Source organism: Thamnophis elegans, chromosome 7, assembly GCF_009769535.1.
Source record: "Thamnophis elegans isolate rThaEle1 chromosome 7, rThaEle1.pri, whole genome shotgun sequence".
Lineage (NCBI taxonomy): Eukaryota > Metazoa > Chordata > Lepidosauria > Squamata > Colubridae > Thamnophis > Thamnophis elegans.
In genome coordinates, this window is record NC_045547.1 from 62362965 (window position 1) to 62507143 (window position 144179).

Consider the following 144179-nt stretch of genomic DNA (forward strand, 5'->3'; position numbering starts at 1 on the left):
TGTGTACTGCAGAATTAAGGGATTTGTTATGATTTTTTTAAAGGTGTATAATATTGGGAACCTGTTGTTCAGATATATTCCAATTTCCAATTCAATGTGTTAACATACAATTGGAGCTCATACTTAGAAGCCACCCATACAATTATATATACTACTCTATTCCATAAATGGTTATTGTTGCTCATACTGGCAGAAGGAAGAGGCTTCACACCGTTATGCATATACATGGATAGGAGTATGTTTTTGAATGGAACAGCATATTATGAAGACCATCTTAGTTATTTTATTACAAGTCAACATAAGAATGATTGCTTTCCCTATGGAAATTTTCTTGTATTACTTGGTAAAATTGTTAAATTGCTGGTTAACAGTACAGGGAATACAATAAAAATGCTATTGTTCTGTGTCAATCTCATAATTATTTACATCAAACAAATTTAAAACTATTCTCAAACACTCTAAATCACGTAGTTTCATCAAAACATTTGGAGGTGGGTGTACGGATACAGTGATCTTGGTTAAGCAATTTAAAACCCCATTAGTAAAATATATAGGCATATACTTTACATGCCTCAAAATAAATGGACTTACTACTATTTGTTTCCATATTTTAAAAAGTTCATAAACAGTGGAATCCTTTGCATATTTATGCAGAAGTCTAAATTTAAGAAAACTTACTATCAAGTATCTTTATTTAGGATTGCAACTTTAGAAATGTTTGTTATAAACATTATGAATGAAATTCCAGTAATAATTATCCAAGCCAAAATCTGTATTAGTTTAAATAATAGAAGAGAGTGGTCAAAACTAGTTCAACCTTCCTTAATAAAGGAATGCTAGCACCATCAAGATAATGATTCTAAAGATCTCTGGTAAGTCTGTTTCTTTTTAGTAGCTAAAGTTATTTCTCAAAGAAAAGTTGTTATATACAAACCGGCATACTTTAAATTTTACACAATGTACTTTTCCTTTTGCAACATAGGAAAATAAAAATAGGATCCAACTGAAATTAACCTAAACTCAAACCAATTTTATTGTACGTTGGAAAAAGAATTCTGAACAAAGAGAAAATCAACAGTGAGTTCCCACAGAGGCAAATGTGGACATTTCACGACGTATTGTACTAAAAGGGGACAGCTCAAGCTCTGTGGTATATTCATTGTCATTATCGTCACTTGTTACAGTAGAAGACTTCTGAATGCACTCATCGCAACAAGCAACAGCAACACTCCAAAACAGCTCGGCTGAATGGTTTACAAAGACAAAAGAGGAGAACTGGAGTCACGCAAGATTTAAAGAACAAGAGAAACTGACTAATCAGATGGAGAAGATCCATAGTCTGCTGAGATACCCTGTGGACATGTAGGTAGTGACAATGTTGCAAATGTTTTCTGGATGGTGCAAAACCATACAAATGGTCAACGCCACCACTGTACAGTTCATTTGGCTTTCCAGCTGAATCTGCCGCTTGTTCCCACGGGTGCAAGCTTTTCCACCTTTCGGATTTTCCTGGCAGTCACCAATGAGCAAGTGATGGTAAAAAAGTGTCGGTAAGCAAAAGTAACAGCCGAAGTACCACCAGAGCCTTGCACCATCGTATGTAAGGGCTAGCACATATATTGTGTCAGGTAAGTGGGGAGAGACCTTGACCACACATCGCTCCACAGGTGGGTTCCCACTGATTTCAGAGTTTCTTTAGTCAATTGGCGCAGAACCACTTCAGGAAGCGCCAGCAGTAATGCTCCAATCCATATGACAGCCAGCTTGGCTGTTGTAGATGTGCAGTTTTCAATCATTTCATAATACATTTGCACGTTGGTGGCAGCACGGAATCGGTCTATGCAGAGAGCACATATGTGAAGGTTGTTACTCCAAGAGATGCTACCTGGATAAGGAGGAAAAATAAATAAATCAGAATGTAGATATGAGGATGGTGGATATACACAATTTGATACCAAACACAAAATTCCAGACGCCTAGAAAACTACCAGCCTAACCTATTAATTTGTTATAGGATAATGTATCTTTATTGGTGGAATATTTCCTTTTATTGAAATTTTTCTTAATATAAATTCAAATGAAAATAAAGGCAATTGGGAAAATAAGTAAAGGGAAAGAGGAAAAGTCTGGGGCAGAAGGAAGAGAAAAAAAACACTGACTTCCAAACTTTTCCTGGTGCTTTAAGTTACATTAAGGTGCTTTTTCAAAAGGCAACTGGATTTTCTTTGTTTTGCTTGAAGATGTTTCCCTTCTCGCTCGAGAAGCATCTTCAGTTCTGTCTGAATGGTGGAAGCGAAATGTCTTCAAGCAAAACAAAGGAAGTCCAGTTGCCTTTTGAAAAAGCACCTTTGGGGCAACCATGTCCCAAATGACTGAGAATCTCCATAGGCAGTAAGTTACATAGTAAATGTATAAACTCAACTTTTCACTTTTACATAATACTGAGTATTAGATATTTCTATAACAACAACCTGTTTTAATAATCACAACCCAAAGTTAAAAGTTTAATTCTTTTTTCTCTTTTGAGCAGAAAGTCCAGAAGTGGTTTCCGAATAGAAAGAAAGCTTGATACATTCTTTTCCTCAATCAACACAGTTAACTTTCCCATCACAGCCAGTCCCAGCACTTTTTCAATCCATGGAGCACTTCCTTTAAATGACATCCATATTTTCCCTTCCTCTCAAACCAAAATAATTAAAATACACACAGTAATCGCTTCAATATATTAGGAATTAAACAGAGGTGTGGAAAAACATTCAGACAGAATAAAGCTTAATAGTATTCTATTATAATTTGTTTTAAATCTGACACTATAATCATTAGGGTATATAACTAAATAAATACACTGAATAGGGAGCCAGACACTTGTCAGTTTGTACAGGATGCATCTTGGTCCAGTAAAAAGGTATTACCTGAATTGAAATTAAAGCTGATTCTATCCTGCCAGCAGCAGAAAATCAGTGTAATTGCATTTTTTTTTTCAGTTCATGCTCTGCTGCTCTGCTCCTTTGGCATATTATCCTGTCTCGGTTAAAAAAAATGACCCAAAACAAGCATCTACCATCAGATGAAAGCAAATTCCAACCAAGAGCTATTTAAAGAACACAGTGCTACCTTTTCCCCAGTTAGATCATTAGTCCATTCCTTGGAATGTCACCTGTTCCCAAAATGGACTACCTTTTGGCATGCAGGGTCTGAACACAACAAGGGGAGGGGGAGGAATCGAGGATTTCAAGATGAGACGAATCATATCACATATATGCAGGTAAGGATCGGCTTGGGGAAAAGGGGGGTTGTGTATGTGTGCATGTTTGCTGTTATCCACGTCTTTCCTACCAAGAACAGCTGGGAAATTGGTGTCAGCTTCATGGTCAGAGGGTTGTAAAGGATGCAAAATGAGACTGTGGGGACTCAGGCGGCCACTATGAGTCAGTAGTAATTAGCAGATCTCCTGTATTTATATGAGAGAGAGGTGGCCTTCCAGATAGTCTGGCCCTGAGCTGCATAGGTCTTGAAAGGGCAGCCACAGCTCATTAAATTATTCCCAGGGGGCAACTTGCATTTAGAGCGGGTCTTTCATTTCCCCCGTTTGCAGTATTCCTTGGGCCAGTCAGCAGCCTAGACGCTGGCACAGGCAATCCCCGATAAAGCTCCTTCCATTTATCATAATAGGTTGAAATTCAAGCATGGCTAACAGCCTGAATGGTTCAAGAATTACCGTAGTTGGCATATTATCTGTAGCTGTATGAATATATACTTTGCTACAGCCATTCAAAAATCAAATTTCACAGGGAACAAAAGAACTGGATCTTACCAGCTTGATAATTGCACTTAACCTGAAAGGTTCAGAATTAGGATAAGAATTAGAATAATAGAGTTGGGATACTGGAGCTCAAGCAGGTGTTATACCATTTCAAACAAATGGTTGCCCAATCTTTTTTTTTTAAAAAACCTCCAGTGTTGGAGCACCCACAACTTCTGGAGGCAAGCAATTCCATTGATTAATTGTTCTTACTGTCAGGAAATTTCTCCTCATTTCTAAGTTTTAGGCTGGCTCTCTCTTCCATAAACTTCCATCCATTGCTTCTTGTCCTGCCTTCAGGTGCTTTGTAGAATAGGTTGACTACCTCTTTTTGGTGGCAGCCTGCTAGATATTGGAAGACTGCTATCATGTCACCCTAGTCAGATTATTCTCATTAATTTCATGAAATGGGAAACAATGTAGGCAGTGGTTGGATTCAAATTTTTTACTACTGGTTCTGTGGGCATGGCTTGGTGGGCGTGGTATGGCTTGGTTTGGTTTTATTGGACTTATATCCCGCCCTTCTCCCAAAGGACTCAGGGCAGCGTACAACATAAAAACACATATGACAAAAGTTAAAACAGATTAAATAGGAAATCCAATAACCTTCAACTGACAATTTAAATCAAATTTAGATTAAATTAAAATTAACAATTAATAATTTAGTTTATTCTATTCAGGCCAGGCCGGCTTGCTGAAAAAGCCAACTTTTTAGGGCGCGCCAGAAGGACCGGAGGTTGGGGATTATGCGAACCTCTGGGGGCAGCTCATTCCAAAGGGAAGGCACTCCCACAGAGAAGGCTCTCCCCCTGGGGGTCGCCAGCCAACACTGCCTGGCCGATGCACCCTGAGGAGGCCAACTCTGTGGGATCGTACTGGACGGTGGGAGACTACTAGTGGCAGTAGGCGGTCTCGCAAATACCCTGGGCATAAGCCATGGAGTGCTTTAAAGATCATAATTAACACCTTAAATCGCACCCAGAAAACAACCGGCAACCAGTGTAGGCCGCCTAAAAGGGGTGTAACATGGGAGCATCTAGGTACCCCCATGACAACCCGTGCAGCAGCATTCTGGAGCAGCTGGAGCCTCCGGGTGCTCTTCAAGGGCAGCCCCATGTAGACAGCATTACAATAGTCCAGGCAAGAAAGGATGAGGACTGTGCACAGGGCAACCTGATACAGAAAGGGATGCAACTGGCGTACCTGGTAGAAGGCCCCCCTGGTCACGGCCATAAGATGTTCTTCTAAACTAAGCCGCGAATCCAGGACTCCCAGATTGTGGGCCCTCCCTGAGGGGGAAGAGGAAGGATACTGTGAAATCTCGATTTTCTCCTCACTCCAGGGGAATGTTACTGCAAAATCCCCATTCCCTCCCGATCAGCTGGGACTCGGAAGGCAGAGAATAGATGGGGGCATGGCCAGTCAGAGGTGGTATTTACCGGTTCTCCGAACTACTCAAAATTTCCACTACCGGTTCTCCAGAACTGGTCAGAACCTGCTGAATACCACCTGTGAATGTAGGGCACATAAATAATCTCATAGGTCAATGACACAAGTCTCCAACAGTAGTTTGGTAGAACCTCTTCTAGGAACATCCAAACAGGAAGGAGGCTGAAACAATGTCTCTACCATGGCCCAGAGGAATAGCACGGCTACTGGCATGGCTACCAATGCTCCTGAAGATTTGTAATAGAACTAGCAGTGTCATTTTCCTTGAATATAGTTTCTTGCTTAATTATTCATCAAAGTGAACAAAGTATTCTCAGTATCATATTCTGGACGGCATTCCACTTGAAGTAGGTGGGATGTTTTATTCAGATATATCTTGCACTTTAAGAGTATTACCTTCACTAAGAATGAAAGATTGGAAGACTGGTTTATAATTATAAGAGTTCCAGGTTTAGGGATAGTGTTTTCAGTAAAAGCAATATAACTGCCTTCTTTAAATACATCCCTCGTCCAAGGAAACAAGAACTCTCTCATGTAATTATAGATATAGCCTCAACCTAGCCAAAATTAAGCAGCAAAAAAAGATTAGAACAGATGTCATCTCATTTCTAAACATACTTTCTATGTCCCACTGAAATATAGCATCCACACACCAGGAGTGAACTAAATTTTAAATTGAGGATTATGTCGGAATATGAATTTCATATGCACACCTGGACCTGCCAAACTGTTTCAAATGTACTGCTATTACTCTTTGAATCGTAAGTTATTGAAATACAACAGTCTTTTGAATTTGGCACCCTCCGTACTTTCTATCAAAGGCATTTGATTTCCCCTTTTCAGACTTACAAATTTAATTAAAAGGCATCACTTTTGTGAAATACAACTACAGTTAATTAATGTTTATAGATTTCAATTAAATTTGAAAAGGTGCTACCAGACACCTTCTGATTTTTGGCTGCCACGGTCTAACACATCTCTGTCCTCCAATCCAAATTCTTTCTAAGAATTTGAAAACTTACAATTGGAAGACATGGAGAGAATCAGATTGGGGATAAATCAAAGTTGTCAGTACTGTTGCCTTTTCATATTTAACAATAATGTCTGACATCATTTATTGTGTAAACTTAGAAGGGAGTTTAATTCCAAGGAAGAACATCTAGAACTAATTTCTACAGCAACAAGATAACAAATGTAGCTTTTGTTACCCTCAAACACTGCTGAGTTCTGTTTTCTTCTGTCAAAGACAAGTCCTTTCTGTTTTGAAATTTCACATATGTTGGGTAAATTCAAATGTTTGTGGACCATTTTAGCCAATGCTAATATTACCTCTCTTTTCATTTGCATGTATAAATGATCCCAAACCATTTCTAATACCAGGATGGACATTTGACCAAATTCTGGTTGGCAAAGCCTTTATATGTTTGTTGAGAAGCATACATGAACCCTGATTCCTTTAAATAAAAAAAAGGAATTTAAAATGATCAAGTTTTATTAGTAGGGAAATTGTCAAAGTTATAATTTCATGTCTCACTGAATGTGCAGATTTGCCCTGGAAGTTCAACCTGTTTTCAGGTCTGCTTTGACATTTCAAAGAAATACTCCAAGTATTTTGTAGATTTATGACACTGGGCAAGAAACTTCTTTTCATCACTGCGAGAAAAGAAGATGAATATAACAAGGAAAATTCACTGCTTAAATTTATACATTGTTTTTTCCAACAGCATGTACGGTATATACTGCCCAAATCATCAACTTTGGGAAGCTCAGAATAACATATGCAAGATCATCATGTCTCACCTCTTGTTACTGATTTGTTGCATGATTTACTTAAAATCAGTTGTAAAAATAGATGAAATGCAAATCACCGCCTTACGAATATTAACCAATGTTAAATTGGATTAGTGAAGTTCTATGCTAAATGCATGTCTGTAGTGTAATAAGCTGATTAACCTGTATGCTCATAAATTGATCCTGATTATTAAATGATATATCTCTAACATTACTGTATATTTATTGTCATTAATATATCATATACCATAGATGTGAGCCAACAACTGAATTAGCATGGCATTAAATAACTAACTTGTCACTTTAGTTTAACACATATATGCTGCTGTCTTTTATAAGAACTAAGCAGCTTTGTAAGAACTAAGCCATCACACTATTATTGTGACTTTAGCCTTCCATTCTTCCGAGATCGGTAAAATGAGGACCCAGATTGTTAAGACAATATATTGACTGCTTAGAGAGTGCTGTAAACCACCATAAGTCTAAGTGCTATTACTATTGTGATGTCATCACATTACTTGTTTAAAATTGTAATCCATGATATATATTCCCCGGGGTTAATTCCAGAAATGCATGGAGTAAAGCACTTGTGTCTTAACTATTCTAAATATTCCCTCTTTTTAAGTATCAATTCATGGGAGCAGCAGTTCCATTAAAATCAAGTACATTAATAGAAAGAAAACATATTTCAAAATAAATGAAGCAAGAAAATACAAGTTTTTCTAATTTCTTACTAATTTACAATAAGTACTTTCTGAATTATGACAAATATAAGCAATATTTCAATTTGGATAGACTTTATACAATATGGCTTTAAATTGTTGATTAAAAACCAATTCATAAAAACAGTATAAAAAAGAGGTTCCAAATTAAAAATGAAGATGCAGCAAATGAATATAATTGTTCTAACAGCAAATTAAAATTCCACAATGCATCTGGAAGTTAAATTGCCATTACATAATTCTTTCATGTTTTATAATAGCCGCATGAAAATTAACAGAAAATTGGGTTTTAAGTCTTTAAAGAGATTCAACAAAATGTTTTCCATCCTCAGTAGAAAAAAACTTAACAAATGTTAATGCAAATATTAACCCAGATCAAAAGATTCATGCTGACCATGAACACAAATCAAGTGCTTTGATATATATTTATAAATTCATGGCATGCAATTAAGATGAAATCCACATTTTCCTTTTTATAAAAGGATAAACTGAGCCAGCACCTTTAAAGTTCTATGTTAAGATTTACAAAGAACATGGTTGCAACATCAGCTGCAATGTTATTTTAGTTCCTTCTTCTGGTTCAGGAAATTTATACATTTGAATTACAATTTCATTGAGCAATCTCTTGAGCATAAGATACAGTACTAAATTAGTGGCGAAGGACTCCTCACTTTTGAAAGTTCATTGGACTAGTCTCTCACTTAGTGAAACCTACCTCACACAGATGTTGTGGGTATAAAATGAAAGGAGATTCCCTGGTAGGTTACCTTTATCTCATGGAAGAATGACAGGGTGAAAACTGAACTAAAACAAAACAGGAAACATGTAATATAAGTGATGCATGAATTCTATGTTCAGGTAGATAAGAAAACCTGAGAACTTTCTATATCTGCATTTTTTTTTTGCCTAAAGACCACTGATGATGCTCATGGAAAGCATTCATGTTTTCTTCTGAACTTAAATACAATAGATAATAGAAATATCAAAACCATGTCTAGAAGAAAATTGTATTATTGAAGAAAGCTGTATTATCCTACTCTGTAAATTATTGAAGTCAGACTGCATATTATATCTGGAAATAAGGTATAAAGTATCCCATTGTGCTTAATTTTTAAGTTGATTTTAACTTCTTGGAACAAAGTACGTATTGAAAAATAACACATGCACTACTAGTATTAAGGCAAGGGAATTATTATTTGATGGGATGACTTCACGGTTTGTAACATCTAATGCAGAGGTATCAACGCTTGTCATGGTGGCATCATGGTGACGTATCGGGGCTCCCCCCTCCTTCGCTAAACCGGGAGTGGGCGTGGCCAGCACATGACACATCCAGTTCACCGGGAGTTTGACAGTTCTGATCTAATGCTATCTCCTCGCCCCTGAATCATAATACTAATGCTTTTAATTGTAGAATTTTATAGCTTTTATTGTATACATTCCCACGTTAAATTGTGTGAGGTGGGTGGCCATATAAATATGAAAATAAATAAAATAAACAGGTCACTTTAAAGATATCTTACATTAGACTCGCTATCTAGTCTTTTGTATGGCAATGCTTACTTAATGAACATTTTTAAAAAGACCTTATATTTAGGTTACAAGGTGATTCTTTAAATCGACTGCTTTGCAATATCAAATTTCACAGATTTCTCTGTATCATGAGAACATAATAGGTAATATCTGAAGATGGCAAAAATTGCCTTTTTTCCCTCCACTGTGAAAAAAAAAATCACTTCCTAGTTCGGAAGATTAATAACATTACCATATTCTCTCTCAGTTTCAAGTAACCTGAAAATGGAAGCAATCAATGGCAAATTATTGTCAACTCCACTAACACTGTTCACAAACACAAGGACAGGGGTGTCAAACTCAAGGCTCAGGGGGGCGGATCCGCGGGGTGCTTAGATCTGGCCCATGGGGTCACCCTGGAAAAAGTGAAGGACTGGCCCACAGTGCCAGCGGCCTTCCCAAGCTCCTTTTTCACTGGCAGAAGGTTGCAGGAAGCTGCCAAAGCCGTAAATGGAGCTGGGGAGCCCGTTTTCGTTGGCAAAACGCTCAGCTCACCACAGCCACCCCGACACAAATGACATTGATTTGACCACACACACCCTCTAAGGCCACTGGTGTGGCCTCAATGAAATTGAGTTTGACACCTCTGTACTAGGACTTAAACTGAGGAACACTTCTTTTCTTAGAAATTATGAGGCCCTCCAGAGATTATTCAGGTACAACTCCCAGCAGCTTTCATTATTGCTGATGCAAATTAAGGCCTCTACAGTAATACTTGTATTTCATCAATCTTTAGAAGAGCATTATTATCCTGCTTTGCAAGGGATTAGATGAACATATGAGAGATACATCAACTAAGGCTTATTTACCTTCAAATGTTCAGAGATGACATGCCTCTCAGCGGCAGATGCTTGGGATTAAAAATAGGGAAGCATCTTTTTCACATGGTGTCCTAGGACTCTACAAACATTATAATGCTGAAATGTTCTGAGATCAAAATGGCCATTGTCCGTCTTCTGAACATGAAACCCAACATACGTTATGAAAGATTTGTTCCAAGTATGAAACAAAACATGGTTGTTTTGAGAGGCACGAGTTCAAGCATGAACACACAAATCATTTTTTTCTTTGAATTGTTCAATTTCTTGGAATTTTTCAAGTTTGGAACAAAATACATCTTCTATATATAATGCATATCTCTACTCCAATTTTTCATTTCTTATTAAAGCCACTATTGAACATGATGCCACAATTGAACAGCATGATCCAGCAATACTTGTTTTAATATATTTTCAATATGCACCTGCACTTTAAAATATCCTTGACCCAATATAAAAGAATTCTAAGCTTGCATATTAATTTAAGCTAACACACCAAGCTCAGTAGTGAGGAATTCTGGGAGACGTAGTTCAGTGAAAATGAGAAGTTCCCCATCCCAGTTTTAGACCCATTATTGCTGTCAAGGTAGAAACCTTCCAATATAAAGTGACAGATGGTTACACTGACATCTTAAATTTATTAAATAGCTCTAGGACTGTCATGAAAAGGTCATGTTTATTCCATGCTCCTGTATTTTATGAGAAGTTCTACAGTTAGGGCTCATATCTTACAGGCAAGCTTTTAAAGTTACAAATCAGAGTGATTTATTTGAGCAATGTATTTCCAAAGCATTGCACTTTCTGCTCTAAGAGGACCCAAATAAATAAATAAATCCACACCTTGTTTTCCATTCCTTGGCATGAATGCAATTTAAATATAATTCAGGAAATATTTTTGCCTGACTAATGGGCTACTAGAAATGGACTTTCTAAGGGACTATAAGCATCCTATTTCCCTTCATTTACCCATCTGCTGCTAATTAAATGAATGATACCAAGCATACTGTCACATGCATAGAATCATTTCACACTATCAACCAGATTTAATGGTTTCTTTTTTCCAAGAAATGAATAAAATAGACAACCGAACAGTGGAAAGGATTCTGTCCAACCTGGGTAGCAAAATATCTATTTCCTTGCCAAAAGCCAAGGATTTAATCAGAACCTGGGATATTTAAAAAAGTAAAACAAATCAAAACAAAAAAAGAGCAAGGGACCCAAAACTAACTTCATATTTTTAATACTTTTAGTTTACTTGAATTTTTGTAATTTTTATTCATTTCATGACTGCTATGATATGTTGATGTAAGCTGCCCAGAGTTGCTTGAACTGTGATATGGATGACAAATGAATTTAATAAATAAAAATTAATAAAAAATAATATTGTGAATATTGCAACCATCATGTTTGTGGCTTTCATACTGTAAGACTGTCTCTTTTACTCTATCAACTTTCACCTGTAGAAAAAATGAGATATTTTCTTGTGTAGTAAATCTGAGAAGACACGTAACAAGGATTAATATTTTCCTGGTCCTTTTTTGTGACATTTACATTATACAAAACTAAGCACCCTATATTACATGTTTGCATATGTTTGGATGCAAACACTTGGATTGGATCCAACAAATATTTGTTTAACTCCATCTATTGGCCTACAATACATGGATGTAAGCCAATATACAGTTTCTACATCCTACTAAGTTGAAAATTGGAAGCAAATGTTACAGTTTTTAATGCAACTTGTTTCATAAAATAGAGATAAAAGTCTTATATTAGTTATGTCTAACCATTTCTCATTTGTAAGTCAAAAATCAGTGGGAAGTATAGAAACATCATTTTTAACTTTAAATGCATCTCTTCAGTCTGGGAAATGTAATCTATTGCACCATTTTGATTGAATACATAAAGATTGAGCAACCTTCCAGATGTTTGAGATTCCAGCCACAATCAGCTGCAACCAGCATAGCCAAAGGCAAGGGAGAGTAACAGATTGCATGCCCTTGGAATAAATTACTGGAGTTTGTAGAACAAGAATGGACAATGCCTATACCTGAGATCCTTGGAACAGAGTTGAATATCTAAACATAATGTAACTTATGTAAGCAGTGCCTTCTTCAAGTAGAACTATTTAGCAGATTGAGAAAGAACGTACATATTCTTAACTCATACCACAATAATATAAATAATTCATCTCTTGAATTTAACACAATGATTTCCATTATCAAAGACAAAATGCAAAAAGTGAAAGCAAACACACCAGATGAAGGAAGAAGGGCACCCCCAATTTCTAAATATCTGGTAGAGCAGGAGTGTCCAACTTGCGTGATGTTTTGTGACTTTTCCCCCTTCCCTAAACCGGGGTGGGCGTGGCCAGAATGTGACTCATTCTGCCCATGGGCCACGAGTTTGAAACCCCTGAGGTAGAACCAATAATAAATATCTGTAAATATGAAAGACCAAAGCAATGGGATTCTGATTCCAATTCATTAAGAAACCATTGGGCCCACGATCCCAATTTTGTGAGCCTCTATACGAAACTGCAGGGAGGTGACATTTATTGTTACTTACCTCAATGTAAGGTACAATTTTGCAGGAGAAATCCTCCAAAAGCCACTTTTTGGTGAGTTCTTGGAAGATGACCAGAGGCAGGCAGAAAAAAATGATAAGGAAATCCCAAAAGGCTAAGTTGGCCAGCAAAGAGTTGGAGATGCTCCTCATATAGTAGTTGTGGCAGACAATGCACATCACTGCCATGTTCCCCATTATCCCAATGCCAAAGATTATAACTGACAAACACATGACTGCGTAGGCACCATAGGACTCCTGGGTCAGTGGGTAAAAGGGGTTCTTCACATGAGGTGGCTGGAAAGTCCCATTTCTGAGGGCAGCAGGTTCCCTTCCTGCCACGTGACTGGCTGAGCCATTCAAGGGTAATGCCTGAGGCACAACATTCCCCACAACTCCATGAAAGGGAGTGGTCTGACTATCAACTGAGATATTGAAGACACTGATGCGGTGCCTGTTCTTGAAAGTTTTGCTTTTTCTTGCTTCTCTTGTATCCTGGGACTCACCAGCCCCCCGCTTGCTTCTTGGAAATTTCCTGTGCCCAATTCTTGCTGAGCTCTTCTCCCATTCTTCAGCCTTCGGAGCATTTTTAGTCCTCAAGGCTACTGAAGAATCTTGCCTCAAATGACTTCCGTCTTTTCTTTCCAAGTGATTCCCAGCCTGATGCACACCTTCTCCAGGCTTGACAGTCTGAGAGTCCCTCCAATCTTTGCTGGCATCGCTATAATCCTTCAAGGGAGTCCAGCCCTCCTGACCTCCAGCCTTAGCCTGGAGTCTGACTGGAGGCTCTTTGGGTAAGGAAACCTCAGGAATGCCACCTAAGTGCCCCACAACCCAAGCTGCTTCTTGCTTGTGGGCCACTTGTCGAAGTAACGGAGGAGCTGTCTGACACCACAATTCACACTCCCGACCTTTTCGGACAACACCCTCTCCGTTTAATGTGGCTTGGGCAAAGATCAACAGCATGCCCATATGCCAAAGCCAGCCAAAGGTTGCTTTGAGAAGAGGCATGGTTAGCAAGAAGGACCTGGTGGTACCTTCCAACCACACCCTTAGTAACAGAGTTTTTTGCCCAAGCTGGAAGGGCTGCCCCTTAAACGCATTTCACCCACCGATTTCCAAGCAGAAGAAAGGCGAGGAGTCCCTTTTGCCGATAAATAACCCTGATGATTTCCTCGAGAGGTATCAAGTTCGAGTCATGCCCTCAGCACGTGACCCCGCCGTTTCCAGAAGGTGCAATTAAAGATGAGGAGGAACTAACCGTCTTGGGGCGAGGGCGGAGAATCGCCCCCTCGCCCTCGCCCAGTCGTCCGGAGGCGCAACGGAGCTCTCTTCGGCACTTTCCCGGAGGCAGATGAAGCCCTCGTCCTCGTGCAGAACCGAACCAGGGGGGGCTGGAGAGAGATGGGTCCCCTTTTCCCTAGCGGGAAAAGAAGAGGCGACCCTTCGCTTTTGGAGGGAGCGGTTCGTCCGCCGCCAAAGGGGAGCCCGCAAAGTTGCTTTCCAGGGCCACTTGCGAGCAGGTTGGGAGCAGCGCCGCTCGAGAGCCAACAACGTGTTGCTCCTGCCGCCCGACCTGCGCCCGCCAGCCGGGCACGAAAAGGGCAGCTTCTGAATCTGCGGACGGGAGGCAGCCTCGCGCGAGGCGGGGGGACGGGGACGGACACGGGGCGGTGACTGTTGTTCTGCCGCGGCCGGTGGAAATCCCGGTCGACTCCTTTTCCTTTTTCTCTCTCTCTCGCTTGCTGTGCCTCGGGCTCCAGAGGCGGGCGAACGGCTTCCCCTGGCGGCTGCCGCTCCTCCGCTTAAGCTTCACGCCGCACATCCACTCGCGCTTGGCAGCGGCTTGGGAGTAAAAGGTGGGGAAGGGAGGGGAGAAGAGGCTGGAGGTTCTCCGAGTGCGCACGCGCCGCGCTTCCCCTGGCTTCGGGCAGTCCAGCGCTTCTTTCTCTCCTGAGTGGAAGCGGGAGGTGTGTGGGGCGGCAGCTGCTGGAACCTCGTTGCTTCTCGCCTCTCTTGGCTTCGAAGACGAAAAGCAGGAGCTTCCTCGCCCTTGTTGATATTTTGCAGAGGCGTCCCACGCACCCACCCACTCGGGTAATAGAAGAGCCGAGCCCACGTAAATCCGAGCCCGCCCCGGGACGTAATTGTTCGATCCGAAACGCAGCGAGGCGAAATCCCCGGGAACCTGATGCGCGCGCGCTCCCTCGCAGCCTGGAGGGTGAGAAGCTCTTAGGTTAATTAAGGCAAGGCTCGAAAGGGGTGCAGCACGACGTAGAGGGAATTCCCGGTCCTTGTGTACGCCCGCACCTGTCGTACTCTCCCGCTGGACGTTACTGGCTAGAATGAGTTCATGGAGCGGGTGCGTGAGAGAAGTACATTAGAACTGCAGAAAAAAACAATTGCTACCAACCTGTCTTCCATTGAGGACCTGCATACTGCACGAGTCAAAAAAGAGGGCTGTGAAAGTATTTACATCCTGGACACAAATTGTTTCAACTGCTACCCTCAAAACGACTTTAAAGAGCCCTGCACACCAGAACAACTAGACACAAAGACAGTTGCTTCCCCCCCCCCCCCCCCCATCTTTCGGATAAACCAGTGTTTCTCAACCTTGGCAACTTGAAGATGTCCGGACTTCAACTCCCAGAATTCCCCAGCCAGCGAATGCTGGCTGGGGAATTCTGGGAGTTGAAGTCCGGACATCTTCAAGTTGCCAAGGTTGAGAAACACTGGGATAAACAATTCCCTCAACACTGTCAAACTGTTTACTATGTCTGCATTACTATTACTATTAATCTTCTCATTCTTCCTATCACCCATCTCCTCCCACTTATGACTAACTTTGTTGCTTGTATCCTTACGCTTTATATGGATTGTTTCCATGATTTGATTGCTTATTTGTACCCTATGACTATCATGAAGTGTTGCACCTTATGATTTGTGACGAATGTATCTTGTCTTTTGTGTACCCTGAGAGCTTGTGCACCAAAGACAAATTCCTTGTGTGTCCAATCACACTTGGCCAATAAAGAATTCTATGTAAGGAGAGCTGAGTTCACATAAGTGAACATTTACAAGGCTCGCTGCTACATGCTCAGTTAGTGTTCATTTCACCTAGGGGTTGAGAGGCTGCACCCGCTCCTGACCGAAATCGTGATAGCTTATAGTACAACACACTTACAGACAAAACTTTGTAGCTGCATTTGGTCAATGAATATGCTGAGCTTGGTCTTTGTTTCTTCACGGAATGGATGAATGAGCATTCTAGTGGTCCAACCTTTTGTCTCGTGCATTCAACTCTCCCCCCTCCCTGTTTGAAAACTTCCAGGGAGGAAAACCATTACTGATAAGAGGGGAGTCTGATTGCTCCCCAATCAGTTTTCTAATAGTTAGATCCTGGTCTGCTCTTATTTTCAACTTAGAACAAGTTCAGTTAGCAGTTCCCACAGGCAAGACTGGTGGGAGATGTTAAAAATAGGCAAGACAGTTCTGTCACCACCCTTTTTGGCTCTTTCATATAACAAGCTTTTAAGTTTTTGCAGACTATGCATAATTTTTTTTGCAAACTAAAGAAGGCCAGCTCCTTTTATTGTTCTTTACACTTACAGTGTTTAGTATAAACCTAGTAGATGTCCTCTGAACCCTGCCAAGTCCTTGTCCAGCCTAGAACTGGACATAGTATATAATCTACCTAGTGGGATATTTAATGGAATCGTAGTGGAATAATGACCTTCAGTAATTTGATTAGTATTTTGGTTAGTGCAACCCAATATTGCATTGGCCTTTTGAGTTGTTGCTGCCTCAGTTTTCTCTTAATCTAGTTCATTAGTACTCCTACAGTCTTCTTACAAGCCCTGCCACCTGACATAACTTCCTGATCCTCTACTTGTACATCTGACTTCTCCTACCCAAAAGCAGGATATTCCATTGGACATGAGTGAACATCAGCCTATTAGAATAGAACAGAACAGAATAGAATGAAATAACAGAGTTGGAAGGGGCCATGAAGGTCTTCTATTTCAACCCACTACTTAGGCAGGAAACCCTACACTACTTCAGACAAATGGTTATCCAACATCTTCTTAAAAACTTCTAGTGTTGGAGCATTCACAACTTCTGGAGATAAGTTGTTCTACTGATTAATTGGCAAGACACAGCTGTCTTCCCTAGTCCTTCTTTTCATTAAACTAGACATACCCAGTTTCTGAAACCGTTCTTCATATGGTTTAGCCTCCAATCCCCTAATCATCTTTGTTGCTCTTCTCCGCACTCTTTCTAGAGTCTCCATATCTTTTTTACATCATGGTGACCAAAACTGAATGTAGTATTTCAAGTGTGGCCTTACCAAGGCATTATATAGTGGTATTAACACTTCATGTGATCTTGATTCCATCCCTCTGTTTATACAGCCTAGAACTGTGTTGGCTTTTTTAGCAGCAGCTGCACACTATTAAATTTGATGTGTTCGGGCACAATTTTGAATTGTGATTGTGTTCTGCAAAAGATTAGCCAATCCTTATAATTTGGTATTACCCACAAATTTGGAAAAAAAAGATTGTTTCATTCAATCTTGGAAGTTATTTTTAAAGAGATTGAGTAATCCTGGGCCCACCTCACCTGATGCTTCTTTGCAGGGAGATGATGAACCATTTATGAGTATAGGAATCCCATGTGGATTTTACTCTGCTAGTCATAGCAGAGGCCATTGTCCAAAGTCATTTCCGTGGTCATGTGGCCAGCATGACATCGTGGAGCGCTGTTACCTTCCCACTGCACTGGAACCTATTTATCTACTTGTATTTGCATACTTTCAAACTGCCAGGAAGCTCACCCCTTCCCATAGTGCTCAAGCAGAGGTGGTATTCAGCTGGTTTGGACTGATTCAAGCGAACCGGTAGTGGAGATCGCGGGTGGGTCTGCCTACCCACCCCGGCTCTATGACGTCCTATTTAGCCACATTTTTGAGACCAGGTGCATGTGTGGAAGGTATTGGTGCAAAGCACATGCGCAAAAGGCTGGGCACATGTGCAGAAGGTGAACATGCACATACAGTGAGCATGCACGCACATGGTGAATCATTGGTAAAAATAAGTGAAACCCACCACTGAGCTCTGGACTCGAATCTGGGCTTCCAGTTGACAAGCCCAGCGCCTTAACTGCTGAGCCACCATGGTACCCTATTTATGAGTATATGTGAGATGAATTTGTTCAAGTTGCAAATCCAACATTGATTCTTCTGAACCACGATATTATGAGAGCTCTTGAGTCATGCTTCAATGAGATCAAGATGCAAAGTTTCTGGGAAACTTAAATTTATTTTGTTCCTAAATTCCTTTAAGGTTACGAGTAGCTCCTTTACTACACCTTTATCAGTTCTGAACTGTCTTTCTAACATGGCATGGCAGGTTCTGCTTTTGAGTTTAGCATATTGTGCAAACCCTAGCCTGTTTGGTTAGTTTATGATTCAACGTAGTGTGGGAATTTAAAAGTTGGTTAATCATAACTTTCTCATCTCCTTTTTCTTCCAGTTTCATTCTTAAGTTGCTCTGGGGTGTTTCCTGTCGCTCTTTTAATATAATAAACAAGGATATCTCATAAGGCATGAAGCCAATAAAGGAGTAATAACTTTTGGAACTATTATTTTACCTACTGTTTGCCTTCTTTGCAGCATCATTTCCTCTTTTTTTCTTTTTAGGATGATTAGGGGAAGAACTTTATACAATGTTCCATCAGTTCTTTATAAAAGACAAAAACTTGGTCAATATTCCATCACTCAGGCTGGGGGGTGAAAATCTACGCCCCTCAGACAGGGCTCGCAACTTGGGGGTCCTCCTGGATCCACAGCTGACTTTAGAACACCATTTGTCGGCTGTGACCAGGGGGGCATTTGCCCAGGTTCGCCTGGTGCACCAGTTGCGTCCCTACCTGGACCGGGAGGCACTCGCAACAGTCACTCACACCCTCGTGACCTCAAGACTGGACTACTGCAATGCTCTCTACATGGGGCAGCCCTTGAAGAGTATTCGGAGACTTCAACTCGTCCAGAACGCAGCTGCGCGAGCGATTGTGGGTGCACCTCGGTACACGCACGTTACACCTATCCTCCGCGAGCTGCACTGGTTACCGATCGGTCTCCGGATACGCTTCAAAGTGCTAGTCGTAACTTATAAAGCCCTTCATGGTATTGGATCTGGGTACTTGAGAGACCGCCTGCTGCCAATTACCTCCCACAGCCCCATTAGATCTCACAGGGTTGGCCTCCTCCGGGTGCCATCTACCAGCCAATGCCATCTGGCTATTACCTGGGGGAGGGCCTTCTCTGTGGCAGCTCCGGCCCTTTGGAATGAACTCCCCGCAGGGATTCGGACCCTCACCTCTCTCCAGGCCTTCCGAAAAGCCGTCAAAACCTGGCTTTGCCGGCAGGCCTGGGGGTGATGAGTTCCCTCCCCTCTCGACATGTATGGCTGTGCGACTGTTGTCTACTTTTATTATTTGTATTTTGTCTTTTTATGTTCCCCTTTTTCCCCCTTGAATTGTTCGCCACCCTGAGTCCTCCCGGAGAAGGGTGGCATACAAATAATACAATACAATACAATACAATACAATACAATACAATACAATACAATACAATACAATACAATACAATACAATACAATACAATAATGTTTTTTCTTAGATTTATTCTAATGCTTTCCAGTTATACAAAGAAACCTGTACCTATCCATTTTTATTCCAAAATAAATGCTATTGAGCAGGGGTGAAATTATCTTACCTTACAGTTTCGCAAATGTGAATGTGCATGTGCGCACGCTTGCTCCGCATACATGAGCCACCTCCACACATGCACAGGACCTTACGCACATGCACAGAGCATAAAAAAAGACATGATGACATCTGGGCGTGTGGGCAGAGCCTACTACTAAGCACGCCTGCAAAGGTAAGTAGAACGGCGGTGGGGGGGGGAGAAATCTGCGGTGTTTCCAATGATCAGCTGTGTCACGCGATTTAGATTAGCTAGAAAACAGGAAATCCGATGATTCTAGCTAGTATAAATCACACATTACAACTGATCATCGTAAATATAGTAAAAGCATTTTTTTTACTACTGGTAGGGAGAACCGGTAGCATTTTTTACTACCAGTTCAGGTGAATGGGTAGCATTTCACCCCTGCTATTGAGTTAAACAGACTTGCTTCTAAATAGGTACAAAAGTTTTTCAGAACTGAACATTGCTTCTTAGGGAAGCCACAGGGGCTTTATTAAATATATTGAAATCCCCATCTCAAGGGCTTTCAAAACCCTCTTTCTCCAATTTGAAAATGCAACTCAGTGATTTAAATATGAATGTATAATCACAATTTTGCTTTTCTTTTGCCAGCAAGATATTGGGTAGCTCTTCCCAACCTGTTAGAAGGAAAGGATCAATGATGAAAACTGACTGCATCCTGCCATCATATTACATTGTCATGTGTCGTCCTTGGTTACCTCTTGCAAATAGTGGTTTGAATCTACTAAGGTGGAGCTGATGAAATAGGTATCATTCAGCATATCGATCCCCCCCCTTCTTCTCTGAGTAGCTCACACTTCCTTAGCACAAACAAACTTGGTGTTTGCATAAGAAAGGCCAACGAGGGAAACCGGGAGACAGAAACACATCCAATGTAGCCTCTGCTCAGCTGCTGCGAAAAGAGGTAATGAGCATAATGAGTTTACCCTTGTGAGACTACTCTTCCTTCAACCTCCCTGAGGGTTTCACAAGTAGATAAGAGAAGCGTATGTCTCCCAGTCCAGCATCTAACAAGCTTTATATTGTCAGTTTGCTGGTACAGCTGCACCTCCTGTGTGATGTTCAACCTCTTGGGCTGAGGCATATCGTTGGCACTGAAAGGAAATGTACCTCTGGGCCAACTGGTTGCTATGCATGGATGGTTTGCTGCTATGACAGAACTGGAGCTACTGATCAGCAGTCAGTGGTGATTCACAATTGCAGAGTACATCCCACAGAGAGATATACATCTACTTCCCATTCAATTACATTTCTACTAGAGTTATAACCACAGCTTGTTGAATTTAACCATACAACATGCTCAATCATGACTCATAGTTTAGCTACCAGAGGGGGGACAGATTCTAAACAATGGGTGCAGAATCTCAGTCCCCAGGTCTTCGGCTTCCGTCATATGATGTCACCATCTTGCACTTAATTAATTACATTTTAATTAAATTTAACTTTGTATCGAATTGAATTTCTTGGCCTTGACTCTTTTTTTTCTTGGCTCTATCTGGTTTTTGCAGTGTGGCCTCTGGCATACTATGCAAAATCCAGTTGTGGGACTTAGTTTAAATTTAAAAAATGGTGTTGCTATAGCAATAAGGGAGAATCTTTGTAGCTTAGGCTTGAAATTGGTTGTCTTCTTGCAGATGTTTCATTACCCAAACTTGGCAATGCCATCAGTGCTAGTAAGAGATTGAGATTTGTTTTATTTATATGCCGCCCTATTCCGGGAGGGACTCAGGGCGGCGAACAACTCAAAGGGGGGAAAGGGAACACAGAGTACAATACAAGTAGTTAAAATAGCCAAGAATCACACAGCCACACAGGTCGAGAGGGGAAGGGAACTCATCAACCCCAGGCCTGCTGGCACAGCCAGGTTTTGACGGCTTTTCGGAAGGCCTGGAGAGAGGTGAGGGTCCGAATCTCTGCGGGGAGTTCGTTCCAAAGGGCCGGAGCTGCCACAGAGAAGGCCCTCCCCCGAGTGGTAGCCAGATGGCATTGGCTGGTAGACGGAACCCGGAGGAGGCCGACCCTGTGTGATCTAATGGGTCTTTGGGAGGTAATTGGCAGCAGGCGGTCAGGTACCCAGGTCTAATACCATGAAGGGCTTTATAAGTTACGACTAGCACTTTGAAGCGTATCCGGAGACTGATCGGTAGCTAGTGCAGCTGGCAGAGGATAGGTGTAACGTGGGTGTACTGAGGTACATCCACAATCGCTCGTGCGGCTGCATTCTGGATGAGTTGAAGTCTCCGAATACCCTTCAAGGGCTGCCCCAAGAAGTGGGGAAAATCAGGACTTTTGGATCATTCATTTCTATATCAGTCTATTATGATGATTCTGCAGAACTAATGTGACCTAAGAAATCAGCATTCAAGGAGAGGAAGGGGAAGTAAGTTTCTTTTCCATACAGTAATGTTAATTTATTGCACAAATATTAAACCAAGATTCAGATTTCTCAAATATTAGTACTAGTTCCACATGCTATTAAATCAAACCACCTGAAATACCTGGAATCTAGTCCCAAGCATGGCCCAAACCTGGAATAATGAGATCACAACTGCTTACCTGCCTATAAATCACATTTCCAAACTGCAGTATTCTCATCTGATTCCCAGCACTTATAATAGAATAGCAATAAGCACCATCAGCAACTTAAAATGTCCATGGTAGAATATAAATATATCCTATTTAGGTTCCATTAGGGTGACCAAAGCTGCTCCAGTGCCATTCCTAGGCTTGTATCATGATTGAAGGAAGCCCGGCTAATCTGCTTCCTCAAGGGCACCTTGCAGCTGCTTTCTTATTCGGCAGAAAGGAAAACTGGAACTAGTTCATATTCACAAAATGTCCTTAAGGGCAAACCACTATGTATATTATTATTTACTTATCATTGGATTAGAAGATGACAGAAGAGAAACATATATACTCAGTCCAATAATTATAAGTAAAATTGCTAAGTGGGTATGGCAATGGTCTCATAACTAATGTCCAATTCAGCTGTCCATGTTATCTGTGGCGTTGCTTCATGCAGCTCATCTAGGAAACCAGAGAATGCATGTTGTACAATATGTTTGCAGACTAGTCCAGCTGACTGCTAGCTGCAGTTCAGCAGTTCAAATCTCACCAGGCTTAAGGTTGACTCAGCCTTCCATCCTTTCGAAGAGGGTAAAATGAGGACCTAGACTGTTGGGGAAAATATACTGACTCTATAAAGCACTGAGGGAGGCCTGTAAAAGCCCTATGAAATGGTATATAAGTCTAAGTGCTATTGCTATGTTTAATTGCAATTGCACAATTGCAACAAGGGCAATCTTTCCATCCCCACTAATACAGGGCAGAGGCACTTCTTCCAGTATCACACCTAATTCTGTTCAGTTTTGACCAGAGAAAATGAAGCAGATTAAAACCAGGTGGTTAGGTAGAGGAATTACTAATGGTCAGGCCACAAGAAGGTACCTACTAGTAGCCTTCATAGATAATCTCTATGAAGGCTACTTAGTAATAACGTAGAGATATAGGTAATCATAACTTCCTTGACTTCATGAAGAAGCGAGGAGAGCAAGGATCAAGCCCATGGGTGGAATAGACCATGCTGGACACCTCTTGACATCAGTCCAAAGGCCAAAATTAATCCTTGGTAACATGAGTCTCTATCCATACAGAGCCAAGTTTCTGACAATTGGAATGGCAAACCTAATGTAAACTGTTGGTCTACAAACTGATCCACATGCTGATCACATCTAATTTGCTCTGATAAAGAGATAATATATGGGCATTGGTGTGTGTTCGGCCAGAGATAACTGTCTCCAATATAATTCCCAAGTTTTCCTAGAATCAGCCCTGGTGCATGAAATAAGTCAACAAACTGAAAAAGTGAGAGCACTTTGACTGCATGTCTTTTTCTGATACTGATTTGGAGCACAAAACTGGAAATGCCTACAACAGTTAAGGTTCACTATACCAACATATGCAGGAGTCTCCTCAAATACTCAGAATATTGGTGATTTAGCACTAAACAGCAAACGGGGAGGAGGAGATGTTTATGAAAACTAGATCCCTCCACTTTTGAGTGACTATAAGTATATAGAGCTCTAGAAAAATATGGATATGTACTTTCCTTATTGTACTCATTTTTCCTATGTAGTTTTTAGCCGATTAGATGTAGCACCAATGAATAATAATTCCTACAGCTGCTGATAATTTTATACAAGTTTTAAATTTTAAACGTTAGGGATTTCTTGTTTAATTCTTCTCCAGACAAATACAGTTGCTATTTGCCAGCTCACAAATTTCATCCAGCAAATCTAATTTGGTCTTATGCAAAGACATGCCATGATAATCTTTATAGACCACTTTACATTTTGCAGGAACACCAATTGATGAAAGTTCTTTAGAAGGATAATTTTCCTTATTTGCTAAATCATACAGATTTAATATATTCATTTAAACTAATTTTATTGGTAAATTATACATCAGTCAAGACAATGGGATGCCCAACCTATGGGCCCTCTCAATGCCTTTGTTCAGTCAAAGAATGACTGGCTAGTATGGGTATGGCTAGTCTAGGGAAAAGAAGCACTAGGGGTGACATAATAGCATGTTCCAGTATTTGTGGGACTGCCACAAAAAAGAGGGGGTCAACTTATTTTCCAAAGCACCAGAAGAAAAAACAAGAAACAATGGATGGAAACTAATCAAGGAGAGAAACAACCTGGAATTAAGGAGAAACTTCCTAACAGTGAGTACAATTAACCAGTGGAACAGCTTGCCTTTAGAAATTGTGGGTGCTTCATCACTGGAGGTTTTCAGGAAGAGGCTGGACAGCCATTTGTCTCAAATTGTACAGGGTCTCCTGCTTGAGCAGGGAGTTAGAATGTGAAGGATGTGTGTTTGTGTTTTATTTTTATAGTTATATTGTACACTGAAGATGGCATTTGATTTTGTCATATGAGGTACAATGACAATAAACTAAGAACTAAAAGTTGGGCTAGAAGACCTCAAAGGTCCCTTCCAGCCCTATTCTGATTGAAGGACTGTATATGATAATGCTGACTTATCATTCTTATTATATCTACATGTCATTCCTACTATTCACTTCTATCCAGCCATCCTGGTTATATAGATATAATTTTTCAGCTTCTCCAAACAAGGACCTACCCTAGAAAACTCATTTTCTACCACTGAAAGGACCTCCAAGTTAATGCATTTGCATGCACATCGAAAACCTTTTACATTTCTTACAAATGTTCCTCTGCTACATTTTAATGATGACTGTGGGGGGAGGGAAGGGAAGGTAGGGATAATTTGAAATTTTCAGATGGCTTTTGATTCAGAATGCTTAACAACCAGAGCAGGTCTGCTTATTGAACCAGCGATCAAAATACTGCCCACATCTTCCCCAGTATCTCTGAAACTGCAATAGCTAGAAAAGAAAAAGAAAAAAAAAGAGCTAAGAAATCAGGCCAACAAGCACTCTACAAATCATGCTGGCTGGCAATGATGAGAACTGAGGTGCCAGAGATCCTGAAACCAGATTGGGAAGTGTGATTATAGGTAGTATGGTATAGAAAACACGGCATATTTCAAATTTGTAGTCTTTTGTTCGGTCATTACATCATGCCTGCACACATGTCAATTCATCTCATGTCAAATCTATTTGGTAGCAGATTTCCAAGATGTAGATTATTCATCTCCAGCTGTCTTCAATTCCTCACCCCCTCTTCCCCACAGACTACATGGAATATTGTGTTCTCATTTCCTGCCTGCTACTAATCTGTTACAAGGTGACATTTTAGCACTGTTTTAACTGACGCCTTTGAAAAGCTGTTTGTTTTTTTATTTTACTGCGAAGTTGGAGTTTTCGTTCTCCTTTTCATCCCCTTTCCTTTTTTTATTTTTTACATATAGCTTTATCTTGGAATTGCAACCATAAATTGTTTGCCTTCTTATTTGTTGATATTCCTTTTCTGCCTACAGGTCTCTCATCTGCAGTTTGAATTCATTTTACAAAACGCTGCATTAAACCCACCGCCATTAAAGTCACAGGACTTTTCTCATGTTCTGCTGGAAATCCTACCCTTTTTAAGGCAATCACAATTTGTCTCCTCTGAAGTGCACTTGATGAATCCCTGCTGCTGGCTGATAATACTTCCAATGCCTTCTGGATAAATAAAGACACTTTCACTGCCTTTCCTGGATTTCCTTACTAATTCCCAAGGCAATCAGACTAGATTTTGGTCTTGAACACAACTGAATCTCTTCAGGAACCACAGTGAATTCTTCACAGCACTTCTTGCTCTTCAGTTTTTCAAAAATCTGCAAATGGTTTAGTATCTGAGTAATATGCAAGGCTCAGTGGCTAAGATGCTGAGCTGGTCAATCAGAAAGGTTAGCAGATCAGCAGTTCAAATCCCTAGCACCGCATAACGGAGTGAGCTCCGTGACTTGTCCCAGCTTCTCCCAACTTAGCAGTTCAAAAGCATGTAAAAAGTGCAAGTATAAAAATAGGAAGGTAACAGTGTTCCATGTGCCTTCAGCGTTTAGTTATGCCAGCCACATGACCACGGAGACGTCTTCGGGCAGTGCTGGCTCTTCAGCTTTGAAACGGAGATGGGCACTGCCCCCTAGAGTCAGGAACGACTAGCACATATGTGCAAGGGGAACATTTACCTTTACTAATATGCAAGGAATGGTAGAGAAACACATCCACTTGGGAGCTATCCCCACCCTTGAGTGTGTATTTGGTCAGCAGAGTGTTTGCTGGATAGAACAGGTTCTTGGGCTACTAATCTATGTTGGGCATAAAGGATCCAGCATTGCAGGGATTCCCAGACTTTCAAAATATATTTGGAAATGCTGAGAATATGACACAATATGGCCAACATGTAGAGTTCTTGTTCATTTTCAAAACAACTGTCTGTATGGTTCCAAGTCACATCCCCAATGAAAGAAGACTCAAAGGCTTGAGATTCCTCAAAGTTCCATTTTATTAGAGATGTCATATTGGCACATCTGGGAAAACCTGAATCTGACATTTCCAGGTTTTCCCTATCACAATGAAAGTTTGGGTCCCTGCCCAGCACCCACATATCCACCCCAGGGTCCAATAAAACGCCATCCCAAACTGAAGATGCCTCCCAGTCACACCACTTAAGGTGCAGGACAGGATGATCTTGAATGTTATTTTGACTATATCTATCCAAGGGTGAAATTCAGCAGATTCTGGAGATCTGGTAGGGGAAAGTTTGAGTAGTTCTGAGAACCGGCAAATACCACCTCTGGCTGGCCCCAGGAGTGGGGTGGGAATGGAGATTTTGCAGTATCCTTCCTCTGCCACACCCACCAAGCCACGCCCACAGAACCGCTAGTAAATCTTTTTGAATTTCATCACTGTACCTATCCCACTCCATATAATACCCCCTCCAGTTTCCACAGCAATAATTGTGGCAGGCCTGAAGGCCTAACATAACAGATGGCTTCCAGGCCTGACACTGTCATAGCCAGGGCATCTAGGCCCAAAATGCCTACTTTCCAGAACTATATCTCTCCTTGTTCTTTTTTTGGGGTGGTGGTGGTGGTGGTTGAGAGTTGGGCAGAAAGTCAATTAACTGTTTTCCAAAATACCTGTGGAAAACATTATTGTAAATAAAATGATTTAAGAGTCCAGAAATGGACTAAATATTTTCATTTACAAATGTTATCACAGCATGGTTGCTAGCAGCAAATTAGTTGGCACTCTGCAGAAAAGCCATTTCTGTTGGAGACCAAACATTTTATTTGTCTCCTAATCTGACATCCAGATTATCCTCTGCATACTAGATGTTATTCTGCCATATTTCAAGAAAAATAAAAATCGTCTTCTACCAGATGTTGGGGGGGGGGAGTAAAAAAGTCTCAGAAATTGTATATCATTCATTTTCCCATCCCTTCTCAACTCATCAACAATTTGTTATCTTGAAAGAATTTGAAACATACTAAATCGAATAGAATTTCCAGATCCCCTCTTTATTGTAAAAGAAAAGCTACAATAAGAACTGAATTTGAAGGGAAAGAGCATTTTTAAATAAGAAAGGGAGAGAGATAGGACTGTACTATTGTTCTCATATCCTTAAATTACATAGCAAATATAAAAATAAGACTAGGATACATGATCGTTGGAATCAAAGTTGGTTGGATGTTTTAATGTTAAAAGTCTGAGGAAAGGGGGAAAACCCCCATCACTTTATTAGTCAGAAGTAAGAGATATTGAGAAAAGTTTATTATGAAAGTAAAAAACAGAAATGTTAATATAAATTAACATTAAAAAATGTTGATGCATGTATTAATGAACATGTAGCTGACAGAAAAGAACAGAAGATAGCAGTTTCTTTTCTAGGACCTAGTAACAAATTTGCATCATGTTCTGAAAAAGTAAAAAAGACATTAATTTTAGGAAGAAACATAATAACCCAGACTGCTAGTTTGATGTAAGGTCAAGGCATCAGACTAGAAAAAGTGAGACCACGAGTGCTAGCCCTGCCTTGGACCCAAAGCCCTCTGGGTGACCTTGGGCTAATTTCTTTCAGATCTACGAAGCAGGCAGTGGCAAATCACTTCTGAAAATGCTGCCAAGAAAACTGCAGAGACTTGTCAAGAAGTCTCAAATAATTTGACATGATTGAAGAGAAGAAAAAAATGACAAGCTTAGAAGAGGTCATGAAGGATAAGAATAATTCAATGTTAATAAGGATCCAATGGTTTTTTTTTATAATAATACATGGCTGTAAAAGATGGATGCTGAGAAAGAGTGAGGGAAAGAAGGTAAGCTTTGAATTATGGAACTCAAGATATCTATTAAGGGTATCGTGGACTGCAACCTGCAGACTGCCTTCCTGGACCAAATAATGGCTAATGATGTCATTGATGTGCAAATGAAGTTTACATACTTTGAACTAGTGACATGAACAAATAGTGGGCTGAAATAATGTTTATGTTTGGCAAGTTTCAGAAAAAAAGGGACTATTCACAAAATATTTGTAGTCAGAATATTTTGAAGTCAGAAGTTCTAACATTTCCCAAAAATGTCTGGACCAAATGTAATCTCTAATGTTGGATTTCCCCCCTTACCAGATGGAGCCCCCTTGTGGAGTATTGTGAAGCCATTACCATGGCAACTCCACTGCACTGTACAGTAGAAGCCAGTACAGCAGTACGGCACAACAGGTTGTATCTTAACAGAACTCCCCCCAGGGGTATTAAGGGTGTCTTACCCCCACAGTATTTGTTTCCAGAGAGTAAGTAATCTGTGTACCAAGTTTGGTTGAAATTGCTCAAGGCATTCCAGAGTTATGCTGGAACACACACACACACACAGAGCCATTTATACATACATACATACATACATACATACATACATACATACATACATACATACATACATAGCTTTAGAATTAGATAGACCTATAGTACCTCTCCCAGCTGACCCTGACTTTTCCCAATGTCAAACTTTTCTAGTGTAAAAGTGAGCTTAGACATCACGCATGACTGATGTTGAAGATGTGAGCCATTCTTTTTCTGACATCTTGAAATTTGTAGTATGTTGAGAGCATTTATGATCTGTCCAGAGTACTATATTTACTTTTAGATTTTTTTTTTTTTAAAAATTGCAAGATGTTCTATTACTGGAATCTTTGTGGCTTTATAATTTTCCTCCACAGTGAATGTTTGCATTTTAATATTAAAGTCAAAACTGTTTTTTTTATAGTTCATGCTTTTAAATAATAAAGTTCATTTTGTTTATCTCCTGTAAGATTGATTTGAGGAGGAGGGGTATATGTCAAATTTTTGAATTTGAACCTACCGGTATCGAGGAACGATATGTGAATTTGAATCACATATCCAGAAAGGAATCGAAACCTTGATCACATATCCAGGATATGGTACCATTTAAATGATTTCAATTTTTGCATTTTGACTTGTTAATTATCAAAAAGGGGGCATACTGGGCTCATAAGTTGGAAACCAGGTGAGGCATGCCCGAAAGATAGTGTTGGCAGGAGAAACCACCAAGCTGCTACTCCAAAAGAGTGAAGTACCGGTAGAACTAGGATGTGAAGGACCAAAGGCTTCTGGGAGAGAATATTTGGGACATCCAGCCTTTCACTCTATGGGTCGGAGCATTTAATATACCAATACCTGTAAATACTTTAATCTCTTTAGTCCGTCTTTGTTCCATAATTTTAGTAAACATGGGATGATCATAATCAAAGATTCTAAATATGTTCCATATAGCCACCCTTTAACATATTATATTTGAAATGTCATGAGAAGTTATGTTATCAGGAACATTAACCTGATCTAACATTGTAGGCTGTGTCTTCTTTTCTATTGAGAGATATTTTACACTTTTAAAAATATATCATGTGCGGTCAGCAAAGGTTTGATGGCTGCAGAAACACCCTCTTTCTATGGGAAGGGTAAACCAGAATACAAATTCTGCTGGGTCTCTCTAGCTATTAGCACCAGAAAAACACATGTTCAGTCTATGGAGATAATTAGTGCAATTTGGTTTAACTCTTCATTGCTGTCTTTGGGAGATTAGCAAATCGGTGCCCAAATAAATAAAAAAACCACCCTGCCACTAAATACTCAAAAAATAATAATCAGGGAGTCAGTTATGGAAAACAAAGTCAATGGGGAAGCTGGCAGGAGGTCACAAATAATGACTATGTGATGTCATGCTTAATGACATCACAGGATTCACTTAACAGCAATCAGAACTGTTAGAACAGCCTTCACTAAGTGGTGCAGTGATGTAACGTTGCATTTTATGACTGCATTGCTTAGCAATGGATACTGTGGTCCCAAATATCACTGTTAAGTGAGAACTACCTGTAATTCATAATACATTTGTTTAATAACCATTTGTAAAAATATGTTTATCCAACCATTTGTTAAACTTCACACAGCTAGCAAATTCAAGAAGCAAGTTCCACACAATTTAATCTTTTTTCCCCCTTCTTCCCAGGAAAACTTATAACAATCCAATCAAGACACATTTTTTTGAACCCATTCTTACCCATCTACATCTCAACCCTCAGTTTGGACTGTGTTACTTCTTTCAAACCACTTGCCTCCCACACTCTTACATAATTTGAGAAACTGAAAACGTAAGGAACCCATCAGTAGATGAAATATTAACATGAAAGGATGAAAAATCATGCTGTTTTATAAATTTTTAAACAGTGATTAAAATAGCTTTTGCATGAAAGGATGTTTGGCACTGAAGCAGTTTATCTCCAGTTGACCACATATCTATTTTACAGCTGTGTGAAAAAGTCCTGCACGCTTTCAGTTTTAAGATGCATTTACATGTTCAATCAACTTTTCATTCATAGAAACCACGCAAAATTAGTACTTCGATGAAAATTTCTGTAGTCAGATTGAGATGCATAATTTTTATTAATATAACCAAAGTCTTTTTAAGGTTTTGAGTGAGTTTAAGTACTAAAACAAACACAACTTGAATTTTTGAGGATGTTAGGATCGGAAGTAGCCAATCAGTAGCGAGCTTTGGCTGACCAATCAAAATGCACAGAGGCTAAATCTATGAGCCAATCAATGTTGTCATACTCTCTGACTATAAGTAGGCATGAAAAGCATTGAGAAATTTAATTTAGCTCAGGCTGCGGGCAAGGATGAAGGCCTTTGCTTTCACCAGTACTGAGCAGCAGCATCACATCACTGTGCTTTATGAAGAGGGTTACTCCTGAACAGAAGTAGCTAAGAGAGTGAAATGCCATCGCACCACAGTGAACAGAATGGTTGAAAAATACCAAATAACTGGTTCAGTTGATGACAGGCTCCGCTCTGGAAGACCAAAAAAGTTGACAAAACGGATAGCAAGATCGGGCTCTGCAATGCATTTCAATGGCTGACAGGAAGCTCACCTCACCTCAGATTACAAGAATTTGGTGTGAAACATGCGATGTAAAAGTGTGCACAAGCATAGTGAATTGCAGACTGCTTGCCAGAGGGCTCAAAGGCTGCAGGGCTCGAAGTAAACCTTTGCTCACAGACGTTCATCGCTCTTGTCGATGTGCATGGGCCAAGAAGTATGCCAAGTGGACCAATGGACAGTGGGCTAAGGTCATCTTCAGTGACGAGCAATATCTACTTGACTGGAAATCAGTGCAATAAGTATGTCAGAAGATTTCCAGCTGAGGAATTTAGGCTGTACTGCCTGAATCTAAATATGAAGCATCCACTGTACGTGATGATCTGGGGCTGTATCGCTGCTTCTGGTATTGGTCGGATACAAATCGTGCAGGGAATCATGAATTCCAAGCAGTATGTTGAAGTCCTGGAAAAGACCATGCTTTCTTCAGCTCAGCAACTTGTAGGAGAGGACTTTTACTTCCAGGATGATAACGCTCCTTGTCATTGAGCCAAGTCCGTCTAGCAGTGGATGAAGAAGCATGGTGTTTGACTCCTGGATTGGACAGTTCAGACCCCGGATTTGAACCCAATTGAGAACTTATGGGCCAAGATTGGTTACAAAATAAACAAGAAGCATCCGAAGACCAAGCCGGAGCTGATTGAATCCATTATTGCAGCTTGGCACCACATTGCCACCAAAGATCACGTGCAGAGGCTTACAGTCTAGGCCAGTGATGGCAAACCTTTTTTGGCTCATGTGCCATAAGTGGGGGGAGTGCAGGGGGGTTGTATGCAGGCGTGCCACACCCATAATGCAATGTGCGACACCCCCCCCCCAGTGCGCATGCATGCACTACAGGCGCTCCCCCCTATTTTTTGCATGCTTTTTTTGCCCTGCCCAGACTCCAGAGGCTTTATAGGAGCCTGGGAGGGCGAAAGCCTCCTGCACCCCCCGGAAGCCCTCCAGAGACTTCAGGGACCTTCAGGAGGCTTCCCTGAAGCCTTTGGAGCAGTCAAAACGACTTTCCGAGCAAACCGGAAGTCACTTCCGGTTTGCTCTGAGGATCGTTTTGAGCGCTCCGAAGCCTCCGGAGCAGTCAAAACGACCCTGAACTTCCGGTTTGCTTGTAGGCTGGTGTTTTGTGCTCCGGAGGCTTCAGGGAAGCTCATGAACCTTCCGGAGAGCCTCCGGGGGGGGGGGGCGGGGGGGAGCAGGGGAGGCACTTTTCGCCTTCCCCAGGCTCCTATAAAGCCTCTGGAGCCTGGGGAGGGCGAAAAATGGCTTTAAAAAAGGGTGAACTCAGCTGGCCAGCATGCACATGCACGCTGGCCAGCTGACAAGGCAGTGCCTCGCGTGCCCAGACAAATGGCTCCACGTGGCACCTGTGGCACGTGTGCCATAGGTTCGCCATCATTGGTCTATACTGAAGCGATGCTGCCTGGTGATAAGCAATAAGGGCTGGTCAATTTCATATTAATAACCATGTTTGATTACCTAGACGGTCCTTTTCAGGGCCACAAACAATAAAAATGTTAACAAAACACTAGCATTGGCCTTAGTAATTACAACACGTATGCCACTGGCTATGCATCAGTTAATCTGTTTTCATAGTCATTGTAAGCATGCAAGACAATTCACAATCCCCATCCAAACAGCACCAAATTGCAAAAAGCTTATGCTTTTCACTTAAAAACCACCAGTATTTATTTAAATATAACAATATTTGCATAGCATTTAGCATAAAATATCATAAAATCAATGGCCTATCCAAAAAACGTCATAAACCGTGCAGGAATTTTTCACTCAGCTGTAAATAATTGCAACTCACTTTATGATGACACTGATGTTCTTCAATGTTTTATCTTGTACCATCTTCATTAGTGTTTAATTTGCATGACCCTTGGATGGAATAATGGTCGATGGTTTTAAATATGATAGGAAAAATCAATCTTTATAGAGAATCATGTAACTGGATCATTGACATTCAAGTCACCCAGTTTTTTGTCACCACACTAAGTATTAACATGGAATCATCCTTATACATTCTTATTAAATGCATATTATCCTCACTGAATACTGACATGATGGACCCCATTAACCTTAAAATATGAGAAGGACTAAGAGAAACTCACTATTGAAAAATTGTACTCCATAATGTTTATCAATTAATTACAAAACATGTTGACCAGAAACATTTATTTCCTTGCTGGGTGTTCCTTAATTCTGTAAGGCTCATAGATTTAGGAACAAATTCTGGCCAATATATTTAAAACAGAAGAATTTGTCTTCAGTTATACTTTTCTTCCTTCCTTTCTCTAACTTTTATCTCCTAGACCAGGGGTGTCAAACTCGATTTCATTGAGGGCTGCATCAGGGTTGTGTTTGACCTTGGGGGTTGTGTTTGACCTTGGGGGTTGTGTTTGACCTTGGGGGTTGTGTTTGACCTTGGGGGTTGTGTTTGACCTTGGGGGTTGTGTTTGACCTTGGGGGTTGTGTTTGACCAGGGTGGGTGTGGTTAGCTCAACATTACTCATGTCAGGGGCACCTGTGGTGGCCCGAGCACTCTGTCAGTGAAAATGGGCTCCTGAGCTCCGTTTTCGGCTGCCACAGTCTCCTGCAACCCTCTGCTAGGGAAAACGGAGCTTGGGAGGGCTGCTTTCCCTGGCAGAGGCACTGCGGGCTGGTCCTTTGCTGTTTCCAGGGTGCACCCCTGGACCAGATCTAAGCACCTGTGGGCTGGATATGGCCCCCAGGCCTTGAGTTTGACACCCCTGTCCTAACAAAGTGATAAAGCCTTTCCTGATGAATCAAACAGTCTAAAATTCTGAAATGTAGTTCTCTCTTTCTTTTTTTGCAACCAGGATTATTGACTTGCAACATCAACAGTGTTTTGAATATCTTTGGTTCCTGCACGGTAAAAGATTTAAAGTAAAACCCATCAGGCCTTCGTGTTATCGACATATATGGTGCTGTGATTCTGCAACATATTAGGGGCCATTTAGGCTTCTATGCAAAATATTTGGACAACTAGGACATCAGAGCCTTCGTTGTAAAGGACCAATATAATGCTTTTGCTGTCATTTTTATTTTTGTGAATGAAATAAAAGTTGAAAATGGCATGGCTACCTGTTTAAGAATCTTGATCCATAAGGTTATAACACTCTTTCCTCAGACAGAAAATGTTTTCAATTTGTAACATAACATCAAATATATATGTAGATAATAAATCATATTTGTTTGCATAGAATGTATGGCGTCTTGGGAAGAATAGACAAGAAATGAATATTTCTGGAACATTAGAAAGACTAACATTTGTGATATATTAGTGTTCACCATGCTCAGTAGAAAAGTTTACTGAGATTTAATGAAGGTTTTGAAGACAGGTGCTCAGATATAAGAAAAGAATTGCACACAAACACACGTACACACACACACACACACACGTACATACACAACTTCCACTTCCATTTCCTAGGGATATTGTAAGGCTGGCATGAGGTTTCCAATATTCTGCTGCGGTAAAAGGATGGCAACTGGAGGCTAGATTTTTGCTTCTGGCCAAGGAGGAGAATGGGAGTGAAAATCAATAAAGAAGGCAGCTGACTTTAGCTTTATAGAATGAATTTTATCTTATTTAATAATTTATTGTGCGTTCATAGAAGAGACAACATCATGTTATTATTGTTTCCACTATTTTCTTCTTACTCCTTTATATTTGATAGAAGAACCTTTATATGTTTGCTGGTTTTACATTTAACACTGATAACAAGGCGCCTGGGTATTTATTTATTGGGGGAAAATGTCTGGACCAAATGTAATTTCTAATGTTGGATTTTCCCGCTTATCAGAGGGAGACCCCTTGTGCAGTACTATGAAGCCATTACCATGGCAACTCTGCTGCATAGGAAAAGCTATTTTATGGCAGTACAGTAGAAGGCATTTTAAGGCATAACAGGCTGCATCTTAACAGAAGACACACCCCGAAGAGTTTTAGGGATATCTTACACCCACAGTATTTGTTTCCAGAGAGTAAGTAATTTGTGTACCAAGTTTGATTGAAATGCTCGAGGCATTCCAGAGATATTCAGCATAATGCTTCTGTCTAATCTGGTGATTACTTGGGCCAGTCACACTCTCTCAGCCCTGAGAAGCGGGTAATGGCAAACCACATCCAAAATCTTGCCATGAAACCTGCAGGGACTACTCCAGGCAGTTGCCAGGAGTCAAGATTGACATGAAGGCACTCCAAAACAGAGGGAGAAAAATATCTGGTGGTATTTTGCTTCCAACAATGGCCATGCATTCAATAGAGGTGGGCTTTGATTTTAAATAATTTCATAGCACTAAACCAATAAAATGAAAAAAAAATACTTTTTTCAGAAAAGGGAGAATTGGAAAACTTGTTCTAATCACATCAAAAACTTTGTCTCTTTCCCCAATTCATATCTTCTCCCAGAACCAAAAGCCTAATTCAAATGTTGATAGACATTTGTCTATCTAGTGATACAAACCCAGGATTTCTGTTTCCAGTGTCAAATCATAGTTCTTTTAGCCAACTTTCTCTACTCCAAATGGTCCTTGAGATTCCATATATTAAGGATATAGACCTAATTAGGGAAAATGATGTGCAGTTGTACAAATAATGTGACTTTAAGCTTTCAGTAAAATGTAAGGTGCTTCAAAGGACGTTCGCGTGCGCGCACACACACAAACATATACATACATACATACATACACATATATCTGTTGGATGCATGCATAATATACAGTATCTGGGGAGTCAAACTATACAGCTCAAGAATTCTATGTTCTTGAGAGTCTCTATAAATCTGAGCTGTAAAAGACTAATTGGGGGATAAGAAATGGACCAAACTGAAATGTAGCAAATTTGAATATTTGGATTTCAGGAAATACACCTGGTCAGAAAGGAGTTGCATTTCTTAAGGATTAGGTGTGCAGTTTGATATATGCTAATATGAGAAATCACATTACAGCGATGACAACATAGAGGAAATTTTAACCAGCTATATCAATTCTGTCCAATGTTGCATGGAAAAACAACCAGATAACACATGTATTAACTTCGGTGTAGGCCAGCGGTGTCAAACTCTATTTCATTGAGGGCCAGGCATGGCCAGCTGAAATTCATTCATGTCGGGGGCACCTGTGGGGGCCTGAACTCCGCATGCGGCCCTTCTGAGCTCTGTTTTCATTGGCAGAGGGTTGCAGGAGGCCATCACAGCCAAAAACGGAGCTCAGGAGCCCGTTTCCACTGTGGCACCGTGGGCCGGTCCTTTGCTGTTTCCAGGGCCAGATCTAAGCACCCCACAGGACGCATCTGGCCCACGGCCCGCATCTAAGCTCCCACGGCCCACACATTCGGCCTTGAGTTTGACACCCCTGGTATAGGCCTTTTAGTACATTAAATTATAGTAAATGTGGTACAACTACTTTACAAATAAAATCTCCCCTAATATCTCTCATCTAAACAAATCCTGTATTATTCTTAGAATGAGATAAGGTTCAAGATGTTATGAAGCTGTGGATTTGGGAGATAATCTCAGAAGAATTTAATACAAATCTCAAAGGTTTACTGAACTCTTGAGAGAACCCCAGAAATATCTGTCTGAAAATGAGCATTTTCTACAGATTTTTTTGAATAATTTCCTCATGTCAGTCTTCGGAAATATTGACAATGTAATATCCCAACTCTAACAAGATTATGCCTATATAAATTAAGCGAGATTTAGGTCGAATAGAGATTTCATTTATATTTATTTGTTCAATTTTTATGCTATCCATCTCACTGTCAACAATTCAGAAAATGGCATTCTCACTCTTGTCTGAGGTTAATCAAGCTTTTATTTAAAAAATAAATTCTAGGCCACCCAAATTAATTGTATATTCAATATCTATTAGCTGACAGATAAGGAAAATATTACTGTGCAAAAATATAACTAAAAAAAGTGCTGATGAATCTTTAACTAAGGGTGGAAGGCGACCTGGATAGAAATATGGAAAAAAAACCTAGTCAAAGGGAAGTGAAATATTAAATCCTGGGAAACGACAGTATTAGGAAATGGCTCAAGCAAACCTCCCTTATTTAATGGAGTGTAAGGGGGAGAAATAGTACAGCACATTCAGACTTTCCAATTTTTATTAATATACCTCAGAATACAGAATACCAGAGTCGGAAGAAACCTTGGAAGTCCGCTAGTCCAACCCCTGCTCAAGCAGAAGACCCGATGCCATTTTAGATAAATGTTGTCCAGTTCCTTCTTAAAAGCCTCTAGTGTTGGAGGACCCACAACTCCTGAAGACAAGTTATCCCACTGGTTGTTCTTATTGTCAAGAAATTTCTCTGTTGTTCTCCATTGCTTCTTTGTTCAGTTTCCATCAATTGCTTCTTGTCTTGCCTTCTGGTGTTTTGGAAAATAGGTTAACTTCCTCTTATTTGCGCAGCCTCCTTGGTAAAGTATAGCTCTGGTTGACTTCAGAGTTGATCTTTTGATCTGATCTACCAAGTGGGGTTGGCAGTTTGGTGTATAAATACTGTATGTGAATGTTTAAAACTTTATTTCTATTTTACTATATTAGGTAAAGGTAAAGGTTTCCCTCGCACATATGTGCTAGTCGTTCCCGACTCTAGGGGGCGGTGCTCATCTCTGTTTCAAAGTCAAAGAGCCAACACTGTCCAAAGATGTTTTCGTGATCATGTAGCTGGCATGACTAAATGCCAAAGGCGCATGGAACACTCTTACCTTCCCACCAAAGGTAGTTCCTATTTTTCTTCTTGCATTTTTACATGCTTTCGAAGTGCTAGATTGGTAGAAGGTGAGACAAGTAATGGGAGCTCACTCTATTACGCAGCGCTAGGGATTCAAACCGCCGAGCTGCCGACCTTTCTGATCGACCAGCTGATCGGCAAGCTGATCGACTCAGTTAGCTACTGAGTCCCTTTTATTCTATTACCCACACTTAAATTTGCTTCCAAATTATGTTTGTGCTTTCTTTCCTTTTCATATTTAATGTTGGGTCAGTGTATTGTTAAATCTTTATTACATTTTAAAAAATTAAAAAAAACCCTTGTAAATTGTTAATGTAAATTGTTAGAACTTTATAAGCAAACTTCTCCCAATGGAAATAACACATTTGGTTGAATGGTATATTGATATTTCAAGTTTTAATTGTTTTAATATTCGGCATCTTTCAAAAGATTTGCATTGTATGATGTTTCATCCTTAATGTATGACTGTGTTCATGTGTGTACTAAATCTCTGATTACTTGCAAATTTATATTCAAATATTATTTATGAGCATGAGCAGAATCATTTTAATGAAATTAGGAAAAACAATAGTAAAATGTATTGATATACTTAGATCTATTGGTGGAAAACAGATGCTCTGGGAAAATTCAGCAGGTGTTCTACAGTTCTTGGCCTTTGAACCCAACTTACTGCGTAGCCCAAAATCTCCTAATGACTAATCAGTGGCCTAAAATAAAAGCTGTCGACCATTTTAAACCCTGTCCTGAGCAGCCACTTGTTTTGCCAAGAAATTACGAATAAGTGGTAAAAATTTAATTACAAATATATGGAAATAAAAATAATAGATTTTTAAAAGTTGATTGAATGTACAGTCCTACTTATTGCAACATCTCTAACTTCTGCATTGTAAGTCCTATGCTTACCTTGCTACATCTTGTTGTGCATCTTGTTCCATCTTTGATGATAGGGGGAGAAATTTTAGCCCCCTCAGAGAGGGCCTGCAATCTGGGCATCCTCCTGGATATGCGGCTTAGTTTAGAAGAACACCTGACAGCCGTGACCAAGGGAGACTTTTACTAGGTTCGCCTGGTACGTCAGTTGCGCCCTTTCCTGGATCGGGATGCTCTGTGCACAGTCACTCATGCCCTCATCCTTTCTCGCCTGGACTACTGTAAAGCTCTCTACATGGGGCTGCCCTTGAAAAGCACTCGGAGGCTTCAACTGGTCCAGAATGCGGCTGCGCGGGTTATCATGGGGGCACCTAGGTGCTCTCATGTTACACCCCTTTTAGGCGGCCTGCACTGGTTGCCGGTTGTCTTCCGGGTGCGATTCAAGGAACTAATTATGACTTTAAAGCGCTCCATGGCTTAGGCCCAGGGTACCTGCGAGACCACCTACTGCCACCAGTAGCCTCCCACCATCCAGTGCGATCCCACAGAGTTGGCCTCCTCAGGGTGCGGCGGCCAGACAGTGTCGGCTAGCGACCCCCAGGGGGAGAGCCTTCTCTGTGGGAGCGCCTTCCCTCTGGAATGAGCTGCCCCCGGAGCTTTGTATAATCCCCGACCTCCGGTCCTTCCGACGCGCCCTAAAAAGTTGGCTTTTCCAGCAAGCCAGCCTGGCCTGAAAAGAATATAATAAATTATTGATCATTGTTAATTTTAATTTGAATTTTTTAAAAAAATGTTATTGTCAAGTCTAATTGTTTGGGATATTCTATTTAATTTTTTTAAAAACTTTTGTATTATGTGTTTCTTTTAATGTTGTACGCCGCCCTGAGTCCTTGGGAGAAGGGCGGAATATAAATCTAATAAACCTAAACCTAAACCTACACACCCTATCATACATCAGGAAGTCTCTGCATTGAAATTCTAACCGCTTCCTGGACTTCCTGTAAAACATTCTCCACAGCATTTTCTTCAACTTATAAAAATGATGAACATAACTTTATTTAGGAGCATTAGGAGTAGTCAATAGCTAATGCAAGGCAATCTGTATCTGTCAATTAATTCAATTGTAGGCAAATATTAAATCCCACTGAAACAAGCAGAAATGTTTGGCTGTGACAGCGCTTGTAGAGTAACCAAGACCTGATGTGAATATTAAATTCGCTGAGTATTTTAATATTTCAAAAATTTCAGAAACTTTAAAAACACGTAGCTAGTAACACTAGGCTTCCAAATTATTGTCATAGGCACCTGCTCCTTGCAAGATGATAATCCAATCAGTTTTAGAAAATAGTTATATTCGCTCTTCAGTGAAGAGATTCTGATGACATTTTGCCCTCATAAATGACAAAACACATCCCCTGGGTTTATAGTGAAAAGCATCTGTAAATTGGAATAAAGTAAATTACCAGAAGGAAATCCACTATAATTATAGAGACTATATAGTTCTTGAAGTGGTTGACTAATAGAATGGAACTCCTTACATGCCACATAGCAGGCATACAGTCCAGCTACAAGTATCTTGATATTCCAGTCACATGTGAACCATGATGAGGAGGCAAGGAAGACAGCAACATCCAAATGCCCTGAAGAACCAGTTCAGTGGGAAGAACTAGAACCACACTATCAACATGTATGCATTGCCAGTTATCAGATATCCTGCCAGTATAGTGAGCTGGCCAAAGGAGGATGTGGACAATGTCGATGTAAAGATCTTGAAGCTCCTCACAATGTATATTCACCCCAAGTCCAACACCCAAAGACTGTACACCAGCCAGAAAGAGCATTTCTGGTGATTGGTAAGGGTCAAAGTCATCATGAAACCCAGTGCATCTAACAATACATCAGTAAGATGGCACACAAAGATGAGCTTCTGAAAGAATATGAGAGGCAGCAGGACACAAGGAATGAAAATCAAGCAGATAATGGCAAGACAAGACCAGCATGGGATATACTATCAACAGATAGCTGAGGTGCCTGACATTGGGAAATCCTACAAATGGCTGGAAAGGGCTGAATTAAAAGAGAACAGTGAAGCACTGATCATAGTATCATAAGACTAGGCACTAAGAGCTAGATTCATAGAAGAAAGGCTCTACTATTCTAGAGATGATCCAAGGTGTAGACTATGCAGAGACCTTAGACAGTCCAACATATACTGGCAAGGGACAAGATGCAGGCAGGAACAACATATACTAAACAGCACAACCAAATAGTTGGCATTGTGTACAGGAGCATCTGCACAGCGCATGACCTAAACTCTCCCAAGTCCAGATGGAAGAATCTATCATGGAGAATAATAGGTCTAAAATCTCATGGGTCTTCCAGATCCAGCTGCACAAGCAGACATTGGCCAAACAACCAGACATCATGGTAGTAAACAATAAGAATACAGCAATGCTGATAGATATAGTGATGCCAAGTAATCAGGAAGAAAGAGTATGAGAAGCTGGATAAATACTAGAACCTGAAGGTGGAACTAGAGAGAATGTGACTCCTAATCTGGGAGAATGACCCCAACAGATCCCAGGAACAATGTCAGAGATGTCTGTCCAAAAGAGTCCTATCCTATTCCTATGCCTATGGAATAGCTCTATGTAGAACCCTCACATTCCCAGGTCTTTGGTGGAAGACACACACTACCCACACATTATAGGGGTGAAAAAGGATTTACATCTATGCTTGTACATTACATGTTCTACAGCAAGCACAATTATACATATTTTGATATGAATTCAATACACAAACACACACAAACACCACCACCACTGGAAGACATGAAAACCATAACCAACAGTAGTTTGTTTCAATTTTCAGAATAGGCCTGAAAAATCTTAATATCTTAAACTAGTAACTAAACCAGATTATACAAAAGAGGAAAGTGGATTAGCAGGAATGTAACCCAAGACCAAATTTAGCCGCTTAGATTAAATGCACTCTCTTAGGAAATGCATTAAAACGCAACCAAGTGCATCACTTAATGAAAGGATTTAGTATTAAATTTTTCCCCGTAATTTAATCATCCCCTAATGTATGCCTATATCACATCTTTGATTCAAATACTATTACTTTAATGCATGTGTTTTATATGCACAATCAGGAGCATTCTAGTGAGTGGGCATTACAGCTTTAGCTCCTGGTTTTTTCTTCTTTCTGCATAAAAGAAATTGCTTCATTGTTTTGGAATAATAAAATATAAAGCTGACTGTATTTTAAACACCCAAACTAAATTGTAAATGGACTTACTGCATTGAAATAATTACAGTAATTATATGGAAACCATGTAGTACTGGTGGAGATCCTTTGCATACAAAAGCTGTAGCTGTATCTCTTTTAAGCATATTTTGCTTTAATGAACTTAAATTTGTACTTCCTAGTTCTTACCCTTCTTACATCGAAGTCCTCTGATATGACAGCAGTTAAACTGGACTCAGAATAGCTTATGAATCAAATATAGGTGGTCCTGGTTTAATGACCATTCAAACTTCCTGTGGCACTGAATGACAGTCACAGTAGTCATGTCACCAATCACAGTCACAGTCAGACTGTGATTGGTGACCTTCCCTACTGGCTTTCGAGAAGCAAGTCAAATCAAAACCTGGCAGAAAGTTGCAAGTCGTATGAGGTTTTCACTTAATCAGTCATGGTGGTACAGTAGTTAGAATCAAGTATTGCAGACTAATTTTGCCCACTATCAGCAATTCGAACCTGATGGGCTCAAGGTTAACTCAGCCTTCCATCCTTCTGAGATTGGTAAAATGAGGCCCCAGACTGTTAGAGACAATACACTGACTCTGTAAATCACTTAGAGAGGGCTGTAAACCTCTATGAAGTGGTATATAAGTCTAAGTGCTATTGCTAACGACCTATGATGTCCTCACTTAACAATGGCAACAGAGACTGCCAAAACTACCATTGCTAAGCGGTGTGGTCACACAGTGTTTCAACTTGTGACCATGTTGCTTAATAATGGAGCTTCCAGTCCCAATTAGTATCATGGAGAACTACCTATAGAGCAGTTGTGCTTACACCTCACACAAGAAAAAAAATAGTTTAAAGGATTGTGAAACATTCAGGATTTGGGGTGGTTATAGAGATTAAGAATTTGGATGCAATAGTAGTATAGTAACTTAATGTTCATTAAATTATCCTGAAAAAATGCAAAGAAATGTCAAAGAAGAGGGATAGGTTTTCTGTAGAGAAAAATAGAACACATCCCATTTAAATATTATACTCTCAGGTAAGTTCTTTATTTATGAACATGATAGAAACATACATTAAAAAAACCTCTTCTGCTTATTTATTCAAATAAAGGTAACCTTTGGATCTTCTCAGCAGTTAGATCTCAGATACCTTCCGCAACTGTAGTATCAAAAATTTGATAGCAACGTCTGTGTTCTGTTCCATCTCGGATATAGTAAGATTTGATGAAGCATTCAAGCCATGGAAAGTCATCTATAAATGAAAGGCAAATGAAATGAGAGGGATTTTTTTTGTATATTGTACTTAATCAATATGGCCTATTTCAAAATAGATTTTACAAGGCTGGAAACATTAACTGAATGGTCAAAGTACTTCACCGGAGTGTCACCTTGTGAAATAAATGTAGAAAATAATTAGCTAAAAAAATCTCATCATAAAATTCATATATCTCAAATGACAGTTGTGATTGTATCAGATATTTGTCCTTATAAAGAGGAATATCTATTTCTTAGAATTCCCGTTGCATGCCATGAATTCAATTGCAGTCCTTTCTCTTACAGAAATAACTTGTCGATACAACAAAACATTATGCAGAAGCTAGCTTTTGCCCTTAATGGTCTGTCCTCTTCCTCAAAAACATCACACATCTTTAATTCACAAACACAATATATATAGTGTGGAATATAAACTACTTTTGCAGCAAACAAGACTAATCCTGCTGGCGAATGCACAGATTGCATTTAGGTTTATAAATCTTTTTGTGAGGCTTATGGGAAGAAAAGCATTTATAAAGATTAGAAAAGACAACTTACACCATCTGTGACTTTGTTTGAAGGGACAGCAAATCATTTTATGTGTGATTTTGTCTGACATGGTTAACATCTCACAATGCAATGTAGTTCTTATATCGAACATAATGGAAGTGTCACATAAAAAAGAATAGGACTCCACTATTGAGAATACTCCTTTTCTCCAATGCAACATAGATCTTCTCTTGCAAAGTTTCTATATATTCACTCTTCAAGATTCATCAACTTTACTGAAAATCAAAGCATATGTTTTGCTGTCCCAAAGGCCTCTTCTATCCAATTAGGCTTAATCTGCCATGTCTTCATCTAGTTTTCAAGTATAGCAGCTCTTTTCACTAATTAGTTTTATGGAATCCACATTTCACTGTCATGTCTACCGGTCCTTCTCAGACTATAAGTCAATGATTTGGTAGACTGTATTTTTTCTGACTATAAGGCACACATTAGCTTTAGAGGAGGAAAACAAGAATATATATATATATATCTGCCTCTACCTCCCAACATTCATCTGGTTAGCTTCCTTGCAGCAAACAGTCTGGTCAGCTTCAGCACATTATTGCAGTCCCAGCACATGGCTTGTCAGGGCTCTGCTCCGTTGTGTCCACCACCGGTCAACTGAGATGAGCTGCCCATTTAAAACGATTGGCGGCGAATGGGTGGTGACAGCAATAGGCGGCAGTGATCCCCACCTGATCTGCGCTGCAACAACCCCCTTCCCCTGCCACAATATTCACTCTATAAGATGCACAGACATTTCCACTCACTTTTTCTGGTGGGAGGGAGAGTGCATCTCATAGTCTGAAAAATACGGCATATAGTGAACTGGAATTGTAAATGATCTGGGATTGTATATTTTAAGTTATGAAATGACAAATTTAAAGGATAGATCTCCAGTAACTGTGAACAAGGACTTCAAAGAAAAAAAAATCCCCAAATTGCCCTAATAATATTTTTTGGGTGTGTGTGTGTGTAGTGGTGATGGTGGAAAAAAAAGGATTCTATTATCTTTTCCAAGAACAGACCATGGGCCAATCACTGTCTCTCGGCCCTAGGAAGGTTTTCCCACTTCTGAAAAAAACAAAAACAACCTGCAGGGACTTGTACAAGCAGTCCTCAAGGATCGGATTTGATTGAATGGAAGAATATAACCCCTCCTCTGAACTGGATACATTCAAAATGAAATAACCAACATAAAAGCATAGCTTTTGCAAATGTTTCAATGAAAAAGAGAAAAATTAAGTCTTGATTTCCTGTCAAACAAAGTTTACTAAATTACAAAATATTTCAGGCAGAACTTTTCAGTAAACGTCAATGCTTCAATACATCTCAAGGCAAATCACTGAGGTATTTTTGATCTGCAATTCTCCAACAAAGGTCACTGAGTGAATTGTGATTTATTTTGAGACCATCATGGATGAAGCTAATTGTTTAGGTTCATACCAACTGGTTTCTGACCTTGGTTTGTGAAAAAAATTGGCAACATGGTCCACATCCTACTTAGGCTTTTGAAAATTAGCTTGGAAGTAATCACATTTATATTGCATCTTTCTACCTATAGAAACCGGAATTTGGCAGCTCTCTATGCTGGCTTTCATGTTAGTACATAAAAATGATTCCAAAATATGTTAATAGGCTTTCCTTTGTTATACTTGATAGCAGCAGTTTTGTACATACATGCTGTAATAGCTTGTCTTATTCAAGTCAAAACATTGCCAGAATATCAAGAATGACACTTTTCAACTAACATTTTCCATGTATGTATGTATGTATGTATGTATGTATGTATGTATGTATGTATGTATGTATGTATGTATGTATCTATGTATGTTAGTTAGTTAGTTAGTTAGTTAGTTAGTTAGTTAGTTAGTTAGTTAGTTATAGGTTCCAATTACTTTTTGGATACAATTCAACATCTTGGCTAGCAATTTTTGCTGGAATATCTGAAGGACTGCTTTCATATTAAGAGTTTATGTTGTCATTGTTCAGAAGTTAGGAGCATTACCTCCCTACCATAGAAAAGTGATTTCACTGGCTCCTTGTTCTTCCTGTCAGAGAGAGGCAAAAATTGTTCTTTTTATGGATCCCTTTGTGCTTCTGTTACGCTAGAGCAGTGATGGCTAACCTTTTCTGGACCGAGTGCCCAAAGTGCGCATGTGCAAATCCACCCAAACCCCAAAATGCAATGTGCACAAGGTCCCCTTGTATGAGTGTGCTCCCCCTGCCCCCGCATGTGCCCCACCCACACCCTGCATACGCATGTGGCTCCCCCGCAAGCGTCCCGTCCTGTGCATGCACGCATGGTCCCCGCATGCCCCCCCACATGTGTGGCAGAGACCTGATGACCAGCTGGCCAATGGGATGCACGCACGCATGCATGTGTGGTAGAGCTGAACTAGGGCACAAGTGCCCTAGGTTCGCCATCACGGTTCTAGATAATTCTAGAATAGAGAATTCTAGTCATTACTGCTGTTATTTTCCTTGCTCAGAAATAATATCTAAGAATATGATTCCAAGGTATCTGGTACTGGATAGTTTTATTCTAATTTTCCCTTGCTTTCTTATTTCATAAACCACATTTTCTCTATTCACTTTATATCTCTATTGCAAACGCCACATTAGAACTCCACTATTTTTCGGCGATTTCTTCTCCTGCAACTAGTAATAATCAAGATATTATGATTAATGGTAACATAATCAACCAGAAATTCAATATTCGATCGCACAGATTAGGCCTCCTCCGAGTTCCATCTGCCAGTCAGTGCCGACTGGCAACTACGCGGAGGAGAGCCTTTTCAGTAGTAGCTCCGACCCTCTGGAACGAGCTCCCCGTGGAGATTCGTACCCTCACCACCCTCCAGACCTTCCGCACAGCCCTCAAGACCTGGCTATCCCGTCAGGCCTGGGGATAAAGATCGTAACTCGCCCCCACCCGAATGATGAATGTTGTGTTTTATTTTTACTTGCACTGTTTTCATGTTTATTGTTTTATTGTTTTGTTCCCCCCCTTCCCTATAAATTGTAAGCCGCCCTGAGTCCCCTCAGGGAAAAGGGCGGCCTATAAATAATAAACTCAAACTCAAACTCAATATGGTTTTGGCCCTTTTGTCCAGCTATTGAGTCCTTCCCAATAACCTGGGATAGGCAGGTATTGTTGTTTAATAATATTGAATGTCTTAGGATGGAAGCTGTTCCAAATAAAGCTGCTTTTTGCAATTGATTGATGGTGATTTTGTTAATGCCAAGTGGCATTCAAGTGGTGCTCCATATGTTTTGGGATTGCACCAAGACTCCTATTACTATTGGTATTATCTTTGATTTCTTTTGCTAGTCATCCTACGTCTATCTGGAGGTCTTTATATTTTGTGATGATGATGATTAAATGTATATGCTGCTTGACATTAATTTACAAATGATTTAAACATGAGCAGAAACTAAAAAAGGTAGACATAGCAGAATAATAAACCAGGTAGAAACAAAAGAAAACAACCTAACTTAAAAGGAAGGTTTAATCATCCTTGCCAACAGCCTAGGCAAGGAAATAGATCTTCAGGCCCCCAGCAGACTGGGAGCTATTTGGATCTTAGGGGGAACCTCCTTACAGAGAGCAATGTAGCAGAGAAGGCACGCTTCCAAGATCCCGATAAATAGCACTGCTTAACTCAGTGGTCGGCAAACTGCAGCTCACGAGCCACATGCGGCTCTTTGGCCCCTTGAGTGTGGTTCCTCCACAAAATACCATGTGGAGCAGCGGCGAGACTTTGCATGGCCGGTGATGACTCTGGAGGCTATCTGCAGGGGCGGCGTCCCCTCGCGTTCGTCTTCGCCGGCTGCGCAAAGCCTCGCCGCTGCTCCACGCCGTGGAAAACATAGGCGAGCGCACAGCCTGTACAATTACAGTCTTGGAGACTTCGTAATGGCGGGAACTTGTTCTCACTCGCCCAGGCTTCTGCAGAAGCTTTCCTCCGAAGCCCTTCGAGGGAAGAAGGGCCAGTTGGGAGAAGGGCTTTGGTCCTGCTCCAAATTGTAATTGCACGGGGCGTGCGCGCGCCTATGTTTTCCATGGAGTGGGGCCGCAGCTGGAAGACGAGAAATGCGAGGCGGACCACAGAGGCCCTGTCCTTCTGAGGAGGACCTGTCCTCGAAGAGGGGAGATATGGTGGCATTGGTCTTGGGATGTTCTGCGGGGGCCCCCGGGGAAAAATGCCGCTGCCAGGTACTTTTAACCATATATTTTGGTCCTATGACTGCAGAATGCTGCAAAAAACCATAAATGCAGGCCAGTTGTTGAGTGTTTCAAATGTAATTGGAACACTCAACAAGGTGACCACAGTTTTGTGTGTGAGTGAGAGAGACAGACAGACACAGAGAGAGAGAGAGAGACAAAGAGGGGGAGGGAGGGACAGACAGACAGACAGAGACACACACAGTGAGTGATTAAGTGAGTGAATGAGAGACAGACACACACACACATATATACAGAGAGTGACAGAGAGAGAGGAAGGGAGGGGAGAGAGACAGAGGGAGAAAGACAGAGACACACACAGAGAGAATGAGTGAGAGACAGACAGAAAACAGACAGACACACACACACAGTGGCAGAGATGGGGGGAGGGAGGAGAGAGATAGAGAGATGCAGAGAGAGACAGATAGACAGACACAGAGAGAAAATAACATAGAGAGACAGAGAGGTAGGGAGGGAGAGAGAGACAAAGAGCCACACAGAGAGACAGACAGAGAGAGGGACAGAAAGAAAAAGAGAAAGAGAAAGAAAGAGGGAGAGAGATAAAAGAAAGAAAGAAAAACAAAGAGAACTTATGAGCACTATTGAACCCAAAATGTTCGTTGCTAAGCAAGAGCGTCGTTAAGTGAGCTTCACCACATTTTCAAGTTGGCCATGCCCACCTGGTCACATGACCGCCAAGCCACTCCCACAAAACAGGCCACACCTTCTTTTGGCTCTCAAAAGAAATTTCAATCGTTGTACTGTTGATATTTGGCTCTGTTGACTAATGAGTTTGCCGACCACTGGCTTAACTGAATGTGTCAACTCTGCCATTTTAAAAAGGATAGAAAGATGAAATGGGAGATAGTTCAACACCTTCCTTCTTTTGTCTCTCAACCTACAGCTTTCATTCCTTTTTTGCAGTTCTAGTAGATATCTAGAAGTCCATTCTGACCAAAAGCCTACATCAGTAACCAGAGCCCTTTTACGATGTTGTTAATCAGAAAGATCTCAATTATATTCTCATGGCAACTAACTGTAATAAGCTAATGATTAGGTATGAGCCTACAGGTATATTATCCTTAATGAAATGTTTAACATTGGAAGAATCTAATATATAAATGGCTGTCTTTACAGAACGTAACCAAAGGGATTTATTATGCAGTTAGAAAATATGTTAATTTATTTATTTTCCCGTCCTTAGGGTTAGGACAAATTGCAGTATGAAGACAGATGTAACAGACAAATATAACACGATATGTGAAAAGGTGCATAATGAAAGAATATCTGCATAGTTTCATCAATATAAATTCCTTACCTAGGGTTCTGCCTGCAGGGCAAAGCCTACGCATAATGATCTCCATATTCTCTTGCAATATATTATTGAATAAGACTTTAGAAGCTGGAATGCGGAAGAATTTTTTCTGGAAGAAAGAATAAAAATAATGTTGACATTATTAAACAGCCTTTTTTTCTTCCAAAGATTTCATTTTGGAATAAGAACTGAAAGTCATAAAGTACAAATTAATTTTATGTTTTAATAAAAGCTTTTTATTTTGTTTTCTCATGTTTGGTTGCTGTTTGGTACAACAATAAAACAGGACAGACAGAGACTTCAACAGATAGTTAGGACTCCAGGAAAAACAATTGCAACCAGCCTGCCTTCCATTGAGCACCTGTACTCTGCACAGGTCAGGAAGAGGGGCTGAGAAAATATCCACACAAACCTTTTCAACTTCTCCCATCAGGACAATGTTAGAAAGAATTACATCCCAAAACAACTAGATACAAAGATAGTTTTTTCCCTTGTGCCATCACTGAACACCTAATTACCATAGTATTGTCTTATTTCTAAGAATATTTATCAACGGCTATATGGGTAATACAATAATACAGTATGGCTGTATTAGTATTATCATTCTAATCTTTTCCACTACCTTCTCCTGTTAGTATCTTATGATTATATTACCTTGATGTTTGTGTATAAATTCTGTTTGTATGTACACTGATTATATTATCTTGTTATTTATATGTACACTGGAGCTTTTGCACCAGAGACAAATTCATTGTGTGTCTAATCACACTTGGTCAATAAAGTATTCTATTCAATTCTATTCTATTATGTTCTATTTTTATTAAATAAATTATTTATTTACAAAAGTGTCCCAGTGAATTAAGGATATATTTAAAATAGGGGGGAAAAAACAGAAGGATTTTCCAGGACTGATTGGAAAATAAGTAAACAGGTTGACACAAGCTCAGTGCAGGTATTCTCCTTTCTCTATTTACAAAAGGACTTGGATATGCTTATTTTTCAATCAACTGTACATGGAATTGAGATGTGTTTTTAATTACTACATAGTCCTTGCCATCTTCACTTTGTTACAAAAATAGCTTTGATCAAATATAAGTTTAGATTTAGTCTAATTAAGTCAAGAGACCCATAGTCTATTCTCTTACAGTGTCCAGGAGATATACATCCAATGTTCCTGTTCCATCATCCAATGTAAACTTCATCACAAAGACGTACTCGAGAGGTACAATTCCCAACTCTACGCAGAAGCAGACCAAAAATGTTATTTAAAAATGACTCAAGGCAAGAAGAGCTTAATAACAGCAGCATTTAGTAAATAAATATAAATTTAATTATTTTTTAAAAAGTCTAATGAGGTCAAGGGCTATTGGTTGAAATCTCATATAGAAAAACTGAAGAAGGAGATCTTGGCTCTTGTGGACACACATATACTAAGTGTCTAGAATGCAACCTAGCATACTTGAGCTGAATATAAAATCATGCATGTTGTATTTCCACAAAGTGCTTTGTTTATAGCCTATTTTTAAAATTTAGCTAAATGTATTGTCTCCCTTTTTTCACCTGTGGATATTCTACTGTACTATTCTACTATTTCCATATGCCACTGAAACAGAACTGACTCATTCATTTGTAACCCCTTGACCAAACAAGGTAAACAAGTAAAATATTATCATTATTATAGAATTAATATTGTTGTGATAAATACCTATTGTAAACATTTTGATTATGAATTCCTAAAAATAATTGTACCAGACACCATTTGATTGAAATTGAATTTTATGTCTTATATAAATAAAAGAAAAAACAGAAAAAACTTTCCAGAGTAGAAGGTGTGGCATATGTTGATAAATATTTAAAGTCTAGAAAGTATACTGCTCATTGGAATGTAATGCCAAAAAAAAAATGTGGTATAAAAATTTAGCCTGTAAACTTTCATAAAACTATTCAGTGGTTTTGATGGAATGATGTAATTATTTGCAAATTACTAACTCTGCTTTGGGTTATATCTACTTTCTATTTCTTTTGGATTACTATGCCTTATTTAAGTAATACCAGAATAAACAAAAGAATATAAAATCATGCATGTTGTATTTCCACAAAGTGCTTTGTTTATAGCCTATTTTTAAAATTTAGCTAAATGTATTGTCTCCCTTTTTTCACCTGTGGATATTCTACTGTAAATATGCTGCACAATATAACCATCTTGTGGCATCTATCATAAAATTCACCTTTATAAGCAAGACAGATGTAGGCATTTCTTTCCCTGCTGAAATAATTTTGCTACTTTAAGTTACACATAAACTGATGAATGAAAGTCCAATATTATTGAATAGCAGAAGAATATCACATAACCTTGTGCTATAGAAGTATGTTCCCAAGATGGATTGTCCTGTGAAGCAAGACCAGCCAGACTTTCCATAGCCTTAGGTTTGGAACAGTGCTTGCACCTAGCATTTGGAACAAAATATCAATTAGAAATCACCATAACTCATAGATTCAGCTGGTCTCAACATCATGCTTATTGATAGGAAATTTCCCACTGCTTTAAACGCAGGTTTTTCTTTTAATAAAGCACCGGAAAGTAATGGTTTTTATTAATCATTGCCCACAAAAATAAATTATTTGGCCATACAATCTAAAGGACATGCAGAGAATTGAACATCAGGGTGTTCCTAAAAATCTATTTACTGTTTTCAATTTCTAGTTTTAATGCCTTAACCATTATACCAAACTGGCTCTTAGGTATATCTGGCACCATTCTTTTTTTTTTAATTAACAAACATGTAAAATACACCCACACAAAACTTAGACACAATACAATACGAACAGGAGCTTCCTGTTCTTTCTAATAGCAATTATCAATCGATACCGCTCACCTTATATTATTTCCCCTTCTATTGTATTTCATTTGGATTTCACTATTCTTAACCCTCTTATTTTACTCATAACTACTATTTTTTGAGTTTTGTGATATTCCTTCATTGAGTTTTGTTTCTTTCCTCCATCTATCCATACCATTTATCCCATATCTGGTAGAATTCTGATTCTTCTTTTCCCTGGATTTCTTTAGTTAGTTTGCCCATTTCAGCACAATCCATAACCTTTCTTATTATTTCATCTTCGCTTGGAATTAATTTGTTTTTCAATTTATGGGCAGTATTAAATACTGGATTTCTTTTTTGTATTTCGCAGACATTATTCCTAATTAAAAAAAACTTCAGATTTCCATTCTCTTTTAACCCGTTATTGCCTCCAGCCAATTTTTGATCCTTTTCCAAAAAATTTTAGTCTCCTCACAGGTCCACCATAAATGGTAATATGTTTCGTGTACTGATTCGCATTTCCAACATTCTGGGGAGGCACCATTCTTATTGTGTCTTTGGCACCAGCCAAAGATACTTTTCATTCTTCCAGACTTTTAATGTATCAATTCTTCTGTGATTTTTAAACTTTTTAATTATTACTTTTTACTTTCTGTTATTGCTTTAATGTTTGTCTTGCTGATTTTATTTTGAATTTTTATGAATGCTGTTAATGAAGTTTATTCATTGTTTACACCTATTACTTGTAATTACAATTTCTAATTGTAAACTATTGACAATTTTAAACAGTGACACACACACAAACGGGGGGGGGGGAGAAGAAGCCCTTTTTTGTGTACATTCAGCTTGGGAATCCTGGGTACTGCACTTTGGTGGTTAAGATACCAGGCTAGAAACTGGGAGATCATGAATGCCTCAGATCAGGGGTGCAAACTCAAGGCCTGAGGGTTGGATTCGGCCTGCGGGGTGCTTAGATCTGGCCTGCGGGGCTGCCCTGGAAATAGCAAAGGACTGACCCATGGGTAGCCCTCCTGAGCTCTGCTTTCACTGGCAGAGGGCTGCAGGAGGCTGTCAAAGCCAAAAACAGAACTCAGGAGCCCATTTTTGCTGGCAGAGTGCATGGGCCACAACAGGCACCCCAACACAAGTGACATCAAGCTGGCCACACCCACCCACCAGCCCCCTAAATTATTATATAATCTTTTCCATAGCTAACATCAAATGGATAATACTGTAATAGATGAAACACCGTAATCCATAAAGTTTCAGTTATATTTTTTCAATTTGCTCATTTGATTATGTGTCAACCAGTCCCTGTCTATTATTGACCGCATAGATAATTTTCTATGATCATTTTGTTCAACTATAGGATAAATTAAACTGAACCATGTAGCCTGAGCTATTTGTTATAGTTCATTATTTGTTCAATTTATTTATAATATAGCTTCTCAAACATTTCATATGTGCAGATCAGAGGTTTAACCATCAAAATTTGATTAAGTGAACAAAGCTGAATATGTATACATATATTGCTTTACGCTTAAGTTTGCATTTACCCATAATACTGCATGTTTCCTTCCCAAAAATATGGAACTGAAAGATCCAAAAGCGCAAGAGAGTCTTCTATGGCTGTCACTGGTATAATTCCTTTAAATTTGCTAGTGAATGTCAAGATTTCATTTCGAGTCCCTCCTATAAAAAAATTAAAGGCAATCATTTTTGTTTAAATAGTATTATATTCACTGAATTACCACATTAATCCCTGGGCATTAATGCATTGGTAGTTTGTGGAAACAAATGTAGATGTCATCTGATTAGTAGTAGATGAGGTATACAAACATTTCATAGCTGATTGTTAAATGTTGAAATAAAGGTGGACTATTTAAAATTCAACTCAGATTATTTTTTAAAAAAATTTACATTAAAAAAAATCTCAGCACACCACACAAAGTCTTCCTAACCTCAACCATCACCTATAATCCTACACTATGGAGTAATTCAGACTTCCATATATTGAATTGAAAAAAAACCCGTGCTACATGCAATTGACTCTAAATCTCCAAATTCCAAATGATTGCCTAGAGAGTGTTTCATGAAATATGGACCACTGTGAGAAACTGGCTGGTGATGGCTATTTTATACCATCTTACTGACAAGTTGGGGAGTTAATTAATATTGCTGGAGATTGTTCCACTGGATACATTAAAAATCCCAGCAGAATCCAAATGGGCATATTCCAATCTAGCTTCCAATATATAATGTCAAATTTGTTTATATTACAACATACTTGATTTTTCCACAAACGTTAGTCACTTCTGTAATGTTAAATATGGTATTTAAAAAGCTGTCAGAAAAGTTGAATGACACATTTTAGCAGGAAATTTCCTTCTATTGGCAGACTTAATGGCTATGCATAACCAATCTATTTGGATAGTTGCCATTCCATTTAATGATTATTATCTTGATTTGTATTTTGTTTATTTCCTCCAGTTTATATCCTGGAGATTGAGCAGACTACAGAGAAAGCAATGCCAAATAGGATTAAAAACAATAAAAAGTCAAACCAGGCCAACACATCTGTATCTCAGAGATGGTATGATCTTGTAGACTGTGCCTAAATTCCTTCCAGAAGTAAGGTTTATATGTTCCTATAAAATTAAATATATTACAAGGCCTTTGCTTTTAAGTATGAATACAATTTTATCTTTGTGAGAATACTGACATCCAGAGGATGCTTAAGTTAAAAGTATGCTTGCAGTAAGAAAGGCATTGCATCTCACATTTTAATCAGCTGGAAGACTGATCGATTGCATATTCCAATTATATACATACACACATACCCACAAATAAAATAAACATAACTGATATTATACTATATATAATTATATAATATATATTATGTATATTATAGTTTATAGTGTATATACATTTACACACACACACACTGTATAATAGATATACAGTTATACAATATATATATATTATACAGTATATTATATATAATATGTATGCTGTATAGCTAAAGATATTTTTAAAATTTCAGAATGTTTTTGTTATTATTGCAAGTTCTCCTTCATATCCTTATTTTCCTTGTTCCATCTAATTCGTCTTCTTCTTATGATTAATTTTTCTATCCTAATGATTCAGGTCACAAATAACTACATCTGAAAAAAAATAGTAAGATACGATTTTAAAAATTGGATGCCAAAGGAAACTAGACCGAACTAAAAATTACGAAAAAAAAGACTCCCCAATCCCCACATTAACTCAATTTACAATTTTACTAAATTTATTAATTAATTAAATGTTTATGGTGTCCATCTCCCCTACAAGGTGACTCTCAGCAGGAGGCAGAATTACAGAAGACACAATTACAGAATGCAAAATATTCTAATTTTAAAGAATATTTTTCTTTTAAATAAAGGTCACAAAAGTTAATCTTAATAGTCAACAGAACATCTGCTTCTATGAGAAACTGTTTGTAAGATATAAGGAAAGAGGAATATGTTCTACCTGGCAAGATTGAGACTGAGTTGAAACTGGGTCTAAAAGTGACAGGCTGTAAGAATGTCATGTAAAAAGATGTCATGGTGGACATCCCAAAATAAAAAAGCCTGATGCCTTAATAATTAAAAAGAATATACCAACAATAAACCAAACGAGTTACCTGGATAATTTTCCTATATTGGATTTGCTAGAGACTTGTTAAAGTTTTGAAATATCTCATAAGAAAGGGTGAGAAATGTTCTATGATGTTATTTAAATGGATTAAATATTAAGATAGTTATGAATATAAAGCTAGATTCTCATAAAAAAAAAGAAAAAGATATGCTATCTCTAGAAATCTTTAATGGACTTTTGTTGACACCAGGATTGAAATGATCATGCTTTATGGATTAGAGATGACAGATGTGATATGGGAAGATGACATCATTGTGATAAATTACTAAAATTGTTTATATTTGCTGTGAAGTGGGAAGTCACTTCTATAGTATTTCTTTTATTCATTCCCATATTCTCACTTTTCTATTTCTCTTTTCTCCCCTTTTTTCTTTCTTTTCTGCATCTTCTACTCCTTATTTTTATCCTATTTTAAAGTCTTCATTGAGCAACTGTCCACAGTTATGATGGTGATGAAAAAGTAACTGGGACCAGTCCTTTCATTTATGACTTTTGGAGGTATGTAAAGCAAAAAGAAACGAAGTAAGATCATAAGCACAGTTGCAATTTTATTTAGTAAATAAACAAGTTGCTGATCCCAACTGTAGTCACTAAACAAGACTACCTGTATAGGATAATATCTCAAATACACTGAATTCTAATTTTAATGGACCATTGGGGAGGAGAGGGTTGTCCATTATTTCCAAATCTGTTAAATAGAAAAATACATAATCACAACTATTTATACGTATAATTTGTAGAATATCATTATGCAAAAACATACAAAATATTATTTGCATAATTAGGTTATGAAAATAATATACGTTATCATGGCTATAAGAAAATTGATGGAATTTAATTTGCCTCAACAATACAAGGGACTTGTTGGTTATTTTGAAGGCATGTCTGCATAGAATGTGGTCCATTGCATCTGAAGATACGTGTTAAATAGGAACCAATTATTTCAAGGTTTCACTGTATATCATTAGTTACAGACACAGTTGAAGATGAGACTTTCTTAAAAATGAGAGAAAGAGAGGCAATAGACTTAAGCATATAAGCTTATAGAACTAGCATATTCCTTTTCCATATTTTCAAGATTCTGTATGAGTCTTTGAGTTTAATACAGGAAAAAAATAAGGTGGGACCTTGCGTGCTTATGTAGTAAGAACTAAAAATGTGTGTATGTACTGCTAACGTATAGAACAACTATTCTCTTCAATTTTGTTGGCTTATTAGAAGTATTTGAGGGTTAACAGATGATATGGAAATGTTTTTAGGATAAGAGATAATTATAATGAGCAAAGAAATGTACACAGTTAATTAACTAACCTTCTAGAAAAACTAAAGTGTCCTCTGGATCATGAAATAGTTCATTGTGTGCCACAAAATGAACAGCTACCCTCCGTGGTTCCTGATTTTCAGCCCGCCACACAGTAGAACTGCAGAATGAAGTGCTTTGCAAGTTTGAATCTAAACACGTCACTGAAGCTTCTCGTAAAATTGAATCAAGTTCAGACTCATCTGGGATTTCTTGCCTGAAACAATTACAACCTCAATTGAACACCAGAAATGTGCTTAAAGTAACTTTTCTATAGATACAATATGAATACCGTTTTTCCTGAAAATAAGACCTATCCAGAAAATAAACCTAACCTGTTTTTAATGTGTCTAAAATAAGATCTACCCCAAAAATAAGCCCTAGTGTGGGGTTTGGTGGGTGTGGCTAGCATAGGGAGCAGTGAGCATGCACAGGTTGAGTGTGTCTGGCAGGGCCGCAGTCCGCACAGCACAGTTGAGTTAAGTATCTGTGCAAACAGTAGGTGAAAGCAGAGGCGGGGGTGAGACAGGCAATCTGGACGAGCTGCAAAGGCGGCAGGAATGCCAAGCGTCAGTGGGCCAGAGTGGTGGGCAGCTGCAGGAGGCTTATCTTCATGTGTTTCAGCTTGCCTGTAGCCAGCATAGCCTATGCAGCCCCAGAGTGTGTTGACCAAGGCACCAGCAGGTTGCAGCTGCTGCCTGATACCGTCGGTCCCCAAACGGTTGTCAGCTCTTGTGCCCATGCTGGGGGCTGGGGCAGCCAGCCGGGCTGATCACCCGGAAATCGTGTTTCCCTGAAAATAAGCCCTAGTGCTTATTTTGGGACCCAAAAGAAAATAAGACTCACTTTTATATTAACACAAATAGACAGGTAACTTCATGCTGGGCAAAAAGTAACCTCACACTATTTCTACCCATAAAGCACTCCCTGATATCTGAAAGGCCATTGCACAGCTGGATCCCTGGCTGTCCATTTTCACTAGTGGATTTTCTGAATGTTTTGCTGTTGCCATTTTATTTGGGAGCAAATTTTTTTTAAAAAAATAATATTTTTAAAAACCTGCCAGATTGCTGAATTTTCAAATACTACACTATTTACATACGTGCATATGTAAATTTTTAAACAAAAGAATTCTAAAGATATATTGGCATATATTAAAAGATATCATCTCCCTCAAGTGGAATTCAACCCTTCATGACTTCCATTGTTACATTCACATAGTTTTCTTGGGTAGAAGGTGTGGGGTTTTTTTGGGAGTTTGGGTAGTGTATAGAGACTTTTTACAAAAAATTGAAAAACCTGGATTTCTTTTCTTACTTCTCAATCTAGCCTTAATCTTGGTATTCTTAGGTATTATCAAATTCAGGTATTAACTAGGCCCAATCTTAGCTTTTGAGGCTAGACTAGGTCAGCCAAATGCAGCTAGATGTTGGCAATGCCTAGCTAATCTCAAAAAATGAGATGAAATTGGCCAAGTTATTGCTTGGAAGGGAGACTAGAAATGTCAGGGTTGTAAGGTGGATGAGAAAGTGAAAAAGCATCTAGGGAAAAGGCAATGGTAAATATCTTCTCTAACACCACCAAGAAAACTGCATGTTGAGTTTGATTGGCATATATCAGAACACTTGCTTGCAAACATTCATATCGTTTTAGGCTCTGAATGAGTCGCTTGTGACTGCCTAGCTTGTATGGTGTTTTCATTCTGCATTGTATTTGACTTCACTGGATATGATTCATTCAAATTTTAGCTTCTAGTGTTTGTGTTTTTACGGCAAAGCTTTGATTGTGGCAGTTTAGAATCTTTAATAAATAAAATAGCAATATTAACAATCAAATATTGAATATCAAAATAAATGATGAAATTATTGTACATTTTAAATTGCAGGGGATTAAATGTATTATGTAATTCTATCCTGTAAGCAATAATTGCAACAGCTCCAGCAACTCACAAGGTATCGGTACCAAGATCCCTTGTCACGTGGACACTTACAATGCATGGCACTGAGGGCAATGAAGTTTTACAGACTGATAGAGCTTCTCAGGTTCAAATTTAAGCAGCCGAGCTCTGATGCGATAGTTTTGAGGAATGGTGCTCATTCGGATAGTATTCAGTGTAGTTGTATCAAAGTGCTGGTGATCTGTTAATACTACAAAACAATAAACAGATAAAAAGCATTTGGACAAACAAATGGCATGCCCGAACATCCTCAATAATTTCATTAAGCTGCTTTACCCAATTTGTCATTTATTTATATTAATTGGTATTTCAAATGTTTTAAGTTTAAACTACGTATATAGACCACTTAAAAGCATGTGTCCTGTTCAACTACTCATGTAAAATCACAACATGTTGCACTGAGAGTGGACAAACTTATTTTCAGCGTATTAAACATTTGTGTATGTTCATAAATTCTCCTATTTAATTTCTACACTCATCTTTTAGTATATGGATATACCCCACATTTAAACAAATATTTATATATATTTTTCTTAAAATATACATGTGATTATTTTTAATATGACTATCAGTGCATCTAAGAATTTGGAAAACTGGTTGGTAATCAGGTTTTGTTTCACTATTTTACAGGCCGGGACACAACGTTTTCCTAACGAAGCAAAAAAATACTTCTGCTCCTCTCAGCCCCCCCCCCGCTTCCTGCCCTATTACAGTTTGTTTATTTTATAATATATAAAATAAAATAAATTTAGTATTTATTAAACTCACCCACAGTGATTTGTGTAGCTCTAGCTGATACATCCCATGCTATTCTAAAATAGGTAAAGGGTTCCCTCACATATATATGCTAGTCATTCCTGACTCTAGGGGGGGCAGTGCTCATCTCCGTTTCAAAGCCAAAAAGCCAGCGCTGCCCAAAGACGTCTCAGTGGTCATGTGGCCGGCATGACTAAGTGCCAAAGGCACATGGAACGCTGTTACCTTCCCACCAAATATGGTTCCTATTTTTCTACTTGCAGTTTTACATGTTTTTGAACTGCTACGTTGGCAGAAGTTGGGACAAGTAACAGGAGCTCATTTTGTTACGCGGCAAAAGGGATTCAAACCGTCCGACTGCTGACCTTTCTGACCGAAAAGCTCAGCATCTTAGCCACTGAGCCACCGCATCCCTTTTTATTCTAAAATATCCCCAAGCCAACTATTCTTTTTAGGCAGGAAGTCCCATTGTCCAAAATAGACAGAATACCTAATGGAAATTCTTACCTGTAACAGACAATTGCTGACATCTTTCTACACAGGATCCTACTTTAAAAAAGAAAAAGGAAAGGGGAAATTCATTTTCTTTTTTTCTATCAGTGTTTTACATAAACAGGAAGAAAAAGAAATATAACATACAGAGATGGAAAAGTAGTGCTGTAAGATAGTGGAGCTCAATTTTAATTAATAACACATATAATTATGGATACTGGGGGTTCATTTTCAGATTTGATTAGCAATCTTGCGCATGCGGATTATCTATTCCAATTTTCAGAGGATATACAGATAGTCCTCAATTTATAACTATAACGGAGTCCAAAGTTTATGTTGTTAAGTGAGACATTTGTTAAGTGAGTTTTGCCCTATTATACGACTTTTCTTGCCACGTTTGTTAAGTGAATCATTGCAGTTGTTAAGTTAGTAACATGATTATTAAGTGAATCTGTCTTCCCAAATGAATTTGCTTCTTAGAAAGTTGCAAAAGGAGATCATATGACCCCGGGATACTGCAACCGTCATAAATATGAAAAAGTTGTCAAACATCCAAATGTAAATCATGTAACTGTAGGGATGCTGCAATGGTCATAAGTGTGAAAAATTGTCACTTTTTTGAGTGCCACTGTAATTTCAAAAGCTCTCTCCATGAACTGAAGTCGAGACTATTTGCAATGCAGGGTGAAATAAGTGTTCTAAATTTAAAATTCTACCAATGTAGATTTTTGCATACATTGTTGGAATTTTATTTTATTTTCAAGACAGAAGTACTAAATAGAAACTCAGAATTTATTACTTCATATTAATGTACCTATTCATTACAAAATGAAATATGATTCTGCTGTGAATAAATTTACAGTACAGTACAGTTTTTACTAAAATGCTCTAGCTTTTCTTGTATCTTGTTTTGCATTAAGAAAAGGAACAGTAGTGGGCTTAACCACATTATAAAAATAGGAATATGTACTTTTCCAGAGGTTGTTGAATTTTATTTTCCAGTATCTTCTACACTATTGAACATGCTGGCTAAGACTGCTACTCAGCAAAACTTTGAAGCAACAGGTTTCTCATTCCTCTCCTATAAATACCATATTTTTCGGTCTATAAGACACACTTCTCCCCCCCAAAAGTGGGTGGAAATATCTTTGTGTCTTATAGAACAAATGTTGCTGAAGCCCCATCCACCTGCCAGCCCCCACCCTTTGTTCTCTGCCTCCCGGCAATTTGTCTCCTTGCAGCAAACAGCCTGGTCAGCTTCAGCACAGCCTGATTTAGTAGGAGCATGGTATCCCAGAATACCACTGATCAGCTGTTGCAGGCTGCAGGGATCACCTTTGCTGATTGCCGTTGTCGCCTATCGCCACCTTCGCATGCCTCATTTTTGGCCTTCGCGTGCCCTGTTTTTGGCCTCTGTGCATCCCATTTCTGGCCTGTTCCAGGCAGCAGGGATTGCCACCACTGCCTATCTGCTGCCTGGAATGGACTGAAAACAGGACATGTGGAAGTCAAAAATGGGCACATGGAGGCTGACAATGGGATGCATGGGGGCATAAAGTGGGTTGTGCAGAGGCGGCAATGGAGATGGCGGGGCAGCGGCAACAGTGGGCAGCGGCGATCCTCGCAGCCTGCAACAGCTGATCAGCGGTATTTCAGAGACCAATCCAACCGGCAATCAGCTGCTTGTACTAAATCAAGCTGTGCTGAACTGACCAGGCTGTTTGCTGAAAGAAGATAAATTACTGGGAGGCAGAGGCAGATATTTTTCTTGTTTTCCTCCCCAAAAACTAGGTGCATCTTATAATCCGCAGCATTTTATAGTCTGAAAAATACAGTATATGAATATGATCTATTTTATTTTTTAAAACTTACATATATGAGTATATGGATTTTCAGGTTCCGGGGAAGCTCTTTCTGAACTGTCAGTTAATGCCAATTCAATAGTGTCCAGATATCTAATAATGAAAAAAAATACAAGTAAATAAAGTTTATCAAAATATTAAAAAGGGAAATTAGTTTTTAGTCAATCCCACTGCCTAATGACAAGAGTTTGATATTAGCAGATGTTGATTGTGCCATATTTTTCACATCTCTAAATTTATATGCCATTATGTCCAGAATGTTATGCTCAGATCTAAAATGTAAAATTACAAGGTCTTTTGAAAATGTGATGGTGTATGAAAGCCAATATTGTCGTAATGTATTATTTGACATCTGACAAATGACGAGCTGGATGCATTCCCTGCTAACTAAATGTTGATATATACTCTATTGTACTACTGCAACAAGCATGGTACTTGTATGTAACTGTTGATATCCTTTTATTCCATAGCAGGGTGGGGAACAATGGCTCTTTTATGACTCATGGACTTCAACTCCCAGAATTCCTGTGCCAGCCAGCCACAATACTGGTCATAAAAGAATCGTTGTTCCCCACCCCTATTCCAGATGAACACATTACAAATCTATACAAGTATGTGTCTATACTCTGTGTGTATGTGTGTTTGTGTTTGTGTGCTCATCACATACACACACAGAACTGTTAGGGAAGAACCATCTTCACCTTCTTTCTATCACACCAACTATCTAAACTATGCTGTCTCTTGTCCTTTGGAACGCACTCCCTCCCTCCTGGAAATACAGCCATTCCACCACAGAAGATTCACACCAGAGTTCATAAACAGTGTAACATTTAGAATTCTAATTTCAAAGAATTGTGGGATGTCCACTGGAGAATTTTAAAACTTTGGGGGATAGAATTAAAATGAAACAGTATGATTCTTGAACTGATCAAGGCTTCTCCAATAATTGGAAATGACAGGTTGAACAAATTGACATGTTTCCTTTCCAAATTGTAAATGTTCTTTACTCACAACTTTAGTTCTATGATATCTGGGTGGTTTTCGGGAAGGACAGCAATCCCACGACCATGCCCGGTGCCTCCATGAAGAAGAAACTGTACGACATCACACCCGGTTTCAGAACTGTGCATCTTCGCATGCACGTTGTACATTGAAATGAACTGTCCAATCTTAAAATACACAGAAAAAAAATTGGATTACTGTTATCTACAAAACATATAATTATGCCAATATATACTTTCTTGCAATTCAATAGTAATTTTTAACTGAATCCTAAATGGTAAAATAATGTTTACTGAATGTAGAACTGATATAATTGTAAGCTTTCCTAGCTGCCTAAAATTACACTAGAACATTAAAGACATACTGAGTTACTGGGCATGTAAAATAGTGGTAAAGGTAAAGGTTCCCCTCACACATATGTGCTAGTCGTTCCCAACTCTAGAGGGTGGTGCTCATCTCCATTTCAAAGCTGAAGAGCCAGCGCTGTCCAAAGACGTTTCTGTGGTCATGTGGCCGGCATGACTAATACCGAAGGTACACGGAACACTGTTACCTTCCCACCAAAGGTGGTTCCTATTTTTCTACTTGCATTTTTACATGCTTTTGAACTGCTAGGTTGGCAGAAGCTGGGACAAGTAACGGGAGCTCACTCCGTTACGTGGTGCTAGGGATTCGAACCGCCGAACTGTTGACCATTCTGATCAACAAGCTCAGTGTCTTAGCCACTGAGCCTCCGTGTCCCTTTTAGAATAGTAGAGTCTGACACAATTCTGAAAATAAACAAAGCAAAATCAGAATTCTTTAGTTCTAAGTGGATTTCTTTTTACATAAGATGGCGTACGTTGATGGATGGTTACCAGGAATGTCTCTGTCAATGAAGAAACTGAAGGTGAAAGAAAATTGGATATTTCAGCAAAGAAACAATCCAAAACATACTGTACCTTCCCACAACTTGAATAATACTGAAACTATGTGGGAAGATCTTAGATGCACAGTGCATGTAAGGAAACCTAAGAATATTTCTGAGCTAAAAGAATTATGTAGTAAAAAGTTTTTAAAAAAATCTCAAAAAACAGAATTAGCTGGCTATAAGGAATGGTTGGAAACTATTGTTTCTGCAAAAAAGGTATCGAAGTATTGACCAAAAGGGTATCTAAATATTGGCCATATTTATACTTTTTGTTAAATTTATAAGCAAGTAAGCAACGAATATGGATTGCAGATTTTGGAAAAATCTTTAACTTTGTATCATACAGAGGTGTGTCAGGTATTATGTACTTATGGGGCATGAATTTTTGCACACAAGTATTATTTAGAAAATCAGTACCCATCGCCTCCCAGCAGTGACATAATGCAAAACAAATGCACCAATCTTTAACCACACTTACTGGTTAAAACGTTCTAGTGCACTATCAGTATTTTCCAGAGGGTGGCAGCATTGCATACATTTACCTTTCTAGCTTGTGAACAGGAAATTCTAAGCACAAGCCTGCACCAACTAGTTATTGAAATACTTCCATATTTAAAAATTCATAACCGCTTAAGTACAACCAAAAAGCCACTAATAGAAAAAACTCCTGCATTGCATAATCCTTGTAGGAAGACGAATGAGCTCAGAATGTTCTTGGAACATGCATTTCTTTAGCATCAATGATCTTGCTTCTCCAATGCTGCTTTTCCAATTACCTCCCCTCCATAGTCAGTATGTTTACTAGTCCTCACCTCCTTGTTCAGTTTGTTAGAGTCTCCTGTCTTGCCAGTAAAGCAGTCCTATCACAGGTAGCCCTTGACTTACAACCATTTTGTTTAGTGACCATTCAAAGTTACAACAGCACTGAAAATAGTGAGCCTCCAACTTGTTGCAGCAGAGCTGTGAACATTTGGGCACAGGGCAACTAGTATATATTTATGACAGTTGCAGAGTCCTGATATCGTGGGATCACCATTTATGAACTTCCCAGCCAGCTTCCAACAAGGAAAGTCAACCAAGGAAGTGGATTTGCTTAACGATGACATGATTCACTTAGCAACACAGCAAAAAAAAGGTAATCAAATTGTGTGTGACTCACTTCACAATCAACTCGGTTAGCAGTGATAAAGCTGGTCGCAATTATGGTCATAAGTCAAGAGCCACTTGTATCTATCTGTTGTGGCCTGTCAGCTACCTGCCCCTCCAGCAGCCGAATCAGAGGAGGCAGTGGCATGGGAGTCAGGGTTAGCATCAAGGCAAACTGAGAGCTCCGAGTGGGAAGAAGGAATGGAGCTGGGAGAGAGACAGAGGCGGAGTCTGGACTGCCATCAGCCCTCCGATGGAGAGGCAACAGCCCCCAGGTCTGGAAGTGGCCGATGAGGAAGAGAAGGAACAGCTGGGTCCAGTGCCTGACGAGTGGATGCACAGAAGGCAGAGGAGAGGAGAGCAGTGGAAATTTGTGGGCCGATCCTTGGGATGGAAAAGTCACCATTGCTAGTGAAGACCCACCCTCACTCTGGGAATAAAAGGCAGTGGGGCGGAGATGAGTAGATGTGGCAGACAACTATTTATCTTCCGGTCAGCCTGGGAGAGAAACTTTTTGCCAGGGCTGCTGGCGCTACTAATAAAGGAATTGTTTGAGTTCAGAGGGTTTGTCGTGTTTGGGGAGCTGGGTCAGAACACTTTCTTGGCTTGGCATAGATTTCCAAATGCTCACTCTTGAACCACAGAATTTGACACAGTGAGCACACAACCAGTTTCCATACATTTGCACAACTGGATCAATGTACCAGGATTAGGTTTTTATTTTGTCATAAAATGTAGCAGCAAAAAAGATGAAGTCTACCTCCCATAGGTAAAACAAGCTGTTTTGTTGCATTTTAATTAGTAAGAATCCGAAGCAAATTAAGGCAGAATGGAAAATAAGGAGCCCTAACTTTGATTTATCTCCAGTGAACAAGGGCAAGTCAATTATCTCTTTCCCTTAAAAAGTGGCACTGAAGAAAAGAAATCCCAATTTAACTTAAGGGTTATTTAGTGAAAATGGCTTAAAACCAAGCAGCAAACCTACAAATGTAAATTCCCAAACAACTGGAGCTCATTTTCCATATGGCAGGTTGGAATCGGAGACATGGTTGGCATTAATTGGTACATGACTGCATTGCAGTGTGATTCATGTTCAGCAGTGCAAGTGAGAATGCGAATGGCTAAAAAGAAAATGCAACTTTCTCCAGCTACGTTAGAGCCATACCAACAATGGTAAGTTGGAAAAGCTTTGTAACTATGTGGGTTGTCCGGCCTGGAAGTCACCTTGGGCATTGAATCTTCAGGCCTGCCACATTTAGTCTGTGGGAAACTGGGAGGGGGGAATTGTATGGAGATATATAGTTATAATAACATTCCTTTCTCTGAGAGTCAAGAACATTCTGCCCTGCAACTGGAGGGCTGTGACTGGGAGGCATCTCCAATTGCGACGGTGCTTTGATTGGACCATATGATGGACATGTGAGTGTAGGAGAGGAGCACCGGGTAGGTGCTTAGACTTTCTTTTGGGTGGGAAAAACCTGGAAGATGTGCCATTATCATTTAGAAACATCTGTAATAAAATGGAACTTTGAGGAACTTCAAGCCTCGGTGTCTGATTTCATTGGGATTATTACTTGGAACCCTGACATGGGTTAAGTGTCTGTTTTTGGCAAAACTGTTGTAAAACAGTGTCACATGACCCTGGAATGCTGCAAACAGCTGTAAATGCATCCATGCTGTTGAGCATTTAGTTTGCCCATGTGACTGTAGGGAGGAGCACCGTTGAAACTGTGAATCAGAACTGTAAGTAGTCTAAAGGTTGGTCCATCATAATTTTGATTAATTGCTAAACAATAGGTAGGAAGCGAATGATTACCTGTACCAACCTCAGCCTTAACAGTAGAATGGAATCATATGGCAATCTTGAACATGCAATACTACTATATATATCCTTATTTAAGAGTTAATTGCAGTAATAATTCCTGTTATAAATAGTCTTCCTAGAAAAATTGCACTCTAATAAGGAATAAAGATTAAAATGTTTTCTTTCTACATTGCAGGATTCCCAAAAGTTTACGAATCGCAAAATGAAACATTTAGAAATTAATATTTATGAACAAATTCATAGAAGTCCATGTTTATTTTTTCCTTGAAAAAGTGCTTTTAAAAAATAATAATGAAAAAATGAAACAGCGTAATTTATAATAAAAGCTACATTTTAAAAAAAAAGTTTATCTGAGTAATAGGAAAGAAACTGAAGACTTCATCTCTTTTCCAAATGTTCATAGTTGCATTCCAAAAGATATATCATAGCCCTTTAAGAAACTCTTTCATAATACATTAATTGAATTTTCTTTACTTGCTCTACCCTGGGAGATTTGGTTTGTTGGAACTAATCATGGCAATTACATAATTTATATTCATTAAATTTATTTAATTTAAATAAATGAACTTGTACACTGACTTTTAGTAAAAAAAAAAAAAAACTAAAGCAGAACTAGAAATATAAAATAAAAATAAAGCCATAATTGACAAGGAGTTCCTTTACCTTTAATAGTTTTGCCAGATGCACATGATTATCATAAGCTACAACATCCACAGTTACGTATTTTAATCGACGGAGAACGCATTCATCTCCCTCTAAGTCTTCTTCGTTAACAAACACATTCCAAGATGGGAAAGGGCATTTTGTGCCATCCCATACCTGCAGTGAAACAAAGAACACTCTTTTTGGAATCAGAGAAAATTGCACCAAGAATATTCCAGAGTAAAGATTAAAAATTACAATAAAGGATTGAAAACCTGATCCTTAAAGGTGTTGTTGTTAAGACTATAATTTCCCAAAGCTGCTTCTTCAAATACACTTTGTTAAATTTTTCTGAGACAGTTATTTCTCTATAAAGAACATTATTTTGCAATCTTCCTGAAGAATAATTTAAAAGAACAGAATGTTAACTGTCCAACTAGCGAACCAAAACTAGGAAACAGTCTAGGGAGATTTCAATTGTCAAAAGTGTATTGGATACACCATATTGGTACTGAAGAAACAAAACCAGCTTTGGTTTTCCTGCGCAAATGCTTGCCTTGTGAAACAATAGCTTCCCCTTCACCCCACCCATGGGTGATCACATTGTCCAATCATGAAATGTCCTTTTGTTATGGGAACAGTCCATCTCTTCCTCCAACTCCTGCAAGTGGTGACTTTAATGGTTTCCATGCTCTCGTGCTCTTTGCATTTCATTCCCTCCCCCCCCCCGCCCCAGTTCATTGGCAAGTTGCAAAGCATACAGGTTTGAAAGAAGCAAAGCAGTTCAATCCTAGGAAATATATTTCTACTTGAATATGTTTATGTTTAATAAACAATCCTAGTTGCCCTGCTTTATAGGGAAAATGGAAATCAAAATCCGTAGTTGGGAAATACTAAAATATTCATAGATTAACAGTATAGGAAAAATATGGCTTCAAGCAGGGATGTTTACAAGTAGATAGAAAAACTATTTTCTTCCCAAAGTACTATTAATTATTTGAATGACAATCAGGCCCATAAAATAATGAAGTCAGCTTGGAATGATGCCACCATAAATTGAGTTAAAACACGATAAGTGAAAACCATAAGTTATTAACTTGCTTGAATGAAACCTTTGGTCTCCGAAAGTTTCAGGAAATTTAAAAATGCAGCATTTCTAGCAAAAGATTTAAAACTATTTTAATGAGAGACATACTTTCAATTATAGCCTACCTATGACTAGTGCGAAATTACAGTTGAATGAAAATATAAAGAGTGCAAGGATGGGAATAATCATAACAACAGACCTTGAGAAGATAAGAAGATCCATCCACTTTAGCTTTTCCTATTAATTTGCCAGTGAATTCAAAAAACATTGGTGGATAAATTTCAGATAATTTTTTCATGGGAGGCAGACTGAGAAGATTACTTGCCACCCAAATTCGCAAGTCTTCTACGGTTTTTCTATCTTCATCCGTAAATGAAAATGTTTTACTAGATGTTCGGGGAATCACTGGAGCTCCAATGTTACCATCAAATGTAAGTGAACTAAATCCAGGGCCTGAAGTCCCTTGCATCCTGTGATTAAATTCTTTGATCTACAAGAATAAGAATAAAAATGATGTTATCTAAAGTTCCTCCTAAAATGTCAAGGTTTCATATCAGCTTGCAATACTAAAATTATGAAATAAAAAAAAAGATGCTTAGAAAGTGTCAAATTACAGTTAATAATTGGTTAACTATGGTTTCAGAATATTTGATTATTTGATTTTTTTTTTTAATTTCAACTGATGGAACCGAAAAAGTCCTCCATTCTTCTATATGTTTGGGGTCATTATCTGAAATCCAACATATATAAACTGAGCACATATGGCAGGGATATCAAATTCACAGCCAATGGGGCCGGATGTGTCATGTGCTGGCCACACCCACCCATTTTAGCGAGGGTAGGGGAAAGTCACAATATGTCACGTGACACCGCAAGTTTGACACCCCTGACATATGGCCATTTTATTTGCAGAAAACATAGTGTGATGCCTTCTAGAATTAAACGCATAAAGTGACTATTAACGTGGCAGTAAAGATACTAACACAGGACTACAGATTGCCTCCCTGTTTCTGAAGGAAGACATTAGATTGCAAAAATGTTGAATTTCAGTGTGTTTGCACTAGAAACAATGTAAGCCAGCACTGTTGATGCTTCATGAAAACAGCTGTTCTGCTATAATAAACATCTGATTATAGCATTTTTATTTGCAGTTGGTTGCTAAAAGAATGATCAACATCTGAAAAGCATAGCAGTTTCAAAATTAGGTACTCCAGGTAATAAATCTTCCTAAGATAAAAATAATACTAGTCTCTGGTGCAATAAATCAGCTTCTGTAATCAGTACAATGATACCTGAAATGGCTATTTTCTTTACTTAGCTGGTCACCAATATATGCTATAAGGAAAATGTACATAATTTCAAATGTTATTTCCAATGGGAGAATATATTTGTCTCATCGTTCCTACCTCTGTATATTTATTTTCCTAAACTCTGTATTGAGTCTACTGCGATTTTGTTCAGTATTTTGGTCAGCAGATGCAATGGGCTACAAGTCAACTGGGCCAGAAGGACACAATTGGTTTGGAGAAGATCAGTTAAGATTGTTCGAGGAATGGATTCTTTCTATAACTGATTGGGGAATTTAAAAAAAGACTCGTATCATCCACTTGTTTTGTGAACTTCTATTTCCTTGCAAACGACAAAACAGAAACTCACAAAAGAAAAAGATCTTATCTCTTGCTGTGCTGCTGGTGTTGGGATGACCCTCCTGCCACCAGCCAGCTGGTCTTTGGGTCTCTGCTGCGCATGTACACATGTCTGTGCATGCATGTGTCCATGTTCACGCATGCGAGCGTTTGCTTGCACCTTTCAGTTTGGGCATGCACACGCACAGAGTTTGGGCACTTGGTGGATAAAAGATTCGCTATCACTGACCTAAACTAATGTGCAATATGAAGTAAACGATACATAATCCTTTAAAAAATTCACAAATTTTAACAGGATCTAAATTAATGCCAAGTATAAATTTGCTTATATTTCGTTCTCTAGTGAACATTTCATTCTCTAATGCTACCAAATTTTAAAATTTTAAAAAATCCACCAGAATAAAATTCATGCAATCAAACCAACATGCTTTTTGTGGTACGCTACATACCAAATATTAATATTGCTTAATATTGTGAATATTCCCTAATTCGAAACCATTGAATAAAGTAAACACCCACAATTTTCAGCTGTAAAACTTTGCATCCAGTTCACTTGGCCAAGTTGAAAAATTATACCCAAATTATCCTCTGCTCCACCAAGATTGAAATATGTTGAAAAGTGAAAGAGGAGATTTACAAGTTCAAGGACATTAAGATTCTGCTAAAAGAATGGTAAACAAAAATAAATAAGGAAGAGTAATGACCAAGAAGATTGAGCAAAAGAGTATTTCTAAGTAATATTTGTGAATGCTTGCATTTCTTTAAACATTAAAGCACAGAAGTAAAGTATCTAACAGAAGAAAAAAACTTGCTGTCATTTATCAGAGTTGAAGATACATAGGATGACAGAGCAGATACAAAAACCCACCCTTATCATAAGGCAAAGACAAAATGCACAAAGTATTTAAGAAAGCTTTAGTTCTGCTTATCTACAAGAATAATATTACTATGGCAGAAAACTCAAGACTTTCTGCCGTCCATTAAAGTCCAGGAATTGTCTAAAAAATTCGCTTGATGTTAATGCAGTAGAAAGCAACATTCCTAAATAATTATTCTACTATCTATAATTAATGTAATCTAAATTTAATTCAATTAAAATTAAATTCAGTATTTTGTTTGACTCCACTGCATCTCCCACCATGTCACCCAAAGGCCACATGAAGCCTTCTAGTTCAGTTTACTGGGTAAGAGCAACCATTATGCATTTTCCATGAAAGATATAATTTTCTCTGTCAAAGATTAATGCCAAGTAGTATCTGCTCTGTTTCCTTTGAACAGTCTATAGTGCAGCTTTCTTACAACGTGGCTGCAAGTGCTTTAAAATTACCTTTATTCTGTGAAATCGAACAATATCTCCAAGCCTGTAGATCTGTGGAAGGGCATCTTTGAATGCCTTAAAAAATGAACACACCAACGTCACGTTGGACTGATCTACAATGGTCACCATTGAACAATAATCTGGACATGTTGAAAAAAAAAAGAAAAAGAATGTTTAGCATGCAAAGAAATCTTTGGTTTCCATATCCCTGACACAATTGACATATAGTACGTAGGAATATAAGTACTAAACTGTAAGATTCCATATGACTTTAGTATTAATTCCTTGTCGATCTTTCACAGTGCCAATACAAGTGAATGAAAGCAATATTTGAAAAGTTTGTATCATAAATAGCAAAATCTGGTTAGTCTGCTACTAATTGACTGACTGTATCAATAGCTTATTTTTCATACAAAAATGTTGTCAGTTGTGTTGTTGCCACCATAGCAAACAAACTGCATCCCTCTCCTTTAAGGACAAATCAATTAGATCTATCTGCTTATTTAAAATCAATATGAATTGATGAGGGGATCAATAAAATCCAACCTATTTCATAACTGTTACCAGAATATTTGTCTGTTCCATGAATGATTTAGTGTTTTTTTAAAAAAACAGGTTCTTATACATAAAGTGTTTTAGCTAGAGTTTTTCTACGCATCTACTTTATTTGAAAGTAAATTCCCTGACAGTTTTTTTTACAAAAATAAACAAATAAAACAAGAAAATAAAGCTTTGTATGCTAATTTTTCCAAAGTTTTAAAATATACAATAAAAAGTTCTTGCTTTCTGTCTCAGCAGAAGAAAAACATATCCATCTGTTTTCATACATTTAGAAACAAGTATCTTCTCACGAAAGTTTTTGAATGGAAAACTGTTTTGTTGGGATGCTAATTTTGGAAAAGCTTACTAATCCACTCACGTAGAAATTAATGGAAGATGTCTAAGACTTTTCTAATTGTATGAAACTTGTGTCACTTTTCATAGTCAGGAAGAACTCTGTTCCAGCTATTGTCTCCTGAAGATGCAAATGTTTTGCTAGTGTAAGACTGTTTCCTATGCATTAATTTTGAAGGGATGCTGACTTGCGTTTTTTCCCTTTTAATTGTAACACTTATTAAGTGATCACATTGGTGTGAGTGCCTTTGGATTGAATAAAGAAAATATGCAATGTTGAACTAGCTAATTTTTTAAATTGCTAATGTGTGTTCATTTTCATTTGTTTCTGCATAAACAGAAGTTGAAATTTGCAGAATCCTTTTTTCCAAGAATGAGGTGGCTGGATGGAGTCACGGAAGCTGTCGGCGTGAGCTTAAATGGCCTCCAGAGGATGGTAGAGGACAGGAAAGCCTGGAGGGACGTTGTCCATGGGGTCGCAATGGGTCGGACACGACTTTGCAACTAACAACAAGAGCTTCATAAATGAAACTAAATTCGAATAACTACGTACTAAAATTGCTATTATAAAACGGGGTAACATTTTACAATACCATGGTATGTGGGAATCATTTCATAAAATTAAAAAAATAAAAAATAAGGATTTTTCCCCCTGCGAATTGAGTAATTTATGAAAATCTAAATTAAATTACTGGAAAAAAAACCAATTATTCAATTGAGCTATGTACTAGGATTATTTTCTATACTTCAAAGGGTTTATGCTTAAAAGCAATTACTACATAGACTCTTTGTTTTGAGGATTCATATTTTGTCATTACAAATTTCTTTATTTAAGCAGTTGAATCCCTTTTAAAGCAAGGAGTCAATTTTATTATAATGGCAAGTGTCATTGTTAATTAAATTTTAATTATTTCAATGAAAATAAATAAATGTGATTAAATTTGGAATGAACCAATTATTTATAATGACTTTGTTGTACTAATTTTAAAAGCTAAGATTTCTCATGGTTCTATTACCCACATTACACACAAGCAAGCAAAAATGTTTTTTTGTAGGTGATTTTACAGGAATAGAGAAAGTCTATGAATTATACAGTAAGAAGAAATTATCCGCCTCTCCAAATTATCTAAATTTCCAATACACTTCTGCTCATTTCATTTGCTTTTTCAAAGCTAAGTATGATTATGGTTACATTTGCAGTGGTACTTTAATTATCAAAATTACACTTTATTGGCATATTTGAATAAAGTTTGTAGGCCAAAATGGCTTTGTAAATTGTTTGGAAAAGAACCAATAATAACCTTTCCAAAACACAAAGGCTGAACTGTGACTAATCTGAAAAAAAGGGAGAGATTTAAATGAGAAAGAATCACCAATTTCACAGTGTATTCTTCATCTTTCTTGTTAGGAGAATAGAAGAGTTGGAAGGGATCTTGGAGCTCTTCTACTCCAACCCCCTGCATAGGCAGGAAACCTACACCACTTCAGACAAATGGGTCTCCAACATCTTTTTAAAAACGTCCAGTGTTGGGGCATTCACAACTTCTGGAGGCAAGCTGTTCCACTGATTAATTGTTCTGTCAGGAAATGTCTCCTCAGTTCTAAGTTGCTTCTCTCTTTGATCAGTTTGCACCCATTGCTTCTTGTTCTACCGTCGGGTGCTTTGGAGAATAGCTTGACTCCCTCTTATTTGTGGCAGACCCTGAGATATTGGAACAGTGCTATCATATCTCCCCTACTCCTTCTTTTCATTAAACTAGACATACGCAGTTCCTGCAACCGTTCTTAGTATATTTTAACCTCCAGTCCCCTAATCATCTTTGTTGCTCTTCTCTGCACTCTTTCTAGATTCTCAACATATTTTTTTTACATCATGGTGACCAAAACTGAATGCAGGATTCCACGTGTGGCCTTAACAAGACATTATAAAGTGGTATTAACACTTCCTGTCATCTTGATTCTTTCCCCCTGTTTATGCAGCCTAGAACTGTGCTGGTGTTTTTGGTAGCTGCTGCACACTGCTGGCTCATATTTAAATGGTTTTCCATTAGGACTCCAAGATCCCTCTTACAGTATCTGTGGAGTCTCACAACAATATCACACTCTTCTGAAAATTCTGCATGACTTTCCAACTTTTTCTGGTGGTGTACTTTAGTTTGGGATGTTTTAAAGCAGGGGTCTCCAACCTTGGCAACTTTAGTGCTTGTGGATTTCAACTTCCACAATTCCTCAGCTAGTTAAGTCCACAAGTCTTAAAAGTTATCAAGGTTGTAGATCCCTGTTTTAAAGTAATTATTCTTGAAAAAAATATAATTGCACAAGGACTGCAAATTTCAGATTCTGTTTATGGAGAAACAAATTCAAATGAAATTACGCATACTTTAGCAATTTAAAAAATTGGCTACTTCAATATTGCATATTTTCTTTCCTTATTCCAAAGGCACTCACACCAATGTGGTCACTTAATAAGTGTTACAATTACAAAGAAAAAATGCAAGTCAAAATTGCATTTCAAAATTAATGCACAGGAAACAGTCTCACATTAGCAAAACGTTTGCATTTCTTATTAAATTAAGTTCCATAATGGGTAAAGAGCCTGTGGCCAACTTGCTCGCCTAATTCAAAGAGTTTGTTTTTTGGAGGAAGGAGTAACTCTTAAGTTCTTTGTTTTCCTGAGTCCTTATTTCTTCTTTCTTGCCTTTTCTCTTTTCTTCTGCAGTTTCCACTGCATTGACAAATGAGAGTAATCAAACTCAGCAGCAGAGACTCAGCTACTGAACTTTTCTTCCTGCTCCATAGCCTGTGTCCCCTTAATTCAGAAACCATTCCTCTGTTAGAAACCTTGAGTGATAAACTTCAAAAGTCCAAAAAGAAAGAGAGAGAGAGAGAGAGAGAGAGAGAGAGAGAGAGAAGAAAGAAAAAAAAGAAAGAAAGAAAGAAAGAAAGAAAGAAAGAAAGAAAAGCTGCAAACTGGTAATTTTGATGTAAGATAAAAAATAAATTCAGTAATTTTAAGATCAGATAAAATTAGAGAAATCCTCTTAAGAAAAATAAATTAATGGAACTTAAGAAAAATATGGTGAAAGAGGTTTGGACACATTCAGGTTTTATTCTGGACCACTGTCTGCTATGAACATGCCTACTTCCCCCTTCTTTAAATTTAATTCTGCAAGATTCCTGCCCATTCTGCGAGATCACAATTTATTTCATTTATTTATTTAAATTTAATAACCACCAAAATTATTGAACACTGAGCAGGGCACAAAACTAAAAAAGATGTAAAAGCAGCTAAAGATATTAAATCATAGGCAGCCAAACTAAAATGCTCTAATAATAAAGCAAAGGAGTCATTTAACAAATAACATCAATCCCAGGCCTTGGACTAAAACCAGATTTTCAAAGCTTTCTAGAATCATGGGAGAGAGACACTTGTCCTGATCTCGGGGGGGGGGGGGGGCACTGTCCCAAGGTAAGGGACTACCAACAGAGAAGGCACACTTTTTAGTCCCACAAGATGGCAACATCTAAAGGAGGGGACCTAGAGCATACCCTTGCCACCAGAATGTATTGAATACAATAAACAATTGGAAACAAGCATTATTTCAGGTATGCAATCCCCTCTGCCATACAGGACTTATAGGCAATCGTCAACCACCTGAATTGCATTTGGAAGCCACTGGCATTCAATGCAGCACACAGGCTTGTTAACATTGAGCAGTTTGTTCTACCCTATCCAGACCTGAAAAACCTCCAGACACTGGTCAATACAACGATAACTTCACCTACAGAGCTTGGTATGACGATGTAGAGCTGACTATATCGGCATCCAAATAATACTGCACCCCAAAGTAATGGCAAATCTACCAGTGTGAAGATCATCAAGCCCAGAAGCACCCAACACATAAGGAGCCATGAATCAATCTCTTTCCATCTGTCATCATCAACTGGAACTGACTCCAGAGGAACCACTGCCGCACAGTGCCCCCTAGTCCTATTCTCACAGCTGGTCCAGAAGGATATTATGGTCAACAGTATTGAAAGTCATTGAGAGAACAAGGGGCACTAGGATGGATATACCATGCTCTGCCAAACATCATGAGCATGTGACCAATACTGCCTCTGCACTGAACCCTGGCCTAAAACCAGATTTATATGGATCCAGATAATCCATTTGATCCTCTTGATGCTATCATTTGAGCGCCTTTTCCACAACTTTCTCCAGAATGGACTGATATGACTGAATGTTTACTTGATCAGCTATGGCAGTTTATCTGAAATTGGCCACTAATCCACAATCTACTTGGACACACATTTGTTTAAAAAAAGGCACTTGCTCTAACATATTATAATGATAAGGTGTATATTCAATCATACATACCAGTTCCTTTGCTTAAATATGGAGGCTTGAAGAATTTCACAGCCCCATACAGGTTGACCACACTTTCATTTTTAAGCTGATTCAGAGGAGTGTATGTATATATGGGAGCAACTTTCTGGCAAGATAAAATAAAAATGACCCAATTAGAAAATGATCTATGGCAAACTGGTCAAAAAATCCGTGATTGAACTATTTTTTTTTTGTTAAGATTTAAAATAGTAGAAACTATTATGGAAAAAAAGATAGATTTTTTCCCATATAAACTAGAGTCAGTTAATTTTTTCAAGTAGTGGATTTCATCATGCAAATTTACATAATGCCTCATTTTTTAAAAAATACAGAAGCAGATGTCCCAAATGAGCTTTTTCCAGAGGAAAGTGGTTCTTCTTTGAAAATGTTTTACTTCTCATCCAAGGAGCTTCTTCAACTCTGACTGGATGATGGAGAATGGAAGGAATTATTGAAAGAGGGTTCAAAGAAGTCATCTATGTCAAAACTGAACAGCCTTCTTTCAACAGAGGGGGAGGGACACGATATCATCTCTTTTACACAGGCAGAGGGCAGTTAATACCTTAAAACTTTTTGAGGCCAAAACATTGGCACAAATTCTATATGCGGCACAAACAGGAATCCTTGCAAATAAAGACTTGCTAGAAACCATACAAACCAAATTCCTGCGAGCCATCCTAGCTGCACCCAAAGGAACTCCAAATGCCCAGTTAAGAATTGAGATAGGCATGCCTCAAATTCAGGTAAGAGCCTGGAAGATGATGATCATTCATTGGCTTAAAATGCATTTCTTTCCAGAGGGACTGTCCCTACTAGTGTTGATTGACAACTTCCCCTCCCCCTGGAAACAGGCAATTGATCACAAGCTGGGCTCTTATGGGCTCTCATCGGTATTCTTAATGTCTCTAGGCTTTGCTCAAGCAAAGCAAGTAATAATCAATAGAACGAAGGACATGGAGTTCCAAGAAGAACTAAATAGGTTTCCTCTCCACAGTAGGGACAGAATTAAACAGGGTGTGTGGGAATCGGTAAGATATCTAAATGACCTGATCTTCCCAAAACAAAGAATAGCTTTCTTCAGAGCCAGATTTCCCTCAGCACTCCTCCAGGGCAGGTATAAGAGAACACCAATAGCAGAATGGGTATGTATATGTGGTAAAGGAGAAGTGGAAGATATCTCACATGTTCTATTACACTGTGAGCTATACAGAGTTTGTAAGTCTGCACATATTTTCCCCTTACTAGAGAGAGTGCCAGGGAGGGCAGACAATTTTTATGTAGGCTTTCTCCTCCAGGACACAAACCTGGCTACCACGTATGCAGTGGCAAAGTTCTGTGTTGCTGCAATGTCCACAAGAAATAAATTGGTTACAGAAGCGTTGTGGCCCGGCAGGAGCCGTTACAGCCGCCAGACTCCAACAGCGAGGGGTCGTATGAGTCGGCCTTGGAGGTGGTGGAGGACTCTGGACAGGGTGTCGACTCCGAGCAGAGCGAGAGACTGGTTGGCCACCAGGTGGCGGCAGAGCATTGGATCAAAGGGAATGTTCATGAAAGCATTTGGGAGTTGTATCAGGATGCATGCAGGCGCAGGTCTACTCAGGGTAAAGAACAACTGAGTACTTACAGGAGATGATAACGAGCAGCTGTTGCTCATTAGAATCCCCTCCTGCTGATAAAAGAGACTGCTGGTGCCATGCCCTGGTTGCAGAAGTCAACGTTCCTCGTTCGTGTTCATATATCAAGAGAAGCTAACTTGGATAAGTGGCTGTATATATAGAATCCTGGTTGCAGTGTTTTGTGAGTTACAGGACTTTTGCCAGAGCTATTATCTTTGTTTATTTGGGTTTGAAGCCAACAAAAGCTGGGACTGATTAAAAGAAACCTTTTTAGTTACGTGGCTTTTGGCTTTTGTTCCTGAACGGAGAAGGAGGGGGGTCAGAACACAGAAGTGTAGTTGTCATCTTGTACCAATTATTTGTACATATCTCTAACAATTTCTGGACCATTGTATTTACTCCCATACTTATCGACTTTGCACCCAGGTAAACCAGGGAGTGACCCGAACAATTTGAGAACATGTATGTTATTCTCCACTTTTAACGTCAATACTTTTTAATTATATTTTAATGTCAGTACTTTTAACATATGGTAAAAACTAATGTGTATTGCTGGTTATCCAGTCTGGATAAGATTGGCCTAGGCCTTGTCATCTAATGCAAAATAGAGAAAACTTATTTTTAGATATTCAGCCCACAAAATTTAATTGATTCAAACTTACCACGGATGCTGTTTCTGCCCCAGTCGATCCAGAACAAACCTGTGGGGGTAAAAAAATTCTTAGCACTATAAAAAACTTCATGCCAATATTTTAACAAGGTTTTCATTAAATATTTATCAAAATTAAACACTAAATTAAGTATTATATCAGAAATAGACATTTATTTCAGGTGCTATGAAAAAGGGTAAAATGAAAATGATCTCGTGAATAAGATGTCATTTTCTTGTTCATCATTGTTCATTCTCTAAAATAAGGTACTAGTTTGCAAATAGATTCACTGCCAATTTATTATTTTGAAAACATAACACTAAGAATATTATACCAATTAGGAGCATCTTCACAAATCCTAACTAGGGATTTTATTTCTCCTATAACCAGGTGAGCTCTTATGAGCCACAGTTGTGCAATGGTTAGAGTGCAGTACTCCAGGCTACTTCTACTGACTGACTGCAATTTGGCAGTTCAAATCTCACCAGGCTCAAGGTCGACTCAGTCTTCCATTCTTCAGAGGTAAGGAAAATGAGGACCAAAATTGTTGGGGGCAATATGCTGACTCTGTAAACTGCTTAGAGTGCTGTAAAGCACTGTAAAGTGGGATATAAGTCTAAGTGCTATTGCTGTAACAATTATATCAATGAGGGACAATGAGAAATTCAGATTTTTATAACTTAAATATTTAGATTTAAAGATCCAAAAATATAGCATTGATATTTTAACTAAAATATCTATATCTATATCATAGATACACAACTATATGTATACTGTAATATACAGTAAAATTTATTTTGGTTTTAGTATTTTTTAGTATTTACTATATTATTTAGTATTTTTAGTATTTAGTATTTTTAACGTTTTGTTTAATTACATATTTATTTATTTGCATTCTGCTTCAAAAACTCCCATCAGCCATCATAAAAACAATCTAAAACAAGCATGTATAAATTAAACAATATAAAACATCATGTATAAATTAAAATTATTCTTTCTTCATTCTTTGTGTTATCTATTGATAATGACCACTAGTGATCCTATTTCCTAGAAAGGAAAAATATAAAACAGAGATGTAACTTTAGCCATAACTGGTTTAAATCTGGCAGTTTCTAATATACGAAAGGAACAAGTTTATGTGTCATTGTAAAAGTTCTCGATTTTCATTAATTTTAATAACCATAGTCATCTTTTAAAATCACTGCCTAAGTCAACTACAGATTAAGTATAAATGGAGAGAATGAGAAAAAAAATCCTTGCTCAATGTACATAGATCGTTGAGCCGGCTTCTTCAGACACTTCCACCTGACATCCATGTCTATTGGGATCATTAGTGGACTTTGTCAAGCTGAATCCAGCCACCATGATGATATCCTATTGAAAACAAAAAATATATAGCCAATTAGCATGTTACTATATCCGTCACTATTGTTATACCATTTACATCACCTCTACCTTTTAAAAATTATAAGAAGAGGCTGATAATAAGAGCTGTAGTGGCGCAGTGATTAGAATGTCTATTGCAGGCAAACTGTGCTCACTGCCAGGAGTTCGATCCTGGCTGGCTCAAGCTTGACTCAGCCTCCCATCCTTCCAAAGTCGGTAAAATGAGAACTCAAGATTGTCGGGAGCCAGCAATATGCTGGCCCTGTAAACTGCTTAGAGCAGGGGTGTCAAACTCACATCATCATGGCAATGTCACGTGACGAATCGGGACATTTCCCCCCTTCGGTAAACCGGGCGTGGGCAGCACGTTTAATAGCCCTGCCATAGAGAGTGCTGTAAAGTGCTATGAAGTAGTATATGTCTAAATACTAGTGCTATTGCTATAATTTTGAAAAATGCTAAAATGAATAAAATGAGGCAGAACCTAACTGCCCATTTTAAGATGAATAGTATCTCCATATATTACAATCTTTAACAAAGAGAAAATGCATGTTAAAAAACAAAGATTTTAAATAAATGTAATAACCACAACAAAAATACAATACAAAAGAAGAATGGATTGTGTAGAATATAGGTTTGCAGATTATCGTTGGTTAAACCACCTTGATATAGTAGCAATCTGGTAGAATTGGGTAACAGAAAAACCCAACAGCAGAGATTTGAACTGCAAATATCAATCTGAATGATGTTTATATAACTATAACTAAGCATGTTGTATATGGCAAATTTAAAATAAAACCCACTTTAACCAAGAAATACATGTAATTTTTCTCATGCTAGGAAATATGTTTAAATGTTTATTTCACATATTTGTTTCTGACTGCTATGGTTAGCAAACTTAAACCACTTAAATTAATGAGGAAATAAGGCAAAACAAGACCAAGTTTTTAAAAAAATCAGATGTAGAAATGTGCAAGAATGAAAGCGATGGGTCACTTAAGTAAGATAATTATAAAAACATTAAGTTTCTTGAAAAAGTCTGTTTTGAGAATAATCGAGATAAAACTAATAGAATGTCTGAAAAAGTGCAAATAAAAAAATGTTTCTTGAAAAAGTCAATTCTTAATAAGACCTCTTCACCAATATATTTTATAAATCAGAATATGAGTATAAATATAAATATACACACATATTTTTCAGCATGGTATTAACCAAAAGCCAAATAGTTATAAAGTCAAAAATGTCATTTTATGAAGAGTGACTTTTGTAATGAAGCTTTCCATTACATGCTTTCTAAACAGTGTTTTAAATGTCAATAACCTGAAAACTTCACTGGAGTAATAACACAATAATACTTTCAAGTGACGATGAAATGAAGCCATTCTAAGCCAGACTATATTAGCTTGTCAGAATAAGTAACCCAGAAATTTCTTTAAAACTCTTATGTATACAAACACAGAGGCAGAAAAATAGAAAATATTTTCAAATATCTCCAGGGTAGTGACATAGCTTATTCCAGTGTAAATACAGTATAAATCATTTTTGATGTTTGACATTAACGGAGGTTGTAGGTCTGATGGACTTGATGAAACATTTCTGTGAAAAAGTATTTACTCCCTTTCAGCTTCTTGTGTACCTCTGCCACTGAATCTGATGAGAAAAGAAGTGTTTTGTAACTCTTGAAACCAAAGTTGATGCAACCAGATGCTGAATTTAAAGGGTCAATTACATTTTCACAATGTCATATTGCCTGCAGATGACTTTGTTTATGAAACCAATGAACTGCATTTTCCTGTTATTCATTCATTCAGATTGACTTATATTATTGAGAGAGAGTGTAAAGCTCTCATAGCTTTCAATGGAAAAGATTTGCAAATGCTTAGAAAATCCAGAGGGATAGGTGAATATTTTTTTCCCACCAAATTGTATATGCACATGCCACTGAAAGTAATGGACTCACGCAGAAGTGCCACTGATTTGATTATTTAATTAAATTTTATTTTCTCAAGATGGGCCCAAGTCAGGAAAAAGAACTGGCATTTACGTTTTACAAAAATAAAAAGTGTATGAATATGTGTGTGTATGTGTTTGAGACTTTCAGCCAGACTTGGTTCCTGGCAACTTCTGTAGTGGTCTCAGAGGCTTTTTTGACAAGAAATAAGTGCTTTGGAAGTATAAGTATATAAGTATAAGTATAATCTTTATTGTCATTGTACTTAAATACAACGAAATTGGTTTAACCTCACTGGTGCAAACTTATAACAGAAACAAAAAAGAAAGAAAAAAAACTAGCATGTGCATGGAGTGATTGTGGTTGTATTTAAAAGTCTCACAGCTCAAGGATAGAAACTATCTTTAAACCTGTTTGTTTGGCTGGCTATACTTTGATGAGGGAACACATCTTTTTAGAGAATTGTTTTGCAGTTTCCAAAGCTAAAGTAGGCTGGAAAAAAGATATGAGGTCTTTAGGTGTTTCAAAGGTAGTTCTTCCTAGTACTTGGGGAGATTAACTGGAGCAAGGTCATCCAGTTGGTTTTATGCTTAAGGCAGGACTAAAACCGACTCTTTCCTGCTTTCTAGCTTGCTGCCTTGGACCATAAGAAAGGCTGAGCGCCAAAGAACTGAGGCCTTTGAACTGTGGTGCTGGAGAAGACTCCTGTGAGTCTCTTGGACTGCAAGGCAATCAAACCGGCCAGTCACCAGTAGATGGAGTCACCGAAGCAGTAGGCCTGAGTTTAAATGGACTCCAGAGGATGGTAGAGGACATGAAGGCCTGGAAGAACGTCGTCCATGGGGTCGTGATAGGTCAGACACGACTTCGCAATTAACAGCAGCAGTCTGCTGCCTTAGCCAAGCTGGCTCTCTTTACAAATATAGAATGCATAAACATTTGTAGAGATTTTTATCAATTTGCCATCCAATTCACTTTTCTCTTTTTTCCTTTTATTATAGATGCACTACAGGAAATTCTGAATCCACAACTGGAATCCACTGTAAATGGAGATGAAATTAAATATAGATAAGGCAGAGTTAATAGTGCTTACTAACAAAGCCTGCCCCAGAGGTCCAGATGTAAATTTCCTGATGGAATTTAGGAAAATAAAAAGGCAAAGCTGTTCCACAGAACTTTCAGTTTCTTAACCTTATTTACCCAAGATGGGTAAATCAATGCAAGTTTTTAAAGTTTAACTCTTCAAAATCTGTTCTTATATTTATTATGGGTAAGTTACAGTCTTCAAGAGTACTGCAACACATTAAAAAATAAAACTAAGCAAATGAATAAGAGGGATATGTTGATCACTGGAAAGAAGTGCTTTGGAAGATGAGGGAACACATCTTTTTAGAGAATTGTTTTGCAGTTTCCAAAGCTAAAGTAGGCCTGAAAAAAGATATGAGGGCTTTAACAATTAGAAAAAAGATCCTTGATAAGCATGTTCTATTTGACCATAAATCCATACATTATCTCTGTTGAATTGCCAATGCTATGAGTGCAGAAGAAGCTGCTACAATTTTAAAACAGGCACATTACTTGGATCACACAATCTCTTTATTTTATCAGTGGACTTGGCTGCCCAAATTTTTTCTTTAGAAAAATTTAGTGCTCTTGCTATATGCTTTAATTGGCTTTTTTTCAAGGTTCCTTGAAGAGTCTGCAATTCATTCTATTCACATGAATCTGCAACTTTTAAAAATCACCTATTGGAGCCCTTAATGATAGCTGTTGCTTAAACCATTAGTGACTTTCTATTCATATTTTCTTAGTATTAGCACTCCATTCCGTTCTATACTTTGTCACTTTGTTCTGTATCTATATTCCTTCACAAACTGCAAGTTTATTTTTTCCAAATGAGTATTTCCCTCTGTTGTTTCTTAACCTGCTTTATTGACATCAACTTTGTTTTTGTTAGTTTTAATCTTTTTCATCCATTCCGGGACACTTATAGAAAGACTGAATTAGAGTTGGCAAAATAGATTTTCTCGCCAATTCCATACTGCGAACATATAATTTTTATATAAATGTATTTATTAAAAATATTTATACTATACCTACAAGTTGCTAGTACCAGATGGCTGTGTCCAAAGAATTACCAGGAATCAAAACTCAATTCAAAATCATTTTATGTTCTTATTCTTAATAGTAGGTTACACAGAATTTAATACCGTGTTTTCCCGAAAATAAGACAGGGTCTTATTTTCTTTTGACCCCCACAATAATTTTGGGGAGGTCTTATTATTTTTGAGGTGCAGGAAATAACGAGTCTCGTGTTCACCTCATGGCTGTTGCTGTGTTGCAATGTTTTTGGGTACGGCTTATTTTTGGGGGAGGGCTTATTTTAGTGCATGCACTTAAAAGCCCAATTGGGCTTATTATCCCGGGATGTTTTATTTTCAGGGAAACAGGGTACATTCTGTTTTTTTTCAATAGTATAGTATAGTATAGTATAGTATAGTATAGTATAGTACAGTACAGTACAGTACAGTACAGTATACTTCTAATTTCGTACAAACAGATTAATCTGCTTAGGTAGTAGATGAGGAAATTGATAAGGGCCTTATTGATCCTGTAACTTTCATAAATGTGCACCTGAACAGCAGAAGTTATTCTGCCAACTGTCGGTTCTACAAAAGCTACCTATGGTTGGATTTCAGGATATTGAGATGATGATTGTGTTGCTCAGGTTGACATATAGCCTTAAATTTTGTCTTAGAAATAACAGAAGAATCTTTCCTGGTTTTGGTATAGAATAGCCCATGTTTTATTACATACGAAATTCTGTGAGCTGGATAGATCTAACATATTCACTTTTTAACACATCCAGATGCTCACTTAGAACAAACAGAAATGGTATTGGATTACAATGGTCTGTTTAAAAAACATGACTGAATAAATCGTAAGTGTGAATGGTTGTAAGACAATTAGAAGACAACTGAAAGAGTAAGAAAAAAAATGTTAACATTCGTCATATTACCATGCAATTTTTTTTAAAAAAAGATGAGGCAAAAAGAAGAAAACCAGCCAAAAATCTGTGGAAAATGACAATGAACATTGATTAATTAAAATAAAGATACATATTGGTATTGCAACATCACAGGTATCAATTGGGTAACATAGATATACAATATATATTAATATTACTAACAAGAAAAATAAAATTTCTTACCCCTTGTTGGACAACTTTGGCACAATCTTCTGCCAGTTTCCCAAATATTAAAATATAGATGCTGCTATTCCTGGAAGATGAATTTTCTGATTCTGAAAAGTTAAATATCACAGTCTCACTATTTGCATTTGTCTAAATACAACAACAGCTACCGCTCCCACATTTGCCAATATTATGATTAAGCATATCAGATTATTTCTCATCAGAGTATGAAGGAAACCCTGGACCGTTAAGAAGAAAACACTTCTTTATATGCAGTAGTTCTCAGAACATTTTTAATAGGGAAGGATGTGTAAAGAATTTACTGTCCCCCAAGTCATTCTACGAGCCAAATTATGCTCATCTTTTTTCACTTTACAGGTAGGCATGGTAAACAAATACTAAAAAGCAAGAGTCATAGTTTGGAAAGCTTTTGTTCTCAAACAATATTTACATTATTTACACTGCACAATAGAACTTGCACCCATTCCCCCAGGAACTATATACATGTTCTGTGATCATTCACTACTGTTGTATTCTGTATATCTCACCCACACCATCCTTGTTGAACACACACCTTGTTTGATAAACCTAACTAAGAATCATGAGAATATAGTAATTGTGCTGAAATACCTTGAAGTACTATCTTGAAGAAAGGTGTCCCATTTCCAAGATTAATCAATTGATGGGATGTAACAAATGATCCCTAAAACAGAGAAAAATACCCTAATTAATACATTTTGAAATTTTATAAATATCAACCATATTCAGAACTTAAAACTATACCTTTAAACAATATTATCTCCCACATCCTTTTGAAATATTTCTAGAATACTAAAGAGATTCAGGATATTTTACAGAGGCAGAGGAATTAAGAGAATGTTCCTAAAATATAAATATAAGGCAAATGCAACCTGGCAAGGCAATATCATCACTTCTCTGCCACAAGCAACTCTCAGAGGAACGCAATATAGTTAGATAAAATAATTTTCATTTCCCTTCAAGCCAATGTTTACACAGTGTATCATTGACAATAAGTATTACGATTGGGATAATGATGGCGATTCAGGCTACAATCCTAACTTCACTAATTTTGTAATAGGTATTGTTGCAGAAAATGACAGGTGTTAGACATCTCAGGATACAGGAAAAGTTTATTTGGCAGCCAGGTTCAGAAAGCTAGCCCATGGCTTAGCATTGCAAGTTCTGAACAACCTTAATTATCGAAGCACGTATTCTTATACATTCTCAAAAGCATTGCAACACGGAAATACTTAACACATTTCTTAGTGGTTACCTTGAGGAGAAAACCTTATAAGGAGATGAAGGTCTTACTTCTCCTTTTGTTTCAGGTATGGCTTACGTGTTATTAACGAACTTTAATTGAACTTTGTGGTTTGGACTCTTAACACAAGTACGGACATTGGCAAGAACATCCTGTGGTTAGTGAATGGGGACACTTCCTTTAAGTAACTTCTAACTGTCCCTGTCTATTGCAAGTCCCAACTCTTGTCTATGTGACTTTTAATATAGAAGTAAAGGCTGTCCAGCCTGACCCAGTAGGTTTCACACTTAATGTCCAAATCTCACTTTATGGCTGCTTTAGTATCAATGAATTTAGTGGAACTTATTTCTGAGCAGACATAGAACTCTTTTGCTGGCTATTTTGAAAGCTGACAAAATTAAGTTAAAACATTTTTCTTACAAAACTCCTGTGGCTCTTCCTAATGCTCCATTTTACTTTGTAGTTCTGAGTTCATTATCAGCAATGAAAAACACATCATCTTTCGCTTAATGTCATGCACGCTGTATATATGAATACCAATGAAGTCTGATTGCATGATTTTTCTGCAGAGGTTTTCCTCAAAATAAACATAAGTAGTATGTAAACGGCAACTGAAATACTTGTTCAACATCAAGGAAAAGCAAAGATTCCCAAGAAAGCCTGGAATCTGTATATAACAATGTCAACAACAGGCCCAATATATTGTTGTACCTTGAATCATATTGGGTATATTCCAAAGCATAGGTGATATAAAATAACATACCTACTCTTTATATTGGAATAAATGGCACAACAGAAAATTACTGCTAGACATAGAATTCATTTTATACTGAATAAAAAGGGAAAAAAATGTTGTGATATGGTTTACTAATTTAAAAAATGGTTTCATAAACTATTTAAAAGAAAAGTAAAAAATCCTAATAATTCGCCAGATAGCTTTTTATTCCAGTCCTGTTAGCTTTATATTCTAAAGATTTCTCCCGCTGTAATTCTGTATCAGTAAAACGAAGCTGTATATTATATACCCACATAGAGTGAAATTGCCTAAGATTCAGAAGGCACTTGTCTGTCTTCAGAAAAAGAAATAAAAACCAAAAATAAAACTTAAAATTAAAACATGAATGGATCATGTGGATTCCCATATGGAAAAGGTTCACTTAAAAATCTGTTTATTCTCTAAATATCTATATATTAGACCTGTGGTTCTTAAACTGAGGTTAATTTGAGCAAATCCTATATAAGGATAAGAGACCAGTTTGTAAATCCATGTTTGTGTGTCAAACATCCAACTTAGAATTACCAAATTGCTTGTGTAAAATAGTCTGGGTTTGGGGTCTGCCCCCCACCCCCAGGAATTGGAAATATCAGGAAAAGAGATACCTATTTTAAAGCAACTAATTTTAAACTGAAGCAATGCAAGACAGACACTGTGGAAAGAAATCTTTATGTTTGTAGGACTAAAACATACATGAGATTTAACTTTGACTGAACCTAATACTTATTACGAGAGGTCACATCTAGTTACAAGACAGGAAGGGATATAACCACCCAGAGATGCTGGGAGTCTGGTGGCATATAATGTAATATATTATAGCTGTATGTAAAGTTAGCCAGATGTTCAGACTGGATTTTTGTCTATCCATTGAGTCCTGCCCAAGATTCTGGGATAGGTAGATATTGTTTTGTAATATTAAAGATATCATCATCATCGAATTCAGAACTTTGCAATTCCAAAGATACATCTATCTGCCTGGCATTTGGGGCAACGCTCCAAAGGACAATCTTCCCTAGCAAGTGGGCTGTTTTAGGAAGATAAATTGCATCCATTTATTTGGGAATCCGTCCCAATGGATTAAATAAACCCACTTTTTAAAAAAAATAAACATTAAATATACCTCATCCTCCTTGAGCACGTTTTATGTCGGAAAACTAGAAGCAGAGCAACTTTTCTGCAGCCCGTAACTCCACCCGTGTTTCAAGGCTGGCATCTGAAATGCCTCTGAAATGCACGAACTGCCTTTACCTGAATATATTGGTTCGCATAGTCGCGCCCCAGCTGCAAATGCGCGAGACCGACTTTCTGCAGGTGGTTGGGCAGAGAGTTCTTTGCCACCCTAAGGGGCCCACTCAATAGTTCCAGAGGCATGGCGCTTGATCCGGACCCACATTTAATGGGAAAGACGCATAAAGGAGGGGGAGGGGTAACGGTCTTTCCCCGGACCAACGCGCGAACCTGCAACGAAGTCCTCTGCCTTTCTCCTTCCAAGCCGTTCTAGCCCTTCTCATTCTATCATTTGCAACCCGGAAATTACAGAACAGGAATGAGGCGCATGCGCTCTTGGCGAAATGAAATTCTGCGAGCGATCTAATTTGTCCTTTTCGCCGTTGGGAGAACGAATGAAGAATGTTTAGTTGCACAGTCTCCCTTCGCTCTGCTGGTCAGTGCATAAACTTATTAGAAATTTATAACGTCTCAGCACCGTCATTATTTTATCTCACCACTGTTTTCTTCAAACTTGCACATTTCTCATATCTTTCTTCTTCCATATCATCTTCTTTGGTTGCTCTTGGTGACATGGTTAAAGTTATCCATATCATTCCTAAATGGGTACAATATTCCAACTCTGGTTGGACCAATGCAAAACGGAGAGAAACACTGGTTTATATTCTCCATCAAAAGAAATGTCTAGAGGATCACAGCCTAGTTATTATTACAATTATTAATTCCTTGTGTGTCCAATCACACATGGCCAATAAAACCTATTCCATTGTATTCCATTCCGTTCCATTCAATTGCAGATGCAACGTTTGCACATTCCACATAAACTAGTTAAGAATTATTTCCGGCCACTAACCCTTGCTTTCCCATTGGAATTTCTACATCAAGGTTGGTTTCAAAAGTGCATATTTAGCTTTTTCAGAAACACTTCAAAGTTCATTCTATACCTTAGCCTTAATTCCTTACTGTTCTATCACAGTCTGATGGTAGCAGAAATATAGCTGTGATAAGTGGGTCGAAAATGAGTGCCAGGACTTTATAACCTCTGTATGCTAATACCATTTCATTTGAGAGCTCTTAGCTGATTTCTCTCTGGTTTCATATATCATTTTTAAGAAAATGAAGGCTATTATGGAATCATAGAGCAGTTTGTAATAACCTTGAGAAGAAACACAGATTATCTTCATTATCTTCTTAAGATACATGCTCCTGGACATGTTTTTTTGTTGGACAATTCTAATGTCACTCAACATCTGGGATTAATTTGGACTATTTTACTGTTCAGAAGTTAAGTGACTCTGGCTTCCCCATTGACTTTGCTTATCAGAAGGTCACATAAAGGTGGTTACATGATTCTGAGACACTGCAACTATCATAAAGACATGCCAGCTGCTAAGCATCTGAATATTGATCAAGTGACCACAGGGATGCTGCAATGGTCATAAGTGTGAAAAACTTATGTAAGTCGCTATTTCCAGTGCCGTTTAGTAACCACTAAACAAATGGTAAGTCAAAGGCTACCTATAAAGTAGAATCTCTGGACACAGCCATATTTCGTTCCATAACTTTGGTCACAACCCGATATGGTCGTGACCCGAACCTAATTTCCCCATTATTCCCACAACAGGAAATTTGGCACTTACAAAGAAAATGGGCCAGAAGGGGAAATCGGCCATGGCCGTATTTGATCACCACCCAAGTGGTGTGTTTATGACCAGATTCAAACATTTTGTGAATGTTTTGGTCGGAACCCGATTTGGTCATGGTCAGAAGCAATCGTGACCAGAGGTTCTACTATATAGCATTTTTCAATGTACATGTGTTAGAAATGTTCTTAGAACTATTAATTAAAACCCCTGGCAATTCTGGTAAAAAAAATGCACAATGTATGATTTAGATGAATGAGGATTTGAAATTAGATCTCAGATGTGTTTCGACACAGAAACTATTTTAAGGTTAAAGAGCTAGCTATCTCACCTATTATCCAAGTAGGATTCCTTCTAGCTTTTTGATAATTTACTTTAGAAAGGCAGACTCCTAAGTCTCAAATTAGCAGAGGCTTTAAAGCAGTGTTTCTCAACCTTGGCCACTTTAAGTCCTGTGGACTTCAACTCCCAAAATTCCCCAGCCAGCTGGCTGGGGGATTCTGGGAGTTGAAGTCCACAGGACTTAAAGTCGTCAAAGTTGAGAAACACTGCTTTAAGGGATGATTTATCTCTCCCTTCTGGATGATCTGATTTAAAAAATAATTATACTAGTAATTCTTCATTTACAACCGGTTGCTTAGCAGCTGTTTGAAGTTATGATGGACCTCGGAAAAAGGACTTAAAACTAGGATTCAAAAGTAAAATATCTAGGCACCACCCCGGTCACATGATCATATTTTGGGCAATTAACTTGCATTTACAGCAACCTGTAATTTCCTACAGTCATATGACTGTAATTTACTCCCCCCCACCCCCTCAAAACAGGTATTTACTTCTGGTTTCTGAAAACAATGGGTCTGACCCCTTAACAAGCAATAGGTTTGCTTAACAACCATGGCATTTGCTTAATGACCACTATGTTTGATTTATGACCATTGTATTCAGTTAACAACTGCCACAAAAAGGCTGTAAAATGTGGCACAGACAAGTGATGACCCACTTTATGACTGACACAATTTATGATCAAAATTGTGATATTGGTTAGAGTTGGAAGTCAAGGACTTACCTTTAAAAGTCTTTTTTAACATTTCCATTTAAACGTTTATCTCTTATTCCTTTTATATAGTTAGGCTGCCTCTTTCTAGGGTAGTGTCATGGTCCTGTTGGAGCTTGGGTCCAAGGAAGAGGATGAGATGGAGCTAGGATGACAGAGGATGATGGCGCAACCTCTCTGGCCACAGAGGAGCGATTGGAGGAGCAGGACAAGGAAGTTCCAGGTCCCTCAGGCCTGGGAAGGGTACCAGTGAAGAAGAGAGTGTATAGGATGACCAAGTTGGGGTGGGGGGGAAGCAGGCAGCAGAGCAGAGGAGCGACGGAACTATGGCAATCATGGAGAATGGAGAAGAGGCAGAGTCAGCGTAGGGTGACCCACCCCTCTTCACAAGTCTTAGCTGGGGAATGAGATTTAAAGAGATGTCATTGGGAGGGGTGCTTGTGGGAAACAAACATTTCATTTTTCCAGCCTCATGTGCTGTTACCAACTTCTGAATACTTCGTTGTGCTTTGTCCTGCTTGCCTTGCTTGACTGGCCTGGCTATATGTGAGTTTGCAGCGACACAGTTCTGCTCCAGGTTGTGCTGCAGTCCCAGCAGTGGTGGGATTCAGACAGTTCGCACCTATCCGGGAGAACCGGTTGTTAACTTTCTAAACAGTTCAGAGAACCGGTTGTTGGAAGAAATCTCATTTTGTTTTTTTCCACTTTACCGGGCTAATCCTGTAAGGAAGGCAGGAAGGAAACATTCTGATGTTGTTTCTAGCCTAATCCTTATTGCCCTGCTTATAGAAACTGCCTCTCCCATTAACTCCTATTACATTGTAACAGCTAAGGCGAAGCGCCCATCGACCTGAGTGATGTTGAGTTGGCCATGGTCACATGATCATATGACACTGAGCCCCGCCTACCTAGCTGGTCATTAGGTCAGAGAACCGGTTGTTAAATTATTTGAATCCCACCACTGAGTCCCAGTAAACTCTTCCTGTGACAAAGACTCCCTGGGACCAAGTTCCAAGGTGGTGCAATGGTTAGAGTGCAGTACTGCAGGCTACTTCAGCTGACTGCTGCCGCAGTTCAGCAGTTCAAATCTCACCAGCTCAAGGTTGACTCAGCCTTTCATACTTCTGAGATGGATAAAATGAGGACCCAGGTTGTTGGGGCCAAGATGCTGATTCTGTAAACCATTTAGAGAGGGCTGTAAAAACACTATGAAGTAGTATATAAGTCTAATTGCTCGTGGCACGACAAAACCGTGCTCGTCAAAATAGCGGTGATAAAACCGTGTCGCTAAAGCTGCGACGTCATCACCACGCGTCATCACCACCGCGACAACAGCGCGGCGACAGAAGGGCGCTTTAAAACAGTGCGGTGGCAGAAAGCCAATTTAAATTAAGGTAAGGGTTAGGATTAGGTTTAGGGGTTAGGGTTAGGGTTAGGTTTAGAGTGCTTCGGAAGGCGCGGATTTGCCCTCCGCGGTTATGTCATCGTGGTAGGGTCGCGTTTTCCTTAGCGCTTCGGACGGCGCGGATTTGCCTCCGCACTTATGTCGGCGCGGATAAGGGCTTCGCGGTTTTGTGGTGGAACCCTAATTGCTATTGCTACTCCCTGAACTGTGGCTGTTCTCAGAACTGTGCTGCACTTCTGGACTAATAGTAGCCAGGAACTATTGGACGTGCATGTTTAGAGCTTTACTCCTAGACTTGCAGCGAATGGTGGGACCTTTGGGGGAAAGTTGGAGCAATAAAGGGGAGTTAAGTCTTTGCTCCAGCTGTGTTGCTTCTGTGCTCAGTCCTGGGTCATCACAGGTAGAGCCTTTTATCCTCTCCCATTTTTTTCCTAGTTGCATTGGAAGTATAAACCCCCCTTTTTTGTCCATGTTGTACGTGTGTTGCATTTGTAGCTCCATACCTTGGACCGTCTGAATTTCATTTTTTGTGTCTCTATTCTTTGGCATAGGCCTACTCCTTTCCCGAGGTCCCCAGTTCTGCTTTCTGTACAAACTTCAAGCTGTCTTCCTACAGTCACTTTATTGCTTCCCTTAATCTGTATCTCTGCAGCACCAGCAGGGATTTTTCCAGTTCCTGAAGAAACATCTTAATTAATTTTCTTATTTCTGGCTACTAAAGTAGCTTTAACATTTTTATTATTTCTTAACTCTACCTGCTCCAGCTGGATTTCATATATTTAGAGGTTCAGTCTTTTATGAAATGATCCAGAAGTTAATTCTGAAGTGAATAGCATTTAAAGAGTTGGCTATACATCCAAATAATTTATATAACATTCAAGATAGCTTTCTTTCAAATGAGAATATTTGCAAATAATCCTGCAATTATCAAATTACCTTCTCATCAAATTACATCAAAAGAACAATGTTTATGCTACTAATTAAAAGTTTATGTTGTTATTTAAAACAGAGGCCATAAGGCTAGCTAGCAAAAATTCTTGCAATAGAATTCGCTTTCATCTGTGACTATTATGATGAACAGTAGATGGCAATGTATGTAAAGAAAGAAAAATGTCATGAGTAATAAAAAGATGAAGGAAAACATCCCATTAAAAGTAACAGAAATAATTAGTATTTTTAGAATTAGGTTTTAATGTTACCAACCTTTATTATAATTTATTCAGCATTAAGAAGATTCTCAGTGAATTTATTATTTAAAATTGTCCCTTGATTTCAGAGTAGCACTTGACTTTGGGCCACCATTTTATCTTAATATTTTATTAATTGCAGCAAATCTATTTATGGTAATAAGAGTTAAGGGAAGCCTGCACCCAGCAAAGTTTCTTTCAGCTTTTAAGGCAGCCATTTATGGGCTGTGTGTTTAGTGAAAGCATGCTCATGCTTACATTACACCCACTAAAACAAGTGGGAAAAGTACCATGTTTCCCCCAAAATAAGACAGGGTCTTATTTTCTTTTGACTTCCTAAATAAGAGCTTGGCCCTATTTTCAGGGAGGTCTTATTATTTTTGAGGTGCAGGAGGCAGCAAGCAGGAAGGTCTTATTTTCAGGGGAGGGCTTATTTTATTGTATGCGCACAAAAGCCTGATTGGGCTTATTATCCAGGGAGGTCTTATTTTTGGGGAAACAGGGTAAATTGGATCCAATCCAAGAAGTTCATCAAAATGGTAAAAGATTGGGGTCACTTATTCTTGCCAGTGTATCTTCCTATAAGCAATGGGATTGTCAGGCTTTCAACAAACATTTTCTAATCTCATTTCAGACAAAAAGCAGTGTCATACAAGGTTCAGTTTTTGTTTTTACTTGAAAAAGAAACAGGGAAAGAGAGATGATCCAGTTTGGTGTAGTGATTAAGGCACCAGGCTAGAAATGAGGAGTCTGTGAGTTCTAGTCTTGCCTTAGGCAAGCCAATTGGATGAATTTAGGCCAATCACATGCTTTCCGCCCTAAGAAGAAGGGGACGGCAAAGTATCTCTGAAAAAGAAGGGGAAAAAACCTAGAGGGACTACTGTGGTCCAGGAGTTTGGGTCCAAGATTGACACAAATTCACAAAAAGTCATAAAACAACAACAATAATAACAATAACACCCACTATCTTGATATGGCTATGGGATTTGTGTGCTCTGAAGAACCTGAAAAACAGACATTGTCTTAGTGAGTCAGTGAACCTTAGGTTTGTCTTAAAGCAGAGCTCAAAATCAAATCAATACATTGCACCATAAGGCATATACATGAAATATCGAGTAGTAGAGTGCTGACATTTCTATATGTACAAAATAGAAAAACAATAAGTATAATGGGATTTAAAATAATTAAGAAGATACAGTATATAATTTAAAAAACTGGATAAAAATAGCACTATTAGAAGTGAAAAGAAAATGAGTACCCAGATTTAATATGGTACAGTGTATTGTAGTATAAAGAATAGAACAGAATAGAATTCGTTATTGGCCATGTGTAATTGGACACAAAAGGAATTTGTCTCTGGTGCGTCAGCTCACGGTGTACATACAAGCAACAAGTGACAAATTGTGATCATAATCATTAAATACATTCATCAGAAATTATAAGATACAACAGTTAGTAATATACTAAATAAGCAATCAATATAAATCATAATAGGATACTAAATAAAATAATTAATATAAATTGTAAGATACAAGCAACAAAGTAATAGTCATAAGAGGATAAGGAAATAGATAATTGGAAAGATGAGAAAGATAATAGTAATACATCCTACTAGGTCAGGGGTCGTCAACCTTAAACACTCAAAGAGCCCCAAAGGTCCTAACCAGAAGCCCCCCATTCAATTCTGGGGCCGACCGCAAGTCTGGTTTCTCCACCATAGAATCTCCTCCTAGCGTGGTGTCCTTTTTCCTCTGCCTGTCCTAACTGAAAGCCCTATCAGTTGTGCAGGCGACTGGTGACAGGGAGCCACAGCAGAGGGATGAAAGAGCCACATGCGGCTCCAGAGCTGCGGGTTTCTGATCCCTGTGCTAGGTAGTTTGACTGTGTTCTGGGAATTAATTGTTTAGCAGAGTGATGGCACTATCCTTTTGGCATGCAATACCCTATAGTGTCGCATTGAGGTAAGTAGTTGAAAGAGTTTATGTCTAGGATGTGAGGGGTCTGTAGATATTTTCACAGCACACTTTCTGCTTCGTGCAGTGTACAGGTCCTCAATGGAAGACAGGCTGGTAGTAATTGTTTTTTCTGCAGTTCTAACTACCTGTTGAAGTCTGTGTCTGTCTTGTTTGGTGGCAGTGCCAAACCAGACAGTTATAGAGGTGCTAACGTCAGATCCAATAATTTCTTTGTAGAACTGTATCATGTCATTTTTTCCCTTGAATGTCGAAGTAAACAGAAAGATATATTTGATATAAAAAGGCAAAGATACTTAAAGATGTTTTTTAAACAAAAAACAAATAAGGATTATGGAAAATATGCTTAGGATAGAATAGAGAAAGAAAGAAATTCTGGTTCTTTGGCAATAAGAAAATCTTAGAGAGGTTTTGATCCCTTGATTAACTTACAACTGGCTGACTGAACAATATTAAAATGATGTTCTGAAACATAAATAGATAAATACAAAAATAATTTGGGTCCCCAGATGGTATTACAATTAGCTGATTTATCTTGGGACTGGAAATATTTCAAAATTGGGCTATTTTTTCCCCCAGGAGGTAAAAAAAGTTGCTCAGATTAGCAAAACAAAGCAGTGATGTAAATCTAGAAATAGTTTAGTTAAGATCCCTCTGCAGTCCTTTATGTTTTAAGTATGAAGTACTTTTCCAGATCTCTGTTTCTTCTGCTTTCTTGTGGGACAGGAGAATTGTTTATTGGCACCAATAAAATAAAAATCTTCAATAAAATAAAAGTATAGGTAGATATGCACACACAATCACTTTGACTTAGCTCTTGTATTACAATGTCTTCATAAATGGAATATTCTAAACGATTCATTTTTGCAGTCCTTAGAACAATCCTTAATGCCAAGTGTTTTTTCCTAACAGAAAAAACAAGAGGAAACAAGATCTCTGCAGCTGCAAACTCTGACCAAAGGATGGGACTTTATGGATTTCAACATTATCAACAAGTTCTTTATTAGAAGATTGCGGTCATTTCCTCTTGTCTTGTGTGTGTGTGTTCGGGTACAAAATATATATTATTCCAAGACTTATGTTTATTCCCACACAAGTTCCACTTAACTCAACAATATGTTAAAAGACAGAAAATCTGTGGGTGGGCATCATAAATAATATCAAATCAATATGGGGTAGGGGCTAGAATATTGAATTGAAATGAAGGTCCCAATTCAATATTACATGGTGATATTAAGTGGTGATATAATATTACAATATTACATGGTGTTATAAAATACATGAAGAACGGTTGCAGGAATTGGGTATGTCTAGTTTAATGAAAAGAAGGACTAGGAGAGACATGATAGCAGTGTTCCAATATCTCAGGGGTTGCCACAAAAAAGAAGCAGTCAAACTATTCTCCAAATCATCTGAGGGTAAGACAAGAAGCAATGAGTGGAAACTAATCAAGGAGAAAAGCAACCTAGAAATATGGAGGAATTTCCTGATAGTTAGAACAATTAATCAGTGGAACAGCTTGCCTCCAGAAGTTGTGAATGCCCCAACACTGGAAGTCTTTAAGAAGATGTTGGATACCCATTTGTTTGAAGTGGTGTAGGGTTTCCTGCCTAAGCAGGGGATTGGACTAGAAGACCCTTAAGGTCCCTTCAAACTCTGTTATTCTATTCTATTCTATTCTATTCTATTCTATTCTATTCTATTCTATTCTATTCTATTCTATATATCTCACAGACCAGCCTTATATGGGCTGAGAGGTGTATCACTATTATATGGGTGACTATCTCTCAGTCCAACCTATCTCACAGTTTGTTGTTGGAATGGTAAAGTATGACAAACAATGCCATCTTTAACTTCTAAAAGATTTTCAGGAACATCTTAGATATACTATCTTGAAATGGCAGGACATAATTTTAAGCAATTAATAAAATAGTTTTTAATTTTCAAAGGCTTTGTTTAAGTAAGTTTTTTTTAAAGTAAACTGCTTGGTAAATAGAATGTTCTTTTTTTGATGTTCTAGGTTGTTTCCAAATGCTTGTCTTTAGCTTTAAAATTTCCGCAGATGTTCTGTAAAATCTCAATTTTATAAATGATATTTTCTGTAACAGCAGCATGGAGATTCTGAATCTTGTATTATAAAAATGGCAATGATGGGTACAAGCTTTAGCATATTTATTACAGACTTAACTTCACTGAATAAAACAAGATTGCCAACTGGGAAGATAAGCATAGGATTATGCCCTTTATTTATATCTTATATAATTATGCTAGAAATAGAGGGAACACTGAAGACACAAAAACCAGGTGATTCATTGTTGAAGTTAACTGCAAAGTTTTATAGGGCAAAGTGTGACATTTACTGCATAGAAATACATCAAAATGTTGTATTTAACATTCAAAAAAAGAAATTAATACATTTAGGCTATGGTGGAAAATTGTGAACTGTTCACCTAATATATAAACACAATCCATATTCTTACAAGAATTAACATTTAGAAAAGTTGAAAAGTAGAATATATCTATAGTATATATCTATATAAATATCTATGGTCAAGCAAGCATGCTGCCATTGCATTTATTTTGATACTCTTTAAAAGATATGTGAAAAGATTTTGATATTAAAAAAGATTCTATTAGAATCAGTTGTGAAAATATTTTATTGAACAACTTCAATAAAATCTATGGATTTTCGCAGTCATTCAGGTCATGGTTTTCCTAAAGGTGCTTTTTCAAAAGGCAACTGGACTTCATTTTTTCCTTGAAGACATTTTGCTTCTCATCCAAGCTTATTGGGCAAATGCAAACTCCATTTACCTTTTGGAAAAGCAACTTTGGGACAACTTTCATTCCAGAATATCTTCAGCCTATTCACTGTCTTCCTTCCTCAAAGAGTACATGGCAGCAAATGTTAAATAGTGAAGGGATCCATTGTTAAGAATACACGTATGCTCTTAATGAAAAATAAGCATTGAAAGGCTAGATCTGGCATCAAACCTTTCATAGTCCACAGCTAATTAGCTCTTCAAAGAGGGAATGTTCCAGACCAAGGGACAATGAATATCTGTAGTTATCAAATACCAGGGTGGCCTGGTTGAACAGACGTTATGCCTCATATTAATTTTGTTCCAGAAAGTTTATTCTCGTGGATCTTTATATTTTGAATTCTATAAAGATGATTTGGAAATTAACAAGAGATCCCTTGCTTGTGCATGGGTATAAAAGACATTTGATGATGATTGATTGATTGATTTCTCTTTCTCTCTCTTTTTCTATCTGATACACAAACATTTTCATTCTATTTAAAGTATTCTTGAAACACAAATGAAAACTAGAACAGCTTTTTTTCCCCTTGGAGAAGAGGAAAATAATTTCTGCTTTGATACGAATGTCAGTTTGTTCTATGATCTCGAGTGACACATATCAAAAAAACAGGTGCACGCATTTATGTATAGACACCTGGATAATAAAATCTGTTTTTCATTTAGCTAACTACTCATTACTCATCCATAAGCATCACTCAGACTCAAAGTTTTTTTATAAAGCAATTGACATAGAATACTTACCAGAGTTTGGACTTGTTGGAAAATAGACCACATGTTTGCCTATTGTTTATTAAGGAACAGCTTATACAGGAACAGTTTTGACTGCTTTACTTGACCTTTGATGGGAAAGGCTTCCACTCTTTCTATCTCATTCAGATTATTGACTTTAAGTGTAAGAAAAGTACTATTGAATCTGGTCAAAGTAATTTTTCTTTAGTATTTTTTTCTTTCAGTACCAATACAGTTGCCTTTGGGAAGCTCACAAGCAGAATCTAAAGCCAATTGAGTGATCTTTAGTTTCTGAACAATTCGAACAAATGTATGAAGTGTTATAGAATTAGTTCAAAAATATGTAACGTCATGTCATCTATCCTGACTGGATAACAGAATGGACTTCATAATCAGTGGTGACATGAGCTACAAGCTGAAAATAATAATTTTAATGTGTTTGTTTTTGAAATTTATAAAGCTTCCCCCTCACAATTTATGACTCTCGGCAGTGTACACCTATAAAAAATAAGCAAACATTTTGCTCCCACCAAAACCACTGGAACTGAGAGAAGTCAGATCACCTGAGCTGGTCCAGAAACAAACATATCATGGCAGATGGTTGTGAAGGCCACTGAAAGATCATAGAGGGTCAGGAGGAATGCACCTCTACCACTGAGATTCCACATAGGCCACCAGAAAACATAACTAATGCCATCTTGGTACTATGTCCCAGCTTAAAACTCAACTGAAGTATGTCCAGATTATTTCTTATTTCTACAATACTTTGAAACTACAATTTGACTGCTTTTTCTTGCCTTCAGATGGAGACTAGATGTATAAATGTAAAATGATCCAATTCTGCTTGATCCATTGACTTGTCAGGAAGGGTATAATCCTCTTTTTCTAAGACCTATTTACCACCATATAAATCCACTGGAAGGTGTTAATGTGGATCTAGAACATAGATGGTCAAACTTATAGGACCATGGACTTTCTCCACTTTTTAAAGCTCAAATTCCTCCTGCATAATTACATTGGAATTATTTATTCAAAATTGAAAGAATTGTTCTAGGACTATGTTATTTGTGGTATAGAGGAAAGTATTTACTATATTTGGGGGGATTAGATTATTTGAATTAAGTATTGGATATCCTCTAGAAGCAATTTTTTGCATGATGGAAATTATATTAAGGATCCTGTGGATTTTTTTTATAATCTGGAATATGGGACTTTTTACACTTAAATTATTACAAGTTTAGTCTACTGGGAACAATAATAGGAGATGTGCTAGACTCATTTTGCTATTAAAATCAAGAACTAACTGTGTTTTTAAGATGAATGGGTATGACATAGAAGCACAGAATTATAAAATTGTAAGGCTTCCTTTTATTGAAGACAAAAATCATATAAAATACTTCAATCTTAAAAATACTTAACGATGTGGCATAGTAAAATTTTGTAATTTACCAATTTTTTAAATTTCACAGCTAACTATATATAGTGAAACAAAGTTCTTTTTCAACATTTTGCAATACTAGTTTTCTTCCCAAAGCCTTAAAGATACATGTATTATGGGAATAAGTGCATAATCATTTGTATCTTAGCAAAAAAAAAAAAAGATTTGAGATATAATTATACAGTAAAATGCAAACTTGCATTCAAATATTCACAATATTCATTATGCTTTCCCAAAGACTTTATCAAAAATCTCAAACTGATGCAAAAATGGACCAAAAGGAAGGTAAGAAAAACAAGCAACAAGCAAGTTGTATAGCATTAACATTGAAATAAACGTCCCGCAGTTTGGCTACTTAAATATTTTAGACATTAAATCGAAATTGGGGCTTGTCAGATGGATTATGTAAAACAGCACTGCAGTCACTGAAGCCTGGAGAAAATGGGAAAAGAGCCTAAAGAGATGGTATTTAAAGAAGTAGGTCTCCACACTGAAACCTGTTCCATTGAATTTAGTAAGATTTATTTCTCAGCAAATAAGGATAGGATTGGGTAGCATGTATTCATTTAAATAAATCAATCACATAACAATCCACTACATCTTAGTTTGCGATCTTGTATAATAGATGGTATGTTTAAACAAACCCTGTATTATTCAGTAATTATATGAAGCAGAATAGCCACATTCTGAAAGGTTCAATCGATAAAATATGTTCATCTAGATGGTGTGGATAAAATATGGTGTGTTTATAAAAACACAGTGCTCTCTCATTGCACTATTTTAAGCTTCTTTCACTATTAACAAGATCTGTGCCGTGCACTCATTGTTTGCCAATATAAATATTATCTAGCCATCTAGCTATCCATCTTGCATGCACACACATACAATTATTACTACATTGGTACCAGAGGTGGTATTTAGTCAGTTCTAACAGGTTCTGGAGAACCGGTAGTGGAAATTTTGAGTAGTTTTGAGAACCAGCAAATAGGCTGGCCCCGCCCCTGCTGCTTCCCAGTCTCCCAGCTGATCTTTTGTTGCCCTGAACAGAAGAACCGAGCTGGAAAGCAGGTTAGGGGGGAGGAAGGAATGGAGATTTTGCAGTAACCTTCCCCTGCCACACCCACAAAGCCATACCATGTCCACAAAGCCATGGCCATAGAACAGTAGTAAAAATTTTTGAATCCCATTACTGATTGGTACATAACAGCTTCTCTGATTTCTTTTAACTGCAGATTGGCATACAGGTAGTCCTCAGGTAATGGCCAAGGACCATTATGGTTCAAAGTTATGATGATGCTGAACAAGTGGTTCTTATGACCATGAAATTCTGGCCATGTTCAGCATCTCTGCAGTCACATGATTAAAATCATCATGTAGACATTTCCTAGAGCCATATGACTACAATGTGAGTTGGGGGTGGGGGGGGAGAGACTTCTTTAAAGATGCTCCAAAATGCAGAATGAGAATAAGAGCTTTCTTGGAAATACTTTGTATTTTAGCATCTGCTTATATCCTTCACTATATTTTATGGTTTCACTAGACATTTAAAGAGCCAATTGTGGCTTATGCAATAAATTAGATTAATGAAAGCGGAATTTAATGTAATGAGTGAACCATGCCTCTCAGTGTCAGTGTATGGATTCAAGACCATATGTTCCTCCTGAAAGCATAATAGCCCTGAATCAACAACAGTTAAAAGATTATGCTGATTTATCATATTATCACTATGGAACATTAAAGAAAATCAAGAACTTTTAATGGCTTTTGCTTTGAGTGAATAACTGAACATTTTTTATAAATGTGTCAGAAAGTAAAAAGTATATGAATAATCATTTTTATTATAAAAATAATATTAAAATGTATATTAAATTATACAAAATTTAGAGTTTATCCTACTTTCTCCAGGATAAACCTTAAGTCCCAAGAAGAGGAAAAGAATATCTTCCAAATGGAAATGTACAAATTTGAGAGATATATTTGTTTCTGCCTGGTGTTTTTTATGGTTCCACCACAAATCCGCGAAGCCCTTATCCGCGGAGACATAAGCGCGAAGACTAATTCGCGCCGTTCGAAGCGCTAAGGAAAAACACGACCCTACCGCGATGACATAATCGCGGAGGGCAAATCCACGCATTCCCAAGCACTCAGTACCCTAAACCTAACCCTAAACCTAACCCTAAACCTAACCCTAAACCTAACCCTAAACCTAACCCTAAACCTAACCCTAAACCTAACCCTAAACCTAACCCTAAACCAAACCCTAAAACAAACCCTAAAACAAACCCCTAAACCTAATCCTAACCCTTACCTTAATTGAAATCGGCTTTCTGCCGCGGCGCCGTTTTAAAGCGCCCTTCTGTTGCCGCACTGTTGTCGCGGTGGTGATGACACACGGTGATGACGTCGCGGCTTTAGCGACGCGATTTTATCACCGCTATTTTGACGGGCGCGGTTTTGTCATGCCACGGTTTTTTATAGTATATACTAAGTATGTATTTACTAATGTTTAATAAAAATCAAAATCTTGCTAAATAAGCACCTAAGGTATAATATTTGCAAATCGATATATTACACTAAAGAATTGCTAGCATCAGGAGTTGTTCTGTTTTCCATATGTTTGTCTTAGAGATATATCTATTTTGCCTCAATCTGATTAGTGATACATTCAATTTCATTTTGATAAAGATCATGTTCTCCTAAAATTGACATGATCTGTGTCCTGTTTGATTGAGAGTGTTTTACGAAAGCCAAAAGTTAATATTTAAGAATGAGGGCAATAGTTGCGGGAAAATGTTTAATCATTTTTAGATGTATTCCATGAGGAATGTTCATTAAATATGGTGAAATGATAAAATTGGTTTATTTGTTAAATTTATTTTCTGTCTATCTCACCTAGGTGGCTTACAACAATAAAAATTATGGTGTTCCTAAAATCCAGTTTAAACTTTCTACTTTTACCCATACCTTTCTAGAATTTTTAAACGCTTTATGCTGCTCATTTTTTAAGTTTGCATACACTGTTTGCTCTATACACTGTCTCAAACACTCACTGACATTAAGCTAACCAGAGCTGTTGGGAATGAAGGATATTTATATGTTAAGTAAATAAATTGTCAGGCTTGGAAGCCATCTTTGTATAAGACCTCAAGCCTGCCTCATATTCAAACATATTCTACTGTGGGAAACTGGGAGGGAGGGATTGTATGGAGCATGGGAGATATGCAGTCAAAATAACATTCCTTCTCAGAAAGTCAAGGTAATCTTGAACCTGCACCTGGACAGATGTAACTGGGAGGAATCTGTCTATGTGACACTGGCTGATTGGACCATGTGATGGACTGGTGGGTGCTGGGCAGGGCCGGATTTTCCTATAGGCTAACTAGGCTTCAGCCTAGGGCCTCAAGATCAAGAGGGGCTTACATTCAAATTGTTAGCAAAATTAAAATTACACTATTCTAAAAACAGTGAACACTAAAACACTGAACCGAAAATAAGGAGAAATTCTACGCATATGACTAATAAACAAACATAAAAATGTATTTGTTAAGATCGTTCCAGCGCCGCAGCAGTTGGGGAGCCCGCCCACGTTCCTGGCACTGGCGGTCGGGCAAGAGGCGCGGCCGCTCCCAGTAGCCGCCCCGTCGACGCGGAGCCCACCAGTGGCCAAGCAGGTGAGGGCGAGGGAGCCGAGCCGGGCAGCTGAGCACAGCAGGGGAGGCAGCTGGCCTCGCTGCCTTTGCCGCAGAGCAGAGCCGCCCTCCGTCGGGAGGCCAGCTATATATATTGATATATATTGATATATATATATCACAGTAATGATGCATTTTATTGTCTCTCATGTAATTTACAAACTTAAAAATGGGAGGTGAAAGGGCCTCATAAGTGGAATAGCCTAGGGCCTCTTTTCATCTAAATCCGGCCCTGGTGCTGGGGCAGGGTCTTGAACTTTCAACTGGGTGGGGAAAACCTGGAAGCTTTCAGTTTTGTGTTTTCCCAGATTCCCAACATGGCTCTTCTAATAAATTGGAACTTTGAGGAATCCCTAGCCTCGGACTCATATTGGATTGAGGATGCTATTTGGAACCCTGACATAAATACTATTTTATATTGTTTTTCCTGAGTAGTAATGAGAAATAGACATATTTGATATTCGCAAGTTAGTAATGAACTTTATTAGACATAGAAAGTCCTTGAAAATACGTAGCTTTGATATATTTTTTAAAACCTACCTTCACCTATATTTTCTCTGCTGAAAGTGGATTTAAATGTACCTGATAGGAAAATATTCATTGCAGATGATTTATACATATAATTCATGCTTAATTCCTTAAAGGACCAACTAAAAAAATATATGGGCTTTTAACCAAATTACCAGTGTGAGCTTTTGTGGATCAGCGCACACATCTTCAGGTATAGTGCATTGTGATCCATGAAAGCATTTGCAATTATAAACTGGTTAGTCTTTAAGGTGCCACAAGATTTAGTATTCTATTTGCTGCAGCTAACTCATATGATATTCCTCTTGAAGGTACAAAGGCAGGGCTGTGGGAAATTCACTTTAAAGTGTTTAATTCACAATTAAAGATATTGTCATTTGTTCTTTTTGAAAGCAATGTTATTTGCAAATAGAGCATACATTAAGAAGTTAACCTCAAATATGATACACTAATAAAACCAATCAATGATTGTTACAGTTGATTTGGTTTAAAGTTGAGCAGTCTTACATACCGTACATCTAGGCCAGTGATGGGCAACCTTTTTGGCGTGGTGTGTCAAAAATCGGAAAAAAATCGAGCATAACTCGCGTTGTGTGTCACTTCGACAAAAACATAATTTTGCGCAATTTATAGTTTAAACTACAAAAATGTATAATTGCAATATATAATTGTATTTAATAAACCAAAAACAAATTATTTAACATACCTGCTTAGTAACTTCTTTGTTCATCAGTCGATTTTGTATGTTGCCCTTGATATTATTGAACTTGTTTGGGGTGCCGTGAACCAGGGCTATGGAGTGAGCAATGCTCAAACTTGCAGAGTTTAAATTTGTAGAGCCTTTCATAAATTTAAGGATGGAGTTAGATTGGCTCTTATAAAGGTGTAGCTTCCTGGAAATGTATTCCCTCCTTTCATCCTCACTTTTTTCCAAGAGCTGGGAATGATTAGTTTCAAAATGTCTATTTATATTCCACGTTCTGCTTACTACCGTTTCAGTACATAGAACGCAAAATGATCTGCCATTTTTTTCTATAATGCCATACATCTCACTCCATGTCTCTTGAAAGGGTCGGCCACTGCCACTACCACTCCCTTTACTTAACCTTTGTTTTTTATTTTTTGGGTGCTCCATCAGTGGGCCAGTGACAGCAGATAGAATTATAGATAGCCAATTAGGGGTTAACTAGCCTAACAAGCTAACACAACCTCCCCCTCACTTATCTCAGTTATTGTGGGCAATTACAAGTCCATGGCACCCCAATAGTTGCTGCTAATGGCGCTCACAGTTCCCGTTGGCACTCCGCTGTTCCCTGCTGTGGTGCGGTCGTAACCGACAGTCCCAGGAGTAGACTCTCTGTGCCGGCCTGACTGGAGAGAGGCGCGCACTGTTCCCGTGCTCCTCTCCTGCGGGTCCTCCCTCGCCACGCTGATGACGTGTGTGCGCACGGCACGCATGCCTTACCAGCAGCCCCTGCGCTCAGAAAGGGGTGGCGCCGATACAGTAAGTGAGTGCGGGCGAGATCACACGTCCCACCCACCCCCGTTCCTCCAGCACAGATTCTCTCATCCTCGGTGGCCGTGCAGGAGCCGAGGATGAATCCCATGAAATCCTGTGCGTGTCACCCCAAATGGCTACGCGTGTCAGCACTGACACGCGTGTCATAGGTTCGCCATCACTGATCTAGGCAAACCAATGCAAATATATAGCATAATCCAAGTTGATAATACATTGGCTATATTACATGGTAGGATCTGATTATGACATGATGGTTTAACAAGATTCTAAAAGAATGGGTGTGAACCTACAACATACTGAACCATAAATAATAAATTTTTAGCTTAGCAAACTTAGCCAATATGTGTGAATGTACAGTAACTAGTAGTGGAAGTAAACTAGTGAGATCAGATTAAAATTACAGGTGAATATTATCAGTGGCAATTTCTTCAGAATGACCACTCTATAAATCGGTATGACAATATTTGTAGGACAACTACTGGAGTAACTGTTGAACATCACTCTACATATGAAATTGCAAAGATTATATTAAATTTTGGACACAGGTTGTGGATAATCAAACTTGCATTTTGGTTTATTATGTCTTAATTTTCTTTGTGTATTTCAGGCACCCTACTTTTGATGAATGTATTATATGCATGGAATAGAGCCAGTTTGCAAAAGCCTTTTGGTTTATACATCCATAGCACATGCAAAGTTCTACCTAAAAAACGTACCTGTATATATCATCCAGTTAAAAACTGTCAAATCCTATTTAATTTAACAGGAATTGGACATGTGTTTCAACATCTTTAATTGAATCAGTGGAATCTGAAGATGCTTAATGTTGGTTGGATGAACATGCCAAATGCATTTTGGATGTGTTAGAATGTCCATTAGATCTGGGATCAAGTCCATTGGCAATGTAAGGAATTATTCATTTAAAACCTGAAGAAGTGTTTCCAGCTACAGTATATACTACAACAGTATCAATGTCTTTGTTTAAATGAGATCTCTCCTTTGCTAAATTAATACTCTTGCTAATTATCTCCTAGTTGCTGTTCGGTATTTGCCTAATTAGTTTAGCTGTGTCATCCTATTGTCAACTTGCAAATGATTCAATTAATCTTATCTTGTCTTCCCAATAGCCTTATGCTAAAATGAACAATGGCCCAGAATTTGTGTACATCTATCTTTGGGTATAATAACTGCATTCTGTTGTAATTTTTTCTTATGAAGATATTTATGTATATCTTTTTATACTAAAGCTTCAGCTGTTTCAACAGCGACAACAATGTTCAAACTCTTCACTAAAATAAAATAGCCTGTATTCTGAAACTGGAATCATAGCAGAAGGAAGGAAGGAAGGAAGGAAGGAAGGAAGGAAGGAAGGAAGGGAGGGAGGAAAAATCTATTCAAACAATTTCCAATTGCACAAATATTCCAGGATGATGCATATTCTAGAAATTCAATCAAAACAGTTTAAAAGAAATGAATTCTTTATCTCTTTACAGATTCTGGATTAAAATGTAGCTCTACTGTCTCCAAGATAATGAAGATCAAAATAGTGCCACATATGTAATTATTAAAATATCTATGCAATCTAGTGGTGCATCAATTATTATGAAAGATACTAGTGACATGGGATTTTTTTAGTAAGAGCATTCCAGGAGGAAAAGGCAATACATTAATAGTGCCTTCTAATTTCAACCACCTAAAGGATATACTTAGTTTGTTTTCCTGTTTGGTATAGAATCACTATAAACCATGTTTATATTCTTTTCATAACTAAGATCTTAGCTAAGTATCAGTTTTAATATCAGGGTTTATCCTACCCCCTCCCCCCCAAAAAATCCTAAAAAAGATTCCTGGGGATGATAGTTCTAATGTGGAAGAACACAGAAATCCAGTCAAATTTAAGAAATTCAGGCACCACTAAATATGGCCTTAACTCTCCTTTTGAGATCAATAGAACATAATATGTTTTTACCTTGTGCCTGAAGTTTATTTTGGTTTTGGATAGAGATTATAATTAACTATCTTAATTGCTTTTATGGAACAAACCTCTGTTATGCCAAGCAGGTTAATATCATGGACAAGAACATGACTCAAGGCTATGATATTAAAAAAGGTATGTTAATGAAGGGCAAAAGAAAAATATAATTGCTCTCCTGCAGCTTTGCAGGATTTCAGAGAGGGTTGAAAATTTACAGATTTATCTCTTTTTAAAACATTTGCCAAGGAAAAAAGTCGCAAACTACCCCGTGAATCCTGACTAACTAAAACTGAAGGAAGCTCCATAAATGTTGGTATCCTTTGAGGAAATTGACAATGAGAATTTTAACAGATAAATAATCAACAAAGGTACAAATTAGGGTTTAGCCTAAAGGCAGTCAGCATTATGACTCATCTCTGCCTTTGAGCCCAAACTGAAGAAAGCCTGAAGCCCTTCCCTCCTTTGTTTTTTCTTGATACTTTTTAACTTGTTTCCCTTATTTATCCTCTCCTGTTTTCTTTTTGGCTTTTTTGTATTTTATATCTTATAGAAATGTAATAAAGTTTATTTTTTTTTAAAGAAAATGACTTCATCTTCTGACTGCACAGCATTTGCCTAGAACAGTGGTTCCCAAACTTTGCAACTTTAAGACTTGTGGACTTCAATTCCCAGAATTCTCCAGCCAGCTCTGGCCTAGAACCATGATGGTGAACCGATGGCACACATGGCACAGGTGGCACGCAGAGCCCTCTCTGCGGGCATGCCAGCCTTCACCTCAGCCCAGCTTCACTGCGCATGTGCACACGCCTCCTGTCAGTCAGCTGGTCTTTGCAAACGGCCTGCCATCAAAAAGGTTAACCATCACTGGCCTAGAACAAAGCTATAAAAAATGTCGGCTGGAAACCGCATGTACCAAGTTCTGCTTTGTGGCTAACAGAACTAGAAACTGAATTTTATGGGTGGGTGGGTGGGTGGGTTGTATTATTGAGCCTTGGGATTATTTCAAGCAGCAAAATGACTATCTTAACTCTTGCCTATTTATTTCACTCATTACACCTCCAGAATCATTTAGGGGTCATTCTGAAATATTTTGCCTTGATACTCAGATTAATTACAGTGGATTACTGTAAGATGCTTTATGTAGGGCTCACCTGAAAATGTTTCGGCTGGTGCAGCTACTATTAGGTTATTTACCAGGACTTCTTACTGCATATTTGTCATTTCTTGCATTGCAAACTCTGCATGAGGTGGCAATCATTTTTTAGATTATTGCTCTTAGCCCTAAACAGCTCAAAGCCACATTATCTGAAAAGCTGCTTGCTTCCATAGAGGCCTGGCTGATTTTCAACTTCTGTAGGGAATGCTGTGTTGATCCTGTTAGAGATTGATTATATTCCCTTTGCTGGGATGCCATGGTAGCTGTTCACTGCGGTGGCCTAATGTTGCATAGTGATTATACTCAAGGCCTCCAGTAGTAATCCTTTCCTTTGTAAAATTAATTAATTAATTAATTTAAAAAAACCTTCATTTTCCTAGTTCTCTTCCTTTCCTCCATGTCTTTTTTGGAAATTCCTTACTAATAATTCTTCCTTTCATTTTTGTATTTCTTCTTCTTCTGGGTTGTAAATGTTTTTAATAGAAAGCTCTGCAAGATCCCCTGTAATGAAAAGCAGAATCTAAGAAACATAAACAAATGCATACATGATAAAAGGTGAAGTTCTTTATAATGAGATAAATGGGATTCTTCTATCACCCGTGGGAGGTGATGCTTGTAAAGTCACTAACACACTTGCTTATTGGCAAACTCAAGGCATTGCATGATTAATGTTAATTTCATCAATGGTAAAAGGTATCATCAAACTCATTTGGTACAGGAAACAGTGGATATACCCTGATATTTCAGTAAACCTTGCAACTAGCTTCCTCTGTGTCAACCCAGAAAGTTCAAACTGCCCAAAGAGCTGCTGATTCTGTTTATTGAGTTTGTCTTCTGCACCTCTATAACTGTCTGGTTTGGCTCTGCAAACAGACAAGACAGACACAGACTTCAACGGATAGTTAGAACTGTAGAAAAAACAATCACTACCAACCTGCCTTCCATAGAAGATCTGAATACAACACGAGTCAAAAAGAGGGCTGTGAAAATATCTACAGACCCCTCACATCCTGGACACAAATTGTTTCAACTTCTACCCTCAAAATAATGCTATAGGGCACTGCACACCAGAACAACTAGACATAAGGACAGTTCTTCCCCAAATGCCATCACTCTGCTAAACAACCAATCCCCACAACACTGTCAAATTATGTACTAAGATTGTATTACTATTATTCTTCTCTTCCTTCCTAGTACCTCTTTCCATTTATGACTATAACCATGTTGCCTGTATTTTTAAAGTTTATATTGTTTTATTTGTTTCCTAGTATAATTTGGTTGCTTATTGGTAACCTATGACTATCATTAAGTGTTGTATCTTATGATTCTTGATGAATGTATTCTATTTTATGTACACTGCAGAGGTGGGTTTCAAATTGTTTTAGAACCTCTTCTGTAGGTGTGGCCTGCTTTGTGGGAGTTGCTTGCCAGCCGTGTGACCTGGTGGGAGTGGCTTGCCAGCCATGTGACTGAGTGGGAATGGCTTGGCAGTCGTGTGACTGGATGGGCGTGGCCAACTTGTAAAATGTAGTGAAATTCACTTAACAATGCTCTTGCTTAGCAACCAAAATGTTGGCTCAGAAACTCTGGCATTTGAAGCACGCAAGTCTTAAAGCTGTCAAGTTAACAAGACTCTCGCACCCCTAACCTTTAGAAAAAAACCCCAGGGGTGTTAAACTTGACAGCTTTAAGACTTGTCTACTTCAACTCCCAGAATTCCTCCTCCAGTCATGTTGGCTCAGGAACTCTGGCATTGAAGTGTACAAGTCTTAAAGCTGTCAAGTTAAAAGACCCTTGTACCCCCAATCCTTTAGAAAAAAAACCCAAGGATGTTCAAACTTGACAGATTTAAGACTTTAAGTTTTAAATAGGACTCTTAGAAGTGGGCAGGGTGATTGGTGAGCTAGCCAATCAGTGAGCGGTGGGCAGGGCAAGCTTGGTGTGGATGGGCGGGGAGAGGGAGCTGGAACCAGTTCTAAATGGCACAGTAGATTTGTGGAACCTCTTCTATAGAAGAGGCTAGAACTGGCAGGAACCCATCCCTGGTAGATTGAGAGTATATGCACCAAAGACAAATTCCTTGTGTGTCCAATCACACTTGGCCAATAAAGTGTGTTTAGTGTTTAACAACCTGCTTCAAATCAACCATCTAGAAACTGTTAGGTTATTTCATATAAATTTGAAAGTTACTCTTGTAGTGAAAAGTCTTCCACATGGCTTGATAGTCTCATTGATTTGAATTTTTCATGGTTCGTCCTTCACTGTGTGTTTTAGGTTGTGTACATACTATTGACCAACTATCAACTAGCTACCAAGGACAATGAAGAAATGCTTTCTCTCAATATGAATTTTGCATGTTGTGTATATAATAATGAAGCTACATTATTATTGTAAAATTATACAGCCTTTTCAAAAATAGTGCACTGAAACTAAATACAAGGATGAAGGTAGTGTATCTGTAAGCATTATAAGAATGGGGGTCATCACCATGTCAAAGTGACAAGTCATTAAACTAAGATTGTGCATAAGTTAACTAGTGCCATACGATTAATTTCCTTCCTTATTATAAAGTGAAAAAGCTCAACACAAATTACAGGAAGACAATATTTTAACGTTAAATAACATTTAATACATTCTGTATTAAAAACATCAAGCTCTAAAGGTATATTAAGACAGCCAGTTTGGTGTAGCACCCCCCTCTCTCCCCAGACACACACACACACAGACACACACACATGGCTCTGTGTGTTTGTGTGTGTGTTTCAGCATAACTCTGGAATGCCTCAAGCAATTTCAATGAAACTTGGTACACAGATGACTTACTCTCTGGAAACAAATACTGTGGGTGGTAAGACATCCCTAACATCCATTGGTGTGTGTGTTCTGTTAAGATTCAGCCTGTTGTGCTTTAACATGGCTTCTACTGTACTGCCTTAAAATGGCTTCTACTGTACAGCACAGTGAAGTTGCCATGGTAACAGCTTCACAGTCCTCCACAAGGGGGCTTCCTCTGGTAAGGGGGAAAATCCAATATTAGAAATTACATTTGGTCCAGACATTTGTGAATGTCTAATAAAGAATTGGGATAAACAAATACCTGGGCAATGCGGGTTAGCAGCTGGTTTAGATATAAAGCTTGGTGAGTGACATTGGGAAGGAAGATTTCTCTCAGGTTTAGGAAGGTACCAAAGGTGAGCCACTTTTTAAAAACCTAGCCAAGAAATGCAGAGTCTCTTCCAAGCAATCACCAGGACTCAAGAAGGGAGAGACATATTAGCTTTTAAGGCTGCAAAGTACTGTAAATTTGCTTTGGAAATGATGTGGCTATTTTAATGGTTCAGAGATAGGTGTGCCTTTGTGATCCCATGTTTTTCAAAGCATTTTATTCAAATGAAATGCAAAGTATCGTGCAGTTTTGTTAGTTTTCATGTGCAACCTCATTGTAAAGTTACATGTATTCAGTCTGAGCAATGTACATTCCAAATAGCATGTTGGTATAGAAAGTCAATTTAGTTTCTTTGTTTAAAAATGCAAAACAAACGATACTTTATAACATCTTTCTCTCTCTGTATATAATATTCTCTCTCTCTCTCTCTCTCTCTCTCTCTCTCTCTCTCTCTCTCACACACACACACACACACACACACACACAAAAAGAAACAAAAGCATAAATTTGTATGATTTATAACTTCAACAAAAAAGAAATTAACAGTAAGGAATTAGGGACATTGATCATTTAAGAAGCAGAAACCCCATAGTAAAGTTTAATATTTTATAAAGCTGGCAGAAAAACTAAGAAATCTTAACAGCTGGTGGGCCTTCTGAGACATAGGAACTAGCCTAGAAGTCTGACTAAGATAATATTTTCCTTTAAATCAATTTTAAACTAATTAAATCATGCTTAATTACATTTAAAACATCCTCCAGCAAAGAGAAGAAAATGACATCAGCTCTAGCTAAGAAACAAGTGGAAAAGATAAGAAAACGGCTTACTTTTAATTACGCACTGTGGTATTTTGGGGGAAAGATGAAGAATAAAAAGTTTGTTATTCTGTAACTATTTAGTAACAGTTTGCTGAATTGCAATGCTGTTTGTAAAGTTTATGACCTTGTCTTGAACATCCCTAAATAATTGCTGGATTTAGGCTGCACAAAGATTCATTCATGTTTAGATCACTAGTCAAAGCCAGCTTTCTCTCCCTCTCTGTCTCTCCCTCCCCTCCAGAAAGAGAAAGAGTGGGAGAGAGAGACAGATAGACAGACAGATAGATCACTAGTCAAAGCCAGCTTTCTCTCCCTCTCTGTCTCTCCCTCCCCTCCAGAAAGAGAAAGAGTGGGGAGAGAGACAGACAGATAGACAGACAAACAAACATGCAGCAGAGAAGCTATGATTGATAGAAGATTACATTGATAACCTCATATATTTGCCATTTGTGATTATTATACCTTGTGTATTTGGCTATATACATACCATGTTTTCCCCAAAATAAGACAGGGTCTTATTTTCTTTTGACCCCTGAAATAAGTGCTTGACCTTATTTTTGGGAGGTCTTATTATTTTTGAGGTGCAGGAGGTGCGAGCGTGGTCACCTTATGGCTGCTGCTATGTTGCAATATTTTCAGGGAGAGCTTATTATCTGGGGAGGTCTTATTTTCAAGGGAACAGGGTATACACATGCAGAAAAATACAATGCTTAGTTATACTTAATTATTAATACTTAGCTCAGTGACTAAGATTCTGATTATCAGAAAGCTCGGCAGTTCGGTGGTTCGAATCCCTATGCCGCGTAATGAAGTGAACTGCTGTTACTTATCCGAGCTTCTACCAACCTAGCAGTTCGAAAGCTTGTAAAAATGCAAGTAGAAAAAATAGGAACCAGCTTTGGTGGGAAGGAAACAGCATTCTGTGTGCCTTTGGCATTTAGTCATGTTGGGCACATGACCACGGAAATGTCTTCGGACAGCGCTGGCTCTTCGGCTTTGAGACAGAGATTAGCATTGCCCCCTAGAGTCGGGAATGACTAGTACATGTGGGTGAGGAGAACCTTTACTTTTATACTTTCAGAAATGGATAGGTAGTACTAAATGGCCTGCAAGAATCCAGATAACAACAAGATGGCAGCAATCATACAAAATGCTCTAATCCTTTGCTACTTTCCAGAACAGTGTTTACCAGTTGATTTGAAGTTGTGTGAATTTCAATTTTCAGAATTCTCTAGCCAGCATCCAACAATTCTGGGAGTTGAAGTCTTCACATCTTAAAAGGTGACAATCTGAATTTTTGCAGTCATGATATAGAAGCCATCTTCTGCCTCACCATGTGCTCCTCTGAACTGAACTTTTGAGAAATCAGAAAAAGTAGTTTGTCACATAACATGAAATACAATTTATTGTATGAATAAACTAAAAGGTTAATGTAGAATGTCTCCTGCATTTAATGAGGAAATAATTGCTTAAGATTTCAGGAATGATTTCAGTCATGCTGCACAATAATTTATCTGGTCATTAGTGCCAATATTTGAATCTCTCTCAGTTTAGATGCAAAAAGATTGTAATGAAGAGCTGTTTTCTTCATACTAAAGATATTAGATGACTGGCTCTTTGACAGGTATGAACAGATATTTTCTTTTCCCTAGGAGTTCCCTTTGTCCTCAGTGAGGTTGTTAATAATTGACATTTTGTCCCTTTTCCTACAGCAATTTTCAGTGACATCTCATGTATGTATGTATGTATGTATGTATGTATGTATGTATGTATGTGTGTGTGTGTGTGTACGTATATATGTATGTGTATGTATGTCTATATGTATATATGTATATATGTATCTATTTAGAGTTACAACCCCCGGTATGCCCAATATATATGTATATACGTATATACATATACATATATACGATATACGAATATATGTAGTATTTGTGCTGATAAATACGTATATACGTATATACATATATACGTATATACGTATATACGTACATACGTACATACGTACATATGTATATATATATGTATATATATATGTATATATATGTATATATATGTCTAAATAGCTTGAAATAGATCTATACTAGTCTCCCTTTATTTATTTATCAGCACAAATACTACATATATACGTATATACCCACGTATACACACGTATACACAACATATACACAAATATACACACATACACATACACATACACACACACACACACACACACACACACACACATATATATATATATATATACATACATACATACATACATACATACATACATATATATATATATAGGGGGGTGTTGGCCTGAAGATGGCGAGTCAGACCTTGCTGAAACGTTGCCAAGACAATCTCAATCTTACACGGGAAAAGTCCCAAATACAACAAGACCAGCATACCTTCACCTGTGAAAATCTATGAAAACATATATGGTGTCCAATCTACAAACATCAACTCTACTACCAATCAGGATGCAACTACACAGCCAATCAACCCACTTACAGCAACAAAGCCAGCACTCCATACACCTCCCCCCCAAGATTTATAGAAAGCCGACAGCTCCGACCACGGCTTACTCGCACAAGCACGAAGCCAAAAACTCCAGCCTGAAGATGGCAAGTGGGACCTCGCTAAAATGCTGCCAAGACAATCTCAATCTTACATGGGAAAAGCCTCGCATACAACAAGACCAACATACCTACACCCATGAAAATCTACGAAAACAAATATATATATTCATTCATTCATGCATGCATGATGTAGACTTATTTACATTTGATTTCTAATTTCTGACTGACGTCATGCAGGGCAGAAAGGACCAGAGGCGGCCAGGTGGGCGGAGGCTATAAAATGTACAGAACTGCTTTGAGAAGTAACGTAAACATAGTGTGCACATACAGGTACATGGAAATAGAGATTTTAAACCTCAGTTGTTTCCTAATATTCAAGGAAAATAAAAGAAGGTTTTGTGTCCATGAATAATGCATTTCTAAAATGTTTGTCAGAGTGCTTAGCATGCCAGGCATCTCCAAGAATGGCTGGCAAATTCTTGGGAACAGAAAGAGAATATGTAATCTCCAACAAATAAATAAGAATGATTTACTGGTGAGCAGTTGCTTAGAAAAATAGGTTTTGAATATGTAGTTTAAGCTTAAGCCTATTCAGGCTTATAAACAGTAAAGGAGTGAATATAAATCAAAGAATAATGGAGTTGAAGGAGATCTTTCAGGTCTCTAGTCCAATCTCTGCTCAATCAGCGTCTCTGATGAATGGCCACCCAATCTGTGTGAAGATGTTGAATGAAGGAGCCCTTGCCACTTTATGAAGCAGCTCATTCTATGGTCTAATAGCCTACCTGAGTATATTTCCTTGTTAAAGGCTGATTTAACATATTTATACAGCCACCTTTCTAATAAAACTGTCTAGGTAATGAATGAATAAAAACAACAATAGGTAAAGGTAAAGGTTCCCCTCGCACATATGTGTTAGTCATTCCCGACTCTAGGGGGCAGTGGTTATCTCTGTTTCAAAGCTGAAGAGCCAGCGCTGTCCGAAGACATCTCCGTGGACATGTGGCTGACATGACTAAATGCTGAAGGCGCATGGAACCTTCCCACCAAAGGTAGTCCCTATTTTTTCTACTTGCCTTAAAACTGCTAGGTTGGCAGAAGCTAGGACAAGTAACGGGAGCTCACTCCGTTACGCAGCACTAGGGATTTGAACTGCCGAACTGCCGACCTTCCTGATTGACAAGCTCAGCGTCTTAGCAACTAAGCCGCCCCGTCTCTTCCTAAAAAAACAATAACAACTCATAACTATTAAAAAAATCTGTCATCCAAATCAGTGACGTGCAGTGACGGTTACCGTTTGTGAGGCAAGACTGCAGCAGCGGCGAGAAGCAACGTCCCCGGCACTGTGTCCAACAGGCGTCTCGCATTTATGGTGGACATAAATGCGAGACGCCTGTCGGACACAGTGGCGGGGGTGTTGCTTCTCGCCGCCATCGTGCTCCGCCGCCTTGCCCCCCGCCTCTTCCGATGAACAATCCTGCTGCCCCGGCCTGCAGCCAGCCCACTCACCCCTCGCCCGACCTGCTCCCTGCTTGGACTCACCACTCTTCTCCTCCTCCTCCTCCTCGTCCCCGCTTGGTGCCTTTAACAAGTAGACTTTGGGAAGCAGTTGTTTTAAATTTATGCGCCATCAGATCTAAAGATTTTATGAAGCATCCATAGCAGAGGTGGTATTCAGCTGGTTCTCTCCATTTCGGGCAAGCTGGTAGTGGAAGATGCAGGAGACTCCACCCACCCAACCTGACGTAATGTGCGAGCACTGCACAGATGAGGCACATGAATGGTCTCACATTTGCAAACCAGTTGGGAAGGTAAATGAATCCCACCCCTGATCCATAGCACATTATATGCAATATACAGATAGAGTGCATTGAGAAGAAAAATACAATAAAACATCATCCTTCACCAGACAAGATCAAAAACCGTTCTGGTCCCAGATTTATTTCAACTGCTGGGTTTTTAAACTTTTCTAAAGGATGTCAAGGGGGCCAGATAAATCTCTGGGAGATGATATGATAGATGGCAGAGCTCTAGGATCCCCTGAGATTGGTGCAAGTTTAGTCATTGAGCCATTTGGGAATCAATCTAGTTTCATGCTGCCCATTGGTCTCCGGACACGCTTCAAGGTTCTAGTCGTTACTTTTAAAGCCCTACATGGTATCGGACCTGGGTACTTGAGAGACCGCCTCCTGCCAGTCACCTCCCAAAGACCTATCAGATCCCACAGACTAGGCCTCCTCTGAATTCCATCTGCCGGCCAATGTCAGCTGGCTACTCCTGGGGGGAAGGCCTTCTCTGTGGCTGCTCCGGCCCTCTGGAACAATCTCTCCTTTGAGATCTGGACCCTTACTACCCTTCCGGCCTTCCGCAAAGCAACTAAGACCTGGCTGTTCCGGCAGGCCTGGGACTGTTGAACTATCCAGCCCCATCCGAGGTTACGACTGTTGTTGAATTTTAAATTGCTGTTTTATTTTATTTTTTGTATCCCCTCCCCTTTTTATTGTGAGCTGCCCTGAGTCTCTCAGGAATAGGGCGGCATACAAACTAAATAAAATCGAAATAGAAATTGAAATCATGTATTTTATATTTTAGTGCTGAAAAAGGATGGCATCATGAAGAGAGTCTTGAAGGTTTTGCTGAATCCAGATGCACTATGTGTATGATAGTTTCCCAGGTCCACTAAGCTAATAATGCTGTCAAAGGATGAAATAAGATTAGTCTACCAAGATTTCTTTGTAATAAGCCCAGAAATGATATTCAGTCAGTTTGGACTAGTTCACTGAACCAGTAGTGGAAATCGCCGGTGCTGCCCCGGCTCTATGTCATTGTATTTAGGCACGTTTTCAAGCCAGAGCGCATGTGCGGAAGGCCGAGTTCTTGCACGGACAGGGCGTGTTCGAGTGAAGTAACACTAAGTGAATACCACCCCTGCATAAGCCCATACTGGTTATTGTGGCATGCTTATCCAACATCTCAAAACAAGCTCTTTGGTCATCTGTTTATGGACACGTCTAGTATAAATATAAAACTGGCTGATTTATAGTTTCTTATGACTTTCCCCTTCTTCTTTTTGAAGATGGTGATGACAATTGCTTCTGTGACCTGATCAGAGTTTTTAAAGGAGATTGAGAGTGGTGACATCCCCCTCCCCCTCAATTCCTTTAGTAACCTGGACTGTAATCATTCTGGTCCTGAAAACTTGAATATATTCAATTAGTTTCCCCCAGCCTTTCTCCTTGTATATGCTAAGGTGCATTTCCCTCTTTTTCTTAATGACATAATGATGATCTTTTCCCTTCTAAAAGAAAAAAAAAGAAGTTAACAAGTTCTGTCTTTTCACCAATGCTAGTTACCAGTTCACAATTTTCTCTTTTCAATCCTTTGTTGTGTGCTTTCATCTTGTTTTTGATTCACTCTCCTCTTCTTGTCTTTTTATCCAATAAGAAATGTAAAAAATGGATTATATACATTAATACTCTAATTCCATATATAATAGTGTACTATGCTCTTCTTTCAATAGTCTTATTCATTCCAGCTGTTGACTTGTTTTTCTTTTCTTTCTTTTTTGCACAATTCTTTCAAAATCAATGGCACCTCAGTTGATTAAGATAATTGTAAGCCAAGTTCTTAAGTATAATTGAGTTGACCTAGAATTCGATATACCTGTGGGCTAAAAGAGTACCACGTAAGATACTCATTTAACTTATACTATTTTATATTTAATTAGCCTACTAATTTAGCACAAGCTGACAGGCCTGGTATTCTTCAAGTCCCTTCATATAAACAATATCATCTATTTTGGAACCCAGGAAATGTGCTTTCTCTGGCACATGCCTGCCTCTGGAATAAGATACCCCCTGATAGACAAGTGGCTTCCAAAAGTCCTTAAAGATGTATTCTCTCAAACTTGGGTCAGAATGGTTGAATCCCTTGTGGATTTGTTCCTGTTCTTTATTCTTTTTCTTATTTCCTTTTTATAATAATAATATTGTATTTTTATACAATATATATTTAGTTTTATTGTATAACACCCCGTCAGTTTAAATAAAATAAAATAAAATAATTATCTTTGAAATCTGGATTTTCAGAAAGAGGGAATTGCATCCAACAACAATAATCAGAACTACATCTAAATAACGTAGCTGATGCAACTTCCTTAAATAGAGGCAACAGTCTATCATTAAATTGCATTGTATAGTCCATTTCCAATAAAAAATCTGATTTTATGCGTCAATTCAGCCTCAAAAAATGAGACAGTTGTTCCCATGTTTTCCATAGTTTATCAAACCAATAATACTTTGCAAGAGCAGGTATTTTTTTAGAAAATCCCCCCCCCCCAAAAATCTGAGTGGTAGTTATGATGGCAACACTTGTGGGATTCAAACAGGCAGTGCACTCGGTTAAGCACTAATATTAACCACCGTTAGAGGTCCTGAGAACCACATGGAAAGTAACACATTTCTTCTAAAGCCAGGATTAGAACTAGGGAATTAGTATTGAGGGAATTAGTAGATGATACCTGTGAATCAATATTGAATCATGTTTCAGAGGAATGTACAAATATAAAAAGACTTTCCTCTTCCAAATTCCCATCACAACTGTCACAGGCTATCTGTCCCTGACAATGAAGAATTTTATAACATCATACGAGTTACATTGATTATCTGTCACAATTGACTGTAACTTCACCAATTAATATGATATAAATAAATATACAACAAGGAAAAGCCTGTTTCAAATCATACTCAACTCCTGGTGACCCCCCCCCCCTTAAACACATTCAAACAGATTTTCTGGCAATAATACGAAGTAGTTTGCTCCTGCTTTCTTCTCAATGTTTTTCTACTTCCCAGGCAGACAATACCTCTTGTAATTTCCTCTCCAATAACATTGAAGTATTGAATGAGATAATAATGCTCCTTGATTTACCACATCTTCTGACCAGGTAATCAGTTATGAAAACAAGCTGTGTGTGTTTGTATGTATGTGTTTAAAAAGAGGACTTTGTAACTTCTCAATGTTAAAGGAATAGATACCTGTGTTTTCCCAAAAATAAGACCGGGTCTTATCCCCCCAATAAGCACTAGGGCTTATTTTCAGGAAGTGTCTTCTTGTTTTTTCTATGTATGGGAGGCCCACTTCTGCTTACTCGCAGTGTGGCAGGACGCCACCCAACATGCCAATCTCAATGTTTTGGGGATAATCATTTTTCATAGGCCACATATGTTAAGAATAAGTAGGATTTAGGTGTTAAGCCCTAGTTCTGTTCTCATACTCATAAACAGTGGTTTACCTGCTTCAGTATTTTAAAAAGAAGTTCATAAATTGGATTGCCTTTTAAATTATAATCTAAATCTGAGGATACATTGCTCGCAAATAGTACAGGTATGTTTTAAATTAATAAAATTATGCTTTTCTTTTGCTTTCATAGTATTGCGCCCACATAGGCGCGCCGACAAAAGAGCGCCGACAGAAGCGCACCATCAACAAAAAACGCAAAAACAACGTAAGAACCCTAAACCTAAACCTAACCCTTACCTTAACCCTATTCGCGCTTCTGTCGGCGCTCTTTTGTTGGCGTGCCTTTGTAAGCGTGCTGTCAACATTGCGGTTTTATCACCGCGGTTTTGTCAGCGCGCTGTTGTCGGGCGCGCATTTGTCGGGTCACGAACCTTGATATAACTGTGTTTTAATTCTTGCTGTTCTGATGAACCATATCATGACCCGTCAAAAGCGCGGAGGACAAAATCGCACTCGACGAAAGCGCGCATGTGACGTCATCACAGCGCGACGAAAAAAAATTTAAAAAAATAAAAATTAAAGCAAGCCGATTCACATAAAGGTAAGGGTTAGGTTTAGGGTTAGGGTTAGGGTTAGGTTAAGGGTTAGGGTTAGGTTGAGAGCGTTAGCGTTAGGTTTAGCATTAGGTTAAGGGTTAGCGTTAGGTTTAGCGTTATGTTAACGGTTAGGTTTAGGGTTAGATTTAGGGTTAGGTTAAGGGTTAGGTTTAGGGTTAGGTTTAGGGTTAGGTTTGGGGGAGTTAGGGTAAGGTTTTAGCTTTATTTTTACATTTTTCGATCACAGCGCGATGTTTTCGTCGCGCTGTGATGACGTCAAATGCGCGCTTTCGTCGAGCGCGATTTTGTCCTCCGCGATTTTGTGGTGGAACCGAACCATATAGCTTGCAGTCAACCATTTGTTCTGTGTTACAAAATGCTGCTACAATAGTAATATTATTGTTTGAGAAAGGAAATTTTTAATCTTGTCCCCTTATAAGGAACTTATTCTAAAACCACAACCATAATCTGTTTTTTACATGTAGAAGGAATGAGTTGGATGTCCACATATTTGGGCCTATTGTTTTACATTACAACATCATCAAAACATCATCAAAACAAACCTACATGTTATTAATTATATAAAGCTGCTTGGCCATCAGACTGCAATGTTACACATGGTATGAATGCATGGATGAATGGACGGACGGACGGACGGACGGACGGATGGATGGATGAATGAATGAATGAATGAATGAATTTCTAACAGCAAAACCAAGAAAGTAAATATGCAACAGCTGAACTAGCTTGCCCTTTTTCCGAGGGATGTTCAATCACAAAAACCTCTTACATACAGTTTGAAGTCAATCAACTTAAGACAAAGCTTCACAACCTCAGGGAGAATTAAACCAAAGACATGACATATTACAAGCCTTTGTTCCTTAATGAAGACACCATCAAAAGCTACAAGACTGGCTTCTACTCAATCAATCTGAAATAAAGTCTACAAGAATAGGTACTATTAATTATATAACCTTATCTAGGATAAAAGCTTTAGAACATTACACTAGAGCAGTAGCTCTTCATATATAGTATATCTATAAACTACAAAAATGATGTAAGATACCAGCTAGCTAGCCATATAGAATATTCCTGTTGCCATCATTATTTCAGCCACTGCAAGGGGTTTTATATCAAGCCTGCAAGAATCAGGTCAGGTTTGATTCAAGCTGCAGAATTCAACTCTGAAGAAAAAGCAATGGAATCTGAGCCAACTGAGACTTGTTAAAGAAGAAAAAACAAACAAACAAAAACAAATAAGGGATATCCTGCACTTATACTGAGATGAAAATTAAATATATATTAGATAATAAATATTGTACATTGCCCAAAGTCACTTGCTTGTGAGGTAAAGAAACATAGATTGATGAGAGATTGATGAGCGATGAGAGAAGATAGATAAAGTGATAGATCCCTGCCTAAATTCAACTGCACAATTCTAAGAATTTCATTTCAACATATTTTAAATTATCTCTCTTACCCCTCTTTTAATTTAATTTATTTATTTTAATATGGTCACTCACTTCAAAAGACTCTGAGAAGAATGGAAGGAACCTTGGAGGTCTTCTAGTCAAACTGTCTCCTCAAGCAGGAGACCCCATACCAATACCATTTCAAACAAATGGCTGTCCAATCTCTTCTTTAAAACTTACAGAGACAGGACTTCCGGGGAGGGACTTGGCCATCGGCAGCGGCTTAATTGAGCCGCTCCCAGATTTCTGGTCCGTTATCTAATTAAACATCCTTTATCTCAACCTTCAGGCAAGAAGATTGCACAGAGGGGCCCAGCCGGTAAGAACTTTCCTTGAAGCTTGCAGCTTTTTTTTCTGCTGCAAACGGGGGTGAGAGATACCAAAGCTGAGTCATCCTCCGGCCAGATTTCTCTGCTGTATTCACGGCACAAGGCCAAAGAACCCACTCTTAGGACAAGCTCTGAAATTATTTTATATGAAATTAACACAAGCGGAGCTCATATTTGAGAACTTTATTTGCTTTTTTTAAGGAAAAATTCAAGCTTCAGTGTTATAAAGTTTCTTTTGTATAATTGTTTTCAAGAAGGCGATTTTCCAGCTTTCGTATTTGCAATGATGGTATATTTCTAACTCCTTGGCAGCCTTCCATGATCTAATTAGCTTCACTCCTTTGAAGATTCTCTCTTATCTAATTAAAAGCTCTCAAAGACTCTTTGTTGACACAGAGACATTCCAAACAGGGTTTTTCTCTGTCTTTTTGTTTCATTTTGCTGAACTGTTTTGGTGTAATGCAAGCCTTTTGAAATCCCCCGTAAAACTTTTTGCAAAAAGGGAGGATTTTTTCCTTTTTCTCCAAACGGCATAGTGGTTTAGCAAAATCTGATTAAGTGATTAAGGCAAAGATATAATGGCATCAAAAATGAACCCTGCGAAATTAATTCCGAGATCTACGTCTCCCATACCTGGCACAAAGTCGCAGCCCCCACCCTCTATGCCCCCTAGTGGAGATGTACTAATGAAAGAATTCTTGCTGGAAATGTTCAGAGAATCAAGGGAACAGAATTTGGAAGCTCTCAGAGAGTTCAGAGATGAAATAAGGAATGAGATAAGCAATGAGATAAAAGTCTTATATGACAAATTTGATACTAAGATTACCAAAATGAATGATGATATGATGGGAATTGTAAATGTACTCACAGAATATGTTTCTGGAATGGAAGACAACTTAGAGATTCTCAATGAAGCTAAAACTAATTTGACATCTAAAACTCAAGAGGTGGAACAAAATGTTGAAAATGCTGAAAAACAAATTATTATGATACAGTATAAGCAGATGGAACTTGCATTAAGAGTTAGGGGGCTGCGTGAAGAGAAACAGGAGGACTTAAAGCAGATGTTTTCTGAGGCCTTTGACTGTCTGGTGGGAAGACCGGGATCCAATTTTGATTGGCAGATTGACAAAATTTTTCGCGTTAATTCTTGGGCGGCAAAACAAAAGCAACTCCCTCGAGACGTGGTAATATATTTTGTTACAAGAGAATCCAGAAATATGATATTACAAGAGTCCTATAATACCAAGCTTCAAATTGGCGGACAGGATTTGATGGTTTTGAAAGAGATACCACCTCAAATGCTAAGAGCCAGAAGAGATTATGCTTTTTTGGTGGAAGAGCTCAGAAAGCGTCAGATACAGTATAGATGGGATGCTCCGTTTGGTATTATAGTTACATTTGACAAGCAAAGATATCGTCTCAACTCTGTATGGAAAGCTCGAGATTTCTATCATAAGATTCTGAAGGTGGGACACCCTGAACCATCGGGATATGGAGAAAAACCACGAGCAGGACAAGAGAAACAGCAAACTACACAACTACCAGACAAAACGTATCATCTCCCCCTTCCGGAAGTGCAAGGGGTTAAGGAACAAAGACCTAACCGTACGACCACCAGACAAACAGAAAAACAAGCTACAACGCAACAATCTCAACAATCACCGGCCATTGATCAAGGAGCTACAGCAACAAGCTCAGAAGCTGTGGGAGGAGCCAGACCAAAGGTGAAACAGGCCATGCGGGAGGCTCTAAAAAAAGCTTCAGGCAACCAAAAATGACAACTAAGATTTTGACATGGAATGTTAATGGACTGAACTCTCCACAGAAGAGAAAGAAAATATTTCATTATCTCAAACAGTTTAAGAACGACATAATTTGTTTGCAAGAAACTCATATCAAATCAACTGATCAAAAATATTTGATCAACCCCAAATTTGGGCAACATTTTGCGACCTCTGCTATGGAAAAGAAAAATGGCATAGTAGTATACTTAAGAAAAGACATTAAAGCCGAGCTAATTGAAGCAGATCCCTTTGGAAGATATATCGCATTAGATTTAATCTTAGAAGGGAAAAAGACATTGCTTTTGGGAATTTATGCTCCTAATCAACAACAACATGGATTTTATAGAAATCTCCATGCTAAATTAGTACAGTGGGACTTTAAGTCGTGTATACTATTGGGTGACTGGAATGGTGTGATTGACACCAAAAGAGATAAGAAGGCATCTCGCCCGAATACTAAATTCCGAGCTAAGTTACCCAAATCCTTTTTTGACATGATGGATGACTTCGAACTGCGAAATGTTTGGCGTGAAAGGCATGCAGAAGAATATGACTTTACCTTCTTTTCCGACAGACATCAATCTTTTTCAAGGATTGATTTTATATTAATTACTAATTATTTACTTTCTAGGGTGAAGAAGACAAAGATTATGGCGAGAGTTCTTTCGGATCATAACCCAGTTTGGATGGAGCTGGGAAGGGTAGTTCAGGCAAGAAGGTCTTGGAGACTGAATGAAAATTTATTTAGATACGAAAAGTATGTCAATGATTGTAAAAAATTGTTATCTGAATACTTTGTTTTTAACATGAATAAGGGTACACCTATGGAATATGTATGGGATGCAAGCAAAGCGTATATGAGAGGTGTATTGATAAACATAAACAAAATACATAGACATAAACAAGGGCAAAAACATAAAGAATTGGAAGAGGAAATTAAAGGGAAAGAGCTGGAATTAACACTGAACCCAGGTGATACAAAGACTAAGGAAGCAATTTCCATATTAAAATCTCAATTTGATATGCTGATTTCTGACCAGGTAGCCACCAGTTTATTATATGCTAAACATAATACTTTCTGCAATGCAAATAAACCCGGCAGGTGGTTGGCTTATCAGATCAGGAAAAAAAGGAAAACTCGAAATGTATCCAAATTGTGTTACAGAGGGAAGGAGGTGTTTCAACAGGAAGAGATCCAAAAGGCATTTCGAGAATTTTTCAGAGTTGTACAAAGGGGATAAAATTAGGGATTTAGACATAAATAAATACTTAGATAAAGAGGAAATCCCCCTAGTTAGTGAAGAACACAGGCATAGGTTGAACCAACCAATAACCTCTGGGGAAATCCTGCAGGTAATCAAACAACTAAAGCTAGGGAAAGCACCAGGTACAGATGGCTTAACGGCTGTTTATTATAAAAACTTACAGTTAGAAATGGTAGAACCTCTTAGAGAATTATTTAATAAAATTCAATCGGAAGGTAAAGTGCCCCCTTCATGGAAGACAGCGTTCATATCGTTGATACCCAAAGAAGATCAAGATCTTACTCAGCCGAAAAATTATAGACCTATTTCATTACTTAATGTAGATTACAAAATTTTTACTAAAATATTAGCAAATAGGTTAATGGTGGTTATCCAACAACTGATACACACCGACCAAACAGGTTTTATACAGGGCAGACAGATGAAGAGCAATGTTAGGTTAATTATTAATGCTTTAGAATACTTGGGAAAGAACAATCAAATCCCTGCCGCATTCATATTTTTGGATGCTGAGAAAGCCTTTGATTGAGTCAGTTGGCAATTCTTGTTGAAGATATTGCAAAAAATGCAGATAGGAGATGGCTTTTTACGGTCAATTGGTGCAATATACCAGCAGCAAAAAGCCCAAATCATAGTCAATGGAAGCTTAACAGATTCCTTTCAAATAGAAAAAGGTACAAGACAGGGCTGTCCTTTGTCCCCACTATTGTTTATTTTAACTTTGGAAGTATTGTTGAATAAGATACGGGGCTTGGATGCTCTAAAAGGGATCAAGATCAGACAGCAAGAATACAGAGTCCGCGCTTTTGCGGATGACTTGGTTATAATTTTGAAACAACCGCAGGAATCCAGTAAGGTCTTAATGAATATGATTAATCAATATGGTCAAGTCTCTGGATTTAAAATTAATTTAGGAAAAACCAAAATATTAGCTATAAATATGAATACCAAACAGAAGGAAGAACTGGGAGCGATGTTAGGATGTGAGGTAGTTAAAAAAGTTAAATATCTTGGAGTTAATATTTTAACTTCAAATGGGAAACTATATAAGCATAATTATGAACCACTTTGGCATAGTATACAGACGGAGATGAAAAGGTGGGAGAAACTGCATTTATCTTTGCTGGGTAGGATAGCAGCAGTGAAAATGAATATTTTACCAAAATTTTTATTTCTTTTTCAAATGTTACCAATACTCAAAAGAGATGTGAATCTTTTAGAATGGCAGAAGGGTATCAACAAATTCGTATGGGCAGGAAAGAAGCCGAGGGTAAAGATGAAAATAATGCAAGATGTACGTGAAAGAGGAGGATTGAAATTACCTAACTTAAAATTATATTATGATGCAGTGGCCTTATCTGCAATTAGTGATTGGATCTATTTAACCAATGACAGAATATTGAATATTGAGGGACATGATTTGGTATATGGTTGGCATGCTTACTTGTTATTTAACAAAAAACTGGATAATTATTTTAAAAATCATATTTTAAGAAATGCTTTATTGCGGGTCTGGAAAAAATATCAACATAAACTAAGTGACAAATTGCCCATGTGGGCAATTCCTAGACACGCAATTGAAAATATGAATATAGAACAAAAACACGATAGAACCACATATAGACAACTCCTTATCACTGAAAGAGGGGTGTTGCAATTAAAATCTTTAGAGGTACTTAAAAAAGAGAAGGTAGTTCAAACGTGGTTTCAGTATGGCCAATTACAGGCTAGGTGGAAAATAGATCAAAAAACTTGCTTTGTAAAAGCTGAGGATAATTTGTTTAAACAAATAAGAGATCAAAGCTTAATGCACATAAAGAGGATATATAATGTATTAATACAGATGGATTCAGAAACGGAATTGATTAAAGACTGTATGATAAAATGGGCTCAGAATATTGAGGAACCAATAATGCTGGACACATGGGAAAGAATTTGGGTAAGAAATGTAAAATTTACACAAGCACAAAATCTGAGAGAAAATTTTTACAAGATGTTTTATAGATGGCATTTAGATCCCAAAAAGCTTGCCTCTATGTATCCGAATGTTCAGCCTAAATGCTGGAGATGTGGTTCTCTTGATGCTACATATTTTCATATATGGTGGACATGTCGTAATGTTAAGGCATTTTGGATAAAAATATGGTGGATCTTGCAAAATATCTTCAAAAGAAGGATAAAATTCACCCCTCAGCTATTTTTACTAGGTATATGTACTGACTTTACAGTAGCAGAGATTAATTTGGTTCTGTACTTAATAACGGCAGCAAGACTCTTGGTGGCGCAATACTGGAAGAAGAAAGACTTGCCTACAATTCAAGAATGGACTCTGAAAGTTATAAACTTAGCCGAAATGGCAAAAATTTCAGCATATCTCAAAGAACATTCAAACGAGAGATATAAACGAGACTGGAAAAAATGGATTGATTATACACAAAGTAAATATGGGACTAAGAAACTCCAGATAGCTTATGCTTAACATCAGTAATAACTTAAATTGTTTAAAATTTGGGTAACAGTAAGAAGCTGAGCTCAATGTAGAGACATTTTAGACTGTGATTGTTAAAAAGTTATACCGTATATGGGCTCTGGGAAGTCGGGGGGAGGGAAGGGAGGTGGGGTTCTAGGGGGAGGGGGGGAGGGGGGAAATATAATATGTGTTAAATTCTAAAGTACATGATTGCACTTGTATACTGTGGCTTTTTAATGTTAGTGTTAAAATAGAACAAGCTGAATATATTGGAAGGTAATAGAAGTAAACCGAAGGGAGGAGTTGAGTGAAAGAAGAAGGAGGGTGGAGAGGGTGAGAGAGAGGAGGAGGAGAAGGAAGGGAGGGAATGGATGAAGAGAAGGAGTGATAGAGGGGGAGGGGAAGTAGGTAGTAGAGGGGTATGTAAGAAGGAAGAATGAAAGTTGGAGGGGGTTGAAAGAGGGTGTATGGTGGGCCAAGGTGGTATATTGGGTTTGTATTGTAGGGGGCATTTTCTATATAAGTGAAGGCTGTGTTTATTACTCAATGTTACATGGTCCGGTTATGCACAGTAAACATGTGATTGTATAGAATGAAATGGAAATAAAAATATTATGTGAAAAAAAAAAAAACTTACAGAGACAGAGCACTCACAACTTCATTCCAATGATTAATTGTTCTGTCAGGCATTTTCCCCTTGTTTTTAGGTTGGTTTTGATTGATTAGTTTCTATCCACTGCTTCAGGCAAGCACTGTTCCTACAGTGCTCCCCTTCAGCATTGTTGTGCCTACCTAATAAGAGATATACACTCTCCATATACTGTCTGCAGTTATCTCTCAATTCCATTCTTCAACCACCTCTGCATAGCTAACACCGATGAAGCCAGAGATTCCCCTGTCCTAAAATGTTGAGTGGAAGGGTGCTAGAGAGATTTCACAAAAGGAAGCATCTAACTGTGGAGGAAGGAAGACTGCACTTAAAAAGGTCAGTAGCTTCAGTAACCGAGGGATACAGTGGCTCAGTGGCTAAGAAGCTGAGCTTGTCGATCAGAAAGGTTGGCAGTTTGGTAATTTGAATCCCTAGTGCCGGGTAAAGAGTGGGCTCCCGTTACTTGTCCCAGCTTCTGCCAACATAGCAGGTCAAAAGCATGTAAAATACAAGTAAAAAAATGGAATCACCTTTGTTGGGAAGGTAGCAGCATTCTGTATGCCTTTGGCATTTAGTCATGTGAGTCACATGACCACAGAGATGTCTTTAGACAGCGCTGGCTCTTGGGCTTTGAAACAGAGATGAGCACCACCCCCTAGAGTCTGGAACAACTAGCACATATGTGCAAGGGAAACCTTTACCTTAGCGTCAATAAATGTCTTAAGCATCTATATCACCCAGTGCATTGTGGGCCTGATCTGTCTGATAAATGGTAAAGTGATGTCAGTTTTCCCACAAAATACTTATGAACTTTCCACAGCCATTAAGCCAACCACAGCTTCAAATATGTGCAGGTCTGCTGAGCCATCACATGCTTAAAAACTCAGTTCTCTGAAAGACCTACCGCTGGATGGCTTCTCACACAAAAGTTTTCACCTTTTACATCACAGTGAAAATAGCATGTGAGTTTGCAGCATAACTCAATGGGATGACATGTAATGCTGGTGTAGAGAAACCCAATTCAACATGAGCAAAGAATGAATGCCCATGGAGTGGTGATTGCATACTGAATTTGTTCTGATTTGTGACAGTTCATAGAATGTCTCAGTTCAGAGGCAATGTGGGACAAGATCATCCTTTCCAAGCACTCTAGGTGAAGTTCAGGAATATGTGTAACTATGCTACCAAGGGCTTCAAAACATTCCTGGTAGGTATGGTTTGTGCAGACGATAAACTAATTGGTCAGTCAGTTTGATCATATCAGAGTCAGAGAGTTCCTCCAGCATTTTCCATAAAGGAAAATAAAATTGCAACATTAGAGATTGTAACAACTTCAGAGGTAGCAAAACATTATTTCAATGTGCAAGACATTTTCATAGCCTCCAAATTTGATTTACTACATTAAAGCAAGTCACTGCTTTGATTCATAAATCTGCTTTCATTGGTTGAGTTGATCAAATGTTACGTCGTTATTTCATACTGTCTCATGCATCTGAAGCAGTGGTGGGATACGACCGGTACACCCCAGTATGGGTGTACCGGTGCCTGCTGGGAGTACCAGGTACCGTTCCGGTACAGTGCTCTAGAGAGCCCACCCACCCGCTCTCCTTACCTCTATTTGAGCTGACTGGGGCGTACAGCACCTGCGCGATGCTCCGCAGAGCAGCTGGAGCATCATGGTCAGTGGGTATGCATGTGTGTGCTATGCGCATGCATGTTGTGGATGCCTGGCCCCATTGCAGTGTACCGGTTGCAACAGGAGCCGGAACCCACCACTGATCTGAAGGATGACAGTTGGGGAAAAATTAGGCTGGTGTGCTGACCATGAATGATCAATCCACAGGCAATAAGCAGCATCAGCCCCACTTGGCAAACTGCAAACACTGGGTTGGATGGGACATAGTTGATATTCAGGTGATCCATACTGTTTAAATTTAAGTTAACAATGGGTTGAATTTTTGTCTTTCAATTTTCAGCCTCTGAAAATTAAAGCCTCTGCTGCCTCCCAGCCATTTTTTCTCTATTCAGAAGGAATATAATTATGATCTTTTGTCTGTCTGATGCTAAGAGAGAATTTAATGTCCCTTAGCTTCCACCGTGCTTGGCTTTAAAAGGTTTTCTCATCTGCCAATCAAAAATAAACTTTTCCCTTTGCCAATAAAGATGGGGTAAAGGGCAGCAGCTGGGAAAGGGCAGGTAAGCCACAGTTTAGAAAGTTGATAGGACAAAATGTGCAATCCTATCATTCATTTTCAGCTTAATTTCACTGTAACCAAATTGGATCTCAAATGAATCTATTCTATGTATCTCTAATTTTGAATACAAACCTGTATTTTTAAATATATGGAAGAGGAGGGGGATTCTTTTGAATGAGAAAGTATAATTAACTTGATTTGATTTTGTCTACTGTGAAGTATCTGTAAATTCTCAGTCATCCAGGTCATAGTTGTCTCAAAGGTGCTTTTTCAAGAGATAACTGGACTTTCTTGTTTTTCTTCAAAGACATTTCACCTCTCATCCAAGAACCATCTTCTGACTGGATAGTGGGGAATGGAAGGATTTATATTCCTTGCAGACAGCTGGTCATTTGCATTCTTTTAGAGCGTTGTTGAGGCCACTTGGAGTGTCCTCCTATCTGTGTCCTCAGGGTCAACTGAATAATGCAAATGACTGTGGTGCCTTCTCGGAACTGTTGAAAAGACTGTGTTGTAGATGTAGATAGATGGTGTCATATCCCTCGCCCTCTGTTGAGAGAGGGCTGTTCAATCGACATAGATGGCCATTTTGACCGTCTTTCAAACCAGCAGACTCTCTCAAAGAATATAAATGATCTGCTCTATGCAAGAAATATAAATCCTTCCATTCCCTATCATCCAGTCAGTGCTGAAGAAACTTCTTGGATGAGAAGTGAAATGTCTTCAAAGAAAAATAAGAAAGTCCAGTTGCCTCTTGAAAAAAAAGCACCTTTGGGATTTCTGTGAAGTGCTTTCAGTCAGACTTAATTAGTTAACTCTCACACAAAATGCAGAAATTATTTTCACACATAGATCCACCTATCACATACAGGGTAAGCTAGCAAGCTCTTGAGCAGGTCCTCAGAGAAATGTCATTTGATAGCCATAAAAATCAACAGGTCCTTGAAGGATTTGTAGTGCTGTAAAGGCTCAAAATGTGACTTGCAATTTTGGACACAATTGTTTCTGCCCAAATGCCAGAGCATTAAGCAGTGTTCTTGGCATTATTGTGTCAATTATGTGCCAAGAAACCCAAAATGTCACATGAAATCCTTTCTCTTGCCTTACTGCTGTGCAAATGTTATTTCAACCATTTTGACTGGTGCCACCATCACTGACATTTCCTTTTCAGAGCTGTGCAGCTGCCTTCTTTAACACATTCAAACCATTCTCTGGTCAAAATATTTCACAGGAAGCGGAAAATCAATTCTGTTTTCTTGCCCAGCAGTTCAGTAAATACCAAAAGCTTGACATTCTGTCCTTGTGATGGAAAACAGAATGAAAATGACAGAACACTTCTTGGTTCATGGCACCCACTGGAACAGAAAACTATTTGTTCACCAAGCTTCAGCCTTTCATCTGAGACCAAAATTCTAGCGCTCCTAATGCTGTTTCACATTTCATATTCTATAAGGATACATAAAGATTGTGCAACCTGCTTTGTAGTGGAATTCTTGATTCCCACATTAGTCCTGCAAATAGGAGAAGCAGCATTACTGTGTTATAAAAAAATAATAAATATGGGATAAAATAAATAAAAATAAATATGAAACAGTTGGATCACCCCAACCTGATCCAAATTCTGAATTTCACCCCTTCATTATCTAACATAAGAAAACCCAACAACATTTTAAAAATGCTGTTGGACTTTTAGAAAGCTAGACCATTATAAAAGACAAAGGATATCATATTTCCTTGAAAAACAAGAATAGGAGATATAAACTCTTGCTAGATTTCTATTGCTTTGTCAAATCTCTTAAGTGATCTTTTGTCCAGTTGGCTTGAACCCATTATTTATCTCCCCATGCCTGACTTTAATTTAGAAACCTGTGGGAACAGTAGCATTGCAAGATCCTAGATAGTACAATATAGTCCTCAACTATTCTTCGTACACAGTTTATATCCAAAATAATCCCCCTGCAAAAATTATTATGGGAGAAACATACAAGTATTTTTTCCCATTGAAAGTTAAATTATGAAATAAAGTTATGAGTTTATAAAGTTCACAATAAGGTCCACAACTTTCATCATTTCTATGGCATAAAGCACTATTGAAATACTTGAGTCATACGTAAAAAGTTTCTCTCCAGGATTATTTTGGAAATTGGAAGCACATATTTAACTGAGAACATATTGCACAGAGTTCACATACATATGTCTAAAATACACAATGGTTGTAGCTTCTAATGTACTGCATATATGTTGGACAATTCTCACTACCGTAGCGTTGGGTAAGACCACTTCATTTGGGCAGGCAAATAGAATAAAAGCATAACTGATATTTTAGAATACTTTTTTTCATACTAGGCAACTTTAAGATGTGTGGGCCTCAACCTTTGCTGGGGAATTCTGGGAATTGAAATCCATACATTTTAAAGTTGCTAAGTTTTAAAAATACTTATAAGCAACATTTATAGAAGGCTACAATACTCATCTCTGTACAATTTTTCAGACTTCATAGTCTTCACTAGAGTAAAGACAAGTTCAGTTCCAGAGACTAGCTTTCTTCTCCCCATCCTATTACACATGACATTGGCTAGGTGCTTGTTAATTAGAATTCAAATCTGATCTATGTAACAAAGCTACTAAATTGAAAAGCATACCAAGGAAATCTGTGAAATTGACATCCAGTTATATGCACAAAAGCTATGATACATTTGCTCTTGTTTAAGATGTCACAAGATTCTTAATGTTTTTGGAGCAAGATATCAATGTCTGTCCTTGTAGAAATTGCTACCATGTAAAGTCACTATGACAACAAAATAGTAAAGAAGGGAATGGTTCCTACTTAGAAGAATTACTAAAGATAATATGTGATATGTCATCATGGGCAGCCTGTAGAGAAAATATGAGCTTAGAAATGTTATCTTTCATTGCGAAGTTCATCAGCTAAAATCAATAGCTTATAATTTAAGGAAACCTCAAATTAAAATAATAGCCAAACATTCCACAGTATTAACAGGAAAATGTGCTGTTGATTACTACAACACTGAATAATTCTTAAGTCTCCCTGAAAATAAAAGCCAGTAACCTGACCTCTTTATCTCAGAGATTTTTTTTAATGTGGGGAAGAATGAATATATGCCCTCACAATTCTACTTTAAGTTTTAAAAATTATATGTGTATCTCGCTAGTCATTAAATTGCAATATTTTTCCTGCACAAGGAAAAGGTAAGGGTTTTTATAAAACAGCAGAGGTGAGTAATAACTGACAGTACCTTCCAGCCTTCTTTGATGTTCTTTTATTATATTATCCTGGGTTTCTTTTTGAAGGAATCAAAAATTGGGACAGAAATTCAGAAGTCTATTGATTTTTTTTTGCCAAGCAAGAGTAATAGCAAAGTTAAGTGCAGTAGGAATGTTGAAATTGTCATGCTCAAAGGAAAGGGTGAAATGTCTCTCTATTAAAAGCACCCTGTCAGCTATTACACATTCAGCTAAGAAGGGAAAGCTACATGTATGCCTACTGAGAATTCAATCTCACTGAATCCAGTGGGTCTTACTATTATGAGTAAGTGTAGATGGCATTGCAGCCTTAAAAAGGCAGTGGCTTTGGTTTCGATAAAAGAGAATCTGAACTCATGCTTGAGAGAGAGAGAGGAAGAAAACCTGGCACACTGGCTCTAATCAGTGCAAGTAGTTCTTGATTTATGATCACAATTAGAACTAAGTGAGATAAGTGAGTCACACCCAATTTTACGACTTTTTATGCCACAGTTGTTAAGCAGCTCACCATGATTGTTAAGTAAATCACACATGGGTTAAGCAAATCTATCTCTCCCTATTGATTTTGCTTGTCGGAGGCTCGCTAGGAAAGTGCAAATGGGGGATGTGACTCTGGGGCACTGCAAACATTGTAAATATATGATGGTTGCCAAGCACCTGAATTGTAATCACATGACGGGGAGACTCGTGACAGTTATAAGTGTGAGGACCAAGTCATTTTTTTCAGTACTGTCATAAATACAAATGGCCATTATACAAATGGTAGTAAATTAAGGATTACCTGTAAACTGTTTTCACACTTGAACCCAATTAGCCCTTTTCCTGATCTTGAATAATATCATTATCCCCATCACCCACCCACCTCCTAAGACTTTTGTCTTGCACAAACATTTAAGTATTTATTTATTTATTAGACTTATATACCGCTTCATAAGGCTTTCAGCCCTCTCTAAGCGGTTTACAATTTTTTTAGCAAATTGAGTCAGCAACTTGCCCCCACAGTCCGGGTCCTCATTTCACCCACCTCGGAAGGATGGAAGGTTGAGTCGACCTTGAGCCGGTGAGATTTGAACCGCTGAACTGCAGATCACAGTCAGCTAAAGTGGCCTGCAGTACTGCACCCTAACCACTGCGCCACCTCGGCTCTTGTGACTTGTGACTGTGTAGCACAATCTCCCAATGGATCCTTTCTCATAAACAAGCAATTGCAAAGTGTTCCATTACCCATCGGATATTACCCCATTGGGTAATCACTTCCAGTTTAAGAGCCCCTGCACTACAGTATCCCTTCTTAATCCGGTTGCTGATCACGTGGCCTGTTGATGATGAGAATGACATCCCAATGTTTCTGGAGGATATCAGACTGGAAAAGGTAGTGCAAATTCACTGATAAATCTCTTAAGAGCCACTTATGAACAGCAATATAAAGGAAGACTCAAGTAATGATGGAGAAGCTTCATGAACTGCTGACAAACCTACTTCATGTGCATAAGGCTTGACAAAAATATTGTTTACCAGTACAAACTTTGCCACCTACAACATTAAAAGAAGGACAGGAACAGGCTTCAGGGTAAGTTTGTCTGATTGAGTTTATTTGTTCAAAGGCACAGAGCAGATACATGAATTTCACAGAGTCTGCTTTTATGGGAATAATGCTTCTACTTCATACATTTCTTAGATATTATGTGGCTGTGAACACTTCCTTGTCTGTGCAGCATTTTCTTTTTGGAGCTCATTTAGTGAGAAGGTTCACATCTCCCTTGGATGAGGTGGGAGACAATCCCATGATTGTTACAATTGAATTTTAATAGGCACTTTAAAAAATAGGGTACCAGATGATATTAAAACAACATTCTTAAAATTACTTTAGCAAAAGGATTTAGAAAACCTTTCATGCAAATAATTCTTTCTTACATTCATTATTGAAAACACTGAAGGAACTGTATTTAAATTCTCAGCTGAAATATTATATCTATTATATTTTAGAAAGTGTTTCTATTACATCGGGTTGCATTGTTAATTTAACAATGGATGTAGTATAGGCAGTTGAGTCAAAGCTCTTCAGTTTAAAAAAAACCTGAGCTGCCAAATTATCTTTACTCTAATACATAGAGGTTATACATGTATGCCAATCTAGATAATTTCCTAACTGGTCAGGTGTCATGGCTCTTGGAAACATTTTTCCACCTTGAAAATTTCCAGTGATACCTAGAATTTTATATCTGTTCCAGACAATTCCAATTAGACTAGGGAAATTTTTTTTGATGAATTAAACAAAATAGTATTGAAGTTCATTTGGCAGGGGAAAAAAGCAAGAATAAAATTAAAGTCGTTACAAGATGCTAGATCAAGCGGAGGCATGGGCCTACCCAATTTGGAATTATATCACCAGGCAACAAGCTTGATGTGGGTTAAGGAGTGGATAGCACTAAGGAATTCTAGATTATTGACTCTAGAAGGACATGACTTATTGTTGGGATGGCATGTTTTTTTATGGTATAAAGGTACTAAAACACAGGGTTATTTCAGAAGACAAAGGGAAGCTTTGTTATTGAATTGGGAGAAGATTAAAAACAATATTACTTAAAAATACCAGTCTGGATATCAACTATTGAAGCTTTTTCATATCAAATAATATACAAGGAACAAATGGTTAGATATGGTGAAATTTTGAATGCAGAGGGTAAACTCAAATCTATGCAAGAGCTAAAACAGGAAGGAATAGAAATGAATTGGTTTTCATATGTGCAAATACAATTTAGATATGACAAAGACTGCAAAATGGAAGGTTTTTATGATAAAAAAACTGAGTTAGATGAAATTTTGACAGATACTGATGAAAAAGTAATTAAAAAACTATATGGACATTTACTAGAGGTTAAGTTAAAAGAAGAACAAGTTAAAGAATGTATGATAGCTTGGGGAAATTTTTTTGGATATGGGATTGAACTAGAGAAATGGGAGAAATTGTGCTCCCAAAAATGACAATGTCAACAGCTTATAAGGAAAATTTGTATAAGATGTTTTACAGGTGGCACCTACCCCCAATGAGAATAGCAAGAATGTCCAAAAACTAATCAGAAAAATGTTGGAAATATCATCAGACACCAGGATCATATTACCAGATGTGGTGGACTTGCACAGACACTAAAAGGTATTGGACTATAATCCACATGTGGTTGGAAAAAATGACACAGAAACGCATAGACTTTAAACCAGAGACTCTTTTATTGGGTATTATATCAGATACATACAATAAAGACTTGAAATATTTGATCATAAATATTTTAATGGCAGCCAGAATTGTATTTGCAAAAAAATGGAAAAATGACAAAATACCAACGCAGGAGGAAATGAGTAATTTGACATTTGAAATCAGAGAACAAGAGGATGAACAATTTTATAAGATTTGGGACTTGTTTTATCAATGGATACAATTACCATAATCTTGAATTGTAATAATAGAATGTGACAGGAGATATCATAAAGAGATATAACTTTTATATAGATTTTATAGATTTATAACAATGTAATGGAATATTGGTATATATATGAATTGAATATTTAGAATATCTTGTTTAAAATGAAGAAATAATAATTGTAGTTGATTATATGAGATACAATGATAAAGATGTATTTATATACACTTGATAGATATTTTATGATTTTGCATATAATTGAAAGTAATGATATGTTGGTGAACTCTTTTTTAATATATATACTACAAGAAATATTAAAATAAGATAGATGATACCATAAAGATATGTTACTATTTAATAGATTTACAATGATGTGACAGGTAGTTAGCATACATCATACGCCGGCACGGGATTAAATATCATCAATATGCGGACGATACTCAATTGTATCTGTCTGCCCCGTGCCAACTCAGCGAAGCGGTGGAAGTGATGTGCCAGTGCCTGGAGGCTGTCATGGTCTGGATGGGAGCGAACAAGCTTGCACTCAATCCAGACAAGACCGAGTGGCTATTGATGTTGCCTCCCAAGGATAGTCCAGACATTCCATCCCTTAGCCTGGGGGGTGAAATCTTACACCCCCTCAGAGAGGGTCCGCAACTTAAGTGTCCTCCTGGATTTGCAGCTGACGTTAGAACACCACCTGTCGGCTGTGACCAGGGGGGCTTTTGCCCAGGTTCGCCTGGTGCACCAGCTGCGGCCCTACCTGGACTGGGAGGCACTTCAAATGGTCACTCACGCGCTCGTCACCTCAAGGCTCGATTACTGTAATGCGCTCTACATGGGGCTGCCTCTGAAAAGTGTTCAGAGACTGCAGTTGGTCCAGAATGCAGCCGCACGAGCGATATCAGGTGTACCTAGGTACACCCATGTTACACCTATCCTCCGCGAGCTGCACTGGCTTCCTATTGGTCTCCGAACACGCTTCAAGGTGCTAGTTATTACTTTTAAAGCCCTACATGGCTTAGGACCTGGATATCTGAGAGACTGCCTCCTGCCACATACCTCCCAACGACCAATTAGATCTCACAGGTTGGCCTTCTCCGGGTCCCGTCGACTAGACAATGCCGGCTGGCGGCTCCTCGGGGGAGGGCCTTCTCTGTAGCTGCTCTGGCCCTGTGGAATGATCTACCCGTAGAGATCCGGACCCTTCCCACTCTCTCAGCCTTCCGAAAAGCCACTAAAACCTGGCTGTTCCGGCAGGCCTGGGGCTGCTGAACAAGGTCCAGCCCCACTTAAATGGAATGTATGGTGTGCTGTTTTTTAAATTATATCTCATGTTATTTTTTAATTCTTATTTTTATCTTGCTGTAAGCTGCCCAGAGTCCTACGGGATTGGGCAGCATACAAATTTATTAAATTGCCAATTGCCAAATATATATGAATTTAATCCTTAGAATACATGTTTAAAAGGAAAAAATTATAAGAATAAATTGAATATATGATTTACAATGATAATCAATGTAATATATTGGGCTGATAACTACTGACTGTATATGCAATTGAAAGCGGTTATGCACAAATGTTTGTGACCAAACAAAATGTTAAATAGATATGTAACTGATGATATTTTTTATGTATGTTTTTGTTTGTTTTAAATAAAAAGAAAAGAAAATTTCCAGTGATAACAATTTGGTGAAGTTTAATATGTACTAAGTTTAATTTGACTTCTGATATGCTTACCTATGGGGACGCACTGGCTCACTGGCTAAGACACTGAGCTTGTCGATCGGAAAGGCCGGCAGTTTGGCGGTTCGAACTGCATAGCGGAGTGACCTCCCATTACTTGCACCAGCTTCTGCCAACCTAGCAGTTTGAAAGCACGTAAAAATGCAAGTAGAAAAAAAAATAGGAACCAAAATGGGAAGGTAAAAGCATTCTGTGAGCCTTTGGCATTTAGTCATGCCAGCCACATTACTACGGAGACATCTTAGGACAACGTTGGCTCTTTGGTTTGAAACGGAGATGAGCACCACCCCCTAGAGTCAGGAATGACTATCAGATATGTGCGAAGGAAACCTTTACATTTACCTTTTATGATTACCTATTATGTGAGCATCTTAAATGTTACTTAACAATTACTAAAAACCATTGACAGCTTCATGAATGAAAATCTACACTTTCATCTGGCAGTAAATTCCAATTCCTTATTCTTAGACTTTTTCCACTGCTTATAAAAGAAGCTGTGTATATGCACAGCTTCTTTTCATGGCTGAATATTCTATTTCCAAACAGAAACAGAAATAGCACTTACATTGACTTTATTGTCAACTTTTTTTCTTTGTGCATTTGGATATAAATCAAGTTAGTCAACTTCCAAACAAGAGCTTCCAATTTTTTAAAATTTTCAGTTATATACTGACAAACATTATAAGACTCTCATTCTTTTATGGTGTAATATTTCAAACACCTTTGAAAGTAACTACAAGTAACTGTTACTACATATCTAATATGTACATATTATAATACCACATATCTAATGTGTGGTGTTCATCAACTTCTCTAAATTTCACAGATGTGGGGATCGAAGGGGCACTCATAAAATTTGCAGATAAGATAAAGCTGGTAGGAATTGTTAAAATTTTGGAAGACAAATTCAAGAGTCAGAAGGTTCTTGACAGACTTGAGCTTTGGGCCCTATCCAACAAGATTAAGTTCAGCGGTGAGAAAAGTAAGGATCTGCCATAAGGCAGAAAGAATAAAATGCACAGGTACAGAGTAGGCAGTCCTGGCTCAACCATAGTGACTGTGAGAGGGAACTAGATGTCTTAGTGAATATAATTTAAGTATGAGCCACCAGTGAGCTGCAGCTGCTAAAAAAACCAATGCAGTCCTATGTTGCATTAACAGAGGGTTAGCATCAAGAACATAGGAAATGATAGTACCTCTCTATATTGCTTTGGAATACTATGGACCACACTTATACATGGTGTCCACAGTTCTGGTCATCATGATACAACAAAGATGCTGAGGCCTAGAAAGAATCCAGAGAAGAGCAACAAAAATGATAAGGATCTGGAAGTGAAATTAGATCGTGAATGGCTAAGAGAACTGGGTATCAATAAAGGAGAATGTTTGTAGTTTAGGATTGAAATGAGGGGTCCTTGGTGGTCTCTGCGCTTGATTGGTTTTTTTGCAGACATTTTATTACTCAAACTAGGTAATATCATTGCTACTAATACTACATTTCATGGTTTGGGTAATGAAATGTCTGCAAGAAAGCAACCAAGCTCAGAGACCACCAAGGACCCCACAGAACTATTGTAGGTATGTTTAGCTTAATAAAGAGAAGGCTTAGGGGAGTCAAGATTGCTGTCTTTCAATGATTGAAGGGCTGTCACAGGGAAGAGGAGGTTGATAGCACATATTGGCAGGACAAGAAACAATGGCTGGAAGCTTGTCAAAGGGAGAGTTAATCAGGACCTAAGGAGGAATGGGAATAATTAATCAATTATTGCCTCCAAGATTTGTGGATGGTCCATTGTTGGAGATTTTCAAGGATAAAGTGGATAACCAGCTTGCAGTGAAGATGCCTAACTGATCAGTGTAGTTTAGAAACAAGGGAACTGAATTCCCTAAATTTATATGACTTTCCTGGGTTGGGGAGAGTCCCAGACTCACCTCATGAGAACGTCTCTAGAGTGGTAGTCTGCAAGGATACTCTGGAGTGATGCTTTAGCTGAGCCATTTAACTAAGCTGCTGGTGGTTGGTGGTGGCTTGGGTGGGCTTCAAAAACTCCAGCAATGGGTTCTCTGCTCGGTTGCTGGGTGGGCATGACCATATTGGGCATGGCCTAGTTGGCCTTTTGCATCATGGGGGGCATTTTCACCTTCCCCAGGCTCCCGAGGCTTTCCTTGCACCTCTGGGAGGGGAAAAACTGCCTCCCATTTCTGGCCTTCCGGAACTTACAACAGGCCCATTTTCTCCTTCCCTGCATGCAGGCCCTGCACTTACCTTGCATCCAAAATGGACCATGTGGAGACTCCTGGGAGGGCCGGGGCAGGGTGACAGGGGAAGGGAGGGGAAGGGAGGGCTGGGCGGGGCTGGGAAGGGATGTGATTTGAAAGTTCTCTGAACCAATGTTAGCTACAGGTTCTCTCGAACCTGGATGAACCCATAGCAACCCACCCCTGTGGTGGCTGCAATCACTTTGATATTGAAAAAGCAGCCATTTTGCAATTTATTTTTCAAACAGACAATCAGTTGTGTCTTTCACTTCTTAAACACTTTTTTGATTATTACCCTTTACTATTATTTCTATCTACTATTTAGTATTCACTC

The 144179-nt window shown here is 38.3% G+C and overlaps 2 protein-coding genes across 2 annotated transcripts; both read right to left on the reverse strand.

Moving 5' to 3' along the window:
• Nucleotides 1–983: 983 nt before the first annotated feature.
• GPR37 (G protein-coupled receptor 37) lies at nt 984–13691 on the reverse strand. The gene is given in 8 exon segments (XM_032221852.1): nt 984–1215; nt 1217–1350; nt 1353–1487; nt 1490–1541; nt 1543–1691; nt 1694–1855; nt 1858–1885; nt 12723–13691. Coding segments are annotated over 8 exon segments (1773 nt in total). The 3' UTR covers nt 984–1071.
• Nucleotides 13692–43354: 29663 nt separating this feature from the next.
• POT1 (protection of telomeres 1) lies at nt 43355–89762 on the reverse strand. The gene is made up of 19 exons (XM_032221692.1): nt 89506–89762; nt 86831–86903; nt 86219–86310; nt 80940–81044; nt 79683–79721; nt 77396–77510; nt 72133–72263; nt 69359–69649; nt 68094–68249; nt 63559–63716; nt 62558–62640; nt 60701–60742; nt 59471–59627; nt 57492–57697; nt 54056–54191; nt 52030–52124; nt 50823–50914; nt 49681–49786; nt 43355–43583 (listed from the first exon to the last, which is right to left on the reverse strand). Exons 1-19 carry the CDS (start codon nt 89626–89628, stop codon nt 43474–43476), a joined length of 2310 nt encoding a protein of 769 aa, XP_032077583.1. The 5' UTR covers nt 89629–89762; the 3' UTR covers nt 43355–43473.
• Nucleotides 89763–144179: the final 54417 nt, after the last annotated feature.

What these genes read in the sequence shown, in the direction of transcription:
- POT1 (XM_032221692.1), bottom strand. Translation starts at nt 89,628, where the DNA reads ATGCCTCTGGAACTATTGAGTGGGCCCCTTAGGGTGGCAAAGAACTCT. An exon ending in TTCGATTTCACAGAATAAAG is followed by an intron (nt 69,650 to 72,132) that starts GTAATTTTAAAG and finishes TTATTCTTGTAG; the next exon opens with ATCAAAGAATTTAATCACAG. An exon ending in ATCTGGCAAAACTATTAAAG is followed by an intron (nt 63,717 to 68,093) that starts GTAAAGGAACTC and finishes GTGTATTTTAAG; the next exon opens with ATTGGACAGTTCATTTCAAT.